Raw genomic sequence first — 143,360 nt, forward strand, 5'->3', positions numbered from 1 at the left:
TTGATCCCACTACTGGGCATATACCCAGAGAGAACCATAATTCAAAATGACACATGCACCCCAATGTTCATTGCAGCACTATTTACAATAGCCAGGACATGGAAGCAACCTAAATGCCCATTGACAGATGAATGGATAAAGAAGATGTGGTACATATATACAATGGAATATTACTCAGCCATAAAAAGGAGTGAAATTGGGTCATTTGTAGAGACGTGGTTGGACCTAGAGAGTGTCATACAGAGTGAAGGAAGTCAGAAAAAGAGAAAACCATATCGTATATTATTGCATATATGTGGAATCTAGAAAAATGGTGCAGATGAATCGGTTTGCAAGGCAGACACAGAGACACAGATGTAGAGAACAAATGTATGGACACTAAGGGGGGAAAGTTGGGGGTGGTGGTGGGATGAACTGGGAGATTGGGATTGACATGTATACACTAACATGTATAAAATAGATAACTAATAAGAACCTGCTGTATAAAAAAAAAATAAATAAAATTTTTAAAAAAATTAAAAAAAAAACTGAATATTTGTTCTTGAATGAACTTGTATGTGTAGCAACAAATCAGTTAAATTAGTCAAATGCATTATCTAATTCATTTTGGCAATTCTTACAATAAACTATTTTGCAGTCATTAGGATGATTTCTACCATTATGTATTGTCACAGAAAAGTGTTTATGATAAGGAAAGATAAGTAAATGTCTTATTTGCATAAATTAAAAAAAAAAAAAGACCCTGCAGTGTTCTCACTTAACAGGCAGAGTCTAATTCCCCAAACCTTGTGCCTAGTCTAGCCTTGTGATTGCTGTGGTCAGGTGGGAATGTGGCTGGAGTGACGCTGCACCGGTTCCAAGGCTGGGTCTTGTACATTTCCACTTGTTTGCCCTTGCACTTTTGCTTTGTCATGAGAACATGCCCGGGCTAGCCTGCTGGAGGATGGGAGACATATGGAGAAGAGCTGAGTTGCCCCAGTGGATCAACCAACAGCCAGCCAAACCCCAGACACAGGAGCCCAGCCTAAACCAGAGCTGCTCAGGTGACCCACAGACTCATGAGCTAAATGAATGCTTGTTTTAAGCCACTGAGTTTTTATGGTTGTTAAACAGCATTGCTATGGCCTAAATAACTGATGCAGATATCTGTATTATTGAACTTAGGATGTCAGAGGATGCAGCCCTGTGCACTATCTTGCTGTGTGGCCTTGGGGAAGTCACATCTGTCTCAAATGTCATTCCTATTTGCTAAATGGCAGTAGTAACACTCAGGGCTTTTGTGATGACAATTGTGGCTTAGCTGCTGGAGTTAGACTGGGGTTTGAACACTAGCTCTCTGAATGTCTGACCTGGAAGTATCACGTGAGCTGTCTGAGCCTCATGTTTTCCACTTGCTGGGTAACAAAACCATCTCAAAAGAACTGTTGTGAAGATTGGAACTTTTTATGTTGAAAGGTTGGCACATGTTAAGGACATGTTTCAGTTATCCATTCGCTGTGTAACAAAACACCCCCAAACTTAAGAGTCTTAAAACAGCAGTTGTTTACTGTTTCTCTTAACTCTATGAGTTGATGGGTTGGTTTTTCTGCTCCATCTGTTTTCAGTAGGGTGACTGGGGTAGGGGAGGCATATTCCTGGGAGGTGAGACTTTTCAGTGCTAAAACTGGAGAGTCCCAGGGAAAACTGAGATGGTCACTGTTGTTGTGTGGGTCACTCGTGCAGCTGCAGCTGGCGATGAGCTTGACTCGGCTGGGATGTTGAGGATGGCATCACTCTCGTGGTTGGTTGGCAGGTGGTGCTGGCTGCGGCCTGGGACGCAGGGGCATGGTGAGGGGTGGGGCCCCAGTGTACTGGTCTACCACCGGCTTTTTAGGTGGTTGGGTTGCTGCTGTGATTCTTATTGATATAATGAAAGGTCTGATTGATGATCTCCGAGGTCCCTCCCTCCCAGCTCCTGTGCTCTGTGATCCGGGAGGATGAATGACTTGCCCAGGGCCACCCAGGGAGGTGGGGGCAGAACCAGATAAATCATAAGCCTCACACAAGTGGCACTATTGATAAAACAATCAGTAACTGAGAAATGACAGAAACATAAAACATTATACATCTGAGCATTGGCAAGAGTTTTAAGTGTGGCAGGACCATCACAGGGTCAGGCTGCTCTGTGCCTGCATTATTGCAGACAGTGAAGTGCTGGGAAAAAAGAGTCAGAGGGGTCTGGGGCAGTGCAGGTGATGGTCACATAGACCCTATAGCCCCCATCCCATGACTGTGCAGGGGCCCTGCTGGAGGGGCTGTGTTTTCAAACCAAGGCTGAGTGTTTTCAAACTGAGGCTCAGAGAGGTCAAGTCACTTGCCCAAGGCCACACAGATAGGACAGAGCAGAGCTGGGATTGGAGCCAGCACTGTCTGCTTGCAAAGCCTGGGGTGCAATTTTCAGCCAAGCTGTCTCCAGACTTCCTACTGTAGGAGCTTTTCTCCAGGAAGCTGGGTCAGGATAGACAGTTGGTGGTCAGACGGGCAGCAGCCTCCTGCCCCCTCTCTGGGTGAAAGGGAAGGCCAGACTGAAATGAGATAAGATCACTAGGGATCATACCCAGTGGGTCTGCAGGTCAGGAAATCTCATTTTCTCCAATTCTTGACCCCCAAAGCCTTCTGACAGGCAGCCTGGTACGTGGTTAAGGTCAGACTTTGAGGTGAGTCGGAGTTGGAGGTTGAGCCGAGTCCCTTAACAGCTGTGGGACTTCAGGCAAGGTCCCTACCATCTCTGGGCCTCAGTTTCCCCAGGGAGGTATAAGGATGAAATGAGAGGATGCCCTGAGACCGCTGCCCGGCTCCCATAAACCTCCGTAACGCTCAGTGGTATCCTGAACTGAAATCCCATCATCCTACCTGGCAATGGCAGAAGGGACAGGATGACAGACGACCTCTCTAGGCAACTTTCAGACAGGATTCTCCCTGCCAGGCCCAGTGAAGGAGGTGCAGATACGTCCACCTCCCCCACGCCTCTAACCCCAGGCACCAGCGGACGATCAGAAAGGAAACACGAGCAAAATGGATCGGTCGGCTGGCAGCGCCAGCTGTTGATTTATTCCTGGGAAGGGTCCCATGTCCCCCGGAACAGTGACCTCTATTAATGTTGACATGTTTGAAAGCTACCAATTGGGATGCAGCTCGCCTCTCCTGTCCCTTTAAAGAACCTGCTGTTAAGTTTCAAAGACCCTGGCGGGGTGTGAGGAGTGTCTGGGAGTGCAATTCCTTCAGGAGGAATATTCCGTCAAACGCCCGCGTGATAAGTGGGGGCCCGAGTCACGGCAGATGCTCACCTAGGATGAGCTTCCCAGTGCGGGAGACTTCACTCGCAGGGATAAAAGGAGATTCATTCCAAACAGAATGCCTGAACAAGCAGCCGGTGCCTGTGTGCATTTCTGCTGCCCTGTCCTCTGCTGCAGCCCCAGCTCCCCGGGCCCGGCCAGAGCCATTCTGTGCTGGAGGAGGGCCAGCTCCTCGCCAGGAAGCCATGCAGACATCCAACCCCACAGATACAGGAAGGGGCTTCTGTGTGCTCAGGGCGTGCTGCGTGCTTTGCATAAGCTGTCTCTTGGTGTGCCCACCATTCTTGGCCAGGTGGGAGTTATTAGCCCCATCTTGCAGAAGAATGTGAAGCCCAGAGAGTTTGGGGCCCTTGCCTAAGGTCACACAGCCCAAGAGCCAGAAGCCAGGACTTTGACTCCAAAATGGTTCTTTTTGCACTGTTTAGCCCTGGATGAACCCTTGAAGGCAAGCATTACCAACCGCGGCATTTTATAGCATGGAAACGGAGGCCCAGAGAGGGGTCGTGGCTGACCCAAGGTCACAGAGCCAATTTAGCAGAGAGGGATTTCCTAGTGATAAAAGGAAGTGTAGCCCCTGGCCCACAGTCGGCACTTACTAGATTGAAGTCAGTTTCCTTCTTTCTCCTTTTTTCCACCAAGGTCAAGGGAAAGGCCAGGGTGGGGGAGTTACAGTGATGAGAACTGAAAACTCAGCAAGGTGGAGTGAGTGCCCCTGGGTCACACAGCCAAGCCAGGCTGGGTAGGAAGCGGGTTGTGCTGAGTCAATTTTATACACACGATTCCCTTCAATTCCAACCTCAGGCCTGTGGACGGAGAGTCAGCTCTAGGGGGGCAGCCCTGGGGGTCAAGGGTGGCATTCTGCTCTGTGGGTTCCAGCAGAGCTCATGTAGCTTCCAGATGGCTGGCTCCACAGAGAATCCTGGGCTGCTCAGAGCCTTCCTGGAGCCCAGGATGGCAGCCTTCCCCTCCACCTCACCTGCTCCCCGACCTGTGCCCCACTCCCGAGAGAAGGTCTAGAACTGACTCCTTAAATGTTTTCATCCTTCCTTATTACTCACAGGATAACACCTGGACCCCTTTCCCTTGCCTGCTGCAGGATGGCTGCTGGTCCCTGCACACACACGCGGCGCTCTCCTGCCTCTGGCCCTTTTTCATGCTGTTCCCCTGACTAGAACGCTTTTCCCTCTCTCCCTGCCTAACGTCCACCGCTAGGGCTCAGCAGAGGTGTTGCTTCCTTCCTGGCTATTAGCCCGGGCGTGTGCCCCTCCTCTGGGCTCCTGCAGCCCTCGGGCTCTCAGAGTCCTCATCAGCTCAGCAGTGATTCCCTATTGCAGGTCTGTATCCCAGACTGGACTGTGAGCCCCTTGAGGGCAGGGCTACGTCACTCACCTCCCCGGCTCCAGGGCCCGGCACAGCTGGGGCTTTACAAGAACTACTGTAACTGGATTGAGTTTGTGAGCTGCCATCCATCTCCCCAAACTGCAGCTGTCCCTAGGATGTGGGCACAGCTCAGAGTGTGTGTGCATGTGCGTGTGCGTGTGCGTGTGCGGGTGTAAGGGCTTTGGATCCCAGCTGCTCTTTGGGGAAAGGCCCGGGAGTCATGGTTCGGGTCTGAGGGTCCAATGGGTTCCTCTCCTGAGCCCGACTGCAGGGAGAAGCCTGAGGGGCCCGGCTGGGGCAGGGCCTGGTCCCCACAGACTCCATTCATCACAGCTCCAAGCTCCCCATCAATCCCGCTCTTGACGTACCCAAGGATTGATATTCTTCCTCGGCCTGGCCGAGGGCTGGATCGATTCCTGTCTTAAATGCACCAGCCTCCTTCAGAGCCGTCAAATGAGCATTTTGTGGAGGTGGTTATTTAGAAACAGCCCTTTCATTCTGTTCTTGACTCAGAAATACTGCAGGCTTGTGTTCATTGACCCTGGGCACGGGGCAGGGCTGTGTCTCCTGCTCGGTATGGATCATCTCATTTAATCTCGCGATAACCATTTGAGACGGGTTATTTTGATCCCCATTCGTGTGAAGACATGGAGGCTCAGGCTGGTGGGGTAGTTCGCCTGGGGGCAGCAGAGCTGGGACTGGAACGGCGTTTATCTGATGCTGGTTCATACACATAACGGGGACTTAACCCAGGTGGGGTGAAACCCCACCTGGCAGCCCCCCGCCAAGCCCAGGGCCCACGGGATGTCCCTGAGATACCCTGCTGCTCGTTGCATCCGGGCTGCCTCAGCCCCAGGCCCCAGTCCCGGGGGTGGCTCCCTCCCTCCCATCCCTCCCACGGTCTCCAACCCGCCTGATTGCAATTAAGGAAGGAACCACTGAACAGGGCTCGACTGGTGAATTAATAACCTCAACCCCCAGCCAGTTCTGTGGCCGCCACACACCTCTGGTCTGGGGCGGGGGAGGCCTCCCTTACCTGGCAGCAGGCAGTGTTCAGATTTTCCTTCCTAGGCAAGAGGGCACAATTATCTCGCCTGCTGCCTGCTTCTTGTCCCTGCCCCCAGCTGTGGCTGCTGTGCCCGACCACTGCCTGGGATTTCCCCCAAGCCTGGTGCTTCTCTGCAGAAATGTCCCCCGAGTGGCTGGTTTGAAATCTCAGGGCTGGATTGGCTCCAGGGACTATTGGGTGCGTTCCCCGGTCACCGTGCAGGGGGTGGCTGCGTTCCCCTGGAAGGGCTGGCTCTCGGTCCAGCTTTGTCGGGGTGGAGGTTGTGAGTCTTTGCAAGGGTCACTGCCAGCCTGTGAGCTCCCGCCTGCAAAGATGGGGACCTGCACTGGGCCTGGCCCTGGACATAATTAGCACAGGACAGAAAGGAGCTGCCCAGGATCCTCTTTGGCTGCTGGTTAATTGTCCTCCCAACCGTGATGGTGGAGAAGGAGGGTCTCATTAGCCAATGGGACCCCCGAGGGCTCTTGTCTTGCAGGTTGCAGAGAAGTGAGGCTGATGCTGCCCGAGAAGAAGTTTCTGCCTCTGCTCAGCTGACTTTGGCTGGTTTATTTGCCGCAGGGGGAGACCCTTGTCATCGTGAAGGGAATCAGGTGATGCAGGAGGGAGAGAAACAGCTAAACTGTGTAACGTGGGCCCAAACCTCAAATGTTCTTTTAGGCGGCTCAATGCACGGACCTTGTGGAACCCTGGCTCTGCCACTAGAAAGCCAGTGTCTTCAGACGAAGGAATTTGACTGTGCTGAGCCCACTTCCTCTCTGTGAACTGTGAACTACAGCAGCAGTACGTACCTCATGAAGCCGTGGTGGGGGGACGACACAAATGAATCCGTCTGTGTAACTGCCTACAACAGGGCCTGGCCCAAAGTCAGGGCTGTGAAATTGTTCGTGGTTACTGTTTTACTTTATCTTCATGCGGGAATCCTCCGAGAGGTCATCAGGAAACTGAGGATCAGAGAAGGGGAGTCATTTGTCCAGAGTCACACAGCTGTAAAGAGAGAGCTGGAATTTAAAACTCAAAATCCTACCACCCCATAGGGTACTGTCCTGTTTTAGAGGGCAGGGCCTAGGGCTCTGGCTCTCCCCTTTGTCCCTGATTCATCACGTGACCTTGGGCAACTCACGTCCCCTTTTTGAGCCTCAGTTGTTCCATCTTTAAGATGGTCATATTACTTTTGTTGAATGAAGGCCGACAGCTGGACTAGATGGACTGGAAGTTTGGAGGGGGCCTCAGAAACAATCCAGGCTCATTCTACCCTTTTAAAGATGCGGTCACTGAAGCCCAGAGAAGAAGAGAGAGTTTCCAGGATCACACAGCATTTGGGATGGAGCCAGGGCCAGAAGTTTCCAACCTCTACGGCCAGCACCCAAGAGGTGGCCTCAGGGGGGCCCTCCCTCCTGCTGGGACATCTGGGTTCTCCCCAGTCAGCAAGTGTATAACCCATCTCCTGGCTGCAGGCTTCCTGCTTCTTGCCTCTCCCTCATCTGCCTCTTCTGATGGGTCCAGCCAGGTAGAAACTGTGCCCTTTGGGGCTGCCGTTCCAGTGTCTGAGGCTTCACCTTCCCTGTTCCCACCCAGAGCTGGACTGGACACGCCCTGGAGAAACTAACCTTCTGACTGGACCGTTGTTAAGATGGGACTGAGTTAAGATGGGACTGAGACTCCAGGAGGAGTCTTGCAGTTTCACCAGGCAGCCATTCAACCCTCCTCTGCCCCATTAGGAGCCCTTCAACAACTTGGGGAGCAAAGAAGGAAGCATTTTTTGGAACCTCCAGAACCCCCATTGCCCTCTCCCCCAAGGCTCCGGGGTTGGAGGAAAGACCTGTGAAAGAGGCCCCACTTGGCAAATGGTGTGGGAAAGGCTTCCCACAGGACACAGAGAAAAGTAGCCTGGAAATAAATGATGCGCTGCCAGACCTCCTATTGAAGGAGGATTGGAATCCCATCTCGGGAGATTAATGTTCCCATCTTGCTGGTCTCCAACTGTTGTTATTGGATTGTTGATACCCCAGAAAGTTGATGCCCCAGAAACACTGATATTTAAGGATCACTGGAACCACAGTCTCTGGCATTGTGATTGCAGGAGTGTTAATCACCCAAGAATGCTGTTTTTCAAGAAGTCTCGGGCTCCCATCCCAGGAAATTGATCCCCCAGAATATTTATTCCCTGTGTGTTGGTACCCCAGAAACAATCCTTTCTCATCCCCAGGCCCTCGGCAACCTGGCTTTCCCGGGAGCTCATTCCAGGCCTGATGGAGACCCTGTGAGGGATTTTCTCCTTGGAGGGATTTTGGAGAAATATTAGAGCCTGGCTCTCTCACTTGAACTGCATCACGATCACCTGGAGGGCTCCTCAAAACACACACTGCCTGGGCCCACCTCCAGAGCTGCAGGTTCAGCAGGTCTGGGGCGCAAGAATTTACATTTCTAACAAGTTCCCAGGTGAAACTGTTGTTGCTATTCCCGGGACCACACTGTGAAAACTTCTGTTCTGGAACTTAGATGCTAAGTTCTTTAGCTCTAGCTTCATTTTATTTTATTTATTTAAAAATTTTTTCTTTATTTTTTTATTGAAGTATAGCTTCTTTTAGCCTTCAAAGTACTTTAATTTTTTTAACTGTTTTTTTACTTTAATTTTTTTAATTGAAGTATAGTTGATTTACAATGTTGTGTTAATTTCTGCTGTACAGAAAAGTGATTCAGTTATACATATATATATATTCTTCTTTATATTCTTTTTTTTTCGGTACACAGGCCTCTCACTGTTGTGGCCTCTCCCGTTGCGGAGCACAGGCTCCGGACGCGCAGGCTCAGCGGGCATGGCTCACGGGCCCAGCCGCTCCACAGCATGTGGGATCTTCCCAGACCAGGGCACGAACCCGTGTCCCCTGCATCGGCAGGCGGAGTCTCAACCACTGCGCCACCAGGGAAGCCCCTTTTTTATATTCTTTTCCATTATGGTTTATCATAAGATATTGAATATTGTTCCCTGTGCTATACAGTAGGATCTTGTTGTTTATCCATCCTATATACAATAGTTTGTATCTGCTAATCCCAACCTCCCACTTCATCTGTCCCCCATGGCAACCACAAGTCTGTTCTCTATGTCTATCAGTCTGTTTCTGTTTCATAGATAGGTTCATTTGTGTCATATTTTAGATTCCACATATAAGTGATAGCATATGGTATTTGTCTTTCTATTTCTGACTTACATCACTTAGTGCAATAACCTCTAGTTGCATCCATGTTGCTGCAAATGGCATTATTTCGTTCATTTTCACGCTGAGTAGTATTCCATTGTATATATGTGTGTATGTATATATATATATATATATATATATATATATATATATATATACCACACCTTCTTTATCCATTCATCTGCCGACATACATTTAGGTTGTTTCCATGTCTTAGCTATTGTGAATAGCACTGCTGTGAACACAGGGCTGCATACGTATCTTTTTGAATTCTTGTTTTGTCTGCATGTATGTCAGGCTGCATTTTAGAATCAATCAACTGTGGAGTTTTTTTTCAAAGACTTATTTATGTATTTTAATGATTTTTGGCTGTGTTGGGTCTTAGTTGTGGCATGCGGGATCTTTGTTGAGGCATGCAGGATCTTTCACTGTGACGCACGGGCTCTTCGTTGCGGCGCGTGGGCTTCTCTATAGTTGTGGTGTGCAGGTTTTCTCTTCTCTAGTTGTGGTGTGCAGGCTCCAGGGCGCATGGGCTCTGCAGCTGTGGCGTGTGGGTTCCAGAGCGTGTGGGCTCGTAGTTTGTGGCATACAGGCTCTCCAGTTGAGGCGTTCAAGCTCAGTAGTTGTGGCGTGCGGGCTTAGTTGCCCCGTGAAATGCAAGATCCTAGTTCCCTGACCAGGGATCGAACCTGCATCCCCTGCATTGGAAGCTGGACTATTTAACCACTGGACCACCAAGGAAGTCCCTCATCTGTGGAGATTTTAAACTGCTACGCACCCTGAGAAATTGATTTAATTGATCTGGGATGGAGCTGGTAATTGAAAAATTTCTCTAGGTGATTCCAGTGTGTGGTCAAGAGCTAAGAACCACCGAGCTCAGCCAAGCTTGGGATGGGGTAAGAAGCAGCTGTGTCCTGTTAGAGCTTCTGAGATGTGAGGGCGAAAGACACACCTTGGGGCTTTGGGGCAGAACCTTGGGTTTAGCTCCCAGCAGGTGCACCCCCAGACTCAGGGCCCAGGCAGCCCAGGACCCTCCTCTTGGAGCTACTGAGATGGCTTCTCCTGCATCTGGTACTGTGAGGGGCGTCTGTTCATTCATTCACCCGTATTCAGTAGACACGTATTTGGCACTTACTACGAGCACTGTTTTGGATCCTGGGGTATACGTTCTGTGAGTGAAACAGAGAGACATCCCTGCTTTCATGAAGCTCAAGTTCGAGTTTATAGTGCGGATGATGCCAAGTGTGGTCCAGAGGTGTACTGGCATCTGAACATCTCTTTGTTCATACTCACGGCTGGCAAAGTGATGGAGCCTGGAGGCTGGGGCAGGCAGTGTGGTCAGAGTTGGGTACAGGGGCAGTAGGGGAGGCTCCCAGCACACCCTCTAGGTAAAGACTCTAAAACCTGGCCAAGAAGGGAGTCAAACTTTTTCCTGGGTTCCATCTCCTGCTTGGCAGACCTCGATTCAGCTTCTAGGTGACGGGCATCTCAGCATCATCCAGTCCACCCCTCTGCCTCCAGAAAAGATGATAGCAGGTCTTCCCCCGGGGTCTGTCTTGAGGTGGTGGGTCTGGGGGCTGCTTTTGTCTCATGTCTCCACCCCATTCTCTTCCTTCTTTGGTTTTGCCCCCCTTTTTTAATTCACTCTCTGTCTCAATCTTCTGTTTTTGCCCCCTTCTTTCTGCTTCTCTCTCTCCATTTTTCCTTTGCTTGTCTCCAACCCTCCAGGCACACTCGGACCCCTGACACCTTGGGACATCTGGAAGCGTCTCTCGTGATTGGATCTCTCTTCTCTGGCTATATCCTTTCCCTCTTGATGAACATATTCCAAGCCTGATGCTCCGAGACCCCTTGGGCAGCTTGACTTGCTTCCCTTCCTCTGCCAATGGATGCAAATTTCCCCCCCTGGCCAGTGCATGCAGAGCAGCGTGTAGCATCCTGCCTTTCCCCCTCCCCACAGGCCTGGAGTGGGTAGGGGCTACTTAGGGGTCAGAGTCCCCATTGAGCATGTTCCAATCTTGGTTGGGTTAGGAAGCCCAGTCCTCAAGACTAGTTAGGGCAGTGACTCTGGTTCATTCTCTGATACATGAATTTAATGAACATTTGTGGGCTGCCTATGGTGTTGCAGGCACTGAGGCAGAGAGGCAGAGAGAGAAATAAATCATAATCCTCACCCTAAGGAGTCAAGTGAATGATGTTGAAAGTGCCCTTCATCGACGTTTCTATTCTCTCGTCGTTCATTTATTCATCCATTTATCCATTCACTCCTTCAATAAAGAGTGACCGCCTTCTATGTCACAGACACATGGGGATATACGAATAAACCTGAGACAGTCCCTGCCCTCACAGTCAACCCCTAGCGGGGAAGACAGACAAGGCTCCGCGCTCTCATCAGATTCCAGGTCTGGGCAGCCAGACCTCCTCTTCAGCCTGTCTGGTGGTGGGCGGGGCGGGCTGGGCTGGGACAGTTACCACAGACCTGGCTCAGGAACAGGCGAGAGCTGCCCCAGCTCGGAGGGGGTCTGTGGTCCTGACACGCTACTAAGTCTCCCTGAGCTGGGTTAGGGGCTGTAGCCCAGGGCCCACTGTTAAGTGTACCTTTTAACACCCTGATGGTGTCAGGCGTGAGAATGCAAACTGTCTGCCACGGGGAAGGGGAGGTAATCCATTTCCCAGCTAGGAAATTATTGAATATTTAGGACCCAGAGGAGATCGTTTAGAGGGGGAAATGAATTTCTCTGGCTTCCTTTGGTTGAGATAAATCAGCCCAGATGCTCTCATACTTTCATTTACCCCTGAGGAGCGGGTCTGGATGGGTGTTTATGCAACGCTAAAGTAATCGTTCTTCCAGAAGTGGTAACATTACTTCCAAAGCCATCAGCTCCCACCTACTGCCAGTGTGGTGGACCCCATCGGTCAACCCTGCCTGTGTACCTCCCCAGAGCCCGGAGGCCAGCAGGGGGAGGGGTGGGGTAGCGCCATCTTCCCTCCTGATGATTGAGATCTTGCTGTCTTGATGGGATATTGAGCGAGATCCAAGCCTCAGCCAGTGACAATGGGGTCACCCAACAAAGTGCCTGGGGTTGGGCCAGGGGTCTGAGCCATGAGGCAGGAGGATTAGGGGGTGCCAGATTTAAGTTAGACTTAAGGAGGGACTTCCCCTGTCAGAAGGTGGTCGTGGTATTGCTCTCCCTAGGTGATTGGTCAGAGCAGAGAAGACCCTTATCTATGGGGGATGGAGGCAGGGGATGGACTGAGTGACCTCTGAATCCCGAATGACCCAGGATTCTGTAATGCCCAGATTACCAACCTATAAGTGTCGGTAATCTTGCCTTGGCACTGGGCAAGGACTAATTTTTTCTTCACAAAACTATGTTCTTCTAGATCAGGGCTTGGCCAACTTTTTCTCTGAGGGCCAAATAGTAAATATTTTTGTTTTGGCAGGCCGCACAATTTCTGTAACAACTACTCAACTCTGTAGTTGTAGGGCTAAAGGGGCTGTAGACAACATATAAGTGAATAGGTGTGGCTGTGTTCCAATAAAACTTTATTTGTAAAAACAGGTGGCGAGCTGGATTTGGCTCCCTACCATAGTTTACTGACCCCAGTTCTAGACCTTTGATTGTCAAACTGAGACTGAACCAGGGGTTTCTGGCTTTTGTGTTTTTGAAACTGCTCTATTTCATTTTCCTGATTAGAAAGGTAGTGTTTGCTTATAGTGAAAAATTAAAATACTATTGGTATTGGTAACCCTCCCCCTTCTCAAAGACATCCGCTGTTCACAGTTTAATGTCGGCATATATTTTTTGTCCTAACACTGTATTCTTTTTAAAGGTCATCTTGTACTGACCATATTTACTGAGGCTGTTATATTTTGAGTCCCAAGTTGGCTAGGGTTGAAAAGAAAATGGGAAATGGCGGCAGGGAAATGGAGCCCAGGGTGATGGGAGATGAACCAGGTCATCTCTCTCCTGGGAATGTTTCTTCTCTTTTCTGGGAACGTTCCCTCCCAGGGAACTGCGTGGTGCCTTTGGGATGTCTACTGTGTACCAAGCTGACACAGGAAGGGTGAGTGGGTGAGGAGATGCGGGGAGGGAGCCGGGGCAGCTCCTCCTGGCCAGTGGGAGTCAGAAGTCCCTAGGGAGAACTTGCTGAACCCAGCAGTGGGGCAGGGACCCCTGATGGGGGCGTTCTTGGCGGTGGGAAGAGGAGTCCTGAGCCACACAGGATTCTGGCTGGCCTAAGGGGCTCTCCCAGCTTGGGGCACTGGGACATGGGCTGACCTGCCCACTTCTGGAGGAGGAAAGCCCTTTCCAAAAAAGCCCAGGGATACAAGGGAAAGGTGTTTTTTATCCTCCCCACCCCCTGCCTTGAGCAAAAATACATTAAAATAATGGAAAAAAGAGGGTACAAAGAGGGAGAGAGAAATTCAGTCTTGGAAAAGGGCCCCCACTGTCCCCCCAGGACTCCCATGCTCCCTGGGAGTGGCATGAGGAGCCTGACTCCGCTTGTGGGTCCTAATGCCATCTGTGCCCTGAAACAGGAGCTAAAATCCCCAGGCATCAGCTTTTCTTCAGCCTCGATTCCATGGAGGAGAAAACGTCTTTTCCCAACAGGGACAGGATGGAGAAGAAAGGGGGAGAAGAGAATGACCGGTTTTCTTGAGAGAGCGGATGGCCCAGTTTTCTACACCATCACGTTACACCACAAATTAATTTCAGGTCGGCTAAATCCAATTTGGCTCCTGAGCTAAGAAAAAAAAGGAGTTATAATTAAAAAACAATAACAACAATGGAACAGGAGTTCAGCGATCACAGTTGATTTTGCTCAGAAGTTGATGATGGGAAACTAGTGCAGCTCTGCATCGTTCTGGAAGCTGTACCAGGAGGGGAGCAGGGTGGGTGGGCCCTGTCTCCCAAAGTGTTTGTGGTTCCAAGAGAGACCCTGAGGCTGGGCGGTTCCCCCATCCCCCCCCATGCAGATCTTGTGTCCCTCGCGACCGCACTGACCTTTGTCCCTCTGTCTTCTTCTGCAATGCCAGATCTCCAGTCAGCTTTCTGCAGCCTTGTCCTGTGCTGCTCTATGGCCCACTGCAGTCCTCCACCCCTGATCCCCTCTCCTGCAGCAAGGCTCCTCACCTGCCCTGTCGCATCCTCTGATCACGCAGACTCAGCAGTGTGGAGCTGGAAGGGCCTTGAATAACATGGGCTCCAGCCCCAGAGGAGAGCTGATGATCACAGCTGGTGGTTACTTCACACCTACTAGGTGCCCACATCTCCTTCTTCTCCTCATGACACTGCAAAGTACGTACTGTTATGGCCCCATTTTTATAGATGGAGAAACTGAGGCTTGGAGAAGTGAAGTGCCTTGTCCAAGTATAACAGCCAGCAAGGGGTTAAGTTGGATAAGACTGTGCTAAACAATGTGCTGTGTAACTGTTGGGAATACAAAAACAGGCAAGGCAAAGCCCCTGATTTCAAGGCATTCACAAGCAGGGCAAGCCTTGAACTAGGCTGACCAGCTGGGTGGATGGATGGATGGATGGATGGATGGTTGGATGGTTGGATGCGTGGATGAGTAGATAAATGGACAAATGAATGAGTGCATCCACTCATTGATGGGTGGATGAATGGATGGGTAGATGGATAGACAGATAGATGGACAGAAAGCCAAATTTGGAGACAGAGAGAAAAGCAGGCAATGAAGACAGGCTGCACAGCAGCTCCCTTTGTCCTTGATTTGATGGGTGACCAGTGAGCAGGTCTCACTGGCCCTGACATTAGCCTGCTGTGTGACCTCAGTGATCCATGAACCTCTCTGAGGATAGTGGTACCATTTGTGAAATAAGGGCTTGGTTGCCACAGTCTCCAAATTCCCACTGGGCTCCTAATGTTCTTTGATGATCTAATTTTCTCTCAACCCCAGAGTTGTAAGATCTACACTCGTACTGGAAAGCAGAGGTAGTTGTGTGGGTGGTGGAGGTGGATGAAATTTAAATTCTGACTTGCTGAAATTCTTGAAAAGCAGCAGTTATAAGCTGGCAGCTGAGACCCAGGTATCCTTTGTTCATGTCCATAAATACTGGGTTTTTTTCTTAATTAACAGCCAGCATTTAACAGTCAGGCAATTTTTCAATTTCCCTTGGAAAACTGAAAGCTTGGGCAACGTGGGCTCCTACTCCTAGTGTAGCAGTACAGAGCCAAGCTTTGCACCCAGCCAGGAGTTCAAATCCCAGTGCTGAACTTTTTTAGCTGTGAGTCTTCGGGGGAAGTTACTTAAACTCTGTGCCTCAGTTTCCTTATTTGTAAAATGGGAACGGTGATAGTACCTTTCTTATAGGGTCATTGTAAGGATTAAATATTAATGCATGTAGAGATTTAGAATAGCGCCTGGAACTCAGTGAGGGCTGTGTAAATGTTGCCTTTTCTTACTGTTATTTTTTTCCCCGTGGATATTAACCTACTTAGGACTGCCACAACCAAGTACCACAGACTGGGTGGCTTAAACAATCTATTTTCTCACAGTTCTGGAGGCTGGAAGTCCAAGATCAGGGTGCTGGCAGGGTTGGTTTCTCCTGAGGCCTCTTTTCCTGGTGCACAGACGGCCGCCTTCTTGCTGTGTCCTCACATGGCCTTTCCTCTGTACACGTGCATACCTGCTGTCTCTCCTTCTTCTTAAAGCACACCAGTCCAATAGGATTAGGGCCCACACTTAGACTTCATTTAATCTTTTTTTTTTTTTTTTTTTTTTTGCGGTACGCGGGCCTCTCACTGTTGTGGCCCCTCCCGTTGCGGAGCACAGGCTCCGGACGCGCAGGCTCAGCGGCCATGGCTCACGGGCCCAGCCGCTCCGCGGCATGTGGGATCCTCCCGGACCGGGACACGAACCCGCATCCCCTGCATCGGCAGGCGGACTCTCCACCACTGCGCCAACAGGGAAGCCCTGACTTCATTTAATCTTAATTACCTCCTTAAAGGCCTTTTTTTCCAAATGTAGTTACACTGGGGGTTAGTGCTTCAACTCAGGGGACATAATTCAGTCCAAACTATCATGATGTAGCATCAGTCCAAGGTGAACAGCAGCTGCTCCCTCAGGACAGGGCTTTGTTTTTTCTGTTCATAACAGTCCCAGTTAGGGTGACTACCCTTCATGGTTTGCCTGGGACAGAGGGGGTTCCTGGGACGCCAGTCTTTCATTTTTAAAACGAGGCAACCCAGGATGAGCTGGGCACTCAAGTCTTAATCGCAGCCCACTTCCTTCATTTATTTTACCTGCCCAGCCTCTGAGTTTTGACCTTGCTTTGGAGTGACACCTGGCCCTAGGAAGGCTGGTGGGAGTTTGGGAAAGATGAGCTCCCTGGGCTGCAAGGCACCAGGTGAGTTTCTTGGCCAAGGCAGGGAGAGAATGTAGCACCAGGGACTCTGTGGGAGCCTGGGCTGCCGAGGGTTAAACCTACATCAGGAAAGGACATCCAGCAAACACCAAGGGAAGGAACCAGCAAAAGCATTATCATGATTAATGTTATTTCAAAGACTTAATTTTCCCCCTCTTTCAGAAATGTTGTGCTGAGTGCTATTTCTTGTTTCTGAATGTCCTTCCCCCTGGAGTAATTTGGAGCAAGGTCACTGTTTACCAGGAGGGCCTCCTCGCCTCTGATCTACCTGCTGAGGCCCCTGCCAGGAGGAGGGGCTGTGAGCCAGCAGGAGGCAGACTGATGGAGGAGGTGCAGGGACCAGTCCTGATGCTTTCAGGGCTGGGTCCTCCCTGGCTGTAACCTCACCTCGCCCAGCGACAGACAGAGTCTCCAATCCAAAGGGGCAGGAGTCGGAGAGGTCTGGGGTGAGGATCAAGAACTTTATTCCGGCTCTACCCCTTGTTGGCTGGGAAATTTTCCACGTCTCAGTTTTCTTACCTGCAAAGTGGGGTCAAGAATGGTACATCCCCTTCTGGATGGTTGTATTAGCTTTGGATTCTGAGAAGTCTGAGCACTTCTCAAGCTCAACTGTGCACACCGATCTCCTGGAGTGGGCAAGTGAGACAGGACTCCGAATTTCTAACAAGTGTTCAGGGGGTGCCCATGCTGCTGGCCCATGGACCACATTTTGAATGGCAAAGCTTGTGAAGATGAAAAGAATGTAAATTCTTAGCATCATAGGAGGTGCTCAGAGTACATATTACTTATCACTATCATCATCATCATCACGGCAACCATCATCATCGTCATTTCAACTTCACCATCTTTATCCCTGGCATCAGCATCATCTTTTTTTTTTTTTTTTTTTTTGTGGTACACTGGCCTCTCACCGCTGTGGCCTCTCCCATTGCGGAGCACAGGCTCTGGACGCGCAGGCTCAGCGGCCATGGCTCACGGGCCCAGCTGCTCCACGGCATGTGGGATCTTCCTGGACCAGGGCACGAACCCGTGTCTTCTGCATCGGCAGGCGGACTCTCAACCACTGTGCCACCAGGGAAGCCCCAGCATCGTCTTCTTTATCACCATTATCATCTTCATTTTCATTGTGGTTGGCATCATCATTAGAGCCTGTCTATGCCCTCTCTTGCTCCCATTCTCCAGAGGAGGTAATCGAGACCCAGAGATGGTTTGAGACTTGTACCAGCCAATTTTATACAGAAGAGAAGCTCCCGGGGTTGAGGGCTTCTCTGTTGAAGTAGACAAGAGCCTGGTGGTTGGAAGTCGGGAGACTGGTCTCACTCTGTACCTTTGTTAATTAAGCCTTTGAACTTTTATTTTTTATTTATTTAATTTTTAGTTATATATATATATTTTTAACATCGTTATTAGAGTATAATTGCTTTACAATGGTGTGTCAGTTTCTGCTTTATAACCAAGTGAATCAGTTATACATATACATATGTTCCCCTATCTCTTCCCTCTTGCACCTCCCTCACTCCCACCCTCCCTATCCCACCCCTCCAGGCGGTCACAAAGCACGGAGCTGATCTCCCTGTGCTATGCAGCTGCTTCCCACTAGCTATCTATTTTACGTTTGGTAGTGTATATATGTCCATGACACGCTCTCACTTTTTGCCAGCTTACCCTTCCCCCTCCCCGTATTCTCTAGTAGGTCTGCATCTTTATTCCCGTCTTGCCCCTAGGTTCTTCTGACCATTTTCCTTTTTCTTTCTTTCTTTTTTTTTTAGATTCCATATATATGTGTTAGCATACGGTATTTGTTTTTCTCTTTCTGACTTACTTCACTCTGTATGACAGACTCTAGGTCCATCCACCTCACTACAAATAACTCAGTTTCGTTCCTTTTTATGGCTGAGTAATATTCCATTGTATATATGTGCCACATCTTCTTTATCCATGCATCTGCTGATGGACACTTAGGTTGCTTCCATGTCCTGGCTACTGTAAACAGAGTTGCGATGAACATCTTGGTGAACTTTTAAAGAGATGGGCCACGCCCTTAAAGATTATCCAGTTTAACTCCTTCCTCTAACATCTCTACTGTTTGGGTAAACCAAGGCCAGATAGAGGAGAAGATATGCAGTTAAGGGGAGACACGTTGGAGCTGGACAGTCCTGCATTCAAATCTCTACTCCATCACTTGCTGGTTGTGTGACCTCGGGCAAGTCACTTCATTTCTCCGAGTCTCAGTTTTTCCATCTGCAAAATGGGGTGTGATAGCCAGTCTCCAAGATGGCCTCCAATGACCCCTACCTCCTGGTATTAACACCCTTTATCAATCTCCTTCCACATTGTACCAGGCTTGGTCTGTGTGACCAAAAAAACATGGCAAAAGGGATGGTATTCAATTCTAAGGCTAGGATATTAGGTTATTAAAGATGCTGAGACTCTGTCTTGGGTTTCTCTGTCTCTGTCTCTGTCTCTTTCTCCCTTTCTTCCTCTCTCTCTCTTTCTCTTATCACTCGCTCTGGGGGAAGCCAACTGCCTTGTCCTGAGACCACTCAGGCAGGATATGGAGAGGCCCACGTGGTGAGGAAATGAGGCCTTCCAACAGCCATGTGGATGAGCCTAGAAGTGGATTCTCCAGGCCCAGGCAGGCCTTGAGATGAGATAGCTGTCCTGGCTGACAGCCTGCATGCAACCTCATGGGAGACCCAGAGCCATCCAGCTAAGCCACTCTCAGATTCCTGACCCTCTGAAGCTCCATGAGATAATCAGTGTGTGTCATTTTAAGCTGTGAAGTTGGGGGGTAACTTGGTACACAGTAGTGGGGAGATAACATATGGGGCTAATAATATCTGTCTTGTAGGTTTGTTGTGAGGATGAAATTCAGGTAAGCACTTTGCATGGTACACGATGCATGTGGAAGGCTGTGTGAAATATAACAATGACAGCATAAAGCATAGCACTGACAGCCCCCAGAGTCACATAGCAAGGGGGTAACAGGGTTGATGATCCTGTGGTTCTCAGACGCCCTGCTTTAACCATTTGTGTCCCCTAAACCTTACTGACCTTGGTGGGCACTGGAGGCTTTGCCAGAAATGAAATGGCAGGATCGGGGGTGGAGGGATCGGGGGAAGATGTGATGGTGGCGGTGACAGTCTCTGGGCCTCTGGGAGGGCGAGCAGCCATGGTACGTGTAGGGGGTGCAGGGCTGAGGCATAGGAACAGTGTCTGTGTGCGTGCATGCACGTGCACATGTACATGCATGTGCATGTGTACACGCATGTGCATACACGTATCATATGTTTATGTAGGGGGGTGTGTGTACAAATATGTGTGCACGTGCGGGTATATGTGTGTGAACACGTGTGTATGCATGTGCGTGCACATATGTGCATGTGTATGCATGTGAACACTTGTGCATGTGTGTATGTGCTTGTATATGTGTGTATATGTGGGTGTGTTTAGGCCACCTCTGACAACCCTTCAGCCCAAGGGTGGCTGATGAGCTGATTCACTGCTTGTTTCTGGCCTTCTCTCTGTGGAAGGCTCAGAAAAATCATGGCAACAAAGAGATAATTAATGAGCAGGGATGGGGGAGGCCAGGAACTGGTATATCTCTGAGATGGCAGAGAAAGAAGCCCAGGAGGAAGGTCCATTGGGGTTTGTTCCCCTGGTTCCGTGGGACTTCTTGGGTAGAGAGATATCAAAGAGGGTCTGAGTGGGAGGTAAGCCCCTGGACCTCTGGTCCCAACATTCCAGAAGCACAGTGTTCTCAGCACCCATCAGATGGCTCCCTTGGGGTCATTTGCTCCAAGGTCCTGGCGATCTGAAGTTAGAAGCATTTCTCTTGGGAGGCTGTCCATGGCTTTCCCCAGCTTCTCAGATGGGATTGTGACCTGAACCACGGAGAATTCCTAGATATTGCTCATTGTAGACACAAGAGCAATGGAGGTTAAGGAACCTGCCTCAGGTCACACAGCAGGCTGTGACAGACTCAGGGCTGGAAACCAGGCCTCCCTGCTGAACACTGTCCCAGGGTGGGGCCTAAAGTGGGTGTCTTGGGATGCCCTGGTCCAGAGGTCTCCTGTGTGCATGGGCCCCTCTGGCTGGTAGATCTACTGCCAGGAGATCTGACCCACCCCTGCCTGCTGCCTGGACCAGATGGGCTGCCCTCTCCTCTCCCATCTTCTCCACCTTCGCATTTTCACCGGAATAACTGGGGCAGAATATTCTGGGGGAGCACACAGTCTGCCAAGTTTGAGTCTGGCATCAGCCTGGGCACCTGGGTACCAAGCAACTTGGAAATAGAATTAGTAAAGAGAGTCCCTGAGGGGCTGAACTGCTGGGAGCAATTTGGCAACCGCCTCTCCTGGCTCCTCCAGACCATGCATCTTAGGGATGTCTCCTCCCCGCCAGATCCTGGTGCCACGCGCCAGGAACACCTGGGAGAGAGTGTTCTAGCAGGACCCGGGGTGTAGATGGGTTACAGGGGCCTCGGTCATGTATTCAATCACAAGGAAAGGGGACTGGTGTGCATCCAGAGTGCCTGCTGGTGCAAGGCACTGCATGAAGCCCTTGCACATCCTTTGCTTCACTTCTCATCACACCTGGGATATAGGAGTCTCCATTTTACAGATGAGGAAACTGAGACTTAGGAACCCTAGATGACTCTCCCAAGGTCACCCATCTTCTAAGTGGCAGATTTGAATCTAGATTTGAATCTAGATCTGTTTGACTCCAAAGGCTGCCTTTTCCCATCTCTGATATGTCTCAGAGTGCCCTCTACACCCACTGTGTCCAAGTACCAATCTGGATACTGGAGACACAGAGGTAAATGGGCTATGGGTTTTGCCCTCAAAGCACTCATAGTTTAGAGAGTGTATTAGCTATTGCTACTGCATGAATGCTGTGTAACAAATAGTCCCCCAAATCTCAGTGGCTTACAACTCTAAGTAATTATTCCTCTTGCTCACAGTGTTTGGGCCAGCTGGGAGGGCTCTGCTTCAGGCTGCCAGCTGGGTCCAGATCAGCTTCCCTTGTCTCCATCTCCTTGTAACAGTGGCTACTCAGCTCCTGATTTCATGGCTGGGCAGAAATATACAATATCCCCTAAGGCTTCATGTTGAAATGGGTGCACTGTCCTGCTGCTCATATTCCAAGGCAAGTTAAGTGGCCAAGCCCTACATTGATGGGGTGGGGAAATTTTCTTTTTCTACTTGGTGGGAGGAACTGCAAAGTCATACAACAAAGGCATGGATGTCTAACTCTCTAATACGGAGGCAGGAAGAATAGGGAACAATAATCTAATCATCTGCAGGGGGGAAGACAGATCTGTGATAATACTGTAGTGCATTTTATCAAATTTAGGAAACCATCAACCTTAAGACACACCATTAATTTATGTACCACTAAGAAAGAAAAGTGATCGCCAACTGAAGTATGATATGATGCTTTCTCAGCTCACTGTATTTTTATTTTATTCTTATGGAAAGAGCTGTTGATACTTACTCAGACATAGAAGTGGCAGTGATATGAACAGTCTAGATCAGGTTTCCTCCTGCATAGGCTGTGACAACTATATCATGACAGCCACTGTCCAAGGAGATTGTGAGATGCCATTGTTTGCAAGACACATTCTGTTTTCAAAGATGTGAAAACGTGGGCTTCCCTGGTGGCGCAGTGGTTGAGGGTCCGCCTGCCGATGCAGGGGACACGGGTTCGTGCCCCGGTCCGGGAAGATCCCACATGCCGCGGGGCGGCTGGGCCTGTGAGCCATGGCCGCTGAGCCTGCGCGTCCAGAGCCTGTGCTCTGCAACGGGAGAGGCCACAACGGTGAGAGGCCCACGTACTGCAAAAAAAAAAAAAAAAAAAAAGATGCGAAAACGTGAAAACATATGGGTCTTAGCATCGATGAAATGCATTGTTTCCTTATTATGATGAGCCATTGCTCTGGATGGACACTGGACATAGTCTATGTGAATAAACTAACTTGTACCTCTTGACAACCCAAGGGCAAAATATCATCTACATTTCAGAGATGAGTAGACTCAGGCTCAGAGCAATCAGTTGTCTTGCCCCAAACCCACAGTTAGCAAGTGGAAGAGCTGGGATATGAACTTAGGACAGCCTGACTCCAGAGGCAAAGTGGTTAAGAGTGTACACAAACTCTATCTCAATTTCCTCATCTGTAAAATGGGGATGATAGAAGTAACTCCTGCGTGGGTTGTTAGACATATTAGACTATTCAAAACAGGGTCAGGCACAGAGCACTCACGATATGCTGGTCACTCTGATAGTACTTTTTACCCCTCTGCAGTGAATATCAGTACAATAAAAGCTATGACTGAACTAAGAGCTGAGGGCTATGGGAGCCCAGAAAAGCAGACCAGTACCTTAATAATTTGGGGGGATTGTCAAGTTAGTTGTGAGAAAAGTAAAAAGTGTGTGATCCATGCATGCATTTATTTTCTTAAACATATGTGTTTGCCTACTGTGTGCAAGCACTACAGAGTGGCTAAATTTGAAAGCAGAAATTTGGGGGCTAATTTAAAACATTTGAGTTATAAGTTATCTGCAATGAAATGCACAGAGAGTAAATGTTCAGTTTGAAGGTTTTCCACAAATGTAAATGCCTGTGTTACCGCTGCCCCAATCACAACAGGGAATACTTCCATTACCCCAGAAAATTCCCTTGTGCCCCTTTACAGTAAGACACCTCTCTCCATCTCGTTTTTTAAATTTCTGTCACCGTAGATTAGTTTGCCTGTTTTTGAACTTCATGAAAATGTGAATTACAGAATGTGCTGTTTTGTGTCTGATTTGTTTCACTCAACATAATATCTAGACGATTAATCCAGGCATCGTTAGTTCCTTCTTTTTCATTGATGGGTAATATTTCAGTGTGTGGCTGGTTATACATGATTGCCTTGCGGCTCCAAATTCATTCTTCTTGCCTGCTGGCTGAAAATGGATCTGGGCCCTTTAAATTTTTTTTTTCCTGGCCAAGTGGCAAGCTGAGCTTCGTCAGTAGAGGCCGCTAGAGAGCCCATGCAGCAGCAAAGGGCTCTGCTTCCGGATTCCAGGCGCTCAAGGGCGGGCTCCGGCGCCACGTGCGGCCTTTCCAGCGCGTGGCGCGCGTGCGGGGCACGGTGGTCAGTAGCACCCAGCTGCTCCCCCAGCACGCTTCTAAAGGCAGTTTTGCAGTGGGGTGCCTCTGGTGAGACACCTCCTGTGAGCCGCTTGTGTGGCATCCTCCAGGGCAGATCTCTGGTAAGTTCCACAGGTTGGATTTCTAGCAAGTTCCACGGGTGTGTGGCACAGACCACTTTTTGCCATGCCTGAGCCACAGGCATGCCCCGCTAAACCAGGTCTGGATGTCAGCTCTGGAGGGTGTGTGTGTGGGCACTGCTTCTGGGCGCTCTCCTTCAGCTAAGGGGTTTTTCCTGGGCGACTTTATTCCAGATTTTGGAGGGGGCTCTTGCTTGGGTGCCCTAGCTCAGCTCCGGATGGGAGCTCCTCCTTGGCGGGGGGGCTCTTCTTTGGGGTTCTGTCTCATCCTGGTGAGAGGTTTCTTTTTTGGGGCTCTGTGCTCTATATGAGCCCTAGGGTGAGGGCTCTTCTCTGGGGCTCTGTATCAGCCATGGTTTGGGGGAACTCTTCCTTCAGGGTTCTACCTCAGCCCCAGGGGACTCTTTTTTTTTTTTTTGCGGTCCACGGGCCTCTCACTGTTGTAGCCTGTCCCGTTGCGGAGCACTGGCTCCGGACGCGCAGGCTCAGCGGCCATGGCTCACGGGCCCAGCCGCTCCACGGCATGCGGGATCCTCCCGGACCGGGGCACGAACCCGTGTCCCCTGCATCGGCAGGCGGACTCTCAACCACTGCGCCACCAGGGAAGCCCCCCAGGGGACTCTTTCTTTGGGACTTTTCCTCACCTCAGGGTGGGGGAGGGACTCGTCCTCGGGGGGTTCTACCAAAGCCCTTAGAAGATCTTTCTTGGGGATTGTATCTTAGCCCTGGGGGTGGGTGGTGGATACTTAGGGGCTCAATCTCAGCTCTGTGGGTTGCGCTACTCTTTATAGCTGCTGTTCTTACATTAATTAGCCAATGCCTTTTGATTCAGTCCCCTATGATAAGTTAATAATTCATCATTTGAAACTTTCCCTGTTAAAATTACTGTGTGGTTTCTTTTTCTTGGTTGGACCCAAACCAATATAGAATTGGTGTCAGGAGAGATACCGGGAGATTGATCTGTAAACATGAGATTTACAGATTGGTTTTCTCATGTCTTTGGGCCCAAGCATGAGCACCTGCCAATAGGAAATGGGGTGCTGGTAACCCAAGGCACGTAGTGGCCTTACAGTTAACCAAGGCATCACGCATGGTTGATTGAGATAAAGTGCCCCAGAGACACATCCCTCGGGAGCCTGAGTGATGCTGCCCCTGACTGCTAGGGCAGTACTGATGGCTACAAGAACTGTGGGGTGCGGTGGACTCTTTTGGGGCCTCTTGAGCACTGACAGAGAAAAAAACGACGAGCTCAGGTCCATTAACTCTCACTCTCATCTTGTGTGAGAACCAGAGAGCTTCCGTGACAGCCCTTACAGAAGCTCTTATTTCTTGCAGCCCCAGGGCTGATATTGCTAAAAGTCAAATACAAAGTTTAATTGTGCTGGCTGCTGAATTACAATGAGAATTGAATTCACACCTTGACAAATTGCTCATGTGAAAATTAGGGTATTAATTGGGAAAGAAAGGGGTCCTGAAACATGGAATGGGGAGGTCTGTGAGACCCAGATGAAACTGATGATCTCAAACTGCAAGTGGCTCTTAGCCTCCCACGTGGGTGGTGGGAGTTTGCCCTCCATTGTCTGAGGAGGCTGTTCTTCCTCTACTTAAAAATCCTGTAATAAGCTCACTGGGGGCAGATGGCCGTTTTCCTTAAGATTCTACATAACCACCCCCTGTTGTCACTAGATGTTAAGGATCAAATCTTAGCCCATTCCTTGGTGACAGGGACACAGTAGGACCTACGAGGAAAACCCAAAAGAATTGTTGGACTTTGCTAATATATATCAGCAGAAACCTGGGGAACATGTGTGGGAATGTATTCTAAGGTTTTCTGACCAAAGAGGGCAGCATATAACACTAGATTGGGCTGAATTCATTGCTGTGGATGCCCTTACTAGAGATTCTGGGTTTGATTAGTCGCATGTGCAGCTGGGGGTGGCTCTAACAGCTTACTTGGTTGATTGACTGAAATCTGGACTCAACAAGTGGCCTATAATTAATGAGGTTGCAAGGTCATGATGTGGAAGAGGGAATTCAAAGGCTTGGGGAGAAAGGAGTGTTGGGCTGGATGTGTTACATGAAATCTGCAGTTCCCAGACCTAAGTCAATTCACCGACCCAGATGCCCTCGGGAGGCCAGGTCCCCTTGAGGAAGGAGCCTGCACCATTGCTGCAAGTACTTACTGTAAATATTCCTCTAAACCTCCCCCACAGGGACCTGCAGCCGTTTACCAGAGTGATTGTGCATTGGGGAAAAGGAAATGCCCAGATGGTTCTGAGATTACTAGGCACTGGCTCTGAGTACACCCTAATTCCTAGGGACCTACAGTGCCACTGTGGCCCGTAAGTCAAAGTGGGGCTGATGGTAGGTGATAGAAAGAGTCTTGGCTCCAGTCTGACTCACAGTGGGCTGGGCTGGTCCATGGACCCACCTTGAGGTTATTTCCCCAGTTCTTGAATGAAAAATTAGAATAAGGACACTTAGCAACTAACCGTTTTCTTCTCTCTCCTTTCCAGTTTTATTTTATATGCAAATTTTTGTAGCGTAGCTTTACAATTTAGTCTTTAGGTGACAATATTCTGTGGAACTGTGACTGAATTTGAGGGGTAATAAAGACAGTATTATGACTGTGGGACTGTTGGTTTCATTTTATGGAAAGGGTGAGAACTTGGCTTGTAAGAATGATAGCTGTGTCTTCTTAGGTAGAAATACAGAGTTGTGTTGCTGTACAGGAGTTCAGTCGTGTGAGAAGGGCTCAAGTGGAAGCTGAGTCATCAGAGGGACGGAGTGTGCTGGTTATACATGATTGCCTTGCGGCTCCAAATTCATTCTTCTTGCCTGCTGGCTGAAAATGGATCTGGGCCCTTTAAATTTTTTTTCCTGGCCAAGCGGCAAGCTGAGCTTCGTCAGTAGAGGGAGCTGGAGAGCCCATGCAGCAGCAAAGGGCTCTGCTTCCGGATTCCAGGCGCTCAAGGGCGGGCTCCGGCGCCACGTGCGGCCTTTCCAGCGCGTGCGTGGCGCGCGAGCGGGGCACGGTGGTCAGTAGCACCCAGCTGCTCCCCCAGCACGCTTCTGAAGGCAGTTTTGCAGTGGGGTGCCTCTGGTGAGACACCTCCTGTGAGCCGCTTGTGTGGCATCCTCCAGGGAAGATCTCTGGTAAGTTCCACAGGTTGGATTTCTAGCAAGTTCCACGGGTGTGTGGCACAGACCACTTATTGCCATGCCTGAGCCACAGGCACGTCCCGCTCAACAAGGTCTGGATGTCAGCTCTGGAGGGTGTGTGTGTGTGTGTGTGTACTCCTTTGGGGGTTCTGCCTCAGCCTTGGGGGCCCTTCCTTGGGCACTCTTTCATTCTGGGGTAGAGGGGTGCATTCCTGTGGGCTCTGTTCAGTCCAGGTTGCAAGGGGGCTGTTCCTCAGGGGCTCTATGTCAGCCCTTGGGGGATTCTTCCTGGATACTGTTCGCCCGAGTTCTCTTTACTTCTTTCTAGCTAGTCCGTGTTAATGCAGTCTCCTGCTATAGTTAATAATTCTTTTTTTTTTTTTTTTTTCGGTACGCGGGCCTTTCACTGTTGCGGCCTCTCCCATTGCGGAGCACAGGCTCCGGACGCGCAGGCTCAGCGGCCATGGCTCACGGGCTCAGCCGCTGCGCGGCATGTGGGATCTTCCCGGACCGGGGCACGAACCCTTGTCCCCTGCATCGGCAGGCGGACTCTCAACCACTGCGCCACCAGGGAAGCCCAATAATTCTTTATGTGGCACTTTCCCTCTTCAAATTGCTGTGTGGTTTTCCCTCCTGATCTGTTGCAAAGTGATACACATTGTATGTATAGATATAGTTTGCTTATCCATTTTCATGTTGATATTTCGAATTTGGGGGTGTTATGAATAATCTGCTACGCATAGTCCCAGATGTAAAAGCCTTTCTGTGTAGTATGTGAAGGCCAGGCTAATGGTTTTTTTTTTTTTGTGTGGTGCGCGGGCCTCTCACCGCCGCGGCCTCTCCCGTTGCGGAGCACAGGCTCCGGACGCGCAGGCTCAGTGGCCATGGCTCACGGGCCCAACCGCTCCGCGGCATGTGGGATCTTCCCGGACCGGGGCACGAACCCACGTCCCCTGCCTCGGCAGGCGGACTCTCAACCACTGCGCCACCAGGGAAGCCTGTTTTTTTTTTTTTAAATTAAATTAATTAATTAATGAATTTGGCTGCCTTGGGTCTTCGTTGCTACGTGCAGGCTTTCTGTAGTTGCGGCGAGCGGGGTCTACTCTTCGTTGTGGTGCGTGGGCTTCTCATTGAGGTGGCTTCTCTTGTTGCGGAGCATGGGCTGTAGGCACGCGGGCTCAGTAGTTGTGGCTCGTGGGCTCTAGAGTGCAGGCTCAGTAGTTGTGGTGCACGGGCTTAGTTGCTCCGTGGCATGTGGGATCTTCCCGAACCAGGGCTCAAGCCCATGTCCCCTGCATTGGCAGGCGGATTCTTAACCACTGTGCCACCAGGGAAGTCCCCGGCTAATGGGTTTTAACTTTGGAGGGTGCTGAGGAGTTACCAGGAGTTTTGTGGGTCTGTGTTTTTCGTAGCGGCGATGGGATTCACTGTAGGTCTTGGAAGGATTGTTTGGCCTTGTGTGAGTCGGGGGTGGAGCAGCAAACTTAAATTCCCCAAGATGAAGGTGGCAGCTCAGCCTAGCGCGTCTGGCATGTGGCTTTGCTCTAGCATCTGTTTGCGACCAGCCTGTGAAGCGGGAATGTTCACGTGCATCCACAGCACTGTTGGCAGGACTGAACGGGATGATGCCCATGGGGCACTTGGCACGGGGCTGGCATGGGATAGGTGTGCGTGGGACGTGGCAGCCAGCACACTGATATTGTAGGTGTTTAAGCCAGGATGTTGCAGTTTCTTGCTGGCACTAGCGACCAGGGGCTCAGAGATCAGAGCCTGGAGGGGTGGAAAAGGGTCTCAGCGCCTTGCCCAGAGGCACCTCTGGGCCCAGAAAAGGCGGAGCACAGCTGCCCGCTGCTGTCCAGCGCCCGGCGCTTTCTGACGCCTTCTTGTGGCTTCCCTCTGGGGAGTGGCCCTGCAGAATGGCCTTGGGTTCTGGGCTGTTTGCTCGGCCCCCTGACAGTCACCTCGACTGGCACCCTGCCAGCCCGAGCCCTGAGCCACTGCACCCCAGCAAGTCAAACGGCCATGATTAGTCAAATAAAATTTCCATCTGCTGAGGAATTTATGAGAGTTAGTACTGGCTATAAAACTGATCGGAGGAGAAGGATGGATCTAGGGGGGTAACTGCCTCTAATTATGTGCAGTAGTGACTTTTAAATAAGGTTGCAGATGTCCTCATCAGAGTGAACCGGATCACCATAGCGGGCTGGGCCGGAGGGGGCTGGGCTGGTGGGGGCAGGTCCATCACTGCAGAGGGAGGAAGAAAAGGGGCCTTTGCGTTTGAACCTTGGGGGTTGTGGCATTTATGACGGTCCTGGATGCACGCTGCAGGTGCTTAATGAACGCATGTTTCTGCTCTCCCTGCTTCCCTCCCTCTTCCACTGGGGCCTGAGCCCAGCTCCTGGTCAGAGGCAGCAGTCTTTCTAGGCCAGGGTCTTGCTGTCACAGACTCTATGTGATCAGCCATGTAACCCCATTGGGTCTCTAAAGCTTCATCTTTAAAATGGGACAATTAATTACCAAGCGTCCATCCCAAAGGAACCTGGGGAGAGAAGATCTTTGAGAATGTGGGCCCAACCTTGTTCTGTTATTAATATATGGCTTTGCTCCAGTGCCTGAGCCATTTTAACCCCTCAGCATCTGGGGATGAAGGTGACGTCCTCCGTCTTGGATGGGAAGGTTTTGGGGCTCATCTGAGGGCACCTGGATGCCAGGTGCTCCTGCTTTTTTGGAGGGACATAACTTTAGAAGTCCAGCCCCTTTCCTTCACCCTACTTGAGATGCTGAGAGCAAGACCACATTTTGGGGGCAAACTTGGGCTCCTGGGGTGAACCGGTGAGGTCAGTGGTCTTGCTGGAAAGGATTCAAACAGGACTGAGGATGGAGGTGAATTACTCGACCCCAGAGAGACCAGTTCATGGGGTCCAAACCCTCAAAGGCAGCGCTTGGGCCTGAGAGTCTGAAGACACACAGTGCCCAGCCTGCTAGGCCAGGAGTCTCTCCGTGGTCACTCTCTGTCCCTCCCCGGCCTCTCCTGCCCACCTCCCCATCAAGCACAAACTAGCTTTCCCCCTCCCTCTTGGACCCTTTAAAATCAGGGCACAAGCCCAGGCCTCACAGCCGGCTGCACTTTCATTCCTTAGAGTCAGCTGTTGAGTAGCCCACACCTGGGGCCAGGAGCCATCAGGATGTCCTTCCCAGGCCTGGGCCCACCTTCATGCAGGTAACTCTGGGCTGGGCCCCTTTCTCTGCCCGGTGGTTTGAGGGTGACCGTTTAGCAGGTGTGTCTCGAGTCCCCTGGGGCCTGACTGGAGCCGTGGGCGCTGGGGCTGAGGGTGGGGCGTGGCAGGCACTGGTGCACGAGGAGCTGAGCCCTTTGGTGGCGTCTGTTGTCCGGGAAGCCTTCTCCCTGGGTCCCCCCCAGCCCACAGACGGGGCCCTCCTACAGCTTGGTCCTCTGGGCTGCTGGGGGCTGTGGAGGGGGGAATCCGGCTGCGCAGGGGCCCCCAGCTCTGCTGCGGCTGCATGATCTGGGCAGGTCCCCTGACCTCCCGGGGACTTGGTTTCCATCCCTGTGTGTGGGAATGACAAGGCTGCCTTGTAGGGTCGGGGCAACAGTGAGAGGAGAGTGTAGGAGAGAAACCCTTGGTCAGGAGCGGGTCTCTGATTCCGTGTTTGCTTTTTCGGGTCAGGCTAGGAGACCTCTGGGGAGGGGAGGCTTGGGGCTGGAGTGACTTGAGTATCTAGAACTCTCCCCGGCACCCCACTGGGGGATGAAAGAGCCTGTGACGGGGTGGGCATCAGGGAAGGGCCTTGGTGTCTGTAGGCTCTGAACAACAGCAGGAAGTTTGGTCTTTGGATGAGCTTCCGTTGTGCTGATAGCTTCATCCCTGGCAGGGTTTCACGGGGTATAAAGCAGTGGCGGGGGGCTTTGTTGGTTCAGCTCCTGTGGTGATCCTGGCTTGGCCCATGGCACAAGCACACGCACTCATTCTTGCCTCCCCTCCCCCCCAAGTCCCCACCCCACCCTCTTCCCCTTCTTCTGATGTCAGGATAGCAACACAGCCTGCGTCATTCCTGCTTTACAAATGATGAAACATGCTTAGGGGTTGGGACTGGGGTGGAGGGACTTGGTTTCAGGCCTCGGAGCTCGGACTTTCTGTCACTATGACGAGTGCAGCATTTATGTGTTGAACGTGCCCTCTGGTGCCCGGTGCTGTACTAGGGGCAGGAGAAGCAAGGACGGCCAGAAGCCAGCCCACGTGGTGCCCCTGGGGGTGTGGGGAGATGGACGGTGACCAAGCCAACCCAGGCATAAAAGATTTCAGATAAGGTGCAGCGCTGGGAGTGCTATGCAGTGGACGTAATGGATGAAGTGTGCCGGTGGGGAGGGGTGCTTCCGGGTTTCCTCAGCCACATTTGCATGTTCCCGCCCCCCCCGGGTCTCCCAGCTCAAACTGGGGCTGCGGGCGGGGATTGGCACTGGGAGCCCCCAGGCCTGGAGCCCAGCAGCTCTGAGCTCCCCCGGTTCCACTCCCCCCCTTCCCGATTGTTGAACCCTGATGATGTAGGACGCCCGCCCCTTCTCTGCCGCTCCCAGGGCCCCTTGCCTCTAGCCTGGGAGGGGAGTCTGGTGGTTTCCCTCTGAAAAAGATGGTTTGGAGGGCACTGTAGATTCCCTCTCAGGCTTGGAGAGGCTTTTTCAGGGACTGATTACATCGTTTCTTCCCAATTCCTTGTTAGCTGGAGGCCTCCTCCATGATTTCTGGGTTTGTGTCCAGGCCTCCGGCACCGGAACGCTTAGAGCAAAATGCTTCTTCATCTTTTCCTGTATTTTCCCCCTGCCCCCGCCCCCTGCCCAAAAGAACGGGAGGTTGGGCGCTTCCAGCTAACAGGTGGAGTGAGTGATGGGAGTCTGTCCTCAGGAACCTTGGATTTGAGATGGAACTGTTTGTTTTATCAGCTGATGACCCCGTGAGTCTGAGCCATAGTTTCCCATTTGCTAAGTGGGAACGGTAACCCCACAGGGCTGACACCAGGGTTAATGAGAAAATGGCTCGTCTCATGCTTTCTATCACAATCATCATGAGTTTTGGGTGATGTGTCCCAGATCTAATAGCAAAGGATGGAAACAGAACCATGAGGAATGGAGCTGCGTGAGGCTTAGGAAGCCAGCGGCAGAGCTAGCCGTGGTTCTGTGCCCCCTGATGTGTGCAGAAGCCTCTGGCTAGTTCCTCCGCCCGGGGGGGCGGGCCTTGGGTGTGGTCCTTGGTCCTCCTCCCCTAAGGTCCCTCTGTCTTTCCCTGAGAGTCTGGGTCCCCCTGAAGTTTATCAGCGTCCCCTCCAGCTCCGGATTTCCCTTTATGACCAAAGGAAAGAGTGGGACCCCTTTCAGTAGGAGGCAGAGAACGCTCATTCTGTTGCAAGTTCCCTGAGGGTGAAGGCTGTCCTGGGCAAGCAGCTGACCACAGCATGGTCCTGCCCACAAAATGCTTAGGTGAGTGCTACGATGGAGTTAGATATGGGGTGTGGGAGCACAGAGACTGCGCTACTTCCCCGGGGGGGTGGGGAGTAGCAGGGAAGGCTTCCTGGAGGAGGTTACATCTGAATGGAATCTTTAAACAGGAACAGACAGGAGGCAGGCAGACAAAAGGGTTGGAAGGACAGGCCAGGAGGCAAGAGGGCTTCTGGGCAGGGATGACCTGTGCTTTGTTGTTGCGGGAGGGTCAAGAGTGGGACAGGGAATGGTAAGCACTGACATAGAAGAGCCAGGTCACGTAGGCCTTGAATGTCAGACCACAGAGCTTGGATTCCAGGCCAAGGGTCATGGGTGCCAGGGAAGGTTTGAAACAGGGGAGCAGTGAGATCAAGCTTGCTTTTCAATTGCTTTTCTCTCTCTAGCCCAGTAGTCTTTGACATGGGGACATTTTTTTTTGTCCCCCAGGGGACTTTTGGTTGTCATAACTTGGGGGCAGTGGGTGCTACTGACATCTAGTGGATAGACGCCAGGGAAGCTAATAAATATCCTACACTGCACAGGGGACCCCTCCCCCCACGACAGAGACTTCTCTGGCCCCAAACGTCAGTATTGCTGGGCCCATAGTCGGCTCTCAGTAACGTCTGGCTGAATGAGAATCTGGGGCAAGGCCGGGGGACTGGTATGAAGTCAGCCTGAAAATTGGGAGTTTCCTTCCTTGTCTCACGTTGTTTCTTTCCACTGCTCTGATGGGTGTGGACGGGAACATTACAAGATTCTGATAGGCAGGCTTGATCGAGCCTGGGTACCCTTGTGACCACAGTGGCCCAGCCTCTTGGGCCCCCTCCGTGGACCCCCCCCACCCCCGATGCCTAGGTCCCTTCCAGCCTCCTCGCCTACCCGCGCGCCGCTGACAGTCCACCAGGCCCACTTGGTGTGCAGCCGCAGCCCGGCCCGGGAGCCTGGGTTTTAACAGCTGAATATTTCTTTAAAAAAACTCTACTTGTCTCGAGGCCCTCATTCCTCCAACTTTGCCCGCCTGGCTCCCCGTGGGAGTTCATGCAGAAACCAGTGTGTTAATAGACCAGCAGCATCTCTCGGTCGGGCTCCCACTTAGCTTCCTGCGGGAGGGCGGCAGCCTCTGTGCTGCTCCCTGCGCCCCTGCCTGCAGACCAAGCTGGTGCTTGACTTTGGGCCTTGTGTCCAGGCGGTGGGGGGCGCAGGCGGGCAGCAAATGTCAGAATCCACCTGGTGGCCTGAGCCGCGGGCACTGGGACTGCCAAACTCTGGTCCCTTCTAGGGCGTGGTCATTTATTTGTGCCTTGTCCAGCCACCCACTCTCCATGAGGGAAACAGAGGGAGGCCCTCAAGGCTGTGCTAGGGATAAATCCAGCCACTCTGCCCAGCTTTCAAGGCCCTGTGATCTGCCTACTCCCTACGCCTCCCTTGTCATTGCAAAATTCCTGGAAGGCTTCTGAGCCAGGCACCCAGCAAGCCTTATTTTATGCAGTCCTCACAGCAACCTTACGTAATAATGGGCATGCTGTTATTTCTCCTGTTTTACAGACCAGGAAGCTGAAACTTGGAGGGGTCACTTGCCCAAGGTCTCACCTCTGGTGAGTGGTGACCCTGGGCCTTAGACCCAGGTCAATGCCTGCGGAGCCTGCCACCCGAGGCCCTCTTTCCCGTCCTTAGCAGGTTCCCCGTGACTTCCCTTCAGTTGGATGAAGCCAGGAGCAGCCTTAATCTGTGGAGTCAAAGGGCAGGACTGGCTTCTAAAGCGAGAACTTTCTAGCAGTAGACCAGCCGACCTGTGTGATGGGTTTTCTAGTGAGGTGGTGAGCATCCCATCACTGGGGGTATTCAAGCAGGGGCCGATGGCCATTGTCCAGGTGGGACAGAGGGGATCCTTCTCAGGTGTGTGAGGGGCTGGACTGGAAGATGTCTGAGATCGAAATCCTCTGAGCCTTGAATTCTCCAAACTTGGAGGAGATGGAGTTCCCTTCCCAGAATGAGGAATGGAGGCTCAGAAGAAGGCATTTCTGTGCCCAGGTTGCCTGTCCCTCCCCTGCCTTCCACTTAGCCAGGTACAGAGCAGGTCACCCCTCGTGTCTTGTGTGACGGGCCTTTGGTGCCCTGGCGGGGGAGGGGGAAGCTTTGATCTGGCTAGACACCCTCTGTCTTCTCTGCTGAGCACCTCCTGTGTGCCAGGCCCTGGGGACTCGGGGCTGAGGAGAGATGATGGGCACATGGCTTTGTGTGTGGTCACCAGGCATCAGGATGAAGTCTTGGTCTTCCTCAGATCCAAAGAATGCCTTGCCTGGGAGCTGTATTTTGTCACAAGCTCCCTAGGGGATCCTGACTGAGACCTTGATTCAGGCACCGGGGACACACAGCTCTCAGTGGGCAACTGTGCAGCCTTTGGGAGTTCAGCCAGAGGGGACAGGGGAGGGGCGCCATTGGGATCCAGAGTTGGTGGAGAGATGGGATGAGCTGGAAGCTCCTGTGAAAAGGGACAGTGAACCCAGGGCTCCACCGGTGGGGTACCCCGTGGTGGGGTAGCCTTCCTCCCATCCTGGTCTCTGGGGGCTGGGATTTGTATCTGCTTTAGTTCACCACTATGTTCCGGTGGCTGGACTGGGTCCGGCACAGAGGGGGTCTCACACTTCAGACAGGACAGCCCCCTCTTTGCTTCCAAACCACAACCTCTTCTTGAACCCTGTGGACCAGACCCTGTGCTCAGTGCTTTGTGTCTGTTAACTCAGCAGACCCTCATCATAACCCCATGAAGTAGGCATGATATTTATACCCATTTGACAGATGAAGAAACTGAGGCCTAGGGAAGGGAGGGAGCATGCCCAGGCCCCTCTCTGTGGCTGGCTCCTCACGATCCTTTAGGGCTCAGCTTCGGTTTTGCCTCTTCAGAGGGGTCTGCCCTGACCCCTGGGCCAATTGCATAGACATCAGCCTCCTTGCTTCCTCCATAGCATGTAGGAATGTCCTGTCACTACTGCCCTGGGAAAAAGGTCTCTGAGAACAGCATCTGCCTCATGGTGGGCACAGGGAGGGCAGAGCCAGCTGATCGGACTTGACATCTGGGTTCCTGACAACTACACTTTGCTGCCGCTTGGCTTGACAAGAGCTGTGAGTTCATTAAATGACGTTGGCATCATTTCCCGGGTACCCTGATGCGAGGCAGAGGTTCCCCCGGTGTCCCCCCACCCCAGCTTCCAGGGAGTTAAATTTCACCCCAAGTTTGAGATCAGCCGAAGTTCACGCAGCCAGCCCTCCTGCGAAGTAATTACTATAATTTCCACTGCATCACCCTCCGCTCTTGGCTGATATTGTGACTGAAACGTAAGGAGCGGTGACACTCCCTGCCCTTGTAATTGAGGCTTTGAAAACACTGCCGACATCTCCAAAGGGAGCTAGGGTTTCGCGGCGTGTGTTGGAAGCGTCGTCACCTTTGAACTCTGGCTTTTTGACTTCGTGGTTGCTGTGTGAATAGAATCATGACTGCAGGGTGGGACGCATTGATTCACTGTCCCCCCCCCCCCACCATGTTGTGTTCACATGGCTGGTCCAGTTTGGAGGCTCGTGGCAGGCCAGTGAGCTAGGAGGGGTGCTTGGCCCTGACGTGTTGGGCAGAGAAGTTGTCTGTCCCCCTAAATTGCACGGTGTGGGAGTGGCATGGCCTGGCTCCAGCCTGGGTCTCCTGCCCCCAGGTCACGTGCTCTTCTGCCGTCTCCCATCCCTCCTGCTCAGAGGTCCCCTTAGAGAGGACTTCCTGATGATTCTGCCACCCAGCGGACACTTGAAGAGCAATAATATAAAAGCAAAAATCGTAACCTTGGGCACTCATGGCTCACCCCAGGCACCATCCTCTTTGCCTTGTATATGTAACATGTTTCATCTTCCCAGCCTGCCAGGGTAGGGGCTGTTATAATACCCAGTTTACAGAAGAGGGAGCTGAAACCCAGAGAGGGCATGCTGACCCGAGGGCAGGCAGCCAGGAGGTGATAGAGCCAGGGTTGGAACCCAGGCAGTCCCCAGGGCCAAGCTTCTAACCATCCTGCCTTGTGCGCTGTGCAGAAAGTCAGCCTTCCTGGATGTACTCTAGTTTTTCTTCAGGGACTTCATTCATTCATTCATTCATTCATTCATTCACATTCAACCATTGTTTATGGTTGCCTATTGTGGGCCAAGCGTTGTTCTAGGTGTTAGGGATTCAGTCCGGAGCAAAACAAGGTTCCTGCCCCCATGGAGCTTCCATTCCAGTTGGGGGAGACAAACCACAAGCAGACAGATAATGCAGTTTCAGGGTGGGAGAGCTGTGGAGAAAGATGAATTAGGAGGGAGGACAGAGTGATGGGAGAGGGGAGACCTTAGCTAGAGAGGTAGGGGTGGGTTAGAGACCCGAGGGAAGCAAGAGGTGGGCCATGAGAATATGATGGGGAGGGGGTCTCAGGCGGAGGGAGCAGCATGTGCAAAGGCCCTGTGGTCAGGCTGTGTGACGCGTGCTCAGGGACCTGCAGGGAGGTGGGAGGAGGTGAGGTCAGAAAGATTAGAGTGGAGAGATGCTGGGTGGTGGTGGTGGTGGGGTTTGAGCAGAGGAATACGATCTGACTTCCACGGTTGAGGACAGGCTGTAGGGTGAGGCAGCGGCAGAGGGGACAGTGTGGAGGCCGTTGCTGTGATACAGGGGAGAGATGGTCCTGGCTGCTTAGACCATGGTGGTTCTAAGGATCTTCTTAGAAAGCTCTCCTCTCCCCTGTCTTCAACTGGCTGACTTCTAAGCATCCTTCCCTCATGGCTGAGACCTTCTCTGCACTCCTGGAAGGGTAAGTTTGGCTGCATCTATGCCCAGGGCCCCTGGGTGCTGCTCTTTTGTGTCCGCTGGGCTGTCTTGTCCTTTGGTCTCTCAGCGCATTGTAAGCCCTTTGCTCTTTGGACATTGAAGATCCGTGCGTGCTGTGTTTGTCCTACTTAGGTCCTCAATTCTTATTTTTGGCATCTGCAGAAATACCTGCTTTATATGTAATCTGCTGAGTACATCTTCTTGTTACCTTTATTTTTTTCAAGCAAGAGATATCACCCCCACTTGGCTTCTCAATGCCCTTGGATTCTGTTTGCTGACACAGGGGAGGAGTTAAGCTGCTTGGCTTTTTCCCTGAAAGCGTGAGGGTTTTGGCCTCTTTGGCCATGCGCAAGTGGTACCTATGAGCCTCTCTGATGGGACTGGGTGTCTGGGGATTTGGTTCTGGGAGGCTTATGTGAGCACGTATGTGATGAGTCTAGAGAATGTCAGTTCTCTTTCTTTGCAAACAGCAGACTCTGCAAACAGCAGCAGAAAAAGAATTGATCAGAAGGAATCTCGTGGGATCTGAGGCTGAGCTGAAGGACTGGCTTAAAAAGACCAAGAGCCCAGGTAGCTCTAGGTGGTCTCTTAGCAAGATCTTTCAGAGGCCTCTGGGACCCCACCAGGATGGGCGGCCCCAGCTTTTAAGCACTGCGCAGGATGTACTTCCGTGTCCTGGGGGAGAAGGATCTAACTGAAAGGGCTTTGGTCATATGACCAGTCTTGGCTTGGGGGTGTTTAAGACTTCGTGATCAGTGGTCCCGCCCAGACTGCATTTTGGAAGTGAGGGTCAGTCCTGGACAGGAATTTGGGGGTGTTGGTATCAAAAGAAGAGGGGACGAGTGCTTGGCTGCTACAGATACCTAATGTCCCCTCAAAGGATCTCAGAGATGTGGGAGCTGCATCCTGGACCTTCCGGATGCTAAAGGCAGAGGGTGTCACCATATGGAATATTAGAGAACAGGACCAGATTCCTCCAAGCGAACGGAGGAGCAGAGGTCAGAGTGGACGGAGGTTTCTGGGTCTGGGGGAGGTTGTGGAAACTGTGGGTCTGGGTGTTCTTGAGTAGGAGGGGGAAGGGTGGGGAACGGTGCTCTGAGTGAGGCTTACCGCTTGGGCAAAGTCACAGAGGCTGGAGGCTGGGATGTGCCTGCTGGTTTTAGTGGAGGCGGAGACCCGCTGGTGATTCACTCACTGGTAGGGAGTGGGGCGGGCAGCTGGAGCTGCTGGCTGAGGATGGAACGGAGCACCAGGCGGGGGAGGGTGACTGTGTCTGGCTGGGGTGCAAGCACATTTTGAGTAGTAATGGAATACACTGCTTTGTGGAGGACCCACTGTGTGCCTGACACTCTACCAAGTGCTTTGTTAGGCCTTATCTAACCTGCGTAGCAAGCCTACCCGATAGTGCCACTATTACCCCCACTATGCAGGTGAAGAGACCACGGGCTCAGAGAGGTTAAGTGACTTGGCCAAGATCACACAGCGAGCAAATAACAGAAAGGGGATTTGAGCCCAGGCCTGGCTGATGTTCTCTACTCATCTGTGCTACAGAATCATCAGCTGTGAAGTCGGGGGCAGGCTGGCCAGCTGTCCTGGGCTATGGACCGCCATTCTTTTTCTTCCAGCCTTTTCTTCCTCAGTATTCCTAGACAGCGTTGAGTGTGGCCATGGGCAGGCAAGGATGGCCGAAGGCAGGGGGGTTGGGGAGGGTCCGAGGAGACTTTCCCCTTGTCTCTGCAGAGCTTTCCCTCCTCCCTCCATTCTCCCTGAAAAGAGCTGGAACGAAGCTGGCAGAAGTGGAGTTGGCAGAAAAATCTAACTTTTACCTTAGACACGTTTGTAGCTGACAGTTATTAACCCAGCCTCTGAACTTTGCTTCCAGGCAGGTCTGAGCTGAGTCCTGCCCTGGTTGTTGGGAGACCAGCTCTGTCATGAATCTGCTGTCGCATTTTAGGCACGATGTTCTTCCTCCGTAGGCCTAAGCGTTTCTACCGGTAAAATGGGGGTGCCGGTACTCGGGTGGGGTATCACAAATTCAGAAACCTACAGGGACCCTCCAGGAGACACAAGGTGTGAAATGGGCCAGGTGTGGGAGAGAAGAGGATGCTGGAGACTTAGGGGCCTGGCGGGCACGTGCCTGCCTGCAGGGACAGCCCCCGGTCAGGGCCAACCGGTGGCTGCTGTGTAGGGATGCTGTCGCCCGATCTTCAGATTCTCTTCAAAAAAAGCCAGAGCTCCGAATTGTGCTTGAAAATATTTCAAGTTTTAAATGTTAGCGACTTATTTAGAAATTCGGGGAAAGATTGTGGAAGCCAGTGCGAGCAGCTGCGTGGTTTGGCGCCGGCCTGGGGGTTGCTGGCTTGCAGGGCCTGGGCTGGATTGTTCGGGCTTCTTCTAGCCGGCTGAGATGTGGCTCCGTTCAATATGCATATAAATAAAAATCAAATATTTGCCTTCCAGACATATTGACTTGTATTTATTGATGGCCTCTGTGGTTTATCATGTGCATGTAAGCTCAGAGTTAATAAAGGGGCAGGAACCTCTTTGAGAAAATTGAATCACAGATTAGGAGTTTGTGTGCCTGGACCTCTCCCTCTGGATTACTTCCGCCTCTGACATCTATCTTTAATCCTTCCTGATGCAGACGTAGCCCAGCCTAGTTTCTATGGCAACAGAGTATGCTGCTTTCTCCCCTCATCGTATATTCGCAGAGAGAAAAAAGCGAGGAGGGAGGCCTTGAGATTTCATTTCCATAACCTGGACAGCAGTCCCGGGGACTTCTAATTTCTACCCCTGTGAGATTGTGGGCAGGACAGGTTTATTTGAAGCCAGTGGGCAGCCCAAGAGCAAGATTTGTTGGCTCTCGTAAAGTTTTAGAGACCTCTGGCTAGAGCTACTGACTTTATCACATCTGCTGCTGTCGCTAGTCTGGAGGGTACTTGTGGATCAATTTTTTTTTTTTTTAGTATCCACAGAGCAGTGGTTTTATAGGCCCATTTAAAAGAGCCACTACGTGTAGAAGAGGATCTGGGGGGTCATAGTGGCCAATGAGCTGACCAGGTATTCTGGCCATTCCCACCATGCACAGTGAAGCTAAGAGGGCCTACAGGCAGGGGAAGCAGACGGCTCCGCTGGAGCTGTGGTGTGTGAGAGCTGTCAGCCCTGGGCTCTGACAGGAAGAATAGGGGAGTGGATAAGACGCAGGTATTGGAATCAAATTGTCTGGGTTCAATTCCTGATTCCACCACCGTGGCATTTGGGCAATTTCCTTAACATCTCTGAGCTTCTGTTTCCTTGTCTGTGAAGTAGAGATCATAATAGTAACCTCCTCGTAGGTTATGCTGAGGGTTGAGAGGATACAGGCAAAGCATCTAGAATAGGAGTTGGCACACTGTTCCTGTAAAGGTTCTAGGTAGTAAACATTTGAGGCTTTTTGGGCCTTAGAATCTCTGCCAAACTCAGCTCTGCTGTAGTAACTTGCAAGCAGCCGTAGCCAATATGTAAATGACGGATTGGGCTGTGTTCCAATAAAACTTGATTCTTATAGGCACTGGAATTTGAATTTCATATACTTTTCATGCGTCACAAATGAGTCCTCTTTTTCTGATTTTTTCCCCAACCATTTAAACATGCAAGAGCCATTCTTGGCTCACAGGCCACACGTATAAAAACAGGCAGGCAGCTGGATTTGACCCATGGGCCATAGTTTGCTGGCTCCTGATATAAAATAATGCCTATTATATGTTCGTTAAGTGTTAGTCACTGAAATTAACCTTTATCTCCTTCATGATTCTTTTCATCCTAGGAGGGTGGGTTGAAGACAGTAAAATATCTGGCCCAGAAAGGGATGCCTTGGGTGGGGAAGAGAGGGTACATAGTGACTGCACTCAGGAAGGGGAGGTGGAGTTTGTTCTAATAGTCCAATAGGGGTGTCCTCCGGTACCGATGGATTTGTGGCTCCGAGACCTCTAGCAGCAGCTTGAGGTACCTAACGTTGGAACAGACTGCCTTGGGCGTAGTAAGCTCCTCCCACTGGAAGTGCTCGAGCAGAGGCCAGGTTCCCCTGACATGCTGCTGCGGAGGAGGCTGGCTCACTGGGTGAATAGATGCTGAGGTGCCGGCGTCTGAGCTGGGTTCCTGCAGCTCTGGCCGTTGCGGGGAGGGGGTGAGGAGATGCCTGCTCTTCCACGGTCCCCTTTCCTAATTCACAAAGCCCCTTGCCCTCTTGCTTCTTGAATAAGCCAGCGATGCGTATGGGTCCGGCGTTACCCCTCTTTAACAGGTCGGGGAGTGGGGGATAGAGGACAAGCTGGCCACTTGGCCGGACCCGCCAGCTAGGTGGGGAGGCGTGGTATGGTGGGAACACACAGACTGTGGTCCTGGACCTGGTTCAGACTCCAGCTCTGCTGCTTCCTACCTTTGTGACCTTCTCTGAGCCTCAGTTTCCCCATCTGTAAAGTGGAAGTATATCATCTCCTTGACAGAGCAGTTGCAAGGCTGAAATGAGTTACTGCATGTAAAACGTCAGCCTCCCTGCTGGCAGGCAGTAGGGATTCAAGCTGTGCTCTCGTGGCCACCCTAGTCCCAGCCATTGGGCCCAGGCTGCTGGGGGGTCCTGGGAGGGTCAGGGAGGAGCTGTCCTTTGGGACACGGCCTGTCCACCAGCAGTTGGCTGTATCAGAATCCTCTCCTGACCTTGTGGTGCCGGCATCTTCAGGGCAGGGATGGGTGTTAGGGATGGAGTGACTCCAGCCCAGCCCAGACGTCTCTGGGCCTGCAGGGAGGTGAAGCCAAGTCTGGGGCATGGTAACCGCCCATGTGATCCAACGGTGACAGCAGGTGGGGATGTTGGGCTGGGAGGGTCACCGGCTTCAGGGTCTGGGCCCCCCCGCAGGAGCGACTCACACGGGGGGCTCCATGAATCCTCACAATTGCCCTGTGAGGAGCCTGCAGTTCTTACCCCCATTATATGAATGAACAGACCGAGGCTGAGAGCCCAGTCACCTGTCTGGGGCCACGGAGGAGAAAGTGGGAGAGTCGGGTTTTGAACCTGGGTCTGACAGCAAAAAGCTTGCATCTACCAACCCAGTATCCCTACTCCTTCCACCTTTTGGCTGGCACTGGAGTCCACAGGGTATATAGAGTAAGCCCTGATAATGAGAGTAGCCGGCTTTCTGGGGGTGGTTACTGTGTTCCAGACGTGGATCTGAGTAACAGTGTAAAGGAAAAAGAGTCAATGTTCTCCTACATTGATTAATTTTGTAATCCTCACAAACTCTCTGAGCTGTTCCCATTTTATAGGTGAGAAAACTGAGGCACAGACAGGTCATATACTTTGCTCGAGCTTACGAAGCTGAGCAGCAGAGCCTGGGATTTGAACCCAGGAATTCTAACTCTGAAACCTGTTCTCACTTGGCTCTCCTGCCTTCATCGGGCACAGGATTAGGTGAGCAATAAACATAAAAACCCAAGACTGAGGCCAGCATGAAGTTATTAGGAGGTTGGTGTGTCTTGACTCACCCTGGGCTTAACGTGCCCTCCTGTGTGATGGGGACGTGATCCCCGTCACTGCTCTTGCCTCACAGGGTGGTTTGTGCACGAGAAGAACTGCCGCTTCTGCTGTAACAGCCCTTTACTTGTGCCTTTGAATCATCGTGCTATGCAGAATCGCACAATAAAAACCGCAGGGTTTATGGGAAAATGGGGTTGAGAGCGCAACGCTCAAGCACATTAAAAAAATAGAAACCACGTACAATGGTAGCCGAGTTTTATCCATGTTGAAGGTTAAGAAATGCATAGATACTAAAGTAAGTATGGTACTTCATCTTGAGGGAGACCTGAAGTTTGCTTGTGGGAGTGTGCGCCATTCTACCTGCTGGCCGCCCGCCCGGTTCCCACACCTGCCTCCCAGTGTGCAAGAGGAAGAAAAAAAAGAGAGAAAGAGAGAAAAAGGCAAGAGGAAGGAGAGAAAAAAGTACAAAATTGGCTGAAGTGGGGAGGGCATGAGGTTGCCCTGGGAAGTGGTAGGAGGAGCTTATGGGAAATTGGATGGAAGTTGTAGCCCCAGGTGTGGATGCGCTCATTGTCTAGAGAGGTGTGTCCTGTCTGTGTCTTCCTACCCGGCTCAGTTCAGCCGGGCAGGGCATTCTGTTTACCGAGTGTTTCTTGTGGATGAACTCTTCTCGGAAGCAAACGTGAAACCTGCGTGATGCTCAGACTGTCCCCTAATACGGGGATTGTGTTGGAACAGATTTGCATTTTCAGAACATGTGCTCTAGCAGATTCGAGCGTACTTTGAAAAGTCAGGAGTTAGGAGGCGTGGGAGGGTCTCTTGAATAGGGACTTCCTTGTAAGTTGTGCCTCACCCCAGAAGGTGGGCTCGTGCTCCGCAATTCAGGCCTCTGGGACTTGCGTGAGGTTGCCCCTCCCCTAACGTCTGTCCCCTTTCTGAGCCCCCAGCAGCTGGTCTCTCTGATCTCAAGGCCCCACACCGGGTCCTCTACTAAATCTGATCTCACTCATGCATTCCCAGCTCCCTGGAGCCTCTGCTGTTTGGCCGGAGCTCTGGGGGCCGAGGGATTTTTCTCTGGTCGGACCCAGGCGGTCTAAGAATCCACCCTCCTTTGCAGCAGAGCCCACAGTGGGGCCTCCGCATGGGTAATGAGGTCTGGTAAGTGGCTCCTCCTTGGAGCAAAGAGGGAAAAAAACACAAAAGGATTGCCCAGAATTTATTAGTCTAATTACATTTTCCTCATGTCGTTGACCCTCCCACCCACAGGAGTGCGCTTATCAAAGCCGCAATCACACCAGCATTATTGGAGTTTTAATAAGAGTCAACTGGTTGTTGTCCTTGCCGCGGCAGGCTCTGTACACGTAATCCCCGAAGCCCCTTGGGGAGGCCGGGAGCTTGCTTTCTTTGCCGGAATATTATTTACATTAGTAACAAGGATTAGGGGCTTGTTTTCTGTGTTTAGGAGAAGCAGATCTCTTCTTAGTTCAAGCAGCCACCAGCTGAGTGCCTGCCAGCACCTGCCCCTCAACCCGAAGTCAGGAGAGCACTGGGCTGGGAGTCTGGAGCTGGGATTTGCTGCTCACCACACTTTGCTGTGTGAGCTCAGGCAGGTGGTCTAACCTCTCTGGTCCCTCTTGTGTGAAATGAGAGGACTCAGCAATGACAGTGAAGTGAGAATGCACGGGAAGCACTTTCTTAGCGCAGAGCAAGTGTGAATAAATGCTGGCTCTTTCAGAAATGGCGAAATAAAGCAGGTCGCTAAACCCCACTCACACATATATATTTATTGTGCTTGAAAGTCTAGCAGTTTTGTATCTGGAATGAGCTGTTCTAGAGTGCCAGGTTGTGTCCTAGTTTATGTTATGTAGGGGGTGGTCTTGCCTGGTAGAGAAAAGATAGGACTGCAAGCAGTCAAATTTCTGCTCTCCCATCAGCTGTGTGACTTTGGGCGCCATTCTTGACCTCTCTGTGCCCGACTTTCCCTGTCTGTAAAATGGAGATAGTTAGAGGATCTCTTTCACGGGGTTATGAGAGGATTAAGTGAGGTAACAATGCAAAGTGTTTGAACAGTGCTTGGCCCATGCTGACTAGATGCCGGTTATTGGGAGATTGACAGGGTTTCTAAGCTTCCGTTTGCTAGATGGTGATGCCAGCTTTGCAGGGTGATCACGAGGTTGTAGTGGGGTTGTGTCTGTGTGATGCCTGGCACATTGGGAGCAGTCGGAGATGGGGGTCGGTTCTCGCCGTGACCCTAGAGGTGTCTCTTCATTTCCCTTTCACAGACAAGCACAGCCCGAAGTGCATGCTGCAGACGGCAGATCAGAGCTAAAGCTCGGCGTTTTCTGAGCCCCAAATCTGGGCTCATTGGGCTCCAGTGGGCTTTTATGCCCAAGGGCTCAGCAGCCTTACAAACCATTGCTTCCTACGTTTGGTCCTGGTCCTGCATTTCGCCCTTTTTGCAAACGGGGGACACTCTTCTGCCAGCTGAGGAGCTGTGGTGCCCTTACTTTCGGCTCTGTTGGGCATCTTGGTTTATTACGGCTCAAATGTCAGCACCAGGGTGGGGGTGTGGGCTGTCTCATCCGCTGCTCTGTCTTCAGGGCCAGACACAGCTTCTGGTACGTAGTAGGTGCTCAGTAAATATCAACCGAACACCCCTGCTCGTTTGGAGCTTACAGTATGTCGGATGATGGTAAGTGTAATGGGAAGATAAAGCAGGGAATGGGGACAGGGATTCTGGAGAGTATTTTGGGAAACTTGTAATCTTAACTCCCCAGGGGCCAGAGAAGACCCACTGAAAAGGTACCATCTGAGTAGAGACTCCAGAGCGGTGAAAGCTGTGCAGCTGTCTGGGGGAAGGGGCTTCCAGCAGAAGGAACAGCACGTGCAAAGGTCCTGAGGTGGGCACACACCTAGAGTGTTTAAAGAACAGAAGGGGGCCAGGGATCCCGGAGTGCAGGGAGCAAGGGGGATGAGGTCAGAGCTCTCCCTGCTTTGACAACAGCTGGGGCACCAGACTCTGGGTGGTGACGGAGGCAGTTAATCTCCAGGGCAGCTAGAAGGAGGCTGAGGAACACCTCCTGGAAGACTTGTACCAGTGTCATTGTCCAGTCTCTGGCGACAGGTGTCCCCTCCCACCTAGTTGGTTGTCAGGCTCTCCCTCCTCTTTGACATGGCCTCTAGCCATCTTCTTTTACCTGATTCATATGCGGGAGGCATGGCCCCGGAGACTGGGGGTGAGGGGAGAGGCCTAGAGGTTCCTGGGAAATGTTTCCTCCCCAAAGTTCAGGGAGGGTGGGCCTGCTGGCTCCATGGGAAGGACTTAGGAGATCAGAGCAGAATTAACTCTGACTCTCTCAAAATGCAGGGAGAGAAACTGAGGGAGGTAGGGGAGGGGTTGGCCCAAGTTCACCCAGCAGTTAGAGACCCAGGGCTGACATCAGGCTGGAAGTCTGGAGCCCAAGGTGTCCAGCTGGGTGGGGGCAGGAACGAGGGTCCTGGGAGGGACCTGCAGAGGCTGCCCCCTGCCCACCCCGCTGATGGGCTTCTGGAAGCTGAGTTAGCTCTGTCTGGAAATGGAGGAAAGAGAGGTACCTTTGGGGATGGGAGTGGCCAAGAAGTTCATGAAGCAGCACCGGGCTGGGGAGGCAGGAGGTCGTAGAGAGAAGCGGATGGAAGGTGCCAGGCGGGCCAGCCGGCTAGGGCTGCGCCATCAGCATTGAAAGCTCAGATGTACCCAGAGGTGACACCGAAAGGAAACCGTTGTGGGCCTGGACCACGGTGGACCATCAAAAGGCTGCAGCCCCCTTCCAAGGTCACCTGTGACTGATGCCAGCTAACACTAACAACCGCTTCAGTCCTCAACCTGATTCAACTCAAAGATACACTCTTTGTCTCTTAGCCTGACTTAACCGCACTCCCTGTTTATGTGTGAGCACTTCTCTCTTGGAGCTCCTTGAGGCTTCTCTTGTCTTCCCTCCTCCTTCTCTCATAACGCTCACCTCCCTCAGATGTCTCCGTCTGGTGGGGTGGACAGACCAGGGCTAGTGAAGCCAGCATGGGATGGGGAGGTGGTCTTAGAGCTAGGACAGGGGCTCCTGGGATAGTATGGGGAAGTGCTTGGTCTACCTGGAAGAGTCAGGGAGAGCTTCCTGGAGGAGGCGTCACTCCATGAAAGGACTGGAAGCAGAGCCATTACTTGGGAGTCTAAGGTGGGGTGGGGGGAAGATCATTGCAGGCAGAAGGGCACAGTGATATGAGTACGGCATGTTTGAGAGACTGCAGAAAGTTCCACGTACCTGCTGTTCATCTCTGAGGGTTGAGGGGCATGTTGGATGGGAGGCTGGAGAAGAAAAATCACAGAAGGTCTTGTACAGACTGATAACAATGACAGCGACCCCTTGAGTATCTGTGGGGCATAGGCACACATTGTCTCTTGTCTTCCACTCTTGGAGGAGCTGTCATTATCTGCACTGTGGAGGTGCCAGAGGGGCAGGATGGCGGGGTCACTGGCCAAGGTCACACAGGCGGGAAGTGACAAGGACAGGATCTGCACCCTTTAGACTCTTCTCCCTATCCATGTCTCGTGACCTGCCCCTGAGGGCCACAGGGAGCCACAGAAGGCTTTAGAGCTATGGACAGAGGCTTGTGGTGAGAGCGGCAGGATGGTCCTGGGCAGGATAGGACCTGCCCAAGCAGCCTTCACCTTGCCCTTTCCTCCGGCTCTGGCAAGAACTGTCCTTGGGCTTCCCTGGTGGCGCAGTGGTTGAGAGTCCGCCTGCCGATGCAGGGGACGCAGGTTCGTGCCCCGGTCTGGGAAGATCCCACATGCTGTGCGGCGGCTAGGCCCGTGAGCCATGGCCGCTGAGCCTGCGCGTCCGGAGCCTGTGCTCCGCAATGGGAGAGGCCACAGCAGTGAGAGGCCCGCGTACCGCAAAAAACAAACAAATAAAAAGAACTGTCCTCATTGGGAGGTGCTGCGGAGGACCTAGCAGATGGCCAAGGCCATGGATTTGAGGCAGATCCCGTGTCAGCCCGCTGGGGCCGATGTGTCTGAGTGGCTCAGTGCCTGGAGCGGGCTACGAGACCTTCTGTGTTGGTCCTGAGCCTGCCTTGCTCCTGTTCTGGGTCCTTCATCCTCCCCCTGGTGCAGGGGTGGTTCTAGGAGTTGGGAGGGAGGCTCCTTGCAGCCTCCTGGGAATGTGGATGGCAGCTTTCTTGCTGCAGTCCCCGTCTTGGCTTCCTTTCCGCTCCCCCCTTCTTCCTTCTCTTTGCCACATGGTCCGATGGCCTCATCTCCCCTCGCAGGCAGGCGACACCATCTGCAGTCTTGGCAGTCCTGGCAATCTTGTGCACGTTCTTTTGCCAGGCGCACTTCGAAGTATTTTAAATAAGGCTGGTTCTAGCACCAATCCCTAGGGCGACCTCACTTTCCACATTTTCCCTTCCAAAGGGGCCTATTTGTCCCTATTCTTATTTCCTGTTTTCTAAGCCAGTAACCTAAGCACAGCAGAGCAAGCCAGTCTCTTGAAACATGCAAGTAATGTATGTGTTGTGTCAGGTCAAACCCTTCAGGAGGTCTGAGATTCCATGTCCTGGTTCTCAAGGAACCTCATGGCCTCTGCAGAGCACTGACTGGTGGCTTACGTCATGGAAACGCCATCTTCCCCCACCCGTGACCTCCGTGTGCTCAGCAGCTCTTGCTCGGCAGAGTGCCACTTGAAATTCCTTATCCCGGGGCCCCAAGCATGCATCATTCCCACTTCTCATTGTGTCCTGATTCTTTCACTCACGACATCAGACAAATGCGTGCCCAGAGGTGGAAGGCAGCCCTTGTATCTGAGATCCTTGGCTGGCGATAGCATGTGTGGAAAGTGGCTTTCGTCCAGTGCGCCAGCTCTGATAGATGACCGTTGCTAACTGGAATGAGCTGTGGAGAGATTCCAGGCTGTGCTTAGTGGGAAAGAATCCCATGATTGATTAGTGATGTCTGCCACGACTGCAAGGGAGCAGAGTGGTGGATCGTGCGCTAGAACCTGCCATTTGGGGCTAGGGACCTTTCCTCTTGCCTGTTCCACTCTTGTGCCGTGTGCTCTGAAAGCTGGAATTGTGGGTGGAGGTGCCCATCGGCTGCTTTGAGGGCTGAATGGGAGACAGATTCTGGTTTTGGGGAACAGTTGGGGATTGCTCTATCCTGAGATATGTGATTATCTGATAGCATGTGTTCTGCCGACAGCCAGCACACATTTTGGGATGAACGGGAAGTGATTATACAAGCCTTGAGATTCTTCTAGTCTTGGTGCAGAGGGCTTGCTTTTTCCTCAGTGGAGTCTCACGGGGCAGAGCGGCTGCAAGGCTGAAGCATCTCTTGGGCCATAACCCAGAATGCCTTTCAGCCTCGTGTGGGTGGGGGTGGGGGAGAGCACAGGGCTGGGGTTTCTACCAGGACCCATGAAGGTGCCCAGGCTCAGTTCTCCCCACGGAGACCCTGGATCACCTTTCCCCTCCTCCCTGCATACAAACTAGAACTGATACCCTGAAGATGTATTGTTGGGAGTGGCTGCTGAATCAGAGAAGGGCCAGTTTCTGGTGAAACATAGATCCCAAGGACCCTGGGATCTTAAGAAGTGGAGTAGTAAAAGAAAGAACAGCATGCTGGGGGCCCAGTCTGCATGCCAGTCCCCAGGTGGTGCATGGATTTGCTGTCTGGCTTTAGGCAAGTTGCTTCCCCACTCTGTGCCCATCTTTCTTCTCTGTACGAGGAAGGGGGATGACTAGAGATCTAAGGGCCTTTTCTGCTCTAACTGCAGAAGTGGGCTGTCCTGGCCACACCCCGGGTCTGATGACTCTCAGGCGGGGTGTGTCTGCAGATTGAACCCAGCAGTGGTGGTGCGTCCCGGGAGCCCGCTGTCCCGGTCATTGACTGCACATTCCTGTGTGTGGATGAGGTGGCAGGGGGGCTGCTGAAGAAGTGCTGGAGTTGAGTGGCCGGTGGGGAGATAATAGAGAGACTGAAGACAGGCCTCTTCTGGGTCAAGACAGCCCCGTCTGCAGGCCCACCTCTCCCCAGGGCTGGTTGTGCTTGGAGGTGGGCCAGGCTCATGGAAAAGCCCCTGGTCACCTCCTCCTCCGCCGGTGCTCCTGCCTTTGCCTCTCCAGCCCTCATGACCCTGTACGCCCCTGAGATTCTAGCCACACTCGATAATTTGCAGCTCCGTGCTTGGTTTCTCCTTTGGGTATTTGCACCTGCAGATTCCTCTTTCGGACCTTTCCTTCCTCTGCCTCTTCTCACCTCCTTTAACACTCAGGTTGAGTGGACCGCTGTGGACAGCTGTCTCTGACCTCTGCCCTGCACCTCGTGCCTAGCTTGAGTTAGAGGCAATCCAAGACTCCCACCCCCCACCCCCTTGCCAGAGCACTAACTGGGTTAGAGCCTCTGGTTTCATGACTGGCAGTAGCCAAGAAGTGACATTAGCCTGGACAGACTGGGAATGCCTCCCATGTCACATTATAGATGGGAAAACTGAGGTCCAGAGCGGGCGGGCTCTCACCCGAGGCAGCACGTGGGGTCTGCAGAGGGGCGAGGAGCTGTTCCCAGTCCTCCGGTTGTCCAGACACTGTCCTTTCCTCACTCTTCTGACGCTGTAGCCTGGAGTCCTGCTGTCTAATCCTGCTGTGTGATGCAGGCAGGGATGGGGGTGGAGTCGCTGGGCTCTTGTGAAATTATTTTAAGACCTTGGAAAGCAAATTAGAATTTCAAACCATCCGGCCCTCTTGAAAGCAGACTGGGGGTGTGTTAGAAGTAATTTAATTTTACTTTGTTTTATTAATAGGATGTGGGAGAGGAGGGGAGGGTGTGAGTTGTGGCTGAGGGTGCTGGCTACAGGGTCTGGGTGGATGGAACCGGTACTGAAGCAGAACACTGGAGAAGGGCAGAGGCGGGGGTGGGGGGGTGGGGAGCGCCCTGAGGCTGAAGGACAAAGAGGCGGACGTGGGGAGCGTCCAGGGGGCCCTGACCTGCATGTGCAGATTCGGGAACTACTGGCTACACCAAGGAGGGTCTACGCTGGGGCCTGTAGTCTGTGGGATGAGGGGCTGTATCCGTTTCTCTGCGCTGCCGTAGCAAGTTGCCACAAACTTGGTGGCTTAAAATAACTGCAGTGTGTTCTCTCTACCGTCCTGGAGCCTAGAAATCTGAAATAAGCATCGCTGTACTGAAGTGAAGGTGTGGGTAGGGCCTTGCTCCCTGCATAGGCTCTATGGGAGGATGCTACCGCCCTCTTCCAGCTTCTGGTGGCCCCTGGTATTCCTTAGCTGTGGCAGCATCGCTCCAATCTCTCCCTCCATCCTCACCCGGCCTCCTTCTTATGTGTCTCTGTGTCTCCTCCTCTTGTAAGGACACCAGGAACTTACAAGCCATTGGAGGTAGGGCCCAGCCAAAATCTGGTATGATTCCATCTCGAGATCCTTAGCTAATTCTATCTACAGAGACCCTACAGTAAGTCCCCTACGTACGGACGAGTTCCGTCCCAAGAGTGAGTAAGTCCAACAAAGGTAGCCTAGGTACCCAACTGACACAATCAGCTGTATAGTACTGCCTGTAATAGGTTTATAATGCTTTTCACACAAATAATACATAAAAACCAAACACAAAAAATAAAGACAACATGTTTAATCTTACAGTACAGTACCTTGAAAAGTACAGTGCAGTACCAGCTACATCACAGCTGCCTTTATGCTTGCTCCTGGATATCCTGGGCTTGAAATAAACATACTGTACTACTGTACTCTATACAGTACAGTACTCTATACTGTACAGTAAAGTACACAGAAGCACAACCGCTTGTAGAGGATGCGCACCTGTGACAATGTACGCCAGACACGTGAACTCACTTACGTGATTGGACACGCGAGGCACGTTCGCATCTTTGAAAGTTCGCAACTTGAATGTTCGTATGTAGGGGACTTACTGTATTTCCAAATAAGGTCATATTCTGAAGTTCTGGGTGGACATAAATTTTGGGGGGGGACACTATTCAACGTACTACAGGGGCCACTCCTGGGTGGGCTTCAGGAGGGTGCAAACCTAGATCCATCATAAAATTCAATGTGTACCTTTCCCCCCAGGAAGACACGTAGCTTTCTTTGATTTGTAGGAGACCCCAAGATGAGAGAACAGCAATCTTGTAGGACGCATGTCTGGCAGGTGGGAGAGTAGGACAGAGGACAGGTCATGGGAAACACAGAAAGAAGGGAGCTCTGGGAAATGGGCCACCACCGGAAGGAGCCTGATGGGACAAGAGGACCTGGGTGGAATGGTGTTCTGGAGGGCCACCATATGGGCACAGTGGGCCATACTGCCCAGGGCCACGGGTATCTTTAAGAATATTGGGACTTCCCTGGTGATCCAGTGGTTAGGACTCCACACTTTCACTGCAGGAGGCATAGGTTTGATCCCTGGTTGGGGAACTAAGATCCTGCAAGGCACATGGTGCGGCCAAAAAAAGAGAATATGACTTTTTTAGTGTCTTCCCCAGGAAAATGTACTTTATCAACACACACATCTTTGGTGTACGACTCAGTGGGCACGTGCCTGTTCCATCCCAAAGCCCATCCCTGGACTCCCAGAGACCTCAGTTAGGATCCCCTGCCAGAGGAGAAGAGTTTTGGAAGAACAGAGGAGAGGAAATAGCATGAAACACTGCAGACGGCTCAGATGGCTCAGGTTGGATTTGGTGGTTAGGGGTCTAGCGGTGAAGGGCCGTTGTGTCTGTTTCTGGTTTTGAGGACTGCAAGAGATAACCATGGGTGGAAGTGCTCCCTGGTTTTAAAAGCTAAATTACTTATTTCATCTTTTTTTGTTGTTGTTGTTAAACTGTACAAAGCAATATCTGTTCACAGTAAGAAAAAAATGAAGAAATGCAGATAAGCAAAAGAAAGAAAATCCCTTTAATCTCATTCCCCGCATATCACCTCGGTAACTCCTCTATGACCTTTGGCACCTTTTCCTCTGTATTTTGTTTGACAGGAAGTGGGTGATAACATACAGTGAAACTCACGTTTTTTTAAAGCATATTTTAATTAATTAATTAATTATTTTGTTTGGCGATACGCGGGCCTCTCACTGTTGTGGCCTCTCCTGTTGCGGAGCACAGGCTCAGCGGCCATGGCTCACGGGCCTAGCCGCTCCGCGGCACGTGGGATCTTCCCGGACGGGGGCACGAATCCGTGTCCCCTGCATCGGCAGGCGGACTCTCAACCACTGCGCCACCAGGGAAGCCCTAATTTATTTTTTAATTTAATTTTATTTTTGTCTGTGTTGGGTCTTCGTTCCTGAGTGTGGGCTTTCTCTAGTTGCGGTGAGTGGGGGCCACTCTTCGTTGCAGTGCGCGGGCTTCTCATTGCGGTGGCTTCTCTTGTTGCGGAGCACGGGCTCTAGGCAAGCGGGCTTCAGTAGTTGTGGCGTGTGGGCTCAGTAGTTGTGGTGCACGGGCTTAGCTGCTCTGCAGCATGTGGAATCTTCCCATGCCAGGGATCGAACCCGTGTCCCCTGCATTGGCAGGCGGATTCTTAACCACTGCACCACCAGGGAAGTCCCGAAAATCACATTTTAACCTAAAATATGGAATACCTTTTCATGGGAAAAAATGGTCATGAAGCATCTTTCCTGACTGCATAGAATTCTGATGTCTGGATGTATGTAACTTAACCAATCTTCTGTTTTTGGACACTTTGTCCTGCTTCCTGTCCCTTTTTTTTTTAAGGATGCCATATATTTGTTTCTTTATTTATTGTTTTTTTTTCTTTTATCCCTCTTTATAAACAGTTCTGTTGTGAACATCCTTGCAGCTTCTTTGTGTATCTCCTTCTGTACAGGGACGTGTGTTGTAAACCTTAAGCTGTAAAGCACTTTACCCAGGGACCCATTTCAAAAGCCTTTATTTGACAGTGGATCTGTGTATGGGGAATGCGGGAGCCCAGAGCTGTGTCAGATTATGCCTGGGGGGGCTCTCTGTGAAGGTGGTGTTCGTTATTTTTTAATTTTTTTATCGAAGTATAGTTGATTTACAATGTTATGTTAGGGTCAGGTGTACAATATAGTGATTCAATATTTTTATAGATTATACTCCACGTGAAGTTATTATAAAAGATTGGCTAGGGGGCTCCCCTGGTGGCGCAGTGGTTGAGAGTCCGCCTGCCGATGCAGGGGACACGGGTTCGTGCCCCGGTCCGGGAGGATCCCACATGCTGCGGAGCGGCTGGGCCCGTGAGCCATGGCCCCTGAGCCTGTGCGTCCGGAGCCTGTGCTCCGCAACGGGAGAGGCCACAGCAGTGAGAGGCCCGCGTACCGCAAAAAAAAAAAAAAAAAAAAAAAAAAAGATTGGCTATATTCCCTGTGCTGTCTGTTACATCTCTGTAACTTGTTTATCATATACCTAGTAGTTAGTACCTCTTAATCCCCTTCCCCTATCTTGCCCCTCCCCCTCCCCCCACGGGCAACCACTAATTTGTTCTCTGTATCTGTGAGTCAGTCTGGTTCTGTTTTGTGTGCTGTTATTTAAAATGTTCATTACTTTATGCCTGTGTCCTGGACTGAATTGGCTTGAAACAGAGGAAAAGGAGTCCCATTCCCCCTGACCTTTGGTGCTCTGTGTCTTCTGCAACCCTGGCCCCCTGGTGTGTCCTAGAGATGATTTCTTCGTCTCTCGTGAGGTTTAAGGGGTCTAGAACTGCATGGTTGTGGCTCTAGAGATACGTCTCTAGGCCTCTTCTGCAGGTAAGTGTTCATTTCCATTCTGAGGAGAAGCTCTGTTTTCTGGGGGATATGTCTCTTGGATCCCACTAGCCTGGGATTCTGGAATGAGAAATAGCCCTTGGCCTGGGCTGGTACAAAGGGAAGGTCTTGGCCAGCTGGCTGCAAGCCTTTGAACTGTTAATAACTTAGAATGTGAGGGTTTCTGGAGTGGGCCCGTGTCACCCTCTAGGTCTAAACAGGGGTCCGTCTGAGCAAGTGGCTCAACCATTTCAGGCCTCAGTTTTTTGTTCTCTGTTATGGGAAGATAGCCCCTTTCTTGCATGCCTCATAGAAATGTTAGAAAGCTAGTCTCCTTGACCCCTGTGGATGAAGAAAAGGGCCGTATGCTTGGAAGAATGATGTATATTAACCCATTTTCCCAGGGGTTATTACTATTCAGAAATTGAACTTTTGTTCTTTTTGTCCTCATTGTTTGGAGAGCAGTAAGAACAATAGGAAAGAGATTCAGCACTTTCCAGGCACTCTTCCAAATGCTGTCTGTGCATCCACCCATCTGCTCCTCATGAGAGGAGCCTCATGCTTCTCCCCATTTTACAGGTGGAGGAGACTGAGGCCAGGGAGGCAGCATGGTGTGCTAAGGGCGAGGGCTGTGGGGTTAGAGGAGACACTGGGCGGAGCATGTGACCTTGGAACCTCTGCTTTCTCACCTGTAAAATGGAAACAGCGCCTGTGCTTGGTGGGTCTGTGGGTACCACTTCAGTGCACGTGGCGAGCCATTTTCCCTGGAAAGGTTTCATGCTGCAGTGTGCTATCGACCCTTAATGAGAGGATTTGGACGGTCCCTTCTGTTCCAGGGGATGGTAAGAGTACCCATCTGATAGGTTGTTGCAGTGACAATCGAGAGTTGTCATGTTCATTATTCTCTCCATCTCCTCGCCTCCTTCCTGGTCCCTGGGGTATTAGATAGCGGCCCTTGGCTGTGATGGCGATGCTTCTAGGATCCTTCGCCCTAACTCAGGACAGCCCCAAACAGTTGTTAGCTAGTGTGTATCTGCTGTTCTTCATGCTAATGGTCGTTTCTTACGGTTGTAGTTCACCCGTAGCTCCTCCTTTTATTTCTTAATTTGATGAGTATGGTAGTTCTCGCTTCTCCATGATAACAAATCACCATAGATTTAGAGGTGGGAAACAAAACGTGTTTAATATCTCATGGTTTCTGTGGGCCAGGAGCCCAGGCACAGCTTAGCTGGGGTCTTCTGCGCGGGATCTGACGAGGGTGCAGTCAAGGTGTGGACTGGGCTGTGTTCTCATTGGAAGGCTTGGCCGGGGAAGAGTTGCTTCTACACTTGTTCGGGTTGTTGGCAGAATTCATTTCCCTGTGGTCTGATGACCAAGGATGTAAGTTCTTTCCTGGCTGTTGGCTGGGGCTGCCCTCCGGTTCTGTAGGCCACCTCAGTGCCCAGAGGCTGCCCGCAGACCTGTGCCTTGTGGCCTCTCCACGGGCAATTTGCAACATGCCACTTTGCTTCTTCAAGGCCAGCGGGAGAGCATCTCTCTCTTTAGCCTGCTAAGACAGAGTCATCTAATGAAACACCATCCTAGGTGTGATATCCCACCACCTCTGCAATATTCTGTTGGTTAGAAGCAAACATACATGCCAGGGGAGGGGATCATGCCATGGGGTGGATCACTGAGGTCACCTTCAGGCATGTCTGCCACCATGGGCTTAATAGGCTTATTAAAATTGTATAAAATAAGAGTAATTAGCTCAGAGCACTTTCCTTGGGGGTAAAGAATATTTAATTCTTTTTGGCTCTTAGATCTCTTTTTGCTTTGTAGTTCTAGACTGTGTTCTGGAGAGTTAAGGGTGCCAGATCAATAAGGTATTACTTCTTATTTGGAATCTATTTGTTTTTCTCATCTGAATTGTATGACCTGAGAGGAAGAGTGAAGAAAATAGGGGATGAAAGTGAGCATGAAGCCTAGAGGATTAGAGGAGGGAAGGGCACATGTATGTGGAATTTCTTTACACACGAGAGTAAATGTCTTTTCATAGGCAGTTTTATATAAATGTGTAAATATTGTATTACACATTTTAGTGTAATTTTCCTTTGTTTTGTTTATCCCTTAACCTTTTGTTTATTCCCCTAACCAGTGACATCATCCTCCCTGACTCCCAACCTGAAATCATGCTAATGATCTCGTATAGATCCTTTCATATTTTCCCATGATCTCAAAATCATACACAAACATCTGTTAATGTTTTTACATTCCTGGATCATCTCTCATTCAACAATGCCCTGTGGAAATCCTCCTATACCAGTAGCTGTAGTTCTAGTTCATTCTTGTTTAACGACTGTATAATATTACAGAATTACAGGAGGGATGTCCTGTAATTTCACTGGCCATTCCCCTATCGATTGTCATTCATTTCCTGTTTGTTACCATAATGAGCAGCATTAAGATAAACTTCCACCCACACGCACATGCTTAGGTAGATCCTTTGGTTTTATTTCTCTGGGGTATAATTCCAGGAGTTGAATTGCTAAGTCAGAAGGTTTGTGTACTTTTAATTTGAGTAGCTGTTGCCAGCTTGGTTTCCCCAGAGGCTATAACACTTTCATCCCAGTAATTGGAGACTCATCTTTTCCCTGTATCCCACCAGTAAGACTTGTTATTTGTCTTGTTAGTTTTGCCCAGGTCAAGAGGTGTAAAGTGACAGCTCATCATTACTTTTAATTTGCATCCCCCGCCCCCCCCCCCCCCCCCCCCGCCCCACAAGCAGTAGGTCTGAGACGCTTTTCATCTGTTTGGCCATTTGGATGCACTCACCTGTGAATTGCCTGTGTGAATCCTTTGCTCATTTATCCATAGGTCATTTGTCCCCTTCTTGTCGACTTGTCAGCTTCTGTATAGCATAGATATTAACCCTCTTTGGGCCTTTGCAGAGCAATTATTTTTGCCAGAGATACAGCGTTGTCTGTTAACTCAGTTTATGGTTTCTTTTGCCATGCAAAATTTTGGAATTGTCACACAGTTAGGAATACTTGCCTTTTTGTCTGTGGTTTCTGGGTCTCCGTGGTCTTCTTTGGTTAAGCAGGCTTCCTCACCCACACGTGTTTGCTTTCTTTTCACATCAGCAGTTCCGTCTAACAAACATTTGCCAAGGGTATGATCAGCGCCAGGGTCTGGGCCACACACCACAGATGTGGGATAAATAAGAAACATTTCCCCCCTCGAGGAGCTCGGTGTCACAGACGTAACTACAACCAGTGTGATGGAACACAGGTGGCAGGGTTCAGGAGGGCCGCTACCTCAGCTCAGAGCCTCCCAGCGTGGATTCAGGATACAGGTGTGCCAAGGCCTAGTGTCCTCAGCCCTCAGAGCAGACAGGTGGGGCCTGGGGTGGCCCAAGCCCCCAGGAGGGTCACCGCCTGCCATGGCAGCCTCATCCATGTACCTCATACAGGGATCATTTTCTCTGTGTTTCGTGTCACGGGGCTGCCTTGACTAATGCTTCGGGGATGATGGCTGAGTTACCAGGCGAGGAAGGAGGGTGGGGAGGGGTGATCCCGGGAGGAGGGACAGCAGGAGGGGTGGCAGCAGGGCTTGTGCTGCCTGAGGAGTAGGAGGGTAGAGAGGGGTGCCACCAGGCTTTAGAAGGTCAAATGCAAAACAGAAAGGGACCCAGAGCTGATCTGATGCCCACCACCAGGGGACTGTGGGAGAGAGAGTTGAGCTGGTGGACTTGCAAACTTGACTCCTTTCTGGCGCATCTGTGTTGGAGGGGCAGATGTCGGCCAGCTGACCTCTTGGCGTGCCTCGGGCATCTCTGGGGCCGTTCGTGATCAGTGGTCGCCAAGTGGGCTATGTGGATGCCCAGGAGGGTGTGAAAGGAACCACGGAGAGCAGGAGGCAGAATTAGAGCTTCATTTCTATTTGTGTCCTCACCTCCTCCTCTAAAGGTGTATTTTGTGTATGTTTAATGATGTACGTGCAATTAGGAGAGCAGCGCCTGCTTATAATGACAAACAAATGCACAGGGGGATGGAGGCACGATCAAGAGTTTGGAGGCCATTGATCTTAGTGGGATGAGTGATTTCGGCCACCCCCAGCCACCCCAAGAATGAGGGGACCCCCTGACATAGAAGGGAGGGACGTTCATTTGGGTTGAGGAGATCTGAGAGGGTGATCGCCAGGAAGGAATAACTTCTTCCACGCTCCTGGAAGGGCTGCTGCTTCTCATGTCTCACCTCCTTGGAACACCTCCTTCCAAACCCTCTTACGTTGTGTTTTAGCTTCTTTTTATTTTCCTTTAGAAAATCTTTTATAATTTGTAGTTACTGTGTTTAACTTCTTGCCTATTTCCCCACTAGACTGAAAGCAGGGCCCATGACAGCCAGGACCAAATGTCTCAGGCCTTGGGGCCACCCCAGTACAGCACCTGGCACACAGGTGCTTCTTATCCCTGTCCACGGCATAATGGATGGACGTGTTAAGCACATAGTAGGTGTTTTCCCATGAAAAGTAGAAGGTAGACATCACTATCTCCATTTTGTAGGTGAGAAACTTGGATTCAGAGAAGCTGAGTGATTTGCTCTAGGTCACACAGCTGTTTGGGGATGGGAGCAGGAGGGAGTGTGCTGACATTTTTTTTGAGTGTCAACTGAATGTCTGACTCTCACTACGTCCTGGCACCAACCCCTCGGCTGTGAGAAGGTCTGTTCACAGAAGAGGAGACTGAAGCTCAGAGGTGGGAAGTGACTTTCCCAAGGCCACTCAGCTAGGAAGTGGAAGAGCTGGGATTTAAACTCAGGTCTGTTTGGATCTCAAGCACTTTCTCTTTCCATCCTCCACAGCAATTCCTTTTTTTTTTAATTGGAGTATAGTTGACTTACAATGTTGTGTTAGTTTCAGGTGTACAGCAAAGTGATTCAGTTATACATTATATATATATATTCTTTTTCAGATCCCTTTCCCATATGTGTCATTAAAAAACATTGAGGATAGTTCCCTGTGCTGTACAGTAGGTCCTTGTTTATTACCTGTTTTATATACAGTAGTGTGTATGTATTAATCTCAAACTCACAGTGATTCCTTTTTTCACGGTCAACTCAGGGGCCATGGTGTCTCTGAGGTCCGTAGGGGCACATGTAGGCACAGACTGAACAGCAGGCACCCTGTGGGCAGGCGGCGAGGGGACCGGCTGGATCGGGCCACCCCGATGATGGGTGCTGGTTCGCAGGCACCGGGCCCCAGAGCCTGGCTGATTTGCCTGCCTGACGAGGAGGGTGATGTTTTATGCATGGCGCCTAATTTGGCCCTGGCAGTCTCTGGCTATATTTAACACCATTAATCATTATTGTTGGCTCCCAGGGGGATGGATCTCTGATTACTGTCAGAAACACATCACACGAGGAAGAGAGAGGGAAAAAATAAGAACTCGTCCCCAACCTGATTCTTCCTAACTGGAGATGAGAGGCGTGTTCGTGGCCCCCTCCTCTCTGCCATCTGTGACGTTCGTGACTCACGGCTGCCTTGCATTGGATTCCTGCCCCTCCGAGGCTGGGCTGCAGCCAGGCCCCGGCGCCGCCTCGGGACCCCCGCTTCTTTGCATCAGAGCAGCTCGGCTAAGTGAGGACAGCTGCCTCGGTCTGAGCTCGAGAAAGGGTAAACCAAACACTTATTAGGTGCCTACTGTAGGCAAACGTCCCCGCCCAGGGCCTTACCTACCTTATTCTCATCACTCTAACTCTCTCCTTCCTAGAGGATGTGTTTTAACCCTTCCTAGAGGATGTGACAAATTGGAAACTGAGGCCCAGAATTGGGTTCCACAGGCCTGTTGGCTGGTTTGAACAAATATGTGGAAACACTCCCCCATTTACAAGAACTGCTTGAATGTGGTGTGACCCTGTGACTTTGCCTTCAGGTATGTGGAAGAGTTTTCTGGTTGCATCGGAAACAGGAAAGAGCCCCGTCTTTCTTATCAAATGCAAACCTACGTGGAGGCTAGAGATTCGAGTACAGCGTTTACTTTCTGCTCCCTCCAGGCCTCAGATGGGTGGCTGGAAGTCCCATCTCTTCCATCTCCACCCAACTCCTACTTTTACTCACCCTGTCCTCCCCGCAGGGACCTGCTCATCCCACCACCGCCTTTATGTTGACATCAGGGACATCGGCTCCTCTCTCATCCCAGAGTTCACGGGGGCCTGTCTCCTGAGCAGCATCCGCCCTCCTGCCCGTTTATCCACGTAGCCAGTTGACTGAGGCGTGTTCATGCTTCGTGGGTGAAAACGGGTTTGAATTTTTCCGCCCTTGACGGAGTTCCTTCAAGTTCTCCTTTCTTGGGCCTGAATGTCCTCAGGCAGATTTCACTCTTTTCTGGCCCTTTCCAGTTATTAAGTAGTCCAGTCTGTTTTAGAATCGTGGATCTCACGCCTTGTCTAAAGCTAGTTCACACCCACCCCAAGTTTTTCCAGCCTGCTGCAGGAGGTGGGGGAGGAGGGCAGCTCGCTCTTTGTTGGACCAGGCAGGTTGCAGAGGGTGGGGACCGCCTGCCCTGCTTTGGGTTGGTTCTGTGCACTCTGACGGCCTCCGCTGCTCTGACAGCATCTCCTGGCGCCTGCTCTTTGGTGACTGTCATCTCTTTGCCTGTGTCACCTCTCCATGGCCAGCACTCTGCCCTCTGTGGGGCTGACCTTTTGTGCACAACATGTGTGGGGAGCATTGGTGTTTGGGGCTGGCTTTGCTGCCTCCTAGTAAACCCTGGCAGGAGACAAGAAGGGGTAGTCTGGCCCCAATTTCAGGCAGTTACTTGTTTGCTCTCTCTTCTTAGGGTACTTGGTCCTCCCTGTCTCTCATTTTGGTTTCGGTGTAATTCCAGGGCACCAGGAGAAGTCCCACCACATTTTGTTACATGCAACATCCTGTTTGATTTATGGGATTATTTCCATCGACAGGTGAGGATACAGAAGCTCAGAGAGGTGCAGTCACTTGCCGGTGGCTGCTCAGCGGCGGATAGTGGGTGAGATTCGAAGCCAGGTCTGGCTAACCTCAAAGCCGTGGGTTAAAAGCCTGCATTATGAAGCCTGATTTCCTGGACTGGAATCTCAGCTCTGCTATTTCCTAGCTGGGTGACCTTGGGCAGAGTTACTTAACTTCCTTTGCCTTGATTTCCTCATCTGTAAAATGTGGATGGTAATCAACACCACCACCCAGGGTGGTTGGGAGGATTAAGTATATTATGCTACAGGACTCATTATTGCATTTGCCACCAGGACTGTTGCTGGTGTGGTCCATCAACTGCACTGTCCACTCTAGGCTCTGTAGGAGAAATGACTTTCAGGCCTTGAAGCCTGGGAAATAGATATTGAGCAACCAATAGTCACCATGTGTTGATTGTGTTTCCGTCTTTGCTTTGGCTGCTAGGAAGCTCAGTCAAAGTGCTGCAAGTATATAAGTCTTCCTGATCTCGTTTTATTTTTTTCTCCTTTTTTCTTTGCTGTAATTTTTTTTTTTTACTTCATTGTGTCTTACTACCTATTCTGTAAAGTTATATAACATTTTCTAAATTCCTATGTGAAGCTCTCTGGTTGCCATCAGAGGGGAAATTGAGGTCAGTGTAAAGGTCCTAGAGGGTTGGTCTTCCAGATAGTGCCTAATCCTTCTCCCTCAGAGAAAAGCATCTTTAAAAACAGAACTATTGTGGGAGTGGGTGGTCAGTAATGCTAGAAATTCCTTCTAACCCTTTACATTCTGAAGCAGTAAACAATCTATTGATAAGGTCTGCAAAAAGAGGATTACCTCATACATAGGTCCTTTTATCTGTTTAATATTAATGTAGAAAAACCCCCAATAAGAGGCTTAAGCAACATAGAATTTGATTCACTCTCATGTTCAAATAGTTTAGAGGTGGGTCCCTCTCCATGTGGCATGGGGGTCCTGCTGAGTTGGGATCCGTCTTCCTCTCTCTATTTCTGCTATGTAATAGCTTCCATTCTCCAAGATGCTCACGTTCCAAGCTGGTCATGGGAGTTTGCCATCCTGTGCTCCAGCAGCAGAAGGGAGCAAGGACAAAGGAGGGCTCACTTCCTCCCATTAAGGACCCTTCCTGAAGTTGCAGATAGAAACCTACGCCCTATACTTGCCACTAACCAGTCTCAGGACCACACCTAGCTTCAAGGGAGGCTGGGAGAGTCTTTATCCTGTGCAAACCTGGGCTTCTCCGAGCCCATATCCTCTAGAAAAACACTCTCACCGCCTCGCAGGGTTCTTGTGATGATTAAATAAGAATGTAGTAAAATATAACAGGTGTTCTGCACATGTAAATTTCCTTCTGTTTTTAGTTTCCCTTCCCTCCATTACTTGGGATTAAGAGGGAAGCTTTAGCTACACCAGGAAAGATTTCGGAGCAATGAAAAAAGAGCACTTTTTGAGAGGAATGTCGCACACACTCGAACGCTGGGGTAACAGATTCCCTTTGGCTCCTATCAGTGAGGCTGTAAAATGGAAATGAAAAAGCAGGGCGGGGGCTTCCCTGGTGGCGCAGTGGTTGAGAGTCCGCCTGCCGATGCAGGGGACATGGGTTCGTGCCCCGGTCCGGGAAGATCCCACATGCCGCGGAGCGGCTGGGCCCGTGAGCCATGGCCGCTGAGCCTGCGCTTCCGAGCCTGTGCTCCGCAACAGGAGAGGCCACAACAGTGAGAGGCCCGTGTATCGGAAAAAAAAAAAAAAAAAAGCAGGGCGGGGGACCCATGTTGATTACCAGAGGTTAGAGATGTGTACAAATGGGTTGTAGACCTGACGACCTTGGAATGACCTTACCCACCTATGATTCCCCAAATCGCCGCGATTATTGTCCCCAAACGTGCACAATACTTGTACAAAGTGGGCTGGGTTTGCATGGGTGGCTGTTTTCCAACTCAAGATGAGCTCGGGCAATTCCGAGACTGCGCACCAAGCAGTATCGTGCAGCCCCTCCTTCCCCTGCCACCCCCTCCCTGCCAGGGCTCACCCCCCAGGAACCCCTCTGGGGCCTTTAAAAGCTGAGCTAGTGAGTGGGAAACCAGCAGGTGGCTCACTGCGCCCAGTGGAGTCTGCTGGGCATGATGCTCTCCCCCGGCGGCTCACCAGGCCGGGAATGTTGAAGTCAGCAGCAGGGCGGCAGGTCCTGAGGACCCCCAGCTGCCCTGGCTACTGAGCCTGCCCAGACCGACTCTGCTGGGTACGGTTTGATTCCCTGGAGAATGAATGAGAAGAGGAGGAACAGGAAGTGGTTTGGGTGGGTTTTAACTTGAAGGAAGGAGGAGGATGGCTGTGTGTGTGGTGTGTGTGTGTGAAGATCCTGGCACAGGGGATCTGGGAACTTTCCAGCTCACACAGATACCATGGGGCGGGTCCAGGATTCAAACCCCAGGCCCAGCTGGCTTTGGGCACCGACAGTGTGCTTCTCGATCTCCTCTTCTAACCCCTTCCAGGTGGACCCTCTCTGGCAGCTGACAGTATATTCTAGACTCACCCTGAACCAAGTAGGGAGGTGTAGGTGGCAGCTTGTTGGGGTATTACCTTGTCCTGGAGTTGGCTTGTTAACCTCCAAGCTGGGAATTTCCAGAATGATAGAGTTGGTATATCTCCAGGACTCCAGGGGAGCCAGACCAGCCCTGAGGGCCGAGGCGGGTGGCAGCCACTCTGGCCACTGACCAGGCACCGCTTTGCTCTGGTCTCTGCAGAGTGCAGCCAGTTGGGGGCCTCCCCCGGCAGCCCGGTGTGGTCTCCATCACTTTGGGCTCATGCTCTCCCACCACAGGTGTATAGCCCAGTTTGGGAGCACCTGTGACTATGAAACGGTTCACAGAGAGAGCTCAGGTTTCCCACCAGACCGGGTTGGAGATGCGAATCTTTCCTGGCTGGCTGGCGGTCGGTCCAGGGCCAGGTCCCCAGCATCCCAGAGCCTCAGCGTCTGCAGCTCCACAGGCAGGATGGCACCTCCTAGGGCCACTGTGGGGATCTGAGGTGATGGCTGATAAGGTGTCCACGCCCCGCTGTGATAGGTGCTCGATACATAGTCGTCATTGGTTGTCATGTTAGGACCCCTCTGTCTCTCCTGTGAGGCCATGATAGCTTGGAGCTGAACCCCATCATTCCTGGACCACATCGGCATCTCCCGAGCTGTGTTCTGCAGACATGAGTGTCCTGGGAAGGGAGGTCTGTAGCCAAACGTGTCAGAAATGCCACGTTAAACAGGCTTCTCAGGGTCCTCAAATGCCAAAGAGGCTGTGAGTCTCCAAGGGGGGCAGGGCAAGGGTGTAGCATTTCTCAGACTCGCCCGTCAGACCTTCTTCTCATCCTCCCTGTGGAGTAGAGTGTAGAGCATCCCTGAGAGAAGGTTTTGGAAGCCTGCTGCCCTGGGCATGGCTCTGGTGGTGTCTTCTACTTACTGGCTATGTGTAACCTCTCCAAACCTCGGTTTGCTCATCTGTACAATGGGGAGAGGGACGCCCAGCTTTCTGGGTGCTCCAAGGATTAAATGATGGGACATAGGTAAAGCTGTTAGCACAATGCCAAGCGTGTAGTGAGTGCCCAGCGAAGGGCAGCCTTATTATCAGCAGAAGGGGGTGTGGGGTGTGGAGCAAGAAGTCTGAGTTGGCTCCAGAGGAGATGAGGTGGGACCTGGAATAATTAAGAGACTGGAATACCATCGGGTCTGAATGCAGAGAGGACGGAGAGGGAGTTCCCCTCTCTCCATAAAGGCTTTTTTTGTGTAGCCAAACCCTTGGGTAAATTCACAGTCGGAGTCGTCCCCCAACATGGCTCTGCTCTAGGGGCACCTGGGTTCTCTCTGAGGATCTCAGACAAAGAATTAGCTAATTAGGGCAGTTCTGCCTAGAAGGCAGAGGTCGCATCAGTTTGCAAGTCTGTGGAATGTGCCGTGTAACTAAGCAGCCTCGTCAGCCCAGGCTCTGCCTCCTGTCTGGTCCCGAATCATGTGAAAGTGCTGCAGGATGTAGCGTGTGCTGTCAATTCACTCTGCAAACACGGGCCACCTTTGAGGTGCCCGGAGCTGGATCATAGTGGGGCAGGCGAGGTGCCCCAAGGAGCTCACATCTAGTCGGGGAGCTGGGCAGCCAATGTGCAATTTGGATACACAGCCAGGGTGGGGTCCGGGAGGGCAGAAGACCCTCTGATGAGGGAGGCAGGGCCTGGACGGCATCTTGGAGGGAGCGCAGGCTCGCAAAGGAAGCCTCGCAGCCGACCTGTGGGTGCTGAGTGCAGGGAAGGACATTTGAGGGATAGATGGATAGAAAGAAAATATAAGAATAGTAGAGAGGTTTGAAAGGCCCATAGAGTCTTCTTGGGAGCCCCGGTTTCAAGGTTTATTAGTCTGAGTCCTGCCCTAATCTCTACCAGGGTGACGGAGATGCATGTGATTGTCCTGCATTTGGTCCACACAATGCTTTTCAAGTGTCAAAACCAATTTAAAAAAATTCTGTTGTTGTCCCCCAGGTGAAGCCAGTTCATGTCACTTTACCTCTTGTCTGGCCAAGGCTCCTCTCTGGTTTCACTCCTTACCAGTCTTCCATTCCCAGACTCTGCTTCTGTTCCCTCTGCACGGAACACACGTGCTTGTTGTCTTTCCCGAGGTATGTGTGCGTTGATAATAAGACACGTCAGCTTCTGTGTTAATTTCTGTCACCGGTTTGTGCTATCGAAGAGCTCGTTTTATTTCTTAACTGTTTCTGCTCAACACTCTGTTTTAAAGATATGTCTGTGTACCTGGTACCATCCACTGACAGGCACACTTTTCATGGATGCATCCAGGGCTCAGTGTCTCCCTGAGTGGTACCCACGTCGGTTACGTCTCCAGTTCCCGCTCCACGAGCAGTGCTGCAGGGAACGTCCTTGTAAGACCCCATTGTGGCTTTGGAGGGGGTGTAGACCCAGGAGTGGGAAAGACGTGCACGTGGAATTCACCAGGTCCCACAGGATGACCTTCCAGAAGGTCCCAGCAGGGCTGAGAGCTTCCTTTCCCCGCATCCTCTCCAGCACTTGGTGATTTTCTGGTTTCGCTAATCTGATGTATGTAAAACACCTCCTTGCTTTCCTGTGTGTGTTACTGATCAGCGTGTGGTTGAACACCTCTGCATGCTTGCTGGCTGTTCAGATGGCTGATCTGCTAATTGACTTGGCAAATCAGCTCATCATACACTTTGTCCATTTCCCCATGTTTTGGACTTTTTTCTTGTTGGCTTGTAAGAGATCCTTACTTGTCACTTTTAGACATTGCCAATATCTTGTCCTGTTTCGATATGTTTCTGTTAAATGCATCTGTGCTTTCACTGAACAGAAAGCTATCATTTTTATGTTCCTACATCTCTCTCTCTCTCTGTCTTTTTTTTTTTTGGCCTTAGAAATTGTGTGTATGTGTGTATTTTTCTATCTTGGTTTTAGATGTCCTTCCCTACTCCAAGGCTAAAGATTCCCCCATGATTTCTTCCCTTAGCTTTCTTTATAGTTTTACTTTTAAAATTGAGGACTTTAATCCATCTGGATTCCGTCCTGTGTTTTCTGTATGGCAGGCACACAACTTTATTTTTTCTCCATACTGTCAATCAGTGCCACCCCCTACCCCCCCACCCCGCCACCGCATTCCATCCTTTCTCCTCTGGTTTCAGGAGCCACCTTTATCACGCTTTGACTTTCCACACCCAGAAGGTTCTATTTCTGGGCTCTCTCTTCTGTTCTGTTGGTTCATCTGCTTTTTATGTGAGCAGCACAGCTGTTTCTATCACCGCACCTCTGGGATCTCTCTTAATCCCTCAGAGGCCAGAGGCTTTGCTCTGCCTTTTTGAGACTGAGCCCTTAGAAGACATCTTCCAGATTCATTATAGAATTAATTGATCAAATTCTTTAAAAACCCCGCTCTCATTGTTATTGAAATTGCATTACATTTTTTAGATTACTTTGGGGAATTAGCATATTAGCAATGTTAACATGACATTTAAGTTTCCTTTTTTTTTGGTCATTTAATAATTTAAAACTTTCCCCATACAAGTCTTGGGCATTTGGGTCAATTCCAAAATAGTTTATAGTTTTTGATAGATAATATGAATGGTATCTCATCTTCTATTATGTTGCTCATTGGCTATTGCCAGTGTAGAAGAATGCTGTTAATTTTTAAGCTTGTTCTATGCTGTTCAGATTCTGTTGGATTTTTTTCTATAAATGCTGACGTTATTATCTTAAATGTGAAAAATGATAGTTTTTCTCTCTCGTCTTCCAATTCTTTTACATTTTATTTCGTTTTGTCCTGCTGAATGGGGCAGGACTTCCAGTGCGAGGTGGAATAGTAGCAAACAGGGGCTGGCTTCCTTGCCTTATTTCCAGTCTTAAAAGGAGGAAGGCTAAGATTCTCAGCCAGGGATGGCATTTGCTTTAGGTTTTACTATGTAGCATTGATCCAGTTAAGGAACTTCTCTTCAATTTCTTGTTTGAGTTTGAAAAAATTAATAGATGTTCAATTTGATCAGATGTTTTTGTCAGTCTCAAGAAATAATTCGTGCACTTCTGTGCTGAATCTCACTCTGTCTAAAAGTACTTATAAAGCTCCGTCTGTGGGCCAGACTGAGTTAGACGTGCTTTATAAATATTACCTCAGTCCTTCTAACGAGTGTATGAGCTAGCCACTATTTATTATCCCCTTCTTAGATGAGACAGCGTAGGCACAGAAAGGCTAATTAACTTGCTCAGCGTCCCACAGCTAGTCAGGCCCAACTCTAGCATTTGTAGATCCAGGGGAAGAGTATAACTGGATGCTTATAAACAAATTATAAATGAATTTAAAGTTATTAAACAAGTTTACAAACTGTTAAGTAAAATATATTCCATCCTCCTATCTGAGAAATATATACCTCAATCAAATCTTTACAAGATGCCGACCTACAGGGTACCAAGATGACAGAATTTAATTATTTGCACACACTTCGTTATTCTGTTGATAAATCTGAGATATTTGGATGAGTAACAAAGTCATACATAATTCATAATTTATACCTTTATTCCATAAAATTTACTTCTCTTGTTTCCAATTCAAAAAAATAACTTAATTTTGCGGTAATTCAGACTTTCCTGTGGTTTGTGTTCTATTGATAGTAGTGATATAAAAGATTAAAATATAAAGCATGATTGTGTTCAAAGTATACAAAATTAAACTTTAATCAACTATAAAGTGAATGTAAAAAGTAAAAACAATTTCTTAACCTTTCAGAATGTTTTTCATCCAAAATTTAAAGTTATTTGCAAACATTTAAAAGCAAAATATATATCAATAAAAGTTTAAATTCAGAATTATTTAAAGCTTGAATTTATTTACCCTTTGAAAATATAATCCTAGCATTCGATGTCCATTTAGTTGCTGATGTAAATAATGAGTATCATGCTTTTAACCTGAATTGCATCTAGATCCAGGCTTACTTCGTTTTATTGTGCGTCTCTTTATTGTGCTTCGCAGCTGTTGTGCTTTTTACAAATTGAAGGTTTGTGGCAACCGTGCATCAGGCAGATCTATCAGTGTCATTTCCAACAGCAGTTGCTTACTTGGTGTTACATTGTGTCACTTCATGTCATTTTGGTAATTCTTGGAATATTTCGCACATTTTCATCATAATTACATTTGTTAGGGTGATCTGTGATCAGTGAGCTTTGGTGTTACAATTGCAAAAAGATTACACCTTGCTGAGGCCTCAGATGATGGTTAGCATTTTTTTCAGCAATAAAGTATTTTTATTTTATTTTATTTTTTTTTGCAGTATGCGGGCCTCTCACCGCTGTGGCCTCTGCCGCTGCGGAGCACAGGCTCCGGACGCACAGGCTCAGCAGCCATGGCTCACGGCCCCAGCCGCTCCGCGGCATGTGGGATCTTCCCAGACCGGGGCACGAACCCGTGTCCCCTGCATCAGCAGGCGGACTCTCAACCACTGCACCACCAGGGAAGCCCTAAAGTATTTTTAATGAAAGTATGTATGTTGTTTGTTTTTTTTTTAACATCTTTATTGGAGTATAATTGCTTTACAATGGTGTGTTAATTTCTGCTTTATAACAAAGTGAATCAGTTATGCATATACATATATCCCCATATCTCTTCCCTCTTGCGTCTCCCTCCCTCCCACCCTCCCTCTCCGCCCCCCTCTAGGTGGTCACAAAGCACCGAGCTGATCTCCCTGTGCTATGCGGCTATGTATGTTGATTTTTGAGGCATAATGCTGTTGCGTGCTTAACAGACTGCAGTAGAGTGTACACATAACTTTTATACGCACTGGGAAATAAAAAATTTGTGTGAGTTGCTTTATTGCGATGTTTGCTTTCTCGGCGTGGTCTGGAACTGAACCTGCAGGATCTCTGAGGTCTGCCTGTGCATATATAAGAGTCACGTGAATTGTTCAATGCTCCAAGATGTTCCTGAGCTGCCACGTGAGGCTGTTGTGAATACTCTTCTAATCCAGCTAGGTCACGAGTACCTTTTGCTCCCACAAATTGAAGTATGAAGAGTGGCAAAGGAAACAGGTGCTTCCAGGAATGGTACTTGGTTCTGTGGGAATCTATGGCGTGAGCGCTGGGAGAAAGGTTTGATGAGTTCGTCACTTCTCCGACTGAAATGTTTCTGCTGCTCCGTTCCTCCTGCGACTTACGGCTGTGTCCCTCTGGTGTCTGCAGCAGCGCTGTTCTCTGTTTCTATGATGTTGAGCAGGAGATGCTGCAAAGCACCTTCTGAGGCCTGAGTGGTGTTAGTTGTGGGTGTGGATGCTGAGTTAGGGGGTTTTTTCTGCTGGGGCCGAGTGACGGAGGGTGTGTGTGTGTGCGCATGTACTTATCGTAGGTGGGGTCCAGGGCGGGGTCCCCCCTTACCTGTACCTAAGGGACTTACTACAGTGAGTAAGGAGTGGGGTGGATGGGATGAGCACCCAGCTGTCTGACTCTACTCCACCTCTTAACCATAACACCACACACCTCTCCACCGGATTGTTTTCAGTTGACTATTACACTTGGCTAGCTGATACTTTATTTTGGAATGTTACAAATCTGTTCATAAGTGAAATGGGCCTGCGATTTCCTTTATTACATTATCTTTATTCCATTGTGAAATTCAGATCCTACTAACCTCATAAAATGAGTTCGGTAACTTTCCTTTTTTCCAATATTCTATAAGCTGGGGATAATCTGTTTCTTTTTTTGAAGTTATAGCTGATTTACAATGTTGTGCTAATTTCTGCTGTACAGCAAAGTGATTCAGTTATACATATATATATAGTCTTTTTTACATTCTTTTCCATTATGGTTTGTCATAAGATATTGAATATAGTTCCCTGTGCTATACAGTAGGACCTTGTTGTTTATCCATCCTATATACAGTAGTTTGTATCTGCTGATCCCAAGCTCCCACTTCATCTGTCCCCCAACCCCCTCGCCCTTGGCAACCACGAGTCTGTTCTCTGTGTCTGTGAGTCTGTTTCTGTTTTGTAGACAGGTTCACTTGTGTCATATTTTAGATTCCACATATAAGTGATATCACATGTTATGCATATACATATATCCCCATATCTCTTCCCTCTTGCGTCTCCCTCCCTCCCACCCTCCCTATCCGCCCCCCTGGCGGATAGGGTCACTTCAGTTAGTATGATATTTTCTAGGTCCATCCATGTTGCTGCAAATGGCATTATTTTGTCCTTTTTGATGGCTGAGTAGTATTCCATTGTATATATGCACCACATCTTTATGGGGATAATCAAGTTGGTAGAACTCACCCATACAACCGTCCAAGGTTATGGCCCTTAGGTCGGGGTATCTCTGATTACCATTTCAGTTTATTGAATAGTTTGTTTGGTCCACTCAACTTTTTTGTGTCTTCTTTTACCAGTGTTGTCATTTTATATGTTTCTGGAAACTTTTGTTAGTTTTCAAATCTGTGACCTGACCAGGGCCACGTGGGGGATGCAGTGTTGGCCTCTGGCCGTCCCCGGTGGATGGTGCCTGGCTGTCCTCTCCTTGGGGATGCTGTCTCCCCACAGGGAGCCCAGACACCCACTGTCTCCGCGTGGCTTCTAGTTTTCAGCATCCATGTCCACTTCCTTCCACGGCCCCAGAAGGACGGGGTCTGGGAGAGGGTAGCTTGCGTTGGCTGGGGAGCCTCAGTTCAGCGGCTGGTGTTACTTCTTGATCTTGTCAGGACCGTGTTAGTCATTATCTCACGTGGGAATCCAAGGGGCTGCAAGGATACGATGAGATGCCACACAGCTTTGGGGCCCTGCAGGAAAGAGTTCTTCAAATGGTTGGTGATGCCTGTTAGTGATGAGGCTGCTAAGGGTTGTGTGTGTGGGGGGGAAGGGGCGTGTATGCTGCACCTGTTGTTCCCAAATTAAATCATTCAGCCCAGCTGAAGGTCCCTACTATTTTAAAGACATATATATATGGAGAGGGAGGGAGGGAGAGAGGGAGGGAGGGAGGGAGGGGGAGAGAGAGAGAGAGAGAGAAAGAGAGAGAAGGAGAGAGAGAGAGAAGGAGAGAGAGAGAGAGAAGGAGAGAGAGAGAGGGGGAGAAAGAATGAAAATAGAAGCTCAAAGCAAGGGTTTTTAAACCAGCAAGACTTGCGTTCACATTTCAGCTTTGCCAAATCCTAGCAATATGCCACTGGGGAATTTATTTTACTGAGCCTTGGTTTTCTTATCTGTAAATTGGGCAGTTGGCTCTAGTACATACTTCCTAGGGTACTTGTAAGCCCCAGGCGAAATAATAAACGTAGCATAAGGTTCCGTGTCAGTTAGGAACCTAACCTACCCAAACTGGCTTAAACAAAACAAGGAAACTGATCGACTGAAAGAACTGAAAACCCCAGAGGTAGCTGGCTTCAGGAACAGTTTGATCCAGAAGTTCATGGTGTTGCACCCTGGTCCTGTTTCTCCGTGACATTCTTGACTCTGCCCTTCTCCAGGGGTCTGCTTCATCCTCAGGGTGTGTCACAGCAAGGGCCATGGCCATTTCAGACCTGACAGCCACATGCTAAACAAGAGAAGAGAGTTCTTCGAGGTGGGGGTGGGGGACTCCTGTGATAAGAAGAAAAAGCATTCTTTCTCAGCATCCCTGAGTTGATGTCTCCTTATCTCACTGGCTTCAATCAGTTCACACATGGTCTAAGTGTTGGGATAAGCCCATTGGACTAAACCTGCTGGGATGCACCTCTGAGCTGACAGTTGAGTGAACCCCATCCAAGCCACAGGTGGAAATGGGGGGGAAGGGCAGGTCCAAAGCAAGAGCTGGGTGCTGTTGACTGGGAGGGGGACATGGACACAGGGGAGGCAGCAGATGGCTACCCCTGATGGTTGCAGCTGCCTCCTGACTGGTCCTCCTGTTCCTGCCTTTGTCCCATCATGCATCCTCACCCCCACAGCCAGCGTGATTCTCCTATCATCTCTCATCTCCGCTCAGGAAACGCCAGGGGCAGAAGCCGGAGTCTTTACGGTTTCCTGGCAAGGCCCTAGATGATCTGCACACTGCACTCCCCACAGCTGTCTCCCCAGACCCGCACCTCTGGGTCACTCCCTTCCAGCCCCTGGGTAACTCGCACCTCAGGGCCTTTCCCGGATATCTGGGATGCTTTGCGCCTTCACGTCTTTTGGGTCTCAGGCAAATGGCATCTTTTCAGAGAGGCCTTTTCTGATCACCCTGTCTGAAGTAAGAACTTTCTTCCGCCATAATGTGTACCCTCATCCCTTGCTTTATTTTCCTTTATAGCCAGTGTTTTATAAAACAAATATGTTCACTTTGTAAAACACACAGACACACATACAGTGACAGCTCCACTGTCTCCTTAATCACAGCTGTACAGGCAGACCTCAGAGATAGTGCGGGTTTGGTTCCAGACCCCAGCAATAAAACGAATATTACAATAAAGTGAGTCACACAAATTTTTTGGTTTACCAGTGCATACAAAAGTTATGTTTACACTATACTGTAGTCAATTAAGTGTGCAATAATGTTATGTCTAAAAAGCCAATGTACATACCTTAATTAAAAAATACTTTTTTTGAAAAAATGCTAACCGTCATCTGAGCCTTTAGTGAGTCATAATCTTTTTGCAATAGTAACATCAAAGATCACTGATCACAGATCACCCTAACAAATATAATAATAATGAAAACGTTTGAAATAATACGAGAATTATCAAAATGTGACACGGAGACACGAAGTGAGCAAACGCTGTTGGCAAAATGTCACCAGTGGACTCGGTTGACACAGGGCTGCCACAGACCTTCAGTTTGTAGAACAATGCAGTATCTGCGAAGCACAATAAAACGAGGTCTGCCTGTATCTGCAGAGCCCAGCACAATGCCTGGCACATAGTAGGTGCTCAGTAAATATTTGTCACAGGTTGTAGCTCTAACCCTGCCACGTTCTTCTAACAGCCTGGGGAGGGCTTCCTTTCTCTTTCTTGTCTGCCTGCCCTTGTCCTAGGGCCAGGGTGAAAGGTCCCAGGAACCAGTTGTCACCTGCCCCAATGGTCTGTGATATGTGGCCTGGACATTGGTGTGTCCACTTTGGTCCTCGGGGGCAGCTGGTTAAAGGCATTGCTTCCCCTACTGCCTCCTTTTCCTCCTCACTCTAAGCTGCCAGGCTCTTATTAGCCCTGTTTACACGGCTGGGATGTAGAGCGATTAATTTTTAATGGCTTGGTTTATTGCATGTTTGAACTGTTTATTGGTTAATTCCCACATTTAAGTGATTAATTCCCCAGAGTTCAGAACCACTGGTTAGTTTTACATTAATCAGGGTTTCTGAATGCCAAGAGACAATCAATCCTTCCTGCCAGGGAGAGTAATGTTAAAATACCTCAAGGCACAGTGAGGTTAAGGAAAGGAGTAATTAAAAGCCTGTCTTCCCCTCATGCAAATTTGATGTCTCTCTCTCTCTATTCTGCCCCCCACCCCTTTCTCAGTAAAGACTCTCCTTGGACCCAGTTGCTCCTTGGAAGGATCAATTCCACCTTTGTCCTTAGACTACTTGTAATGATTTTCAGCCCCTCTGCCTCTGGCAGGTGGGGCCCCGCCAGCTCCTCGCCCCCAGGGAGGGGACTTCGGAGCCCGTGAGGCCTGTTGTGCTGGGTCCCTGGCTTCTGTCCTCCCAGCTTCGATCCTGATCTGCAGGGAAGCTGGGGCATGCCTGGTGTTAGGATAAAATGTCTGGCTTTACCTGTAGCCAGGCAGAGCCTCAGATGGGATCTACCCACAGGGGGCCAGGAGAGGGTGTTCAGGGTGGGGCTTTGCCTTCGGGCCCCACCACAGAGCCCTGATGGCATGCCCAGCTTTGAGCCGGAAAGAAATGGGAGCTGCTTTGACATCTGTTTGCGTTTCCTGTGGCTGCCGCTGTAACAAATGGCCACAAACTTCATGCTTAAAGTAACACAGGTTTAGTATCTTATACTCTGGAAGTCAGAGCACAAAATGGGTCTCACTGGGCTAACATCAGGGTGCCGTCAGGGCTGTGTTCCTTTGGAGGCTCTGAGGAGGATCCACTTCTTTGCCTTTTCCAGCTTCTAGAGGCCGCCTGCATTCCTTGGCTCGTGGCCCCTTCCTCCATCTTCAAAGCCAGCAGTGCTGTTGCATCTTCACACCCTTCTCTGACTCTGACCTTGTGCTGCTCTTGGCCCCATCCAAAGGGCCCCTGTGGTTCCATTGGGCTCACCTGGGGAATCCAGGCTACTCTCCCTAACCCAAGGTCAGGTGATTAGTAACCTTAACTCCACCTGCAACCTTAATTCCCCTTTGCCACGTATCCTAGCACATTCACAGGTTCTGGGACTGGGATGCAGATGTCTTTGTGCTGTGCCGACCACTGCAGCCATAGAATGAGAAGCAAAGTGGCTGCCTAGTGAGAGGCACAGGCTCTGGAGTGAGAGACTCTGGGTTCAAATCCTAATCCAGCCCCTCAAAAGCTGTGGGAACCAGGGTAAGTTTTCTGTGGCTCCGTTTCCTTAGATATAAAACCGAGGCCAGCAGTAGTACTCCCTCACAGAGTGGCTGTGCTCGTGAAATGAGGACAGAAGTGGCCGGCAGGGTGCCTGGGTTATGGGAAGTACACTGAGTGTTCTCCAGAAGCAGTGGAGTCCCGATACCCCTAAACCGGATGAACACCGGGATGATGGTGCCCACCTCCCGGCACTAACCTTACCCCTAACCTCCTAAGGTTGTTTAAGATTCACTGAGAACGTAGATAAAAGTGCCAAGTGGAGAGCTTCTTGCAAAATGTTTCAAACCACGAAGCAATTCACAGGGGCCCCAGATGGAGCCGTGATGGACAAACCCTCAAATACCGCATGTGTCCAAAACCTTTGCAGACCCTAGCGGGGAGTGATGGCCCCAGAAGCAAGAGAAGACCCCAGGTAGACAATTAACAGGGGCAGACTGCAGTAAGGGGCTCCACAGACTGACAAGAGCTAACGTGTTATGGTTCTGCACCCTGTTTCCTTTAAATGATATTGTTAGTCCTTTGAGCATCCATGAAAGGGAGTTTTTCTCATCTGAAAGCTAAGGCTTAGAGAATTGATTAACCTGAGGCCGCATGGTTAAACGGTGGTGGTTTTGAGCTTGAGCTCTGGAAACCCACAGGCGTGGATTTGAATCCTGATTGCCCTGTAGCCTGGGTGTCTTGGAGTCGATTCCTTCACTTCTCTAAGCTTTAATTGCTCCATCCATAAACCAGAGATAGTACTATAGTCCTGTGCCCTTGTCACTGGGTTGTGCTGGTTAAATGAGATAATATACGGAAAGCACCTGGCCTAGTGCCTGGCACGTAGTGAGCACTCAGTAAGGGTTCCGTGTTGTGGGTCTGTGGAGGCATGAGCTCCCATGTGGAAGCTGTCTGGTGTTAGAAGTCTTCAGGAGTGAAGATTTGGATCTTAAAGACTTGAGAGGTGTGGTGGAAGGGAATTTCAGGCAGAGAAGAGATGCAGGAAGGGCCTGTTTCTCCAACAGCACCTATGGCAGCCCGGCTATAGCTTCAGGTGCGTGGAGGGGAGAGGAAAAGGTGAGGCCAGCCAGGGGCCGGAGCTGGGTTCCTTTTCAGGTCACGATGAGTTCAGACTTCATCTTGCTGGCCATGGGAGCTGTTAAAGCATTTTGAGCAGGGAAGCAACCAGAAGTCTGCAGAAGAAACTATTGTTTGAGGGGCATGGGAGTGGCGTCCGTATGGAACCATCGTGCTGCCAGCAAACCAGTGTATTCTAAGAAATTGATTCATTCAACACAAATTGATTTAACAAAAATATGCCAGTTATGTGATGGGAATATGGAAGCAAAAGACAAAAACTTGTCCGCCTTGGAGTCTAGATTCTGGTGGTGCTGAGAGGGAGATAGATAACAAGCCAGAAAACACACAACGTGATCATGTGTTGGGGTAAGGGCTGTGAAAATAATAAAAGTAGCTCATGTGATATTGCCTGGGAGCAGAGTAGGTGGTCCAGGGAAGGCTTCTCTGATAGGGTGACCCTTGAGCTGAGACTGGAATGATGGTTTCCAGAAGAGCTGGGACAGGTATCTCAGACAGGAGGGAAAGCACATGCAAGGCCTCAGGGGAGAGAGGAGCAGGCTCCGGTCTAGGGACAGAAGGAAGAGGAAAAGGTCAGTGGGGCTGGAGACCCGTGATCTGGGAGAGAAGGTGAAAGACGCGGTGGAGACGTAGGCAAAGGTTTAATAGTACAGAGTCTGGATTTAACTGTGCTTCTAATTTATTCAACTTTTTCCTCCACTGGATTATTCCCATCAGCACAAACCCTTAGCCTATTATTTCTTATCTTAAAAAAACCCCGAACCTCCTGGGGTCCCATATCTCTCCACATCTATTGTTATATTTCTTTGCTGCCTTTTACAGTATTTAGAACTCATCAAAATGAGTTACTATACTATACTCACCATTGCCAATTTCTCTCCACCCATCCTTTCTTTTTCTAAAACCTTTTAAGAACTGTTCATACTTAGAGGTGTAAGAATAGTTCAGTGCACCTCAAAATGCACCCTTCACCCATATTCAGTAGTTCTTATCTTTTGACCACATTTGCTTTGAGACTTTTTCTATATATACATGCTTTTCCCTCCCTACCTACTTGAAAGTAAATTGCATGACATTCTACCTGTGAGTACCTCTTCATGTATCTCCTTAAAATCAAGAGTATTGTCTTTCAAAACCACAATATAGTGGTCAAATGCAGGAACTTTAACATTGAAAATATAACCCGTATTCAAATTTCACCCATAGTTCCCCAAGTGTTCTTTTTAAAAATTTACGTGCAGTAAGAGTCACTCTTTTTGGTGTGTAGTTCTAAATTTTGACAGACGCATACAGGCATGTAACCGCTACTGCAATCAAGATATAACACGGTCCCATTCCCCCCACCGCTGCCCCGTCCCCTGTGTAGTCAGCCCTTCCCCCACCCACACAGCCCTTGGCAACAGCTGATCTGTTCTCTGTCCTTAGAGTTTTGTCTTTTCCACAATGCCATATAAATGGAAACTTGCACTAAGTAGGTCTGGCTTCCTTCACTTAGATACTGATTTTGGAAGTCAACCACTTTGTTGTTTGTTTCAGTAGTCAGTTTCTATGTATTGCTGAGTGGTATACCATGGAATGAAGGTACCACAGTTTGTTTATCCATTCACCAGTTGAAGAACGTATAGGTTGTTTCCAGTTTTTGTGATTTACATTGGTATAAAGTGATTTTTACGTTGGTGTAAAGGCTTTTGTGTGAACCTAAGTTTTTATTTCTCTTCAGAATAGAATTGCTGGGTTGAATGGTACAAGTATATGTGTAACTTTATAAGAAACGTCCAAGCTGTTTTCCTGATGGTACCTTTTTATATTCCCACCATCAGTGTATGAGAGTTCCAATTTCTATATCCTTGTCAGCAGTTGGTATTGTACTTAAAATTTTTTTTTAGCTGTTCTGGTATATATGTAGTAGCATCTCACTGTGGTTTTAATTAGCATTTCCATAATGATATTTAGAATCCTTTTGTGTGCTCACCATCTATAAAGCTTCTTTGATAACATGTTCAAATCTTCTGCCCAGTTTTAAAGTATTCATTTTTTTCTATCTACCTACCTACCTACCTACATAATGTTTTTTTTAATTGAAGTATAATTGACATATAACATTATATTAATTTCAGGTGTAAAACATGATTCAATATTTGTATACATTGCAAAATGATCACCACAATAAGTCTGGTTACCGTCTGTCACCATACAAAGTTACAAAAAAGTTTTTTGTGATGAGAACTTTTAAGATTTACTCTCAGCAACTTTCAAATATGCAATACAGTGTTATTGACTATAATCACCCTGCTGTACGTTACATCCTTATGACTTATTTATTTTATAACTGGAAGTTTGTACCTCTTGACCCCCTTCACCCATTTTGCCCTCCCCTCTGGCAACCACCAATCTGTTCTCAGTATCTATGAATTTTGTTTGTTCGTTTTGTTTTTTTTTTAATATTCCACATATAAATGAAATCATACAGTATTTGTTTTTCTTTGTCTGACTTATTTCACTTAGCATAATATCCTCAAGGTCCATCCATGTTAGCACAAATGGCAAACTTTCATTCTTTTTTATGGCTGGGTACTATTCCATTCTGTATACACACACACACACACACACACACACACACACACACACATACACACACATACACCTTTTGCTATTCATCCATTGATGGGCACTTAGATTGTTAGCATATCTTGGCTATTGTAAAAATTCTGCAACGAACATATGAGTGCATATCTTTTTGAATTAGTGTTTTTGCTTTTTTCAGGTAAATACCCAGAAGTGGAATTGATGGATCATATGGTATTTCTATTTTAAGTTTTTGAGACACCTCCATACTGTTTTCCATAGTGGCTGCATCAGTATACATTCCCAACAACAGTACACGAGGGTTCCCTTTTCTCCAAGTCCTCCTCAACACTTTGTCTTTTCAATAATAGTGATTCTGACAGGTGTGAGGTGATATCTCATTGTGGTTTTGACTTGCATTTCCCTGATGATTAGTGATGTTGAGCATCTTTTCATGTGCCTGTTGTCCTTCCTTGGAAAATGTCTATTCAGATATTCCACCCAGTTACAAATCAGATTGTGTATTTTTTTGTTATTGAGTTGTTTCAATACTTTATATATTTGGGATATTAGTCCCTTATTGGATATATGATTTGTAAATGTCTTCTTCCATTCAGCAGGTTGCCTTTTCATTTTGTTGATGGTTTCCTTCACTGTGCAGAAGCTTCTTAGTTTGATGGAGTCCATTTGTTTATTTTTGCTTTTGTTGTTCTTTTTTTTGGAGTCAGATCCCCAAAATTAAAACCAGTGTCAAGAAATTTACTGCCTATGCTTCCTTCTGGGAGTTTTGTGATCTTACATTCAGGTCTTTAATCCATTTTGAGTTAATTTTTGTGCATAGTGTAAGACAGTAGTCTAATTTCATTCTTTTACATGTGGCTGTCCAGTTTTTCCAGCACCATTTATTGAAGAGACTGTCTTTTCTGCATTGTATATTCTTGCCTCCTTTGTCATAAGTTAATTTATCATATATGCATGGGTTTATTTCTGGACTTGCTATTCTGTTCTGTTGATCTACATGTATGTTTTAATACCCATACCATAATGTTTTGATTACTGTAGCTTTGTAATATAGTTTGAAATCAGGGCACATGGTGCCTCCATCTTTGTTATTCTTTCTCAAGATTGCTTTGGCTATTCAAGGTCTTTTATGGTTCCATATAAATTTTATGATTGTTTGTTCTATTTCTGTGAAAAATGCCATTGGAATTTTGACAGGGATTGAATTAAATCTCTAGATTGCTTTAGATAATATGGACAGCTTAACAATATTAATTCTTCCAACCCATGAGCATGAAATATCTTTCCATTTATCTGTGTCTTCTTCAATTTCTTTCACCAATGTCTGGCAGTTTTCAGTGTACAGGTTTTTACCTCCCTCATTAAATTTATTTCTAGGTATTTTATTCTTTTTGATGCTGTTGTAAATGGGATCATTTTCTTAATTTCTCTTTCTGGTTATATTGACTCCTTTATCACTAGGTAGTTCCCATCTTTGTCTTTTATTACAGTCTTCGTTTTAAAGTTTGTTTTGTACAATATAAGTATAGCTACCCCAGCTTTGTTTTGGTTTCCCTTTGTATGAAACTCCTTTTTCCATTCCTTCACTTTCAGTCTGTGTGTGTCCTTACATCTGAAGTGAGTCTCTTGTAGGCAACATTTAGATGGGTCTGGTTTTGTTTGTTTGTTTGTTTTATCCATTCAGCCACTCTATGTCCTTTGATTGGAGAATTTTGTCTATTTATGTTTAATTATTGATACGTTTGTACTTATTACCATTTTTTTCATTGTTTTCTGACTCTTTTGTAGTTCTTCTCTATTCCTTTCTGCTTTCTTCCCTTGTGGTTTTCTGACTTTCTTTAGTGTTATGCTTAGATTCCTTTCTCATCATCTTTGGCGTATCTATTATAGGTTTTTGCTTTGTGGTTAATGTAGGCTCACATATAACAGCCTATATATGTAACAGTCTATTTTAAGTTGATAGCAAGTTATGTTTGAATGCATTCTAAAACTCTACATTTTTAGTCCCCCCCCCATGTTTTATGTTTTTGATGTCATATTTTACATCTTTTTTTTTTTTTTTTTTTCGGTACGCGGGCCTCTCACTGCCACGTCCTCTCCTGTTGCGGAGCACAGGCTCCGGACGCACAGGCCCAGTGGCCATAGCTCATGGGCCCAGCTGCTCTGCGGCACGTGGAATCCTCCCGGACCGGGGCACAAACCCGTGTCCGCCGCATCGGCAGGTGGACCCTCAACCACTGCGCCACCAGGGAAGCCTCATATTTTACATCTTTTTATTTTGTATATCCCTTAACTAATTGTAGCTAAATTTGTTTTTACTTCTTTTGCCTTTCAACCTTTATACTAGCTTTATAAGTGATTAATCCACTACCTTTACTATATATATGCCTTTACCAGTGAGTTTTTTTCACTTTCATATGTTTTCTTGTTACTCTTTAGTGCCCTTTCTTTTTTGATTAAAGAAGTTCCTTTAGAGAGGACCGGGCTTGGCGGCGTGAACACAGCCTGAAGGGGCTAGTGCTCCACAGCTAGCCAGGAGGGAGTCCAGGGAAATGTCTGGACCTGCCGAAGAGGCAAGAGACTTTTTCTTCCCTCTTTGTTTCCTGGTGCGCGAGGAGAGGGGATTAAGAGCGCTGCTTAAAGGAGCTCCAGAGACGGGCGCGAGTCGCGGCTAAAAGCGCGGACCCCAGAGATGGGCATGAGACGCTAAGGCTGCTGCTGTCGCCACCAAGAAGCCTGTGGGCGAGCACAGGTCACTATCCACACCCCCCTTCCGGGGAGCCTGTGCAGCCCGCCACTGCCAGGGTCCTGGGATCCAGGGACAACTCCCCCGGGAGAACGCACGGCATGCCTCAGGCTGGTGCAACGTCACGCCGGCCTCTGCCGCTGCAGGCTCACCCCGCACTCCGTGCCCTTCCCTCCCCCCGGCCTGAGTGAGCCAGAGCCCCTGAATCAGCAGCTCCTTTAACCCCGTCGTCCTGTCTGAGCGAAGAACAGACGCCCTCTGGCGACCTACACACAAAGGCGGGGCCAAATCCAAAGCTGAGCCCCTGGGAGCTGTGAGAACAAAGAAGAGAAAGGGAAATCTCTCCCAGCAGCCTCAGGAGCAGCGGATTAAAGCTCCACAATCAACTTGATGTACCTGCATCTGTGGAATACATAAATAGACAACGAATCATCCCAAATTGAGGAGGTGGACTTTGAGAGCAAGGTTTATGATTTTTTCCCCTTTTCCTCTTTTTGTGAATGTGTATGTGTATGCTTCTGTGTGAGATTTTGTCTGTATAGCTTTGCTTCCACCATTTGTCCTAGGGTTCTATCTGTCCGTTTTGTTTTTTTCCTAATTTTTTTCTTAATAATTATTTTTTTATTTTAATACCATTATTATATTTTATCTTACTTTATTTTATTTTACTTTATCTTCTTTCTTTCTTTTTTTCCTTCCTTCCCTCCCTCCTTCCTTCCTTCCTCCCTCCCTCCCTCCTTTCTTTCTTTCTTTCTACTTCTACTAATTCTTTCTTTATACTTTTTCTCCCTTTTATTCTGAGCCGTGTGGATGAAAGGCTCTTGGTACTGCAGCCAGGAGTCAATGCTGTGCCTCTGAGGTGGGAGAGCCAACTTCAGGACACTGGTCCACAAGAGACTTCCCAGCTCCACATAATATCAAACGGCGAAAATCTCCCAGAGATCTCGATGTCAACACCAGTAAGCTACAGTGCTGGACATCCTATGCCAAACAACTAGCAAGACAGGAACACAACCCTGCCCATTAGCAGAGAGGCTGCCTAAAATCATAATAAGTCCACAGACACCCCAAAACACACCACCAGACGTGGACCTGCCCACCGGAAAGACAAGATCCAGCCTCATCCACCAGAACACAGGCACTAGTCCCCTCCACCAGGAAGCCTACACAACCCACTGAACCAAACTTAGCCACTGGGGACAGACACCAAAAACAATGGGAACTAAGAACCTGCAGCCTGCAAAAGGGAGACCCCAAACACAGTAAGATAAGCAAAATGAGAAGACAGAAAAACACACAGCAGATGAAGGAGCAAGATAAAAACCCACCAGACCTAACAAATGAAGAGGAAATAGGCAGTCTACCTGAAAAAGAATTCAGAATAATGATAGTAAAGATGATCCAAAATCTTGGAAATAGAATAGAGAAAATGCAAGAAACATTTAACAAGGACCTAGAAGAACTAAAGATGAAACAAACAACAATGAACAACACAATAAATGCAATTAAAAATACTCTAGATGTGATCAATAGCAGAATAACTGAGGCAGAAGAACGGATAAGTGACCTGGAAGATAAAATAGTGGAAATAACTACTGCAGAGCAGAATAAAGAAAAAAGAATGAAAAGAACTGAGGACAGTCTCAGAGACTGGGACAACATTAAACGTACCAACATTCGAATTATAGGGGTTCCAGAAGAAGAAGAGAAAAAGAAAGGGACTGAGAAAATATTTGAAGAGATTATAGTTGAAAACTTCCCTATTATGGGAAAGGAAATAGTCAATCAAGTCCAGGAAGCACAGAGAGTCCCATACAGGATAAACCCAAGGAGAAGTACGCCAAGACACATATTAATCAAACTGTCAAAAATTAAATACAACGAAAACATATTAAAAGCAGCAAGGGAAAAACAACAAATAACACACAAGGGAATCCCCATAAGGTTAACAGCTGATCTTTCAGCAGAAACTCTGCAAGCCAGAAGGGACTGGCAGGACATATTTAAAGTTATGAAGGAGAAAAACCTGCAACCAAGATTATTCTACCCAGCAAGGATCTCTTTCAGATTTGATGGAGAAATTAAAACCTTTACAGACAAGCAAAAGCTGAGAGAGTTCAGCACCACCAAACCAGCTCTACAACAACTGCTAAAGGAACTTCTCTAGGCAAGAAACATAAAAGAAGGAAAAGACCTATAATAACAAACCCAAAACAATTAAGAAAATGGGAATAGGAACATACATATCGATAGTTACCTTAAATGTAAATGGACTAAATACTTCCACCAAAAGACACAGATTGGCTGAATGGATACAAAAACAAGACCCATATATTTGCTGTCTAAAAGAGACCCACTTTAGACCTAGAGACACATACAGACTGAAAGTAAGGGGATGGAAAAAGATATTTCATGCAAATGGAAACCAAAAGAAAGCTGGAGTAGCAATTCTCATATCAGACAAAATAGACTTTAAAATAAAGAATATTAGAAGAGACAAAGAAGGACACTACATAATGATCAAGGGATCAATCCAAGAAGAAGATATAACAATTGTAAATATTTATCCACCCAACATAGGAGCACCTCCATACATAAGGCAAATACTAACAGCCATAAAAGGGGTAATCGACAGTAACACATTCATAGTAGGGGACTTTAACACCCCACTTTCACCAATGGACAGATCATCCAAAATGCAAATAAATAAGGAAACACAAGCTTTAAATGATACATTAAACAAGATGGACTTAATTGACATTTATAGGACATTCCATCCAAAAACAACAGAATACACTTTCTTCTCAAGTGCTCATGGAACATTCTCCAGGATAGATCATATCTTGGGTCACAAATCAAGCCTTGGTAAATTTAAGAAAATTGAAATTGTATCAAATATCTTTTCCGACCACAACACTATGAGACTAGATATCAATTACAGGAAAGGATCTGTAAAAAATACAAACACATGGAGGCTAAACAATACACTACTTAATAATGAAGTGATCACTGAAGAAATCAAGAGGAAATAAAAAAATACCTAGAAACAAATGACAGTGGAGACACGATGACCCAAAATCTATGGGATGCAGCAAAAGCAGTTCTAAGAGGGAAGTTTATAGCAATACAATCCTACCTTAAGAAACAGGAAACATCTCGAATAAACAACCTAACCTTGCACCTAAAGCAATTAGAGAAAGAAGAGCAAAAAAACCTCAAAGTTAGCAGAAGGAAAGAAATCATAAAAATCAGATCAGAAATAAATGAAAAAGAAATGAAGGAAACGATAGCAAAGATCAATAAAACTAAAAGCTGGTTCTTTGAGAAGATAAACAAAATTGATAAACCATTAGCCAGACTCATCAAGAAAAAAAGGGAGAAGACTCTAATCAATACAATTAGAAATGAAAAAGGAGAAGTAACAACTGACACTACAGAAATACAAAGGATCATGAGAGATTACTACAGTCAACTATATGCCAATAAAATGGACAACCTGGAAGAAATGGACAAATTCTTAGAAAAGCACAACTTTCAGAGACTGCACCAGGAAGAAATAGAAAATATAAACAGACCAATAACAAGCACTGAAATTGAGACTGTGATTAAAAATCTTCCAACAAACAAAAGCCCAGGGCCAGATGCGAATTCTATCAAACATTTAGAGAAGAGGTAGTACCTATCCTTCTCAAACTCTTCCAAAATATAGCAGAGGGAGGAACACTCCCAAACTCATTCTACGAGGCCACCATCACCCTGATACCAAAACCAGACAAGGATGTCGCAAAGAAAGAAAACTACAGGCCAGTATCACTGATGAACATAGATGCAAAAATCCTCAACAAAATACTAGCAAACAGAATCCAACAGCACATTAAAAGGATCATACACCATGATCAAGTGGGGTTTATTCCAGGAATGCAAGGATTCTTCAATATACACAAATCAATCAATGTGATAAATCATATTAACAAATTGAAGGAGAAAAACCATATGATCATCTCAATAGATGTAGAGAAAGCTTTTGACAAAATTCAACACCCATTTATGATAAAAACCCTGCAGAAAGTAGGCATAGAGGGAACTTTGCTCAACATAATAAAGCCCATATATGACAAACCCACAGCCAACATTGTCCTCAATGGTGAAAAACTGAAAGCATTTCCACTAAGATCAGGAACAAGACAAGGTTGCCCACTCTCACCACTCTTATTCAACATAGTTTTGGAAGTTTTAGCCACAGCAATCAGAGAAGAAAAGGAAATAAAAGGAATCCAAATCGGAAAAGAAGAAGTAAAGCTGTCACTGTTTGCAGATGACATGATACTATACATAGAGAATCCTAAAGATGCTACCAGAAAACTACTAGAGCTAATCAATGAATTTGGTAAAGTAGCAGGATACAAAATTAATGCACAGAAATCTCTGGCATTCCTATACACTAAGGATGAAAAATCTGAAAGTGAAATCAAGAAAACACTCCCATTTACCATTGCAACAAAAAGAATAAAGTATCTAGGAATAAACCTACCTAAGGAGACAAAAGACCTGTATGCAGAAAATTATCAGACACTGATGAAAGAAATTAAAGATGATACAAATAGATGGAGAGATATACCATGTTCCTGGATTGGAAGAATCAACACTGTGAAAATGACTCTACTACCCAAAGCAATCTACAGATTCAGTGCAATCCCTATCAAACTACCAATGGCATTTTTCACAGAACTAGAACAAAAAATTGCACAATTTGTATGGAAACACAGAAGACCCCGAATAGCCAAAGCAGTCTTGACAATGAAAAATGGAGCCGGAGGAACCAGGCTCCCTGACTTCAGACTATACTACAAAGCGACAGTAATCAAGTATGGTACTTGGCACAAAAACAGAAAGGTAGATCAATGGAACAGGATAGAAAGCCCAGAGATAAACCCATGCACATATGGTCACCTTATGTTTGATAAAGGAGGCAGGAATGTACAGTGGAGAAAAGACAGCCTCTTCAATAAGTGGTGCTGGGAAAACTGGACAGGTACATGTAAAAGTATGAGATTAGAACACTCCCTAACACCATACACAAAACTAAGCTCAAAATGGATTAAAGACCTAAATGTAAGGCCAGAAACTATCAAACTCTTAGAGGAAAACATAGGCAGAACACTCTGTGACATAAATCACAGCAAGATCCTTTTTGACCCACCTCCTAGAGCAATGGAAATAAAAACAAAAATAAACAAATGGGACCTAATGAAACTGCAAAGCTTTTGCACAGCAAAGGAAACCATAAACAAGACCAAAAGACAACCCTCAGAATGGGAGAAAATATTTGCAAGTGAAGCAACTGACAAAGGATTAATCTCCAAAATTTATAAGCAGCTCGTGCAGCTCAATAACAAAAAAACAAACAACCCAATCCAAAAATGGGCAGAAGACCTAAATAGACATTTCTCCAAAGAAGATATACAGACTGCCAACAAACACATGAAAGAATGCTCAACATCATTAATCATTAGAGAAATGCAAATCAAAACTACAATGAGTTAGCATCTCACACCAGTCAGAATGGCAATTATCACAAAATCTAGAAACAATAAATGCTGGAGAGGGTGTGGAAACCTCTTGCACTGTTGGTGGGAATGTAAATTGATACAGCCACTGTGGAGAACAGTATGGAGGTTCCTTAAAAAACTACAAATAGAACTACCATATGACCCAGCAATCCCACTACTGGGCATATACCCTGAGAAAACCATAATTCAAAAAGAGTCATGTACCAAAATGTTCATTGCAGCTCTATTTACAATAGCCCAGAGATGGAAACAACCTAAGTGTCCATCATCGGATGAATGGATAAAGAAGATGTGGCACATATATACAATGGAATATTACTCAGCCATAAAAAGAAATGAAATTGAGCTATTTGTAATGAGGTGGATAGACCTAGAGTCTGTCATACAGAGTGAAGTAAGTCAGAAAGAGAGAGACAAATACCGTATGCTAACACATATATATGGAATTTAAGAAAAAAAAAAATGTCATGAAAAACCTAGGGGTGAAACAGGAATAAAGACACAGACTTACTAGAGAATGGACTTGAGGCTATGGGGAGGGGGAAGGGTAAACGGTGACAAAGCAATAAAGAGGCATGGACATGTATACACTACCAAACGTAAGGTAGATAGCTAGTGGGAAGCAGCCGCATAGCACAGGGAGATCAGCTCGGTGCTGTGTGACCGCCTGGAGGGGTGGGATAGGGAGGGTGGGAGGGAGGGTGACGCAAGCGGGAAGAGATATGGGAACATATGTATATATATAACTGATTCATTTTGTTGTGAAGCTGAAACTAACATACCATTGTAAAGCAATTATGCTCCAATAAAGATGTTTAAAAAAAAAAAAGAAATAACAAATACAATTGCTATTGTTGCCTAGGAAAAAAATAAATAAATAAATGCTGGAGAGGGTGTGGAAACCTCTTGCACTGTTGGTGGGAATGTAAATTGATACAGCCACTGTGGAGAACAGTATGGAGGTTCCTTAAAAAACTACAAATAGAACTACCATATGACCCAGCAATCCCACTACTGGGCATATACCCTGAGAAAACCATAATTCAAAAAGAGCCATGTACCAAAATGTTCACTGCAGCTCTATTTGCAATAGCCAGGACATGGAAGCAACCTAAGTGCCCATCATCGGATGAATGGATAAAGAAGATGTGGCACATATATACATTGGAATATTACTCAGCCATAAAAAGAAATGAAATTGAGCTATTTGTAATGAGGTGGATAGACCTAGAGTCTGTCATACAGAGTGAAGTAAGTCAGAAAGAGAGACACAAATACCGTATGCTAACACATGCATATAGAATTTAAGAAAAAAAATGTCATGAAGAACCTTGGGGTAAGACAGGAATAAAGGCACAGACCTACTAGAGAATGGACTTGAGGACACGGGGAGGGGGAAGGGTAAGCTGTGACAAAGCGAGAGAGAGGCATGGACATATATACACTACCAAACGTACGGTAGATAGCTAGTGGGAAGCAGCCGCATAGCACAGGGGGATCAGCTCAGTGGGAAGCAGCCGCATAGCACAGGGAGATCAGCTCGGTGCTTTGTGACCGCCTGGAGGGGTGGGATAGGGAGGGTGGGAGTGAGGGAGGTGCAAGAGGGAAGAGATGTGGGAACATATGTATATGTATAACTGATTCACTTTGTTATAAAGCAGAAACTAACACCATTGTAAAGCAATTATACTCCAATAAAGATTAAATAAATAAATAAGAGGAAAAAAAAAGTTCCTTTAACATTTCTTGTAAATCTGGTTTAGTGGTGATGAACTCATTTAGCTTTTGCTTGTCTGTAAAACTCTTTTATCACCTTCAATTCTGAATGATAACCTTGCTGAGTACAGTATTCTTGGTTGGAAGTATTTTTCTTTCAGCACTTTGAATATATCATGCCACTCCATTCTGACCTGCAAAGTTTCTGCTTAGAAATCTGCTGATACTTTTATGGGGGTTCTCTTATACACTAACAAATTGCTTTTCTCTTGCTGCTTTTAAGATTCTCTCTTTGTCTTTAACTTTTGACAATTTTCATTGTAACGTGCCTTGGTGTGGGTCTTTTTGGGTTCATCTTGTTTGGAACTCTCTGAGATTCCTGGATCTGGATGTCTGTTTTCAGCCCTTTTTTCGATCTCTTCTTTTTCTGGAACCCCTGTAATGCAAATGTTATTCTGCTTGATGTGGTCCCATAGGTCACTTAAGCTGTCTTCACTTTTAAAAATTCTTCTCTCTTTTTGCTGCTCTGTTTGGGTGAGTCCCACTGCACTGTCTTCTGATACTCATCCTTTCTTCTGTGCATCTGGTCTGCTACTAAACCGTGCTGGTATATTCTACAGATCGGTTATGTGTTCTTCAGCTCTGTGACTTCTGTTTGATACTTCCTTATAGTTTCTATCTCTTTGTTGAAGTTCTCACTGTATTTATCTATTCACATCTCAAGTTCTGTAAGCATCTTTATAACCATTACTTTGAACTCTAGTAGGTAAACTACTTATCTCTGTTTCATTAACGGGTTTCTTCCTCACCCCAGCCACACACCCCCCCCCCCCCCCCCGGTTTATCTTGTTCTTTTGTTTGGAACATATTCTTCTGTTTTCTCATTTTGCTTGACTCTGTGTTTATCTCTATATTAGGCGAAACAGCTCTCTCTCCCAGTCTGAAGGAGTGGCCTTGTGTAGGAGATGAACCTTATTGTTCAACCTTGCCCTAGTTGTTGGTTGTCTCTTGAACTTTTGTGATTGTGTAAGCAGCCTGTTTTTTCCTTCATGGGTCCCAGTTGTTGAGGGTATACCAAGACTTGTGTGTCGCAGAGGGAGGGATCTAGGTCAGCACTTAGTTCCAGGCTGATTGGAAGCTAGACCCTCAGGCAGCAGCTTTTAAAGCATGCAGATATATGCAGTCCTGTGGGGCCCCAGTCATACACCCTGCAGGCCTCCTGACCAGGCAATCTGGATGTGACTCCTTGGTGACATTGCAAAAATCAGGGCTGCAGAAAAGCGTATGAGCTCCTTTCTGGGAGGTACCAGTGAGCCATAGTGAAGTCAAGGGAGAGCACAAAGATGGTGTCCCCCAGCCTGCTTCTCTAAAGGCACATCCAAAGCCTCTAGATGGGTGGTGAACCTGAAGCCTGCCCCTCAGGCTTAAGCTCCAGGCCTTTTTCACAGGAAGTCTGGGGGTGTTTCAGTCGGAAGTCTGTGCAGTGCCCTGTAGGGGGTAGCTTACCAAGAAATGTCTCTCTGATTGTTTCAGACTCATGGGGCCCAGAAATGCGAGCCCCCCCGGACACCAGAGACAGGTGCTCGGGGGGAGTACCCTCTGGGGGCTAAGTGTGTTGGCCAGCTTTGGCAGGGCCAAGGGAGAGTGTGAGGCTGGGGCACACCTGCTGGCTTTAGCAGGGCAGTGGGAGAGCGTGGAGGTGGAGCATACCCACTGGTTCTAGCAAGATAGAGGGAGAGTGCAAATATAATGCTCACCAGTGTCTCCATCCCTGGAGAGAGTCCCCAAAGGGCCTTTCCCCTGCAGCAGATGCTTTAAAGTTAACCAATCAATTTTCTTCACATATGGTCCAGGCACTTTTCAAACTGCTGCTTTTGCACTGGGTCCTGGGGCACGTGAGTTTGCACACAAGCCTTTTAAGAGTGGAGTCTCTATTCCCTGCCATCAGTCCTGTGAGTCTTTTTTTTTCCTAATTAATTAATTAATTAATTTTTGGCTGCATTGGGTCCTCGCTGCTGCGCGTGGGCTTTCTCTAGTTGCAACACATGGGGGCTACTCTTCGTTGCGGTGCGCAGGCTTCTCACTGCAGTGGCTTCTCTTGTTGTGGAGCATGGGCTCTAGGCACATGGGCTTCAGTAGTTGTGGCATGCAGGCTCAGTAGTTGTGGCTCACAGGCTCTAGAGCGCAGGCTCAGTAGTTGTGGCACACGGGCTTTGTTGCTCCACAGCATGTGGGATATTCCCGGCCCAGGACTCGAACCCAGGTCCCCTGCACTGGTAGGTGGATTCTTAACCACGGCGCCACAAGGGAAGCCCTCCTGTGAGTCTTTTGATGTAAATTCTGTTGGTATTCAAAGCCAGATGTGTTGGGGGCTTCTGTCTCCAGTGCAGATCCCAAGGGTTGGGGTGCCTGATATGAGACACAATCTCTTCTGTTCCCAGAGAGAAGCTCCATATTTGTGAGGTCCCCCGAGTTGTGGGTTGCTGTGCTGGGGTGGGTTTTTTTATTTTTATTTTTAGAATACTCAGAATATTTCCTGCTTTAATGTATGATAATTGTATTGTTTTTTTCTTTAAAAAATTTTTTAAACATCTTTATTGGAGTATAATTGCTTTACAGTGGTGTGTTAGTGTCTGCTGTATCACAAAGTGAATCAGCTATGCATATACATATATCCCCATATCTCCTCCCACTTGCCTCTCCCTCCCACCCTCCCTATCCCACCCCTCTAGGTGGTCACAAAGCACCGAGCTGATCTCCCTGTGCTATGCGGCTGCTTCCCACTAGCTATCTACCTTACATTTGGTAGTGTATATATGTCCATGCCTCTCTCTCGCTTTGTCCCAGCTTACCCTTCGGGGGTGGGGTTTTTGATGAGACAGTGTCTCTGCCTCTCCTACCCATCTCAGTGTGGCCCTTTTATTCTTTGTTTTGGAGGAGCAGTTGAGCTGGTTTTCAGAGGGAATTGTTCCATATGTAGCTGTAGACTTGGTGTGTCCAGTGGGGGAAGGTGAGTTCAGGATCTTCCTTACACCACCATCTTGAACCACCTTCATTTGTTTTCTTATTATTGATCTTTGATAGTTCTTTATATATTCTGGATACAAGTCCTATATCAGAAATGTGATTTGCAAATACAGTTGACCCTTGAACAACATGGGGTCAGAGGCACCAACCCCCCACACAGTTGAAAATCTGCATGTAACTTTACAGTTGGTCCTCTGTATCCATGGTTCCGCATCTTTGGATTCCACCAACTGTGGATAGCGTAGTATTGTAGTACATATTTACTGAAAAAAATCTGCATGTGAGTGGACCTGCACAGTTCAGAGTCTTTGTGTTGTTCAAGGGTCAACTGTATTTTCTATCATTCTGAGGCTTATCTTTAAAATTTCCATAATAGTGTTTTTGAAAAAGGAGAAGTTTTTAATTTTGATGAAATCTAGTATGTAAACTTTTCCTCTTATGGGTTCTGCTTTTGTATCTAAGAACACTTAGATATTCTTTTTTTTAAATAAATGTATTTATTTATTTATTCATTTTTGGCTGCATTGGGTCTTTGTTGCTACATGCAGGCTTTCTCTAGTTGCAGCGAGTGGGGGCTACTCTTCGTAGTGGTGCATGGGTTTCTCACTGCGGTGGCTTCTCTTGTTGCAGAGCACGGGCTTTAGGAGCGCAGGTTTCAGTAGTTGCAGCACACGGGTTCAGTAGTTGTGGCACGTGGGCTCAGTAGTTGTGGCTCATGGTCTTTAGAGCACAGGCTCAGCAGTTGTGGTGCACGGGCTTAGTTGCTCCGCGGCATGTGGGACCTTCCCGGACCAGGGCCTGAACCCATTTCCCCTGCATTGGTAAGCAGATTCTTAACCACTGCACCACCAGGGAAGTCCCACTAAGATGTTCTTAGGCACTTAGATGTTCTTAGGTAAAGTCACAGAGATTTTCTCTTTTGTTTTCTCCTGTAAGTCTTACAGTTTTTTTGTTTAATGATTATGGTTTACATGATCCATTCTGAGTTAATGTTTGTATTAGAGGTGAAGAATGTTGAGGATTTTCTTTTAACCACTCAGAGAGGTTCAGTTTTTTCCAGCATCATTTGTTGAAAAGACTATCTTTCATCACTTAAATGTCCTTGCATCTTTGTCAGAATCAATTGGCTATATTTGTCTGAGTCTGTTCCTAGATGCTGTTCTTTTCCACTGATCTATGTGGCCATCCTTTTACCAACACCATACTGTCCTAACTACTGTAGGTTTATAGTGGGTCTTGAAATCACATTGTGTGAGTCTTCCAACTTTGTTCTTCTTTTTCAGAATTATTTTGACTATTGTAATTCCTTTGCCTTCCTGTATAAATTTTAGAATCATCTTGTTGATATCTAAAACAAAAATCCTGCTGGGATTTTGGTTGGGATTAAATCTATAGATCAATTTAGGGAGAATTAACATCTTAATTATATTGAATCTTCTAATTCATGAACACAGCATATCTATTTATTTATTTAGGTTTTCTTTGATTTCTTTCATCAGTGTTTAGCATGCTTTCTTTAAAAGATTATTTTTAAACAATTTTTATTTATTTTTGGCTGCTTTGGGTCTTAGTTGTTGCGCACGGGCTTTCTCTAGTTGTGGTGAGCGGGGGCTACTCTTAGTTGCAATGCACGGGCTTCTCATTGCGGTGACTTCTCTTGTTGCAGAGCACGGGTTCTAGGCACATGGGCTTCAGTAGTTGTAGCATGTGGGCTCAGTAGTTGTGGCTCACAGGCTCTAGAGCGCAGGCTCAGTAGTTGTGGTACACGGGCTTAGTTGCTCCGCGGCATGTGGGATCTTCCCAGACCAGGGGTCGAACCCATGTCCCCTGCATTGACAGGCGGATTCTTAACCACTGCGCAACCAGGGAAGTCCCTAGCATATTGTATAACATAATTTGTTAGATTTATACCGAAGTATTTTATAGTTTTTGATGCTATTATGAATGGTACTGTTTTAAAATTTTTGATTTCCAGCTGTGTATTGCCAGTTTATAAAATATAATTGATTTTTAAAATATTGAACTTGTATCATATGAGTTGTCCAAGCTCATTTATTACTTCTAGGATCTTTTTTGTAGGTTCTTTGGGATTTTTTATATAGACAATTGCGTCTTCTGCAAATAGGGACAGTTTTATTTCTTCCTTTCCAATTTCTATGCCCTTTATTTTGTTTTCTTGCCTTATTGTACTGGCTAGAACTTCCAGTTAATTGAGTGGTGAGAATTGACCTCCTTGCCTTATTCCTGATCTTAGGGGGAAAGCTTTCAGTCCTTCACCATTAAGTATGATATAATCTGTAGCTTTTTTTGTAGGTACCCTTTATTAAGTTAAGATTCCCTTTTCTTCCTAGCTGTTGAGAGTTTTTATTATAAATGCATGTTGGATTTTATCCAATGCTTTTTTTTTTTTGTATCTACTGAGATGGTCATGCTTTCTTTCTTCTTTCGTCTGTTGGTAGATTGAATTACACTGATTTGGGCTTCTCTGGTGGCACAGTGGTTAAGAATCTGCCTGCCAATGCAGGGGACATGGGTTTGAGCCCTGGTCCAGGAAGAGCCCACATGCCACAGAGCAACTAAGCCCGTGCGCCACAGCTACTGAGCCTGCGCTCTAGAGCCCGTGAGCCACAACTGCTGGGCCTGCGTGCCACAACTACTGAAGCCTACGCACCTAGGACCTGTGCTCTGCAACAAGAGAAGCCACCGCAACGAGAAGCCCATGCACTGCAATGAAGAGTAGCCCCCCGCTCACCGCAACTAGAGAAAGCCTGTGAGCAGCAATGAAGACCCAACACAGCCAAAAATAAATAAATAAATAAAATGTATATATATATATATATATATATATATATATATATAAAAGAATTACATTGTTTTAAAAATGTTGAACCAGCCTTACATTTCTGAGATAAGCCCCATTTAGTTGATGAGTATTATTCTTTCTATATATTGCTGGGTTTGCTGATGTTTTATTCAGATTTTTTTATATCTATGTTCATCAGAGGGTTTTTTTTCCTTTTTTTGTAGTATCTTTGATTTTGGCATCAAGGTAATGCTGCCCTCATGGGATGTGGTCCCTCCTCTTCGGGCTTTCTGGAAGATATTGGATACAGTTAGAATCATTTTTTCCTTAAATTTTTGGTAGAATTTACCAGTGAAGCCATTTGGTCTGGAGTTTTCTCTGTTGGGAGGTTTTAAACTAAAAATCCAATCTTTTTAATAGTTATAGAGCTATTCAGGTTATATACTTCTTCTTGAGTGAACCTGGGTCGATTATGTCTTCGAAGGAATTTGTTCTTTTCACCTATATTGTCAAATTGATAGTCACCAAGTTGTTCATGATACTTTCTTTTTATTCTTTTCATGTCTGTAGTGTCAGAGTAATGTCACTTCATTCCTGATATCTATCCTTTGTGTCTTATCTCTTTTTTTCTTAGTCTGGCTAGAGGTTTATCAATTTACTAATCTTTTCAAAGAGCCAGCTTATGGTTTTATTGACTCTTCTCTATTGGTTTCCTATTTTCAGTTTCAATGATTTTGTTCTTTATTATTTCCATCCACAGCTTGCTTTTGAGTTTAATACATCCTTCTTTTTCTAGTTTCTAAAAGTGGAAGCTTAGATTATTGACTTGAAACATGTTTTTCTTTTTCAAATACAAACATTGAATGCTATAAATTCCCTCTGAGTACTGTTTTAGCTGATCTCACAAATTTTTATAGATTCTACTTTAAATTTTCATTTAGTTCAAAATATTTTCTGACTTTTTTCTTTGACCCATGAACCATTTACACTTGTTTAATTTCCAAATATTTGGGGGATTTTCCAGGTATCATTCTGCTTTTGATTTCTAGTTTAATTCCTTTATGATCAGAGAACATGCTTTATACGATTTCAGTTCTTCTATATTTGTCAAGGTTTGTTTTATAGCTTATAATGTGGCTTGTCTTTGTGAGTGTTTCGTGTGTTTTAGAAAAGAATGCGTATTCTACTGTTGTTTGAAAGGGTGCTCTATGAGTATCAGCTAGAAAATTGGCAAAGCTAGGGAATTTCTGAGCAACTAACTTGACTTGTCTACTTTTTCTGTCAATTACTGAAAAATGAATGGAAGCCTACAAGTTGAATGGTGGGTTTTTCTATTTTTCTTTGTACATCTTCCAGTTTTTGCTGAAAGAAGAGTTTTGAACATCTGTTGTTAGATGCGTATGTGTTTAGGATTGTTACGTCCTTTTGGTGAATTGACCCTTTTATCAGTATGCAGTGTCTTATCTTTATTCCTGATAATATTCTTTGTTCTGAAGTCTACTTTGTTTGATATTAAGATAGCTACTCCAGCTTAGATTTGATTCATTTTTACTTGGTGTATCTTTTCCATCCTCTTATTTTTACTTTTAACTGATGTTTATTATTTTATTTAAAGTAGGTTTCTTGTAGACAGCCTATAATTAGGTCTTTTTATTGTTGCTGTTCCAATCGGACAATCTGTCAATTGATGTGTCTTGGGACATTTTATTTCAACGTAATTATTGACATGGTCTACAATTTTTGTCTCCCCCTCTCCACTCTGTTCTTTTGTGTCTCTGTTCCATCTTTCCTGCAATGTTTTACATTATTTGAATATTTTTAGTATTCCATTTTAATTTATCTATTGGGTGTTTGGCTTTATCTCTTTGTATTATATTTTTTATTGGTTGCTCTTGGGATTATCATATACCTACTTAACCTACAAGTGTAATTAGAGTCAGTATTTACACTTCAAATAACACGTAGATCTTGTAACCATGTAGATCCCCTTACCCTACCTCCTTTTTCATAATTATATGTATTGCATCTACATCCATTGGAAAACTCATTAGACATTGTTTTATGTATATTTTTTGCTTTCAATGACCATACATATTTTAAGAAGAGAAAAATATCCTTTTATAATAACCCAGATATTTACCATGTCTGTTGCGCTTTTTTCATTCTCAGAATTACAGATTCTGGTATCATTTTCCTTCAACCTGAAGGACTTTCATTAGCATTTCTTTTAAAGGAGTTCTACTGGTGATTAATTTTCTTAGTTTTACTTCCTCTAAGAATGTCTTATTTTGTCTTCATTCCTGAAGGATTTTGTCTTGCGTATAGAATTCTGGGTTGGCAGTCTTTTCTTTCAGCACTTTAAAGATGTTCCGTTGTCTTCTGGCCTACATGTTTTCTGATGAGAAATCAGCAGTCATTCTAATTGTTGTTCTGCTGTCTATAATGTTTTTATTTTTCTCTAGATGTTTTCAAGGTTAAAAAAAAATTCTTTGAATTATAGTTTTCTCAGGGTATGTGCCCAGTAGTGGGATTGCTGGATCATATGGTAATTCTATTTTTATTTTTTAAGGACCCTCCATACTGTTCTCCATAAAAAAAAAAAAATCTTTGGTGTTCAGCAATTGACTATGATGTGTTTGTGCATTTTAAAACTTTTGTTTTCTTTGGGATGTACAAAGTTTCCTGAATATGTAGATTTATGTCTTTCACCAATGTTTGGAAAATTTTAGTCGTTGTTTCTTCAAGTACTTTTATTGTGCCAAACTTTCTTCTTTCCTTCTTGGGTTTTAATGACATGAATATGAGACCTTTTTTATATTGTCCCACCTGTCCCACAGGTTATTTTTTTAGATTGGATAATTTCTATTGATATCTTCTCTTAAGCATTCCTTTGCCATCTCCATTCTACTATTGAACAGGATTTTTAAAAAATGTAGATATTATATATACATCTCTTCTCAAATTCCCATTTGGTTATTTTTATAGTTTGTTTCCCTCTTAAAACACTTATTTTCCCATTCGTTTCAAGCATGTCTACCTTTACATCATGGGCATAGTTATAATAGCTGCTTTAATATCTTTATAATTTTAGCATCTGGGTCATCTCAGAGTTGGCACTTGATCTTTTCCCTTAAGAATTAGTTACATTTCCCTGATTCTTTGTATGTTAAATAGTTTTGGTTTCTGTCCTGGATATTTTGAATATTATGTTGTGAAGCTCTGTGTTCTGTTAAAATCCTGTGGAGAACATTTGTTTTTGTCTGTTATGTTTTAGCATTCAGTCAGTCCAGTTGGGTTCAGACAGTAATTCTGTCTTCTTCCTCTGTGGGTGGTTGTCCCAACATCAGTTCAGCTCATAAGGCCTTTGCTATGCTGCTTTGGGTCTATCCCCACACGCACAGAGGAGCCTGGGACTTCAGCAAGTTCCTACACAGAACTAGGGGAACCCTTTCTCTGACTCTCTTCTCTCCATCCTCTTTGACTTGCAAAGGCCCCCTTTCCTGATCTGATGGCCAGAAAGGCAGGTTTTTGTCTTAGTCTTATCTGCCAGTCACCCACTCCTGAGGCTGTCTTGGGAACCTGCCTCTGGTCAATGCTGCAAGAGAAAAGGGGAAAACAGAACAAACAACTTCACCCCTATGTGGGTTGCTTCTCTAAGTTTTGACTCTTCAGTCTGCCTGTTTTGTTTTTCTCTTGCTTTTCAGAGTCCCCAGGTAATTGCTTTTTGTATTTTGTCTGAACTTGTTAGTTATCTTCTGTGATAGAGAGGCTGTAGTGAACTTACTCTATCTTGACTTTACCAGAAATGTGTAATAATGCTATGGGAATTCGTTTTGGATTGATCCAGGATCAGAAAACGTGCACTGTGTTGGTGGCCATGTCCTTTAATTCCAAACAGTTCCTTAACATTTTTCATTTTGTACGGTGCAGAGCAGGGCCAGTTTTGTAGAATCTCTCTTTCCTACTCCTCAAACTTTTCTCCTCACCATTCCAATGAAACTCTCTTGCCTGATGGCTTCTGTGTTGCTTAATCCAGTGGGTGTTTCTCTGTCTTCATCTTAATTTCTCAGCACATTCAATTCTTCTCTTCTTGAAATACTTTCTCTGCCTGGCCTCCGAGACATGACTCCCTCTTGGTTCCCTGCTACCTCCATGGCCACTGCTTCTCATCCTCTTTGCTGGTCCCTCCCAAGGCCCAGCCTCCAGACCTTAGAGTCCCTTCGAGCACCAGCCTTTCTCTACACTGAGTCCATTCATGGTCTTATCCATCCCCATAATTTGCAGTTCCACCCATTCACTGATTCCCAATTATAGCTCCATCTCAGGCATCTGTAAACTCTGCCTTCAGACATCTTCATGTGTGTCTAGTAGGCATTTCAAACTTCTATCATGTCCAAAATAAAATTCCTGATTTCCTCCCTGCCCCAAACCTGTTCCTTCCATAGTCTCCATCTTAGTAAATGGATATGTTATTCTTCTGGCTTTTCAGAGTAGAAATCTCGGCATCTTCCTTCATTCCTCATCTTGTCTTGCACTCCACTGTACCAGTCTTTCTTAAATATATCCAGAATCTGACCACTTCTTACCTTATTGACAGCTACCACCTTAGTGCAGGCCACCGTTATATTTCATGTCCTTTCCCCTCTTGCTCCTCCTCTTGCCCTCTACAATCTGTCCTTCACATCAGCCCAAACGGTCCTTTCACAACTCAGGTCAGATCACGTCATTCCTCTGTTCAAACCCTTAGTGGTTTCTCACATCTCTAAGCACAGTACAAAGGCCTGAAAGTCCCATCCAAGATCTTCAACACCCTTCCCCTGTCCCACCATGTCCCCCCTATATTGGCCTCCAGGATGTTCCTAGATCACAGCTAGCAGTTTCTTCCTCAGGGCCTTTGCACTTACTGTTCCTTTGGCTCGGAATGCTTTTCCACGTAATCACATGACTTGTTCTCTCACGGAATTCAGTTCTCTGCTCAAATGTCACCCTATAAAGAGGCCTTTTCTGAGTGCCCTATTTAGAATACCACCAAGCCTCTGTGCCCCTTATACTCCCTATTGCTTTTACCAGATTTTCTTTTTCTTCATTGCATTAATCCCCCCTGGCATGATACATTTGATCAGGTGCTTACTGACAGTCTTTCTCAGTAGAGTGTAAGCTCTAGGAGGGCAGGAACCATGTCAGTCTAGAATGATTTTGGGTACACAGTGCTCAGTAGGGGTTTGTACAATAGGTGACTCAGTAAAATGCTTTTGAATATGTAGATTTTATCTCTGTCCTTGGGGCAGGCTCCTTGGAGCCATACAAACTTTCTTCCTACAGTCATGGTCCAGGGGAGGGACGGCCCCTTGCTCCCCACCCTCCAGTTCCCAGGCCAGGGCAGCTGGGCCACCAGCCTCGAGCCCCCTCAGTGAACGTTGACAGTCACAGTGGACATCACCCTGCCAGCATCTCCTGCAATTCCAAACGCCAGGGCCGAGGAAGCATTTGTCAGTCCCCTAGCTCTTGAGTTGCAGAGAGGTCAGTGGCACAGCCCACTTCCCAGAATGTCATCCAGGTGCCTGTTTCTCCATTACCCTGGGTCCATCATTCAGCCTGCCAGCAGGCGAGGGAGGAGACTGGTGGCTCGGCTCCATCTTTTTCCTCCTTTTTGCTCTCCCTCATCTATTGTCAGAGCTAATTCAAGGCAGTGAAGCCTAATCACTGCCCCAAGGTTGGTGACAGTGGGCAGCTACTGGCTGGGGCCAGGCAGTGACTGTCATGCTCCATAGTGACAGGCAGATGCAACTGCTGCACGGAAACTGAAGTAGAGCAAATAGCTGGTGGAGTGACAGCCCTGGAATGTGGCCTCCGGGATGAACTGCTTCCTGGGATGTCTCTCTTGCACGAGACACCCACGTGCATCCCAGGTACCAGGTCTGCTGAGTGTGTGACAATTTGCATTCTGCAAGGGGATTTCACATACCTCTCATTTGTCCCCACGTCTACTGGGTTTTCTTGCTTAAAATTTTTTTACTTAAAGTCACTCTTTTTACTGTATGGTTGTGAGTGTTTTGACAAGTGCATACAGTTGTGTACCCACCTCCACAATCAGAACATCAGCCCCCAACGCTGTCATGCCCCTCGTGGTCAGTCCCTTTCTCCACCTCTGGCTGCTGGCAGCCACTGATTTGTTTCCTATCTTTATAGCTTTGCCTTTTCCAGAATGTCATATGAATGGACTCTTACAGCACGTAGCCTTTTGAGTCTGGCTTCTTTTCACTCAGCTTAATGCGTTTGGGAATTATTCATGTTATTGTGTGTATCAGTTATTCCTTTTTATTGCTGAGTATTATTCCACTGAATGGAAACTTGTCTGTCCCTCCCCAGCTGACAGATATTTAGGTTGTTTGTAGATTTTGGTGATTATGAATAAAGCTATTAAAAACATGTGCATGTGGTTTTTGTGTAAATGTGAGCTTTTGTTTCCCCTGGGTAAATCCTTGGAGTAGAAATATTAGGTTGTATGGTAGGTATATATTTAATTTTCTGAGAAGCTGCCAAACTGTCTTCTAAAGTGGTTGTACCCTTTTCCATTCCCGCCAGCAGTACATGAGGGTTCTGGTTCCTCCACCTCCTTGCCAACACTTGGTATAGTCAGCCTTTAACTTTAGCCATTCTCACAGGTGTACAGTGGTCTCACATTGTGGTTTTAATTTTCATTTTCCTAATGACTAATTACATTGAGCATCTTTTCATGTGTATATTTGCCATTCCTGTATCTTCTTTTGTGAAGTGTTTAAACCTTTTACCCATTTAAGAAATTGGGTTATTTTCTTATTGTTGAGTTTTGTGAGCTCTTTACATTTTTTGGATACAAGTTCTTTATCAGATATATGATTTGTAAATATTTTCTCCCAGTCTGTGGCTTGTCTTTTTATTCTCTTAACAGTGTCTTTGGAAGAGCAAAAGTTCTTAAATTTGATGAAGTCCAATTTCTTAGTTTGTTCTTTTAATGGATCAGGCTATTAATGTTACATCTAAGAAAACTTTACCTTATCTGAGATCACAATGATTTTCTGCTGTGTTTTCTTTTAACAGTTTTATAGTTTTAAAGTTTTATAGTTTTGAGTGTATGATCTGTTTTGCGATAATTTTTAACAAAGTGTGAGGTATGGATTAAAATTCATTTTTTTTTGCATGTGGATCTGCAGTTGTTCCCTACCATTTGTTGTAAAGACTCTTCTTCCTCCATGTCATTGTTTTCACACCTTGTCCAAGATCGGTTGATGTTTTTCGTGTGAATCTATTTCTGGGCTCTCCACTCTGTCCCATGGATCTATGTGATTATCCTTTCACTGACACCACGTTGTCCTGGCTACTGTAGTTTTATAAAGTCTGGAAATCAGGCAGTGACCACACCTACCTTTTCAGCATGTGGTTATTATTCCCCTCCCACTTTACAGATAAGGAAACTGACCACAGTCATGATTAGATGTCCCGCTTATAGCCTCCTGTATATAAAACGTTAGCTGCTCAGCACATACTCAAAATCCATATCTTCTCATCAGCCTGGCCTGATGTTCAGAGTGTGGTCTTTGGAATCTGGTTTGGCTTTAAGCCTTGGCCCTGCTTTTGTTAGTTGTGTGGCCCTGGGAAGGTAACTTTAATCTCTCTGTGCCTCAGTTTCCCTATCATAACATGAGTGTAATAATGGTACCCTCCTTATAGATCATGATGAAAATGAAATGAGACCATTTATGAGGTCAAACCCTATGAAATTGCTGATATTTGATCATTTTTGATGGACACGCATGATAATTTTGCACAGTTCAAGCTAAAATTCAAGTGTTCCTCATAGCACTAGATAGATGAGAGCGTGTGTGCTCCTGAGATGGTAGCCATAGCTGTCGCTGTCATAGTCACGAGTACTCCTGCCACTCCTGCTCTTACACTGTTATTGTTGAGGGCAGTGGTCCCGAGGCTGATGGTTCGTCTTCCACGTGTCCTCAGTCAGGCAGCCAAAGTCCACCCAGTAGTTCCTATGTGACAAGCTTCTTGCAAGTCTGCAAATTGTAAGTGGGCCTCTGGGGACAGAAGTGCCCACCTGGTACAGATGAGTGTGCCAAATGCAGAGGGAAAAGCTTGGTGGGAAGTAGGGGGGAGGTTGGCAGGACTTCCCAGGTGGGGCCTGTCAGGTGGGCTCTACCGGATGACTGGGAGTTTGGGATAGGAAGAACATTCCAGGTGCAGTTTACAGCTTGTGCAAAGGCTTGAAAGGGGGACGGGCTCAGGGGAGCCTGAGGTTTGATTCTGGGGTGGAGAAGCCAATGGTGGCCTAGAATGGGTTCACAAATCACCCCCATCCTTCCCCCCCACAGGTGGCCCTGCTTTGCTATACATCCTTGAGGAGCTGAATCTAGCAGACCTCTCCCACCTCTGCGTCTGCCATGGCTGCAAGAACCATCGTCATTGACCACGGCTCTGGCTTTCTGAAGGCTGGCTTTTCGGGGTTCAATGAGCCCCAGATGGTCTTCCCGAGCATCGTGAACTACATCCCTTGCAGGGAGAACCCCGGCCCCAGCTACGCCCGGCGGCGCGTGAGCCTAGGCATCGATCTTTGCCGTCCCGACACCTTTAGCTACCCCATCCACCGGGGCCGTGTCCTCAACTGGGAGGGTGTGGAGCACATCTGGTCATTTGTCCTAGAGAAACACAGGCTGGAGAATGAGAACTCCCCTGTGATGGTCACAGAGTTCCCCCTGAAGGAGCCTGCGGACCGTCAGAAGACCCTGGAGGTAAGGTCTTCTCAGGGCTGCCCTCACCAGGGAGCAGGGAACAGCCTGGCACTTGTGTTCAGACAGGAATGGGTATCAGGAACTCTGCTTTCTAAATAATTCGCCCCACGAATACTTACTGAGTAGCTAGTGTGTGCCTGGCACTTGTGTTAGACGAGAGGGGCTCACAGAGGCTCCTCCGGCAGAAAGAGACACAGCAGGTAAAATGCTCTGTGAACAGGGTGTTACCAGGGGTGGGAGGGACGCTGGATACTCATGGATTCCATAAATGTTCACAGATTATATTCTGGCCCTCAAAGAGCTTATGTTCTGGGAGAAGACTTGACCGTGAATAAGTTAACAAATAAGAATTTCAGGTAGTAATCAGTTCTGGAAACAAAATGAAATGGAGTGATAACTGACTGGAGGGAAGAAGGGGAGTCCTTTGAAGAGGGTGATCAGGGAGGGCTTCTTTGAGGAGGTGATTTCTCCCAGTGAGGCTGGAGCTCAGCAAACTAGGGAGGGTGGCAAGAGGGAGACAGGAAGGTGAGGTTTACAGGGGCTGGACCTCATAGGCCTGGTAGGCTATGGGATGTGGTTGGATCTTACTCTAAATCAAGGGTTGGCAAGCTATAGCCGGTGGGCCAAATCTGGCCCACCATCTGTCTTTATAAAGAAAGTTTTCTTGGAACATAGCCACGCCCACTCATTTACATATAGCCTATGGCTGTTTTCACACTGCAACAGCAGAGCTAAATAGTTGTACAGGGACTATAGCTTGTAAAGCCTAAAATATTTACTGTTGTAGATTTGCTAGATAAAATACATGATAGATTTGAAATTCAGATCAACAGCAAATAACGTTTTAGTGTAAGTATGTCTCAAATATTGCATGGGATATACTAAAACGTTACTTGTTGTCAATCTGAAATTCAGATTTTTTTTTTCTTTTTTTTTTTTGCAGTACGCGGGCCTCTCACTGCTGTGGCCTCTCCCGCCACGGAGCACAGGCTCCAGACGCGCAGGCCCAGCGGCCACGGCCCACGGGCCCAGCCGCTCCGCGGCACATGGGATCCTCCCGGACCGGGGCACGAACCCGCGTCCCCTGCATCGGCAGGCGGACTCCAACCACTGCGCCACCAGGGAAGCCCTGAAATTCAGATTTAATTGGGCATCTTGTATTTTTATTTGCTACATCTGGCATCCTGAGCCGTTTACAGAAAATGCTTCCCAACCTCTGCTCTGAGTGAATAAGCAGCTCCTGGGGGGCTTTAAGTGGGGTTGGGGGAGTCATGTTTGATTTTCTGTTTGAAAAAGAGGACCTTGGCTTCTATTCTATTTGGGGAATGGATGGTGAGGGGACAATATTCTGAGCGTGGGAGTGGAGGGAGGTCCCTTCCACTGAGGGGAGAAGGTAGGCCTGCCGGGGCCTGCAAAGACAGGTAAGTGGCCAAAGGCTACAGAAGGATGGGATGTTACAGCCTTTCTGCATCTGTAGTGTCAGAAACTTGGGGATGCAGCACTTGTATCTTCTCTCATCTCTTCTTTCTTCTAAGTAAATCGTTCAGGCTGGAAATCTGGCCCTTCACTATGGCCGCCACTTGTGTCCCCACTGCTCACATAACCCGGCATCTCAGCGCCCTTTCTCACAGGCTGAGGTCTCTTCCCACCCCTCCACCAAAACGGTCCTCTGAAAGGCCATCATCAGGCAAGCTCCCAAGGGCCAATCTGGCTCTTTCTAATCCTCCAGAACCCTTCCCTTATTCCCCCAGCATACGCTCCAAGGGGCCAGCTGGTCCCTGCAGGACACAGGTCTGTGCCGACTTCAACATTGTGAGCAGACGTGTAGTGAGGCCTTGGGGGAAACAGAAATGGATCGGGACACTTTGGGGAAAATACCCTGAGTGTCCATCTTCTCCCTTCTTGCAGATTATGTTTGAGTTACTGGATGTCCCGTCCATCTTCCTGGCTGACCAGCTGGAGATGTCCCTGTATGCCTCTGGCCTCCTGACCGGCGTGGTGGTAGATTCAGGCTACGGCCTGACCCGCGTGCAGCCTTTCCATCTGGGCTGCCCCTTACGGTCCAGTGCTAAGATGCTGGAGTTTGCAGGCCAGGATCTGTCGGCCTATCTCTTCAAGAGCCTTTTTAAGGAAGATTACAATCGACACAACCTGTTTCAGCTGGATACGGTGGCCACCACTCAGATGACCAAGTGCTACGTGCCGCAGAATCTGGGGGAGTCACTGGACTTTTATCAGAGCCTTCCAAGAGGCTCCGATGAGAATAATGCCTATCAGCTCCCGGATGGCAACCGTGTGGAGCTGACCCCCATGCAGCGGCTGGCTCCTGAGATGTTCTTCAGCCCTGAGGTGTTCGACCTGCAAGGGCCCAGCATCTCCCAGGCCGTCCTGGATTCCATCGAGACCTGCGACGCCTCCATGCACCCGCTGCTCGTCTCCCACCTGATGGCCTGCGGGGGCAACACCCTCTATCCTGGCTTCACCAAGCGTCTGTACAGGCTGATCGCTGATCATTTCTCCTCCACCAAGACCACCATGTGGGTGGGTTCCAACAGGAACTTTAGTGTCTGGCTGGGAGCGTCTGTAGTGGCTCATCTGTCGACTTACAAGTCTAAGTGGATGACCAGAGAGGAGTATGATGAGAGTTTCAAGATGTGACGGGCTGGCTGGCTCCCGGAACCCAGCTCCCATCAGATGGGCGTGGGTGGATTCATTTCAGCAAAAGGGGCTGGGCCAGGATGGGGTTAGCTGGCTTTGGAATTCAAAGGTCATGAGGGATTTTTTTTACGTTCTAGGGTTTTATCTTGTTTCAGGAGTGGGATCCAACCCATGGGAGGACAGGGTGTCATCCCTGGAAACCTTCCAGGGGGGTGGTCTGTCACTGGGATGGGAGCGGCCAGCTGCCATCTCCATGCTTAATAGCTACTTGTTTGTCCTGGCATCTCCCTTGGGTTGTCCCGTTCTTTTGGTTGAGTAGGTTTTAACTGGGGCAAGAGAGAATTAATTTTGAGTAGGGGATAGGGAAGGTGGGGATGGGGATAGTTGACGTTTCTAGACCTCCATCCTCTCATTGACTGGGGAGGAGTTGGTGCAGGTAGCCTGGAGTGCCCTTCCGGCCCTTGGGCCCCTGGCCAGGGTCTTGTTTTCTATATGCAAATAAACAACTTGTTTGAAAGTGCTGCCTTCTGTGATGGATGGGGGTAGGGTGGGCAGTCCCTTTGGGGGGACCCAGGGAACGTGAGTATGTGAGTGCCAGGGCGGGGCCAGGGAAGCCCCTGAGGACTCTGGAGACCTGTGAACAGTGGTTCCCACTGAGCAGAATGGATGGGGGCCTGGAGCATCCTCCTTCCATCGCCACGTTCTCCCCATTCATCCCGCACGTACCAATACTCTGCTGAAGTTTGCGTTCCTATTAGTGTAATGTTTATTCAGTAAATATTGGAGAACTGCTATGTGCCTGGTATTATGCTAGGCACTAGGTGAAAGAGATACATGAAGTTTCTGGTTTCAGGAGATTGTCATCTGCTGTGAGGGCGCAGGCGATAGATACAGGCAGACCTGGGCGATGCTGAGGGTTCAGTTCCAGATCACGGCGATAAAGCAAATATCACAAAAAAGAGAGCCTCGTGAATTTTTTGGTTTCCCAGTGCATATAAAAGTTATGTTTACGGGCTTCCCTGGTGGCGCAGTGGTTGAGAGTCCGCCTGCCGATGCAGGGGACGCGGGTTCGTGCCCCGGTCCGGGAAGATCCCACATGCCGTGGAGCGGCTGGGCCCGTGAGCCATGGCCGCTGAGCCTGCGCGTCCTGAGCCTGTGCTCCGCAACGGGAGAGGCTACAACAGTGAGAGGCCCGCGTACAGCAAAAAAAAAAAAAAAAAAAAAAAAAAAAAAAATTTATGTTTACACTGGGCTATAGGCTATTAAGTGTATAATAGCATTACATCTAAAAAAAACACATGCCTTAATTTAAAAATACTTTATTGCTAAAAGATGCTCTCATCTGAGCCTTCAACAAATTGTAGTAGTAACATCAAGGTTACAGATCACCATAATAAATATACTAATAATAATGAAGAAGTTTGAAAGATCGCGAGAATTGCCAAACTGTGATACAGAGACATGAAGGGAGTAAATCCTGTTGGAAAAGTGGCGCCTATAGACTTGCTCGACACCGGGTTGCCACAAATCAGTCTGAAAAAAAAAGAGAAAACACCAAAAAAACTCCACAATTATTTGTGAAGCACAATAAAGTGAAGCACAAGAAAATGAGGTGTGCCTGTAGGGAAATCGATTTCAGATGATGATGACTAAAATGAATTAAATGTTACAAGGTCACGTGATCTGGCTGCTGGAGGGATGCCTGTTTTGGATGGGGTGGACCGAGCTGGAGATTGCTGGCGACCATCGGCGACTGTGCCCCTCCCTCCTCAGCACGTTGTGAGGTCACACTTCCCAGTGTCCTCGGAGTTAGGTAGGGCTGACCACACATGGATTCTGGCTAGTTCAGTGGATGCCTGATCCTCAAAATAGTCCCATCAGCCTGTGGGATGCAGTGGATCTAATGGGGGAGGGGCAGAGTAGCAGGTGGAAGGAGGCAAACTGACTGAGTGGAGCAGAGCCCGCTCCCCAGCCTCACCCAGTCCCACCAACCTGCACTGCACTGGGACATGAGGAAGAATCTACTATGTTCAGCCACTGGGCTTTGGGGGTTGTTACAGCAGCGTTTTGCTTATTTTAACTAATACAGAGAAAGAAGTTCTAACTTACTATTTATTTAACAAATTTTTTTTTCTGGTAAGTGGCAGAAGTTTCTGGTAAGTGGCAGAAGTTGGAAGGGGCTTTTGGTTTCCCTAATGTTTGGTTCCCATCTGTCCCTCAGCATTAGGGAACCAAAAGTATAGTGGGTAGAGGATTGACGCCCAGGGAACCCTGATGTTCCAGGAATAGGAGGAGGGATTTGGAGACCACAGTCAAGCTCCCCTCATCTTTGACACATGAACCGTATTCTCTCAACCACATCCTTATCCCCGAAATTGAGCCATCAGTGGTCCCCAGGGGCAGAAGTGGGGCCTAGAAGGCCCCAGAGATTTGGAGTCAGACTTGAGCCCTGTCAGTAACGAAGCTACCTTGGGCTTCTTCTGAGTCTATCAGGTGTACGATAGGGAGTAACACTTTCTCCTCTCAGAGGTTTGGGGTTGAGAATGAGCTAAAATAAAAGATAAGTCATTTTGAAAGCTAGAAAGTTAATTGAAATAAGAGATAGTACTTTAAATTTTATAATTTGATATTTCTCTCTTACTAATCAGGAGTGTTAATAGCAACAGCAGCCACTGTGCCTTGTCGGGCATTGTGGTGAGTGCTTTACAAATGGACGTGCATTTAATCCTCACATGCACACTGTGAAATAAGTGATCTTTGTCCCCACTTACAAATAGGAAAACTGAAGCTTAGAGATGTTAAGCGCCTGCTCAAGTTCACAATCATGCTCAAGCTAATAATGGATTGCCAAATTAGGAATGGATTCAGCATTCCTGGAAGGAAACTAGATTAAAAGTGGCTGAAACATATTGGGATTTTTTGTCTCAGGTAACAAGTAGGCAGTCCAGTGGACCAGTGGTATAGCTCCCTCATCAAGGACTCTTCTTTTCCAATTTTAGTTTGTTGCCTCGTTTCACAAAATAGCTGCAGTAGCTCCTGGCATCACACCCACATTTCTTGCAGGAAAAGGCAGGTTGAAGGGAGTGTGCCATGTATCTGTTTATGGGAAAGCCTCATCCAGCTGACTTCTGCTTATGTCTCATTACTTAGAAGTAGCTGAAAGAAACAGGAGGCAGATGGGCATTGGGTGAGTTAACCCACAGCATCTGTCCCTTGGCAGAGGAGGGATTTGAACCTAGGTTTATCCATACTAAGGCCCAAGGTGTTATGCACAGTTCCAGACCACTTCCCAGTTTACTGGGCCTTGTTGGACCCCTTGGCCTGAGAGATGCAGATGTGTGATTTTTCCAGGCTTGAGTGAAAGCTGCTTTTGAATTGCAGTCAAGGTGTTGACATACCAAACAGTAATCTTTGTGCTCCAAATCGGTTTATTTGTGTACTCTTGAGCCTTAAAAAGCAGAAGTGGGGAAACACGGAAATGAGTATGAGAGAAAAGAGGGAGATGGAGAAGAGATGGGCAAGGGGTACTTTTTTTTTCCCCTTATTTAGCTCTGGGCAACTGTCATCAGAACTTTTTTTCTCATTTTATTCCAAATGTAACATTTAACCTTTCTGTTCAAGCATCAAATCTGGCTGCCTGGTGTATAATTACGAACTTTTCTTCACTTTCTTCCCCCTCCCCCACCTCGAAAGCTTTTAAAACTCCCTCGCTGGGTACCATCTCTCTCCTTCGACTCTCCAATTAAGTTAAAAATAGTAGCTCCGTGGGGCTGTGCAGGGCCATCAACCTAACATGGAACTGCTGGCACGCCAGGCCTGGCAGGGCAGTGAGTGGTGCCCAGAAGATGCCTGTTGGCTCTGGCATTGTCTGGCAGCTGCTCTGAGCTGGGGGAAGCTTATCCTCCACGAGGGGTCCGGGGCTGCCTGCCAGGGGCAACCAGGTGCAGGGGGGTGGGAGGCAGGGTCTTGGCAGCTGGGGAAGGGGCTGGGTGGAGCTGGCAGAGGGGACAAAGGGAAGGCCCCCCAGGCGGGCCGTTCACAGCTGTGAGGGTACAGTCCTGCCAGTTTCTATTGCCAGTTTCTGCTGGGGCTTGGCACCCTTGTATTTGGGTTTGGGGAGGGTTTGGATGCCCAAGTTTCCTTAGATAACCCTGATAGAAGCTTTAGGTTCTGCTGATACAGAGAACAAAGTCAGCGTTAATGCTGAGTACCCTCCTGGCTCTAGAAGAGACTCAGTGTCTCTCCCACCTCTGTGTCCCCTTTCCCTGGAGAGGCAGATGCTGAAATGGACAAAGGCTCATACTCTGAAGCCAGACTGTGCGGATTATCATTCTTGCTGTGCTGCTTTCTAGCTCTGTTGCCTTGAAGGAAGTTACTTAACCTCCTGTACCTCAGTCTTCCCATTTGTAAAATGGGCCCAATAAAGACACCTCCCTCAGGGTGGTTTTGATGATTACCAGATGGTTTTGATGAGTTAACGTATGTAAAACACTTAGCAAGTGCCAGACAAATAAGGATTAGCTATTATTACATCTGCATACACCAGCCTCTATTGATAAAGTCCTCAGGCAAAAAACCTGGCTTTTCTGTTTATTTTTACTTGATCACATGCAGGTAGGTGCTGGTGATACAAAACATCAAAAAGTGTTAACTTTCCAGGGGAAGGCGTTGTAGGGTAATTTGGTGATGGGGCAGAATCACATTCTATACACAAAGGTATCACAGGGATGGAGAGTGGCTGGCTACAGGGAGAGGCAGTCAGCCAGAGGGGTCTACTGTAGGAAGTGATGCCTGAGATGACTCTTGCCAGAGGAGTAGGACTTAGCACATGCTCTTCCTTTTGTTTGGAATGGTTGTCCCTGCTAGCAACCTGATGGCTGCTTTTGACGACCTGGTGTGGGGTTAAAGAGATGGAACACTTAGAATGGCTGGAGAATGAGGGTAGTAGGGAGTCAGGAAAGATGAAGGTGGAGGTTGGTAGGGCCAGCTCTTGAAAGACATTTGAGTGTCACACCAAGGAGTGAAGACGTCCTCCTGAGGGTGATGGGGAGAACTGTCAGAATTGGAAGCAGAGTCATGACATCGCTTGAAGAATTAGAGCTCTGGGTATAGCCTGGACAATGGTCCAGAGAAGATCTGACCAGAGCAATACTATAAATTATGAAAACATGCATTCCATTAGACTCTAGGAGAAACAGGTTTTGTGTTGTCCAGGACCTTGCTTCTCTCTGACGCTTTAGATTGGGAATTTGGTATTGGCGATACTTGGAGTTGTGGTGCGTTCGAGGGACCAACAGATCTTCCTATCGGCAAGCTGATGTCTGGTTGTTGTCAGTTTCGGAGCACATCATCCTGATTGACGGCAGGAGAGACAGCCACCAGTGTGGGGCTTGGGGAGAGTCACCTCCAAGGTGAGAGAGTGAGATGAATTCAGGCTGAGAGCCAGACATGCCCCGTCCCGGGTGGGACATCAGAGCTTGGCTCCATGTACTTTTTCAGCACTGCAAGTCTCGGAACAGCTCCCTGGCTTTTCGCTTCTTTCCAGCCTCATTCGTGATCTCCTCTTCCAAGAAGTCAACCCCTGCTGAGAAAGAAGGAACCGTGGCTGTCCTTTCCTAAGAGCTCTGATGTCAGAGTCAGACAGACTTGGGCTTGAATCTCTGATCCCCACTTGGATGCTGTGTTCCCTGGGGCAAAGGAGAGTCCCTCTTTTTGGTTCTATTGCCTCAACTGTAAAGAGGTGATAACAGTATAATAGTACCTACCTCACAGATATGGGGCTTTAAGTCATTGATTCATTCAACGAATACTTATTAGGCATCTACTCTGAGACTGAAGAATGTTTCTAAAGTGGCTTAGTACAGTGTCTGGGACATAGTAGGTGCTCATTAATGGTTAATTTTCTCCCTGAGTCACTCATCTGTAACAAAAAGCCAGGATCAAAGGCTCTAAGAGCAACCAACTACATATAGGCATCACAAAGCCCAGGTACTGCTGGCAAACTTTCCTCTTCATCCTGTCCTTTTGATGAACTTTTCCACTAAGGTGTTATGACCTTGATATACAACCACTCTCAGGGATCTTTGGAGTTTTAAAGCAGCCCTAAAATCAGAGTGTGAGAGGTGGGTCCAACTCTTTTCCTTAATTAAGGCAGAATTCATTGGAACTCTTTGCCTACATTCAGGCCACTTCTCCTGAACCCCAGTTCTGTGGCTAACCCCTCAACTATTAGCTCCCTCCAGGGAGAGAGCGATGCTTAACCCAAGAACACTGGTGGGGTTGAAGACACAGATTCATTTTGAGTCTTACTGAACCCCAGTTGGGTGGTTGGTGCTGCCCAGGACACAGAGGACAGACCTGATCCCCACTGTCCAGGATTCCATGAGGGGTGGACTGGGTAGCCAGAGTCACCTCCTCTGTAACCCTGCACTGTAGGGGTCACCATCTTGAGACAGGACTCCAGGCCGGCAAACCAGGCTCCTGGAGGGGGTGAGGGAGCCCAGCGGCACTTCCTGCTGGAGACCGGCTGGGGGAGGGAGTTGGCCGTAATCCGTGTTTAATTTCTCTGGGGCCTCCATTATAAATTCCATAACTCCACCAGTCAAAACATGACTAATTCCTGGGACTGCAGCCCCCGCCGGGGAGTAGAAAGCCCTGCGCTGTTTTTGCTGCCTTTCATCACCACTAATAAAGGCTTGGCAGTCAGAATTTAGCTGCTGTGTGTGGTTTTCTTACGCATGTGGGTTTCTCCCCCTCCCCCCACAGGGTCGCTATAGAATAAATGCTTGCTTGCTGGGCTGGTTTTCTACCAGCTTTGTAATTTTCCCAGTCTGAAAAGCGGTGGGTTTGGGGGAAGTTTGCAAAGAAGGGGCCACAGTATTCAGGGTTAATTGGGCCTTTGCTGATTCTGACAAGGGCAGGACACTGTGATTTATAGAGAAAAGAATGGGTGCATTGAAAGTAAATAGAGCAAAATTGCAGGTGTGATGTTTAACCTGCTGACTCATCCCCTCACCCAGCCAGCTTGACAGCCCTCGTGAGAGCGGGCTGTGCAGGCAATGCCGCTTCGCCCCTCCTATCCCCTGCTAGCGGTGCTACCCTAGGCAGCTTGCTTAACCTTCCTGAGCCTCAATTGCCTTATCTGTAAAATGGTTCTGATGAGTCATCAATCCTGTCTGTACTATAGGGTTTTATGTGAGTGTGCACTTAGCGAGGTGCCTGGCCCACCAGATGGAGGCCAAGTAAGCAGGTTTTGGGGAAAAAAATCCCCCGTGGTCGTGCCATTTTATCTAACACCTTAGTCATTACATATTCATTAAAAATGTTCCCCGAGGGCCTTGCTAAGGTATTAGTTTGTAATCTTTGCAATAAGCAACCAACTTGGCTTTCATCTCTAAAATTAGAACCTGTTTCTAACCCTCCTGGCCCCCTACCTGGAGTTCAGGTGGTCTCACTGCAGGTAGGAAATGGTCGATGATCCTACTCTATTCCTATCAGTGTGACCTTAGGCTGAACCTCACACTCCTCATCTGTAGAATGGGGATTATAACAGTACCTAGCTCATGGTGTACAGAGGGTTGTGTGAGCTACTGCAAGCAAGATGCTTAGCGCGGTGCCCGGCATGTAGTGCGTGTGCAATGAATGTCGGTCGCTCTTGTTGTCGTTGTGATTGTGATGGTGATAATTATTATTACACCTCTTTGTAGCTGCTCTAACGGGCGGCGCTCATTGGCAGTAACAGCCACGTTGTTGTTCTGGGGTTATTGGCCATGCCCTGGGGCCGAGTTTGCTTTCCAGGTGTGGATGGACACCTTCGGAAGGCTGACTCCCTCAAGTCTCGCCTAGCACGTCTTAGACCAGCCTCAGCAGAGCTGGCCTTGCACCCACCTGCCCTGAGGTGGTTAACAGTTTTAATGTGAAGAGCCTCTTTTCTTCTAGCTTCTGGGGGATTAGAGTGAAGAAAGAGAATGTCAGTGTCAGCCAAGGGCACATCTAAGCAAAACTGTTGACCTGGTGGCCAAGACCTTGAAAGTCAGATTCACCTTGGATAAGTTGGATTAGCAATAAATAATCTTGCTGTTGTCTCTGCCTCCAAAGTATGTCCAGAAACAGCCACTTCTCACCCACTCTAAAGCAGCCGCGGCAGGCCATCCTCTCTCACCTGGGTTTCAGCGAGGAGCTCCCACCTGCCCGAGTGCTTCCAGCTTTGCCCCCCAGGCAGGTTATTCTCCGCGCATGTGGTGGCCGAGGTGAGCCTGTCAAAGGTGAGGTCACATCACACTCTACTTGGAAAGGCCTCCCTGCTTAACAGCTCGCCATTGGCTCTCATCTCACTCAGAGTAATAGCCAAAGTTCCCGCTGTCCTGCAAGCCCAGCTGGGTGTGGCTCCTGCTACACTCTGACCTCTCCTCCTCTCCCTCTCCCTGCCCTCCACCCCCACTGGCCTCCCCAGCGGCCCTCGATCTTGCCAGGTGTGCTCTGACCCAGGCCTTTGCCCTTGCTGTTCCCTCTGCCTGGAGCGTCTTCCCCGGACATTTGCCAGCTCATTCTCTTTCTTCTTGACTACCTTACTAAAGGGGACTTCCCTGACCACCACACCCCACCTGAAAAAGTAGCAGCCTCCACACCCCCTCTTTTTCCTCTCCCTGCTTTATTTTTTAAAATATAAATTTGTCTTTCCACTAGAATGTAACCTGCACGAAGGCAGGACTTCATATTTTGTTCACTGCTGTATTCCAGGTGCCTAGAACAGTGCCAGCACATAGTACCTACTCAATAAATGTTTGTTGAGCGAATGAAAGATTGGATCATCCTTCCTTGAGAGTAGGTCTATAGTCTACACAGAGAATGGGCAGCCAGCTCTTCCCTCTCCCCTGAGGACCAAGCAAATTATGTGGCTTCAAATACCACCAGGATGGATTTAGATGAGCTGGTCCCAGAATTTTCTGGCATTGAGTTAAATATTGGCGTGGTCTTGTGGGTACGTTTATTGAACTGACTTTTGAAGAGGTTTGAAAGCCTCTCATCTCCAGGATTATGTATTTAGGTAGCTCCCTCATAGCCCTTTCCATCCTGGAGAGAGATGGGGCTGATTATAGAGATAAAGAAGAAGCCCAGAGAGGTGACAGGATACACTCAAGGTTGTCCACTTATTAGTAGCAGAACAAGGTCCAAATCGGGTCATCTTCTTCAACCACCCTCATTTCCATTTATTGAGCACCTACTATGTCTTAGGCCCCGAAGATTCACAGATGAATAGCTCCTGTCCATGAGGGACTCACTGTCTAGACCCTCGGTCTCACCATCTGAGCTTGCCATCCCCCATCTCATCGTCAAAGGCTCTGTCAACCTTCCTCCCAAATGCTGGACTGTTCCAGGCACATCCTCCAACTAAATACTCTCACTGCCTTCCCCCACCTCTCCGCCCCCATGTCCTCTGCTGGTCCTTCCCTCTTCCGTCCTCTGCCCAGCTCAATCTGTGCCCCTGCCCTTGCAGGCAATGAGTGGGGGGCAATGCCTTTATTCTCAGATATTCATAGGAGGCTCAACGTGACTGTGGCTACTGGAGTCCAGGAAACCTAGCTCGCAGTCCTGGGGCAATAGCATAGTTGAGTGGAGAGATCTGAGGCTGTGTCATGAGGTGGGAGACCCAGGTTCCAAGTCTGGGTTTGCTGTGAGCCTCGGCATTCTTGTTTATAAATGAGGATGAGAAACTGCCTTGTCATCACTGGGAGGACAGCATGAGTCATAGCAGGCAAGGTGCCCATCACAGTACCTGGCCCGCTGAAAATATGCAGTGCCAAGCTTGTAGGGTGGTGGTTAAAGGCGTGTTTCCTGGAGCCAGAAGGCCTGGGTTCGAATCCTGACTCCGTTGCTCTCCAGCGCTTTGACCTTGGAGAAGTCACTTGACATTTCTCTGCCTCATTGGCAGACTGGAGTGAATGTCTGCCTGGGAGGCACTGAGAGCCTATGGGAAGGCCACAGCACAGGCGCCTTCTTGGAATCAACCCATTGACTGCTTAAGAAAAAGACTGGAGTCTTGTAGAAAAAAATAGGAGCAGCAAAGTCTCTTTCAGCTCCCCGATTTACAGATGGGGAAACTGAGGCCCAGGGAGGCAGAACAGAGACGCTGACTCCCAGGCCTGCCCTCTCTCCCCAGGCCTGCTGTTGCTGTGTCTCTTCCACCCTCCCAGGGCTGGAGGCTCAGTGGGGGCTTCGTGGCAGCATCCTGCTCTCCCCTCTGTGTGACACCTCAAAGGGGGTGTCCTTGGGGGGCCTGGAGATGACGCGCCACTCATGCCCACTCGAGAGACTCAGACTCAGTTCCACGACACCTGCTTCGTTCCCCCCAAATGAGAAAAAATGCCTTGGATACGCCTTGTGTCGCAACCACCCCTAATCTGCAAACCCTGTAATTCTCTGAAAGAGAGAAAAGGAAAAAAAATGCCAACGTAGTCTGCCCGACTCCTGGGCCAAGATTTAGTGACGGGAACTGTAGCGAGGTCTCGCATTACTGAGCCTTCATTACTTTTACAAAATATGTTCCGGTGGGTTCACCCGCAGCTGTAAAGCGCTGTCGTAAATAATTAAACTCCACTTGTCAAGGGGGCCGAGAGGGGTTGGAGAAACCGTGATACTCTGCAAGGAGCACTGGGCTGGGAGACAGGAGTTCTGGGATCCATCGGGGCTGAGTCTTGTGACCTTGAACCAGCAGCTTCCTCTGTCTGGGCCTCGGCTTCCCCAAGTGCAGATGAGGAGGTTGGAGCAGGTGGTCTCCAAAGCCCCTGGCGGCTCTGACAGTCAGTGATGCTCTGCTCCAGTGAGCATGCATTTTTGGGAGGATGGTTCCAGCCCCCCCCAAACTACTTCCTTCTAGGCATCCTTCTATGTATCCAAGTTCCAGGCATCCTGTCAGACCCTTGAGAAAGCAGGTGGTCATGGCACAGGCGGTCTCAGCTCTTTAGAATCTCACAGTCCAGCAGAGAAAGCCACTGGGAAACTGATCACCACACTAGGGAAGCCCAGAGCCCCATGGAGGCACAGGGGAGAGCCCAGGAAGGCTTCCTGGAGGAGGTGCTGTTGGGCTCAGCCCGAGAGAATAGGTTGGGGTTAGACAAAGGAGGGCATTTGGGGAAGGGAATGGCCTGTGCAAAGGTGCAGAGGACAGCCCAGGAGTTAAAAGTCTGGCTGGCGGTTCTGTCAAGGGCAAAGCTGGCCCGGGAGGGTTGGTGGGTGATAGGAGCCCACCTGGGGGTCTTGAATGTCTGGCTGAGGAGTGTGCTTTATAGCAAAGGTAGTGGAGCTTCCCCAGGTCTGTGCCTCCACCTTGGCAAAGCCAGGTTAGAGTTTAGGTATCTTCGCCCCCTGCCCCACTCTGTCCCTTGTTTATTCCTTCCTTTGATTTGGTGGAGTGTATTAGTTTGCTCAGGCTGCATGACAAAATACCACAGCCTGGGGGTGCTTAAACAACAGACGTGTATTCCCTCACGGGTTCTGGAGGCTGGGAGTCCCAGGTCAGGCGCCAGCAGGGCTGGTGTCCTCTGAGGCTTCTCCCTGGCTTGCAGGTGGTACCTTCTCTGAGCCTCACACTGTCTCTCCTCTGCACGTGGCCCTGGTGTCTTTCTGTGTCCTGATCTCCTCTTCTAGTAAAGACGCCAGTTCAACTGGCTGGAGGATTAAATGACCTCATTTAACCCAATTACCCCACCTGCAGCTCCTTTGGCCTTCCGTGGGATTCTCGCCATCCTCCACCTCCTTCATGGTCTCTGACTCCTTCGTGCTGAGGCCTCCTTGCCCCTCCAGGGACCTTTCTGATCATCTCCCTCCCCCCACCATGACCCACATCTTCGGTCTCTGGGAGACACTGTGCGTAACCAACACTAGGCTTTAGGTGTCCCCTCCCCTCCCCCACATTATCATCCTAACTTTTCCTGAGTCACTGTCATTGTTGTGCCCCCGCTGCCCAGGCACGTAGGGGTCTCATATCTAACTCTCCAAGTGGTCTTGCTGAAGACCCCCCCTCCCCGGGCTTCAGGGAAGTGCTGGCAGCCCAACTTCTCTTAGGGGGGAACTCTCAGAACTCCAACAACACTGCCCCAGATCCCCTCCTGGCCTTTCCAACATGTTCTAAGCTGGAGGTGGGAGTGCAGGGTGGCAGGGCCAGCTCTCACCACATCCTTTGAAATCCCGCTTGGGTGGCTCACGCCTCATCTCAGAACACAGGTGTGCCTGGCGTCTATCATGTATTGTTTTTGAACCTTATCTGAAAGGGAGACCCAAATAGTTCCATTTTAACATCCAGTTGCCCTCGAACATACCTCAAGTGTTCCCACCCCAGGACCTTTGCATGTGCTGTTCCCGCTTTCTCTGCCTAAATCTCCTGTCCCCAGATCCCTGCCTCATATAATGAACTCAAATATTTCCCCTTGTCGTGCATGTCTTCCTCCCCAACTGGTCACGCTGTCAAATCACCCTGCTCTTTTTACCCCTAAAGAGTACTTATCAGGCCCTGAAATGATTCATTTGTTTGTTTGCTTATTGTCTGTCTCTGTGCCGCACACCCTTCCTCCACTGACCTTATAGCACATTAACTCTATGGGACTTGGTCGCTTTTGTTCACTGTGACCGCAGCACTGACAGTGGTACCTGGCCCGAAGCTGATACTCAGTAAGAATATGTTTGGGTGATCTTTCCACTCCCTCTGATCAGTCAGTGCAAGAGGTCCACAGTCTAGCCTGTAGGATTTGATCAAGACATTGGGACATCTCAAAGGGTCCAGGTAACAGGGACCACAGAGCTCTGTCCATCTGTTTGATGCAGGTGGCAAAGGCAAGTCCCTGGTCAGAGTGGCATGAGCCAGGTTGTCCCGCTCTCCCTGGGTCCTCTTCTACACTGGATGAGTCAGGAGCTGGAACACAGATGCTCACACCCCAAGCAAGACCTCAAGGGCCAGGGGAGGTGGGTGTGAACATTGAAACAGGAAGAAGCAGGGAGGTGAGGTGTCAGTGAGATGCTGACCACCTCCCTGCCCAGGTGGAGGCCATGCAGGGTCCCTGAGGTTGCCCAGCAGGGAGAGGAGGCCCAGCTGTGAGCGGGGTTGGTCTGGGGGCGCGGAAAGTGGAGCTTCACCCAGGGGAGGACCAGCCATCCCAGTAGGCTGCACTATGGGCGAGAATGATCAGACTAGCGATGGGAGAGCAGGAGGCAGGTGGGCAGCTGGGCAGCCGGGCAGAGGAAGCCAGTCTAGCCAAGGGAGAAGGAGTTGGAGACTGACTTCCTCAGGGGCTGGGGCCCTGGTCTCAGCTTCCCTTGGCTGGCGTGGCTTCAACCCATGTGGAGGAGAGTGGCCTAGTGGCCCAGGACACAATACCCATCCTGAAGCTCACAGACATTTCCCTTTGTCCTAATCTTTTTAAAAATTTTTGGTCGCACCACACGCGGCATGTGGGCTCTTAGTTCCCCGACCAGGGATCGAATCTGTACCCCCTGCAGTGGAAGCGTGGATTCTTAACCACTGGACGGCCAGGGAAGCCCCTGTCCTAATCTTAATGAGATCAGAATTTTAAATGAGCCCATTTACCTGGTGGGCAACAGGGCAGCTGATCACCTACTGTGTGCTCACTGCTGCGCTAGCCACCACCTGGCAGGGTGGTGAGGCGGGTGCGTGTATATATACCTCCCTGGGGTTGTGAGCAGATGCTCCCCAGGACATGGCAGCCCTCACCCGGGTTGGGCCCAATGTGCCTGGGAGTCGGTTTTCTAGGAAGGGTTGGGGGCTGATGGACTAGCCTAGCTTCCTCGCCCATCCCTTGGGGGTGGCAGCCCTGAGCTGTTCTCCATGTAGTCTCTCAGAGAGTCCCTTGGGTCCATCGTGGTAAGTGCTCAGGGCTCACCTTCATCGCCTCCCTCGCCCACTCCTCTCCCTTCCAACTCCCTTGCTGGGCACATGGCTTCCCGGGGTCACCTCCTTCATAATTGACCACCCAAATCCTTGTCTGCTTTGGCGGGGACAACCCCAAGCAAGAAAGGTGGTTGGGAGAATAGAAGAAGATGGAATGTGTTGTTTATATTATGGAGAAAGACAAGTTCAGAGAGGTTAGGCAGCTTCCCCCATGTCGCCCAGCCAGGAAGGGAGGAGCCAGGCTCAGAACCCAGGGCTGTTTTGGTCCACGAGGCCCAGAAGGTAACGTGGAGAGAACAAAGAGGAGCTGGGTTTCTGGAGTCAAAGCCTTGCTAAACTCTTGCTTATAGGACAGCAAAAGGTCCCTGGGCTTGGCTTCCAGAAGATTCTGCAAGGGGCAGAATTTAAAAGAAATGTTGCTGACCCCAAATCCAGGGCTGGAGGACCCTGCAGGGCAGGGGCCGAGGGGTTAACACTGTGTACATTAAAATGAGGAGAGTCCAAGAGACGAGGTGTCTAGCCAGGTCCAAGGGCAGTGGGCCCTGGCAGCTGTGGGGTCAGAGTGGGAGGGCCGCCCAGCAGGAGCCCTGCAGGTGGGGATGCAGAATTGAAATCCAAATTGGAGGGAAGAGGATGAGCCGAGCGGAGCCGCAGCCCTCCCCAGCACAGAGGGTGCAACTAGAAGACTGGACAGATTCTCTGCAGAAAGTGATGCCACTTGAGGAAAGGAAACAGTTCTGGGGGGGTCTTTTCTCTATTTTAAAAGCAGCCAGCAGTGTGGAATTCCTTCAAGTAAATAGTAGATTTAAGTGCTTAGGGTGGGGACGCAGCCGCGGTACTTGCTTCTATGTGGAAATTAGGAAGATGTTGGGCCCTTGTATCTGCAGCTCCTGCTGGGGTCGGTAGGCAGGGGATGCCCAGCCCAAGCTGGGGGTGGCGGGGGCAGGTGGCATCCCCTATATTGTCTTCTGAGGCAGCATGGGGTCTGCCCCTTGCCCTCCTCTGAGATGGCTGTGCCTGACCCCAAAGACCAGGTCAAGGTAGAGGGTTCAAGGCCATGTGTTCCACTGCCCCCCAGCAGGGGACACGCTCCCCAGGTCTCCTCAGGGCTCAGCCTCCCCTCACTGCCCCTGTGTCCACAGGAAAGAGCAGGATCTTCAGGCATTTGTGGAACTCCAGGAGGGCAGGGGCCCCGTCTGGCTTGTGCATGAGGTATACAGCAGGTGCTCAATAAATGTGCATTGACCGAATACGACTAGGAGAAGAGGGGTAGTAAGGGTTTCATTGCCTTTTGGAGGGCATGCTACTGAAACGTTTGCATCCCTGGTTTGGTTCCTTTGTATGTGGAAGAACACCTTACGTAAGGGATTTCTAAGGAGATTCTTGGAGGTGGTACCTTAGAGCAGGGCCAGGCCTTGGCATGTAGTAGATGTTTAGGAGATGCCAGGTCCTGTGTCCCCTTGATTCTCTGAGCCCTGCTTCCACCAGGTGGCCTCTGGATCAGGGTGGGAGTGGGCCACATTCTGGGCCTAGGGGACCATGGGGGTCATTAGTTCTTCCTCTATGAGCCAGTCCCCTGCCCTGCACCCTACACCCCCAATTCCCTCCCCGGGTCCAGAAGCTGCCTGCAGGTGGAGGAGGCAAAGGGGTCAGGAGGCCGACTGCAGAGGAGCCCCACCCTTCAGACCTGCTCTCCACTTTGAAAGGGGCAGGGTCCAGGTTCTCAACAAGGGCAGGGATGTGGTGAGAGGCCCTGGTCCCTTTCAAGGGTGCAAATCCACCATTCCCTTCAGAGCATGGGATGGACAGGTGGGGGGAGAATGCCGGGGAAGCTGGCTGTGGTTGTGTGTGTGTGTGTGTGTGTGTGTGTGTGTGTGTGTGCGTGTTACAATGCCCTTCTCTATGTCTCTGTGTCGGATGCCATGTCTCTCTCTGGGTATCTAAGGACAATGTCTCTCTCTGCTTGCATGCCCCCCACCCCCATATCTGGATGTCTGTGCTTGCACACACAGGGACAATTGGCTCTTAGAAACAAGCCCTCGGCCCAGCCCCCTTTATCCCTCCAAACTCCAGCCAGACTAGCCCCCTAGAGGCATGGCTCTGCTGACCTCCCCAGATCAGGCAGCCCCGTGTTGAGTGGACCCACGTCATCCAACTATCTCTTCCTCAGCCCTTCCTCAGCCCTCTCCTGGCCCCCAGTTTAAGGCCTGTCCCATAGCCAGCCTGGACAGGCTGGCTTGGGTCTGTGGGGTGGGAGGGCATGGTCTGTCTAGGAATGGGGGGCACAAGAGGCCTGGAAACCAGCTTATTTGGGGGCTCTTTAGGCCACTGTTGGTCTCCAATGACAAATGGTCTCCCCAAGGGCCTGGAAAATTTGGAGCACTTTCCACCCCAGCCAGGGCCCCGGCACATGTGATAGACAGCCGGGGATGAATGGTGAGCTGCTCTGGACAGCAGAGGCAACTGTGCTGGGTGGGCGGCAGGCTTGGGACGAGGTGCTACTTTGCCTCCTTATGGAATGTTCCAGGCTCACAGATCTCCCTCTACCAGGGGCTCCTGGACTCTCAGTTGAAATGCTAGATGCTCGACTGAGGAAGCGTGGGGACATTTCTGGCACGGGCAGGTCCACATTCAAGTTCTGTCTTTGCCCCTGTGAACATGGTAAAGTGCCTTATTGGGTCTGGGCTTCAGTTTCTCAACCTGTATACTGGGGCCGTTGGACCAGATGTCTTCCAAGGGCCCTTCAGCTCAGGTAAGAGGGACCATAGGACTCCTTGGACCATGTTCTACCACTCAGGCATTGGGCAGGGGATTTTGATGAAGGACAGTGGTTTCCCTGTGAGCATGGAAGTTCCGTGAAGTGGGGTCTATCTCGTTCACTGCTGTGGCTCCTGGCACACGTAGGTATTCCATGGATTTTTGTGGAATTTAAGGTTCCACAAGGGCAGGGATTTGTGTCTGTTTTATTTACTGCTGTGTCCACGGTAGATTCCCAACCGGTGTTCTGGAAAGAATGAGTTACTGCTCCTGGGATGTCTTTGGAGTTGAGAAGCCCAGGTGGAGCTCTGATATTTATCTCCTTCCTTTACTCCAAGAAATTGGACTGAACCCCTGGCCTGAGCCTACAGCCCTTCTTCTGGTTCCCACGGCGCCCCCCTCCTTCTCCTCTGCCTAGCCAAGTCTGGCTGGTCCTCTGAGGTCAGCTCCGGCCTAGCTCCCCCAGGAGGCCCCCACTCCCGGCCAGCCACACCTGTTCCTCCCCGTCCTTGGGCTCCTGCAGCAGGTGGGAGGCCGTGGGAAGCACCGTTGGATTAAGGGTTGGAATAAGGGTTGGAATGATTGCTCCAGACTCAGCTTCCCAGGTAGACCAAGGGGCCCAGGAAGGCCAAGTTGAAAGGGCTCTCAGAGATATAGTCCAACCTCCCCATTGTCAGTATGGGGACACTAAGTCCCAGATTGGGGAAATATCACATATGAGTCACTTATCTGGCAGTTGCAGAATAGGGGCTGATGGATTCCCTTCCATCAAAAAGCTTGTCAATCACACCTTCTGGAGACTTCTCAGCTCAGACTTCTCTCCTTCTTGGCCACCTTGATCCTTGTCCCAGCCCCCACGACCTCTCGCTGGAAGGCTGCAGGGCCTCCTAATGGCCTCCCACCCCTCCACCTGGCCTCTGCATGGCAGTAAACCTCCATCAGCCTGAGCCTAGGCTGCAAAGCCTCTCCTAGCTGCTCCCTGCCCGCCACCCCTCCAGTCTTATCTCCACCCAGCTGCCAGGGCCATAGTTTAAAAATATAAATTAGATCATGACATTCCCCTGCTTAGAACCCTCCAGGGGCTCCACTGCAGTTAGAATAAAATCCCTGCAGTAGGACTCAGCAAACTTTTCTGTAAAAGACAAGATAGTAAATATTTTTGGCTTTGTGGACCATATGGTCTCTGTCACAACCATGCCAAACAAACAAACAAATGAACAAAACAGCTCACAAAAGCAGCCACAATTCATAAATGAACAGACATAGCTGTGTTCCAATAAAACTTTATTTACAAGAAAGACAGTGGACTGAATTTATCCCCAGGGCTGAAGTTTGCTGACCCCTGACCTACGATGTCTTGCACGACCCAGTTCCCACCTCCCTCTCCTACCTCATCACCCCCTATTCTCCTCCTTACTGTCTCTGCCAGGTGACTTCATCCATCTTTATGTCTCTCAAAAATTCCAGGCTTATCCCCAACCCAGGGTCTTTGCACTCGACCTTCTCTCTGCCTGGAATACTTTTCCCCAGGTCTCTATAAGACTGACCCTCTGTCAAAATACAGATCTCAGGGCAAAAGTCATCTCCTCAGAAAGCCTTTTCTGACCAGTCTAGCTAAAAATCATCCTCCCTGCTAGTTTTTACTTGATCATATCCTGTTATGTTATCTTCAGAGCACTGAACTTACTTATTCATTTATTTGTTCATCCATCCATCCATCTATCCATACATCCAACCATCAATCCATTCATCTACCTGTCCATCCATCATCCATCCATCTATCCATCCATCCATCCATCCATCCCCCTGTCCATCCATTCATACATCCATATATCCATCTATCCCTCCATCCATCCATCCATCTCCCTGTCCATCCCATCCACCAGAGCATCATTTTGTCTGTCTTGATCTAACATGGCCCCACCATCAAGAATTATGGGAGGCAATGGACATGGTACCTGCTCAGTAATGTGTGTTAATTGATTGCCTAATTAATCTGCTTGTCCAAAGTCACAGAGATGCTGTGTGACCAGGTCAGGATAGGCCTGCCCTGGCTTAGGGGAGGACACAGGGTACCTCCCCAGGTTTTTCCCCACTTCTGATGCAGCAGCACTCTTCCTGCTGTAAAGCTCTTTGCCAACTTCTGGGCCACCCCATCCTTCCCCAAGGTAAAAAATTTAAAGAACGAAGAAGTCACCACCGCTGGGAACCTCCACATGAGCACACTGCTGGTTGAGTCAAGGAAGCTTTGCTCCAAAGACTGAAATTATGTCAAAGCACTTGAAAATGAAGTGTCTCCTGTACAAGTGTTTAATTATCCTATTATAGGACAGCAACTGGGCATTAGGATTTTTTATAATTATTAATAGAGTATTAAACAATGAATTGTTATGAACAATTAAAATTAATTGCATTTCTTGGAGTTAATTAAATTATTTCTTTAATAGGACAAGTGCCTAAGCAGACATAAAAATGAAGAACCAGCCTTACAAAAGTTTGTGGGGGGCGGTGGTGGTGGTGTGATGAGGCAGGGAACTTTTCCCTCTCCTGCCAGGGGAGGGGCTCAACGAACAGTCTGCGGCCTTGGGAATCCCACAATTCTCCCGGAGGAGGATGAACTGGCACAGGTGGACCCAGCTTCCTGCTCAGGGCCTGACTCCTCCTGCCTCCCTTCCTTGCCTTTCTTTCTTTGTTTCTCTTTCTTAAGCCTTTTCTTCTCTGTTATGAGCCAGAAATGTCGTGGGCACTGGAAGCACAGAGATAAATCAGTCAAAATTCCATCCCTTCTGGAGTTCATAGTCAAGGAGAGAGACCCAGCACTTTATTAATAATGGATAAGAGTCAGACAGCTGGGGTTCAACTTTGGACTCTACCTCTTACTAGCTGGGTCAGAGAAACTCTTCTGGAAAGAAAAGCCTTATCTGAATCTTGAAACACGTGTAGACCTTGGCTAGGTTGAGACGTAAGGGAAAGGCATTCCAGGCAGAGGGAACAGCATGTGCAAATGCATAGAGGCATTGCAAGGGTAGTGTCAGAAAATGCAGTAATTTTTGTTCCAGAAGTGTTGCCTGAAAGTTGTGGAGTGGTGAAAGATGTGGTTTGGAGGCATGTGGGAGCCAGCCTCCGAAATGGTATCCTGTTCTCGTGTAGTCCTTTCCTACACTGTATCAGGGTTGGTGTATGTGACTGATGGAAGATGGCAGAAGTGATGGTATGTCACTCCTGAGGCTAGATCCTAAAAGGCACTGTGGCTTCTGCTTTGCTCTGGGATCAGTTGTTTGGGGGGAAGCCTGCTGCCATGTCAGGCAGCCCTATGGAGAGGCCCCTGTGGTGAGGAACTGAGGCCTCCAGCCAACAGCCATGTGAGTGAGCCATCTTGAAAGTGGATTCTCTGGCCCCAGTCAAGCCTACTGATGGCTGCAGCCCCAGTCGACACACTGACTGCAACTGCATGAGAGACCGAGTTGGAACCACCCAGCTGAGCTGCTCTTGATGTCTGAATCCACAGAACTTGGGTGAGATCATCAATGTTTCTTGTTTCAAGCCACTACATTTTGGGAATAATTTGTTACACAGCAGTTGATAACTAATACAAGTGGTTAGCAGAACCCTGGTTATGAGGGTCTAGTGGGGAGCCCTATCAGTGGGAGATGAAGGCAAATTTGCAGGTTAGGAAGGTCACTTCAGCTGCAGCAGAGAGGATGGAGTAGGGAATGATAATATCTGTTAGTTATTGTTCATTTATTATGTGTCAGGCACAGTTCCAAGTGCTTCACATGTATTAACTCAATTAATCCTCCAAACAACCCTATAAGGTGGGTACTATTACTATGCCAATTTTATTTTAATTTTTTAAAAATTGAAGTATAGTTGATTTATAATGTTGTGTTCATTTCTGGTGTACAGCAAAGTGATTCAGTTATACATATATATATTCTTTTTCATATTCTTTTCCTTTATGGTTTATTATAGGATATTGAATATAGTTCCCCGTGCTATACCGTAGGACCTTGCTGTTTATCCATTCTCTATTTAAGAGTTTGCATCTCCTAGTCCCAAACTCCCACTCCATCCCTCCCTTGCACACCACGCCCCTGCAACCACCAGTCTGTTCTCTATGTCTGTGGGTCTGTTTCTGTTTCATAGATAGGTTCATTTGTGTCATATTTTAGATTCTACATGCAAGTGATATCATACAGTATTTGTCTTTCTCCTTCTGACTTACTGTGCTTAGTATGATAATCTCTAGGTCCATCCATGTAGCTGCAAATGGCATTATTTCATCCTTCTTTATGGCTGAGTAGTATTCCTTTGTATATATGTACCACATCTTCTTTCTCCATTCATCTGTTGATGGACATTTAGGTTTTTTCCATGTCTTGGCTATCGTAAATAGTGCTGCTATGAACACTGGGGTGCATGTGTCTTTTCAAATTATAGTTTTGTCTGTATATATGCCCAGGAGTGGGATTGCTGGATCATATAGCAACTCTAGTTTTAGTTTTTTGAGGAACCTCCATACTGTTTTCCATAGTGACTCCACCAATTTACATTCCCACCAACAGTGTAGGAGCATTCCCTTTTCTCCACATCCTCTCCAGCATTTGTTATTTGTAGACTTTTTAATGATGGTCGTTCTGACCGGTGTGAGGTGGTACCTCACTGTAGTTTTGATTTGCATTTCTCTATTAATTATATGCAAATTTTACAGAGAAGGAAATTGAAAAAGATTGGAAAACTTGCTCAGTATCCCACAACTAATAGTTCACAGTGAAGCTAGGTTTTGAACCCAGGCAATTTCTTCACTACTGTTACATCGACTTCCCGGAGGCCAGGAGGCCTGCCAATGCCAGAGATGTAAGCTTGAGAACTCGGGTATGTGCTGGGGGTGTGGGTGGTAGAGAGAGTTCGATTTGAGAGATGTTTAAGAATTGGAGTTGACGGGACTTGGTACCCGGCTGGATGGACAAGTGAGGGGGAAGGAGATGCCCCCAGGCTGCTGCCCCTGTTCCCATCTTGGACCCAGGGCTGAAAGTTGTTCCAGAGCCTGAGATGGAGAAGCCAGAGGAGGAACAGGTTTGGGGGCAAGGTGAGGATGTCCTTTGGGGATGTGATGATTTTGAGATCCTGAAGGGCAACCGGGTAACTCAAGGGAGATGTTGGTCTGGAGACCCAGGTATTCCCTGTATGTCACGGCACCCCAGGCTTGCCTCCTTCTTAGTTCCTATCAGACCAAATAGTGATTCACACGCCTGTCTCCCTGACGTTCCACGAGAGACCAAGCCTTAGATCTGTGTCAGCCTCAGGCCCCCCCATGCCGAGCAGGCAGCTAGGTCCACAGGCCTGCCCAGGGATGTCTGTGGAAGGAGTGACTGAGCCCCAGCTCTCAGGTCTTGTGCTGCAGGCCGCTCCTGGGTGGGTGCGAGGCAGAGCACGTGGGCAGGTGGGAGCCTGGAGCCATGTGGCGTATCCTGATGGCCGGCTCGGGAGTGTGGAGGACCCCACATCTCCACCCCCTCGGCTGGTCTTCCCAAAGCGACAGCCACCTGCTCCCCGCCAGCCCAGCTCCACCAGATCAGTCTTCTTGGAGCCAGTGGGGCTGTGTCACCATCCCATCTGTCACATGTAGTGGGCTACAGGGCCAGGGTCACCTTCACACAGTACCAGGTCCTGGTTCCTGGTTGATGCTGAGAGACTGCCTCTCCTGGGCCTGGGGAGGGGTTGGGAAAGACCTCCCCCAAATGCAGCGTGGGCCTCTCCTTCCATCACCCCTACCCTGCCAGGGTCGGAGTACCTGCTTTGGCGTTTATCTTCTGTGCACCTCTGGAATTGCTTCTGCTGCTGTGGGCCCCGTGCTGGGTTTGATACCATTTGGTTCTGTGTAGGAATTCCCCAGGGTAGATGGCCAGGTCTACATGGGCAGTTTCCCCTCACATGATCAAGTGGGCTGGCAAAGACCCAGATCCCCCCAATTGTCTGAAGGGTCCCATCAAGTGATGAGGTACCAAGTCTGCGAGAGGCTTAGGTGAGCAACCCCGACCTGGAGAACCTTCTAGAAAACCAGCAAGAGGCCGGAGGTGCTCAGCTTGGGGGAAGTGGGGCAGGGAGAACTTTGTTCCCCAGGGGACATCTGGCAATGTCTGGAGACACTTTAGGTTGTTATAATTGGAGGCTGGGGGGATGCTAAAGGCATGAGTGAGGAGAGGCCAGAGAGGCTGGTGAACACATCCTACGATGCACAGGAAAGCCTCACAACACAGAATGGTCCAGCCCAAAACTCAATAGCGTTGAGGCTGAGAAACCCAGCTGTGGAGGCCCGTGGCATCCAGGGTGGGCAGTGCTGTTCTACACATCCTGGACGTGTCCTCTCCAGGATCCGAGGGGATGCGTGCTTGCCAAGTCCGGCTCCTGGGACATGCCCTGGGGCCACCATCTGCTCTGATTTGTGGTGACAACTCAAATGTGGGAAAAGAGAGGCAGCCCAAGAGCAGGGATGAGTTGCATGCAGCCACCGGCCCCATCCCCCGTTGACCTGGGGGAGAAGTTCTCAAACGGTGTTTCCAGAGTCTTCACGTGGGGCAAGAGGGAGGCTGAGTGGGCGGGGGTATGGGGCTGCCCCTCACCCCAGCAACTCTTTCTATTATTTTCAAATCTAGGGGCTGTGTATAGATGAGCATGAGTTTCCAAGCCACCTACTCTAGTGTGCTGAAAACTGTAACTCTATTTTTTGCCCACTGAACAAAATTTCTGTTCCAAGCTCCCTTTTTGCCCAAGGGCAGAAAATGTAATCCCAGGCAATTCTAGGTAAATTCAGTCATTGCGGGTTCACATTCAATTCAATTCGGGGCTGCGGTCCCTTTCTGCTCCTTGGGGGGCTAAGTTCCAGAGGCATCATGGAACCAGCAGGCTGCAGCTCGTGCCTTGTTGCCAGCATCCGTCCACGTGGGGTTCCTCCGTGGTGGACAGTGTCTAGCTGGTGCTCGGCGGGGTCGCGTCTCCAGGAATTCGGTGTGTGCCTCATCTCTGGCTTTCCTCTTCTTCTTCCTCCTCTTCCTTCTCTCTCCTCCCTTTTCCTTGCTTTTGTCTTCTTCCCCTTCCTCCTCCCCAGCCCTCCTTCTTCCCTCTCCTCCTTCCCCGCCCTGGTGGAATCCAGCAAATCTCTATGCTCCTCCAGGCAGAAAGCCAGAATTTAACCCCAGTTCCCCGGGGGGCAGCAGCCTGCTCCAGTTGTGTTTGCAAAGCGCTTTCGGAATCTCTGGCTGGTTTCAAACATCTCGGGTGAGCTTTGCTGGGCAGAGCTCTGAGCTTTTGCATAACAAGCTGTGTTTACCCAAGAGCTCTGCCCTCTCCCTCACTCAGTCACCATCCAGAGGCTCCACTGAAGAGCCTGCCCATGTCTGAAGTCATGCCAGGCCTGGGGAAGCCAGGTACACGGGGCACACCTAGGAGGCCAGCGGGAGACACTTGCCTTTTCCCAGGTAGGGCCACTGGAGTTCAGAGAGGGATGGACATTTGTCTAGGTCATTCGGCTGCAAAATGATGGAGGCTGGCTTAGCCTTTCCAGTGACTGGGGAAGGCAGGGAAGGTGGCGGGGGGCTGAAGGCAGAGTCTTCTCCATATCAGGTGAAGTGATTGCCCCACGGGAGCTGGACCACTGGCCGCAGGGACATAGCCTCCCCTTCTCTTCTCCCTCCTCTCACATGAGGGAAATGAAACTAGTCTGTGCTGTGATCTTTTCAATCCATACAGTGAGTCTACCAGACAGACATTCTTATCTTATACAATTATTTCCATTTTACAGATGAAGAAACTGAGGTTCATCGAAATGATATGCCCAAGTTCCCCTGTAAATCAGCAACAGAGATGGGTGTTTTAAAAATTGCTGTTGCTTTATTTTTTAAACACATCCTCATTAGGACAGTTTAAACAAATACTAAAGTATGTAGAATATGATGAAACTGTCTCACCCTTCTTTTACTTTCTGTGCCTCACAGTGGCCTCCCACCTGAGGCTTCAATGATCCTTCCACACCTATAAATATGTACAAATATATACACACGTATAGAGAGGCGCTGGGGAAAATGGCTGCTGCTATGCTACTCCATAACTTTGCTTTTCTTTGATATGATTTTTCCTTAATGATTTATTTTTGCTGGATAATGTATTCTGTACATCTCAGGTCAATGTGATGGATACAGGTTATGACTTCTATAGTTTTCTAGTGGCTGATAGCCCAGATCCCCATATACCGCATTTAATCTGTCCTCCTTTGAATGCTTCTCCCCACCGTTTCAAGGTTTCTGCTCTTAAAATCCTGGGGTGCAGGGATGCCGGCCTCCCAACCTGGCAGGAGCCTCTGGCCATACGACCACAGCCTAATCCATCCTGAGAAGCAGCCCATGGCAGGAAGGGAGGGCAGAGTGTCATTCCCATTTCACAGATGGGGAAACTCCCAGGTTGTAGGGTAGTAGGGGCAGGGCCAAGGCTGGAATGGAGATTTTGGGACTGAGCAGAGAGGAGACTTAGCAAAGGCCATGACGCTCGTAAGTTAAACCTGGGAATAGAGCTCCAGAATCGGGTGTTTGAAGCAGTATTTGTGGTGTAGGGAGGACTTTCTCTTTGTGCTCTCTTAGGGGTGGAGCTGAGGGGAGGCAAGCCTCCTCACCCTCTGCTCATGGCCTGGTCCAGGTGCAGGCTCCTGGGAGGGAGGACCCTGCACTGACCCTCCCTCCGCCAGCCTATACAAGCAGGCACATTCCCTTCTGCTCCAGCTGTCAGAGACTGTGGACGGCTGTGTATGGCATCTGTTAGAGAGATGGTAGATGTGCTCTTTATCTCAAAGACAGGAGCCACAGGAGGAGGCCCCAGGGAAGCGACAGCACCAGGGCCATATGCTGGGAGGGGAAGATGGTGCCCCAACTGCCTCCTTCATAAAGTAACTGACAGATGGAGGGCAGAGGAAGGCAGGGCAGGGCAGGGCAGGGGCCAGGTGGGAAGGGTGAACTGGAACTCCTGGTCTGGTGAAGGAGGCACAGTTTCTGTCTGCAAGGAACTACCGATCTGATGGGGGAGGCAGAGCTTCTCCCCTCGAGGAGCTCCCAGTCTAGTGCGGTAGGTAACAGTCCTGGCCCTTGGAGACCTCTCAGTGTCATAGAGAAGATGATAGAAAAATATTAGAAAACTTTGACATAGTTTTCAATCACTGAGAAACCTGCTTAAAAACACTGAAAGAGGCACCTACGTCAGGGAGTGACATGATGGGCCGTGTGGCTCGGTGGGAAGAGCACAGCCTTTGGAGTCTGGCTGGAATCCCTACCCAACCCTTGACAAGCTGTGTGATCATGTGTATGTTACCTGGCCTCTCTGAGCCTATTTTCTCACTACATACAGGGAAATTATTTAAGTGAGGTAATACTCGTGTAGTCCCAAGTAGAGTGCTTGGCTGTGAGCACCCAAATCATGGTAGCTACTCTAATCTTATTTGGGCAGGTTTAAGTCGTGGAGGGCTTCCTGTAAGGGGAGAACCCCAGGCTGGACTTCGAGGACTTGGGCTTCTTTCTAAGTTCCCCCGGAAGATCTCTGCCCTGAACTCTTCTCAGCCTTTGCTGGCCTCACTGTGTCTTCCTGCACGTCTCCAAGGCAGCTGAGCCAAGCAGCTCAGGAGTGATGACGCATTCAGAGCAAGAGGATGTGTTTAAAGGCTATAATGGAAAGGTGTAATGAAGGTAATTAAGGAGATAGAAGAAGCCCGATGGAGGGTCCAGCTTATAGCGGAAAAGCCATCGGCTTTGAGAGCCTCCTGTGCTCCCCAGTCATGAATACTCCACGCACCGCCACATCAGTCATTTCTGTTCACCTGCATGGCCACGTTCAGCGCAGACAAATTGGAAGCTGGAGCCAGGCCAGGCTGGCAGACGCCGGAGTGTTAGCAAACACTCCAGACAGGTGACGAGGCAGCGAACAGGAACTGCAGAGGGCAGGAAAGGTTTGGAAGCTCCGAGAGTCTTGGGAGGTAGACTGGGAGCCAAGCCAAGCTGCTGGGAGCCCCTTCTTTGTGGACGGTGGGCAGGCTTAAGGGCTGGTCATGCCTGATCCAGCCTCCCTAAGCTGGCCTCTCTGGCCTTGACCTCCAGGCTGCCTGACACAAGCGGCTCATGGTTCGGCTCCCTGTTGTCTGTTGGAACTCCCTCCAGCCCCCAACATGTGTGGCTTGGGTCCCAAGGCGGATCTGATGGGCATTGTTGCTGTTGGGACGGGTGGAGCCAGATGGAAACCAATGGGAAGTTAGAGGGTCAGGACCCACAGTCTGGTGTGGCAAGAGAGAAATCTTCATGGTGATCAGGGCTGGGATTCCCCATGTTTTCATTTATTGAGCAATTGTTCTGCCTTGGATGCTGGGCCAAGTATGTGCCATCACGTCGGATCCTCTCAACCACCCTGTGAGTGGGTGCAATTGTGATTCCCATTTTGCAGATGAGGAAATAGGTTCAGAGAGGTAAAGTCACTTTCCTCAGGTCACACAGCTACCCGCGATGGAGCCAGGATTCAGGGGCAAGCCTGGAAAATTTAAACCCACTGGCTCCTCGAGCCTCCAGAAGTGTCTGGTTCCTGGCCTGGTGGGGCTGTCTGTCTGATTTTCTGAACTCCATGTTGACAAGAGCAGTGATTGGAAGGGTTAAGGTAAGCCTGGTGCATGGGAGGAGGAGAGAGAGGAAAAACCAATCCCGCAGGCTCTTCCACCCAAATCCCTGCTCCCTGGGTCGGGGCTGTGCACAGATAAATGGGCCACGCAGCACGAAGGCATGTAATGACACAGAATTATTTCAAAGCGATTATGTGGGATAACAGTAATTATGTCCAAGAACAGAGAAGGTCAAACCGGCTGGTCCTACTGCTCGACTCCAGGGAGCTTCTTGCCAAGAGAAGGCTGCCGTGTGTAGAGAGGTGGAGGGAAGGGCAGGGAGGTGGGAAGTGGGGGGACGGGAAGAGGGGAGGGCAGGGTACAGAGAGCAGCTCTTGACCAGGGCCTCAGAGGGGACTGCCCCAAGGCTGAGCTTAGGAGAAAGCTTAGCTGTGCAGTTCCTTGTGTCACCCCTGGCTCTGGTTGGTTCTTGGTCATGATCTGACGGTGATTCTCTTTCCCCAAGGACCTTAAAATGTGCCTCTGCAGTGCCCATGGGCTGGGATGAGCCCTTCCCTCTTGTCTTTCCCTTCATTTCTTCTCTCCCTCCTTCCCTTCCTTCTTTCATTGTTTCCATCGTGATGCTATCCACACGCCCATGCATCTGTTCATCCATCTGGTCACCTTGGCATCTCTCAACCCAAACGCCTTTCTGTCCATTCATGCTCCTTCCCACCCAGTCACCTGCTTACTCATCCACCCTCACATCTGTATTCACTTTTCTATCATCCACCTTCCCACATTTTCAGTCTTCCACTGGCCACGTGTCCACACACAACCCTTCCACATGCCCATGTTAATACCCATCCAGCATCAGTTCTGCCTGTCCACGTTTCACTGTCTACTTTTCTACCCATCCACCCACCAACCTTTCACTAACCACCCTTCCACCTACCTACCAGTTCTCCCTTCATCCGTCTCTCCTTTCCTCTCTTCCCTTCCCTTCTTTCTTCTCCCCATCTGCTCATCCATTCCTTCCCATATCCACCATATTCACTGTCCATCCATCCGTCCATCCATCCATCCATCCGTCTGCCCATCCATCCATCCATCCATCCGTCCATCCATCCGTCCGTCCATCCGTCCATCCATCCATCCATCCGTCCGCCCATCCATCCATCCATCCATCCGTCCATCCATCCATCCGTCCATCCGTCCATCCATCCATCCATCCATCCATCCATCCATCCATCCATCCATCTGCTATTCACTGTCTACCCTTCCATCCCTCCACCTATCCATACTTCACGTTCACCCTTACACCTCTCCACCTACCCACTCATCCATTCTTCTACCCACTCATCCTTTCTTACCACTTCTCTGTGTGTCCACATATTCTTCCAGGAATGAACTCATTCCTCTCCCGTGGAAACCTTTAGCCTACTCTGTGCTCTCTGATGAGCCCCATCGTTTCCTGCCCCCTTGAGTTCATACTCTACACCATGCCACTAGCGTCCTCCTCCTCAACTCTGACTGTTGAAATCATACTCGCTCTTCAAGGTTTATTCTAGGGTAACTGTTTCAGGCAAGTGCAGCGTAGAAAGTACGTGGCTCTTCAGCCAGAGACACGAAGTGTAATTCTCGCCCAGCCGTTCACTGGCTGCTCGACCTTGGGAAGGGTACTCCACCTCCCCAAGTCTCCACCTCCTCATATGTTAAAGGGGTTGATGACACCTAATTTGTAAAGTAGTTAAAGCGTTAAATCAGATTATCTATAAGGTGCCCAGCACATACCTGGCATCCAGGGGATTCTCACCAAATGTTTGACTCCACTGAAGAGGAAATGCAAAACTAATCAAAGATCCTCCTAGACTCTCAGTGTATACAAATGAGATGGCTGGCTGGGACAGGCATGCTTCCTAGGCTGACTTCTGTTCTGTTCTCTGTTTGGTATGGTCTCCACTTGAACCATTGATACACCCACCGGAGGTATTAAAAGCAGAGACAAAGGGTGGGCAGTGTGGACAGTAGGATATGGTTGGTTAAAGCAACTTCATCTCAGCAGGGGCCCAGGATGAAGCCATGGGCATCATGCCAACTGCTCATTAGAGACAAGAGACCTGCCCTGACATGCAGAGCAATGACTCCAGAGGGCTGGGGTTTGATATTTCCAAAGGCAGCTGACTGTGTGTGGGAAAGCCCTTTACTGGAATCCTGTGGTCACAGAGGCTCCCTACTGAGATGAGCAGGGCAGCTGGACCCCAAAGGGAATGTGCACTGAATTTTCCACCTCCTACAGGGAGGCTCAGAAACTCCAAAGCTGGTGCTGTTTTCTGCAGTGAAATGTCCTTTTTGAGCAAAGATGGCTTTCTCTTAGTTATCCTGTGGTGTAGCAGAGAATCGTAAACCCACTCTCTGATTTGTGACCACATCCTAGGTTGTAAACCAGCCATAGTACGCTGATAATTGTGTAAAAACAGGGCCTTCCCTGGTGGCGCAGTGGTTAAGAGTCTGCCTGCCAATGCAGGGGACACAGGTTCAATCCCTGGTCTGGGAAGATCCCACATGCCGCGGAGCAACTAAGCCCATAGGCCACAACTACTGACCCGGCGCGCCTAGAGCCAGTGAGCCACAACTACTGAAGCCCACGTGCCTAGAGCCCATGCTCCACAACAAGAGAAGCCACCGCAATGAGAAGCACGCACACCGCAACAAAGAGTAGCCCCCGCTCACCGCAACTAGAGAAAGCCCGCGTGCAGCAACGAAGACCCAATGCAGCCAAAAATAAATAAATAAAAAATAAGCAAAATAAATAAATTTATTTAAAAAATGTGTGAAAACAATCTCTCTGGGACACTAATAAAAACAGGAACTGGTTTGCAGCAGTTGCCAATTTCCGTAGTATAAATACCCCCACTATGCCTGATTACAAGCTACCAGCTTCACAAAGATGTGAAATCTTTGAATGTGGAGTTGGAATAGATGAGCAGTAGGACATCATCAGAGAGTATTTTCATCATACAAATACAATGGACATGAATAACCTTCAGAGCATAAAGAGCAGTAAAATATAGTAAAGTAATTATGAAGTGATGAATTTGGAGTATGTATTGTGTTTGCTTTTCATGTAATTTATTTAATGGTAAGTTTGTAGACTTTAATTTTAAAATAATGACCGTGTTTAACAACCGGCTCAAAAACTTCCTGAAAATGTAACAACTGGCTCTCAAGAGCTCCACTTACTTTGTCAAATAGTTCAAATGAATTTGTTTCTCCTCTGCATTCTCACTTGCAGCGGGCTGCGCAGAGCATCACACAGAAGTCTGAGCTGGAGAGATGGAGCAAACCACCTTGGCTTTGAACTTCCACTGGGGTACTTTCCAGGGTGAGTAATCCACAGGACTGACCTGGTGCCATGTTCATGAACTAGATGGGAAAATGTGATTTTCTGCATCACTCACGTAAGAGGCAAATTGGGGGATGGGCTTTGGCCTCCAGTAGACCTGGATTCAAATTCAGGTTTTACCATTTGGTAGCAGTGTGACTTTGGGCAAGTTACTCAACGTCTCTGAGCCCCTTAAGTAAATTAAATAATTTTTTAAGTCAACAATTACTTGTTGAGCACCTACTATATGCAAGGTACTAGAAATAGAGCAGCCAACAACTAGATAAAAATCCTTCTGTGCATACAGTATATATTCTTACTGGATGAAGTATCAAATTGTCTGCGCTATAGTAGGTATGTTGCCTGTTATTTATATATAATTGATATTACTTAGGTTTATTATTTAGATATGATTGTTTCCTCCACCTACAGAAGTTGGATGAAGTGACAGTGAATGGGATTCTGGTCTTTTTTAAAACAGAGACATAGTGCTACCAAAAGCACAGTGTTCTCTTTCATAGGGGTTTGACACCTGTAGCTTTTTTTAAAAAAATGTATTTTATTGAAGTATAGTCGATTTACAATATTGTGTTAATTTCTACTGTACAGCAAAGTGATTCAGTTATTTTTATACATGTACATATAAGTATACATATACATTCTTTTTCATATTCTTTTCCATTATGGTTTATCACAGGATATTTAATATAGTTCCCTGTGCTATACAGTAGGACCTTGTTGTTTATCCATTCTATATACAATAGTTTGCATCTGCTGATCCCAAACTCCCAATCCATCCCTCCCCCACCTCTCTTCCCGCCTTGGCAACCACGCCTGTTCTCTGTGTCTGTGAGTCAGTTTCTGTTTCATAGATAGGTTCATTTGTGTCATATTTTAGATTCCACATATAAATGATATCATATGGTATTTGACATACGGAGCTTTTTAAAATAGAAGTTGACACCTTGCTCTGGTGTGTTATGTCTTTTCACATCATCTGTTTGTTAACCATCCATCAGTCCATCTGTCCATCCATTCATCCATCCCTCATTTATCCATTCAAGAGGAGTGCATCTCCAATTTCAATATTTCATTTCATGAGAAGGTAGCTTAATTAATGTACCTCTTGGCCTCTCCGCATTCTGTCCCAGGGCAGGTGGAGTTATTTATCTGATCGGTGAATTTGGCTCAGGTAGTCTCATCCTTCCCTTCTTCTTCCTGCTTGGGTTTCGTCCATAGGGAGCAGGCATAATTCCCTGATCCTCTAAGACCTCCACCGTCCAATACGACAGCCACTCACCCCATGAGGTTATTAGCATTTGAAATGTAGCTAGTCCAAACTGAGATGTGCTGTTAGTGTAAAACATACTCTGGAATTTGCACATTTAGTATGAAAAAACAATGTAAAACATCTCATGAATCATTTTTATGTTGCTTATGTATTAAAATGATCACATTTTGGAGATATCGGGTTAGACAAAGTGTCTTACAATGAAGTTCATCTGTTTTTCTTATGGTTTTTATCGTGGCTACTAAAAACTTAGAATTACGTTTGTGGTTTGTGTTATATTTCTGTTGGACCATCCTAGTCTAGATGTGAGCTTTGCTCCTGTGCTGGGGCTGGGAGGTGGGTAGTTTGTCCTCACTCAGTTGTCTGTGACAAGGTGGACTGCTCTGTCTAATCCTGGGGTTCATTGAGCAGGACCATTTGGCTTTCAGAGAAAGCTATGTTCTGTTCTCCAAATTAGCCTCTATCTGTACCGAAGATGACATGTTGGCCTCCATCTGCCACTCCTTTGTCTTATTTCCCAATGTGTTCAGAACTTGGGTGGAGAAGAGGACAGGTATTTCTGGGTCTTGTTAAGGACCCCCTGCCATTCATCCAAACAGTATGTACCAACCACTTACTGTGTGCACGCCCCACGCTGGGTACTGCGCATAAAGCAGTCAAACCATTCGGCATCACGCCTGGCCTCAAAACTGGACTAAGATGTTTAAAAATGATGATCACTTGGGAAAAATTCACATGTACACAAAGATCCCAAATTTTGCTTATGTTTTCAAGGAGGTGCCTGGATTTCTGGAAGGACATCCATGGGTCTTCTAAGGGTCCTAGAACTCCTGGTTAAAAACTCCTTGTTTATACGGAATCTGAAAAAAACGGTACTGATGGGGCTTCCCTGGTGGCACAGTGGTTGAGAGTCCGGCTGCCGATGCAGGAGACATGGGTTCGTGCCCCGGTCCGGGAAGATCCCACATGCCGCGGAGCGGCTGGGCCCGTGAGCCATGGCTGCTGAGCCTGCGCGTCCGGAGCCTGTGCTCCGCAACGGGAGAGGCCACAACAGTGAGAGGCCCGCGTACCGCAAAAAAAGAAAAACACAAAAAAATGGTACTGATGAACCTAGTGGCAGGGCAGGAATAAAGATACAGATATAGAGAACAGACTTGAGGACACAGGGGCGGAAGGGGAAGCTGGGACAAAGTGAGAGAGTAGCGTTGACATATATACACTACCAAATGTAAAATGGATGGCTAGTTGGAAGCTGCTGCATAGCACAGGGAGATCAGCTGCGTGCTTTGTGACCACCTAGAGGGGTGGGATAGGGAGGGTGGGAGGGAGGCTCAAGAGGGAGGGGATATGGGGATATATGTATATGTATAGCTGATTCACTTGGGTGTAAAGCAGAAACTAACACAACATTCTAAAGCAATTATACTCCAATAAAGATATAAAAACAAATAAAATTAAATTAAAAAAAAAAACTCCTTGTTTAGAGCAGGGTTTTCCAACCTCAGCACTGTTGGCATTTGGGGTTGGATAATTCTTTATCATAGAGCTGTCCAGCGCTCTATGTTGTAGGATGTTTAGCGACATCCCTAGCCTCGCTAGATGCCAGTAGCATGCCACCTGACAAGTTATGACAACCAAAAAATGCCCCCGGACGTTGCCAAATGTCCCGTGAGGGATAAAATCACCCCAGCTGAGAAGCACTGAGCTGGAGGGAGCTGTGCTGTGTAGGTTTGGACACCAGTGCCATGGGGTCACCCTATTTCTAAACGCATGTGGGCTCTGTGAGTACTTAGCCTCGTCTCACTCACCCTTGGGCCCCCTAGTGCCTGGTCTGGTCCCCCCTTACCCCACCTGGTGCTGGGTACACAACAGTTTGGTTGAATGGAGCCGGAAGGAAAGGATAGCGGCCCCTTCAATTTCCCTTCCCATGGTATGCAGAGCTCCCTCTAGGACCCAGTCCTAACCCTCCTTTTAGGTCCCGAGGGACTTGCCGTCTTTAATTATTTTAAACTCAGACAGCGCTGAACCATCTCCCTCACCCCCCAACTAGAAATCACTGCTTCTGAACAAGGGAGATCAAAATGTCTCTGAACGGCCTCAAGCCAGGTGTTCCTGGATGCCCCCTGGCCCCTGCCCCCCTCTCCAGCCTCCAGCAGCTGTGAGTCTGACAGACACATGGGCGGCACACAGACGTCCTGCCTGCTGCCCCACAGACCCCTTCTCCTGGCCCTCTGAGTGGCTCTGCTGCCTCCAGTGCAGACCCAGATTGGGGATTTTCAGGGTCTCCAGAGAGCTGGCATCCCCTGGGTCCCGGGAACCTGGCTGAATCAGGAGTTGGGTGAGAGCTGTCTGTCTGTTGGATGAATGTAACAGAAACCAGGCAGCAAAAAGAACAAGGTCCTTGGTGTCAGACATAGCTGTTCAAATCCCAGCTTTCACACTTTTACCTTGTATTTGATCGCCAATAGGTGCTTTTCCCTCTCTGAACCCCACTTTCTCATTTGGAAAGTGGGAATTTGGGTTGCTTATCTCTGAGACCTCCCCAAACTGACGTTGGAGGGTTATTTTTAGTCCACATGGCTGGCACTGGCTTCTGCTTTGCTTTGTCCAGGCAAATTTACTTTCCACTGTACAGAGATTGAGGCCAAATTGATGCCGCTTCAGATTTCCTGCTGTATTTTGAGGTTTTCACTCCAGGCTTCTTCTGTCTCCTGCATCCTCTCAGTTTCAGTTTCTACACTCAGCACATACCTGAGTGATGGGTGTGAGTTCTGTAATGGAGGATCTTATTTCATCCGCACTCAGTTCTCCCATTTGTACGATGATCATAATAAATAGCTCCTATCGAACAGCGCGGTAGCAGTAGTATTTGCTCTTTGTGGATGAGGACATGTAAGCAGAGATGGGAGACACGCCTTGCCCAGGGTTACAGAATAGCAGGTAGTGGAGCTGGGATTAAACCCAGGTGTGCTGGGCCCAGAGCCCAGGTTCTGACCCATTTGGGGACATGGTATTCCAAGTCAGAGAGCATTCTTTCCAAAACCCCTGGGAGAAACTTAGAGTGGATTAGTACTGAGGGTACATAGTGTGCAGGACTGCAGGCAGGTCCACAGGTAGGAGCATTTAAGTGCTCACATGTTACGCAGAAGCCTGAGGGTCTGCATATGCATACCTATGTTTACCCAACAAATGTTTGTGGAGCACTTAGGCTCTGTCAGGCAGCCGATGGGAACAAAAACACTGCTTCTGTGGTGCTGACAATCTAGTAATAGGAGGCAGATTATAATCAAAATAATACATGCACGGTAGAGCATGTGAGAAAGAGAGAGAGAAGTACAGTGGTGGGTGGAGGACAGAGCAAAGAAGATCCAGAGTGAGGAAAAGGGAAGGACAATTTTAAATAGGGATGTCGGGGTAGGTCTAACCAAGAAGACAGTATTTCAGCAAAGAGTTGAAGGAGGTGAGGGAGTTGGCTGCATGGACAGTGGAGAGAAGAGTGTCCTGGCAGAGGGAATAGTCAGTGCAAAGGCCCTGTGGCAGGCACGTGCTTGGCATGTTGCGAGAACAGCAAGGAGATCAATGGGGCTGGAGTGGAACAAGCAAGAGTTTTAGAGGTCAAGAAGGTCAGAGAAGTGGTGGGGGTAAGATTGTGAAAGGCTCTGTGGGGCAGAGCAAGGACCTGGGCCTTGATTCTGAGTGAGATGGGAGCCACGAAGGGTTCTGAGCAGAGGGAGCTTGGATGTGTGAGTGACACAATAGCCCATCCGGGGCCCTACCTCAGATGGAAGGTGCTCTAGGACTCCTTCCCTGTGGTCTCCTACAGAGACATCCAGTGCAGGAGTGTGGGGACCCTGTAGCCACCTCTCCAGGATGCCCCAGAAGCATCTGGAACCCGACACTCAAGGCCAGGGCTCTGCTAGCTGGGGCTCAGCTGCCCAGCTCCCTGGACATGCCAACTCCTCAAGACTAAGCTTTCCCAGCTCCAGCCCTCCCCAGCCCTGGGCTTTTCATCTCATGCTTTGTCCCCTTGGGCAATTATTTATTATTTCCTTCTCCAAAGTGTTTCTGAGACACGGCTCTTATGAAAGATGCTACACTGAATAAAGTGGGACGGCATCATAATTCACCCTGGCGTGGAAATATTTGAACGACAACACATCACTGTCCAATTTTGCTGCTCTCTGGTTTGAGAGAAAGGCAGGAACCCCCACTCGGGTGCTCTGAGCTCTTTGCAGAATGGAATGAAATGGGTTTGGCAGCGGCGGTACTGAAAGGAGACACAGGATGGGGAACAGTAACTGAACACGGCTAAGAGGGCCTTCTGCTCTGCTGTCCTGCCTCCCCCATCAGACTGGCAGGTCCTGCAGGAAAGGAATCTGACTCTTCCTCCTTCCTGATGTCTCCCCTGGTGCCTGGTTCAGGATGCTAAGTGATGTGTTGTGGCAGAATGCAGCTCTGGAGTCAGGCTGGCTTGGTCTAAATTCCAGCCCTACCTCTTAGAAGCTGCATCACCTTGAATCAGACACTTGAGGCTCAGCCTCTACCTCTACAATGGGGATGCAGACATCTACCAAGAACTGGGCTATGTGGATCACCATGTGATAATGTGTATCAGTTACCTACGGCTGCATAACAAATGACCCCCAAGTTTAGTAGCTTAAAGCAACAAACATTTATTATTTCACACAGTTTCTGAGGGTGGGGGGAGTCTATCAATAGTTGCAGCTTAGCTAGGTGACTCTGATTCAGGGTGTTTCATTATAGTCTTTTATTATAGTCAATATGTCAGCTGGGCCTGTAGACATCTGAAGGCTTGCCTGTGTCTGGAGGACCCACTTCTATGATGGTGCATTCAAATGCAGTTCCAGGAAGCCTCCTCTCCTCCTGACATGGACCTCTCTGTAGGCTCATGACATGGCAATGGAAAGCAAATGATCAAGAGAGCCACCAAGATGGAAGCCACAATGCCTTCCCCCCCTAATAGTTTTAATACATTTAAAGAGCTGTGCAATCATCACCACAATC

The 143,360-nt window shown here is 48.5% G+C and overlaps 1 protein-coding gene across 2 annotated transcripts; it reads left to right on the plus strand.

Moving 5' to 3' along the window:
* Nucleotides 1-888: 888 nt before the first annotated feature.
* On the plus strand, nt 889-106,898 carry ACTL8 (actin like 8). Of its 2 annotated transcripts, XM_067711640.1 has the most exons (4): nt 889-1,043; nt 19,226-19,249; nt 103,307-103,723; nt 105,632-106,898. In XM_067711640.1, exons 3-4 carry the CDS (start codon nt 103,376-103,378, stop codon nt 106,379-106,381), a joined length of 1,098 nt encoding a protein of 365 aa, XP_067567741.1. In that variant the 5' UTR covers nt 889-1,043; nt 19,226-19,249; nt 103,307-103,375; the 3' UTR covers nt 106,382-106,898. The 2 variants fall into 2 exon arrangements, with proteins under 2 accessions (XP_067567741.1, XP_067567732.1); XM_067711631.1 differs by lacking the exon at nt 19,226-19,249.
* Nucleotides 106,899-143,360: the final 36,462 nt, after the last annotated feature.

The sequence above is a fragment of the Pseudorca crassidens genome, chromosome 2, assembly GCF_039906515.1.
Source record: "Pseudorca crassidens isolate mPseCra1 chromosome 2, mPseCra1.hap1, whole genome shotgun sequence".
In the NCBI taxonomy this organism is placed as follows: Eukaryota; Metazoa; Chordata; class Mammalia; order Artiodactyla; family Delphinidae; genus Pseudorca; species Pseudorca crassidens.

What these genes read in the sequence shown, in the direction of transcription:
- ACTL8 (XM_067711640.1), top strand. Translation starts at nt 103,376, where the DNA reads ATGGCTGCAAGAACCATCGTCATTGACCACGGCTCTGGCTTTCTGAAG. An exon ending in ACCGTCAGAAGACCCTGGAG is followed by an intron (nt 103,724 to 105,631) that starts GTAAGGTCTTCT and finishes CCCTTCTTGCAG; the next exon opens with ATTATGTTTGAGTTACTGGA.